At 43.0% G+C, this 144,179-nt stretch overlaps 2 protein-coding genes and 1 pseudogene across 10 annotated transcripts; 1 reads left to right on the plus strand and 2 right to left on the minus strand.

The window, feature by feature from the left end:
- Window positions 1–1,388: 1,388 nt before the first annotated feature.
- On the minus strand, window positions 1,389–5,300 carry LOC139538871 (secreted frizzled-related protein 3-like). Of its 2 annotated transcripts, XM_071341379.1 has the most exons (7): window positions 5,015–5,300; window positions 4,403–4,794; window positions 4,184–4,222; window positions 3,972–4,031; window positions 3,620–3,685; window positions 3,063–3,267; window positions 1,389–2,787 (listed from the first exon to the last, which is right to left on the minus strand). In XM_071341379.1, the coding sequence occupies exons 2-7, from the start codon at window positions 4,743–4,745 to the stop codon at window positions 2,664–2,666; spliced, it is 837 nt and encodes a 278-aa protein (XP_071197480.1). In that variant the 5' UTR covers window positions 4,746–4,794; window positions 5,015–5,300; the 3' UTR covers window positions 1,389–2,663. The 2 variants fall into 2 exon arrangements, with proteins under 2 accessions (XP_071197480.1, XP_071197479.1); XM_071341378.1 differs by lacking the exon at window positions 5,015–5,300 and having other exon boundaries at window positions 4,403–5,007.
- A 3,736-nt stretch (window positions 5,301–9,036) lies between these two features.
- LOC139538872 (nck-associated protein 1-like) lies at window positions 9,037–78,594 on the minus strand. 8 transcript variants are annotated; one of them, XM_071341383.1, is made up of 32 exons: window positions 78,310–78,575; window positions 70,385–70,402; window positions 69,197–69,307; window positions 66,616–66,702; window positions 66,477–66,533; window positions 66,156–66,298; window positions 65,863–65,953; window positions 65,484–65,621; window positions 61,678–61,726; window positions 61,237–61,393; window positions 61,029–61,085; window positions 60,817–60,913; window positions 58,858–58,964; window positions 57,708–57,840; window positions 55,894–55,977; window positions 55,465–55,530; window positions 50,606–50,751; window positions 43,184–43,316; window positions 34,719–34,838; window positions 32,109–32,248; window positions 31,088–31,219; window positions 29,624–29,842; window positions 25,239–25,369; window positions 24,785–24,882; window positions 17,430–17,523; window positions 17,075–17,157; window positions 15,617–15,697; window positions 15,299–15,392; window positions 12,371–12,487; window positions 11,835–11,944; window positions 10,426–10,515; window positions 9,037–9,277 (listed from the first exon to the last, which is right to left on the minus strand). In XM_071341383.1, exons 1-32 carry the CDS (start codon window positions 78,427–78,429, stop codon window positions 9,161–9,163), a joined length of 3,420 nt encoding a protein of 1,139 aa, XP_071197484.1. In that variant the 5' UTR covers window positions 78,430–78,575; the 3' UTR covers window positions 9,037–9,160. The 8 variants fall into 8 exon arrangements, with proteins under 8 accessions (XP_071197484.1, XP_071197485.1, XP_071197483.1 ...); XM_071341384.1 differs by having other exon boundaries at window positions 55,465–55,523; window positions 55,896–55,977; window positions 66,616–66,708; XM_071341382.1 differs by having other exon boundaries at window positions 17,075–17,154; window positions 66,616–66,708.
- Window positions 78,595–79,539: 945 nt separating this feature from the next.
- Window positions 79,540–84,890, plus strand: LOC139538191 (dual specificity protein phosphatase 19-like; annotated as a pseudogene).
- Window positions 84,891–144,179: the final 59,289 nt, after the last annotated feature.

The raw sequence follows: 144,179 nt of genomic DNA on the forward strand, positions 1-144,179 counted from the left end.
CACTATAGGGAATTGGGTGCTATTTGGGACACAACCCAGCACTGAGCAGAGCGGCTACGCCGGTAAACAAGATTTACATCTCTCACTGCACTGTACTGGGATTTGATGGTTTCCATATGGTGCATAAGTTACGTGAGTAAAATGCAGAAGGTGGGACAGATTAATTATGAGAGTGATTTATCCCAAGTGTCAGGTTGCAGTAAAACAAGTCAGAGGTAGTAGTGTGTGTGTGCACCTGTGCATGCCTGCGTGTGTATGGCTGAAGATGGCCTCCCAATTCATGGACCTAACATCGAGGTGGGCTTGTTATAACAAGTTAATTTTGTGTTCATTATCTCATAAACTCACCACAGACAGTCCATGATTAAGTTGAGTCTCCTCACTCATATATTCCTCCCCTACACTTCATCTCTGCTCACCTGTAAATAAGGTTCTGGCAGCACCCGACAGGATGCCGTTGTCATAGAAATAGAATGATCATCATTCTTAGTCTATGGACTTCACATAGGGAGATTTAGAATCTTTGATGACGTACAGTAGTGTGGGCCAGGAAGCATTCAAGACCTCAGTATTATCGCTGACCTGGGTGACAAATAATACACTATCCACTTTCATATTTAGTTTCATATGACAAGTAAGCAACAGTAAAATAGTTAAATTATGAATTGTATTCTTGTTCTATTGTGCATTTTTTACTACACACTCTATTCTTCATTTGAGTGGTGAATTAGGTTGCTTCACAAACTAATAAACTTTGTATGGTTCATGTAACATTGGTAGACCTCTTTTAGTGTGAGGAGAATCTGTTTTGCTGCTTCTGTCTGTCACTGCGCAAGGCCAAGCTTTGTCTGTTCACAGCGAGCAAGCCACTGTATGTCAAAACAAGCATTATTTCACATTAGAGGTCGACACTCTTTCCCTATCGATTGGTTTGGAGACTGTGTACTGTTGGATGATAAACAGACTCCCTCTGACTAAGAGCATGAATGCTTTCATAGGCCGGGAGGGAGCAGGCGAGCAGTACGCTGATTTGGCCTCAGTCCAGATTCTCTCTCTGACTTTCCTCAACATGGTAGCCACTCATACATACAGCTTCCCTCTTCATTACTTTTACTCCTGTTCATTTACAGTACCATCCAGACTTCTCAACAAGCTTCTCTCAATATGTTGAAGTGTTAGGCTAGTCAGTCATGGCTACCCATGTTGTAGTTTAGTCGGGTCAATTTAGTTTAAATTGTGGACAGGTTGATTTCTTCAAGTAGGTTAGGCTATACTGGTTCTGGTAATACTGTACACTACGTGTTTGCTGAGGAAAATATTGTTTCGGAATAAAAACATGTTCTGATCACATTATGTGCAAGACAGCTCATACAGACATGGACTATGCGTTGGACATGACACCAGCCAGACAATGTTTAATAAAGCACTCAAATCAGATTTACAATCACAATTGAGTGGTGGTTAGCATTTCATAGATTGATATATGTATGTATGTTGTGTACGAAGACAAACCAGAGTGATGTATATGAGAAGTATAAAACTACAGTTCAGTTTAGAAAAACCCAAAGCACCAAAAACGACTAGAAGAAAGAAACCTAGCAAATCATCAGAGCTCCAAAGCATGAGACATATAAGAAAGCAATTCAACCTTTTTGTTCCACAGACAGACAAACAGACAGCGCTAAGCCGGGAGACATATTACATGTAATGCAATCATTATTTCAATAGCTCAATGTTGTCGTGTTTTGTGTTGTCATCAATGACATGATATACTCTGTCTTCTTGGATCATTCTGACTTTTCTTCGCATACTGACAAAAAAATATGTCCCCCTCCCACCTTCCTCATCCTTTGTTCATTTTTCTCCTTTGAAACGTGTTAAATCCTCTTGTAGTGGAAAATAGCCAGATTACAACTTGTTTGTGTTTCCTTTAAAAGAAATAAAGCATAACAGAGCACCCCATCATAAAAGCACTTTGGTATCTTAAAGACATCCACTTCATCCCATGTGCAGTCTCTAGCTGCTAGATAAATATCCACAATTTTTCTTTAGAGTGCTTCTAACATAATGCTGTGCTAAGACCTTTGTGCATCCTAAATGACACCCTATTTTCCTATATAGTTCACTACTTTTGACCAGAGCCTGGGCCAAGTCCAAAGTTCCCTATATAGTAAATAGGGTGCCATGTAGGATGCAGTCCCTGTCACTCTTCCAGTAAAGTCCCTCGCAAGTCTCGTCCAACTGTACACACACTCAGCACTGTTAAATGAACATTTTGTTTGTGCAAAAAAAAAAATGAAAATACACACACAAAAAAGAATTATAAACAAATATAATACAAAACAAAGCAACAACTAAAAAATAATCTACATTCAGCTACAACAGTTTTGAAAAAAAAAACGTGCAATAGTGCAATTTCAGTTTTCTGTCTGCAAACACTTTTCTTTCTATCTCCATATGTTGTCCCATATGTCATCATTTAGGGTTGCAACATTCTGGTAACTTTCCCCAAATTCCCAGAATTCACAGTTGGAGGATTACAGATTTCTTGCTTATTCCCTCCTGATTCCAGAAAACTTGGAATTTTGGGAAAGTTGTGGAATTTTGGGGAATTTGGAATTTTGCAACCCGATCATCATTGCACAGGGACGCGTCTTGGTTGATCAGTGGCGGCTCCTCCGCATATTGCTTCTCCCCGAGTTCCCCCGGCTCTGGTCCCAACGCCTCACCTTCCTCCCCATACGGTCCTTCCACTTCTGTGCAATGGAGCCTTCGATGAGCAGAAGCCTACAGACAGGTGGTTGGCATATGAGTTACAATGTGGTATGAATTACATAAAGCTGGAAGTAGGCTACAGTAGGTCCTACTGCCCTCCTTAAAAATGTACAACAGGGTTGGAGTCAATTCCATTTCAATTCAGGAAGTAAACTGAAAGTTCCATTCCAATTCAATTATGAAATTTGGAATTGACAGCTCTGCTGATGTACACAATAATATATACATTATTGCATGAATGATTGTTGCTAATAGAGATACAGTAATACGACTGGCTAAAGACGTACCTGGATCTCTCCTCGTTCTCGTAACCCATGATGATGTACTCGTCGTTGGCAGTGAGAGGAGGACAGGGACAGCCAGAGTTGTAGTACAGTGTGACTGTATCACGAGGGATGTTCACTAAGGAAGACTTCAGGATGTCTTTGACCTCCACGATGGCACTTAGATCATGATTTCTGCTTCTAATCTCCTTCACCCTCGCACGAATCACTGGGAGGAAAAGATTAAACATGATTTTAGTTCATTTGATTATTTTAGGATCCTTTACATTTGAAAGCCAATTTGTTTGACTGAACATTCAGGGCCGGTTTCCTGGATATGAATTAAGCCTAGTCCAGGACTAAAAAGCGCGTTTGATGGAGATTCCATTGAGAGTGCTTTTTACTCCAGGACTAGGTTTAATCTGTGTCTGGAATAACATCCAGAGTTTTAGGACAATGATAATATCATGCATTGTAATAATCAGCTAACTATATCTCTCTCATTCTGGAATCTTCTCTCACTCACTCACTTCAGAACTGCAAAAATAATTGCCTAAAAAATCATACAGAAAATAACCCACCATAGTTGTAATTACTCTTTAGGTAGGTCTTGAGACCCAGTCTTACCGACTTGCACTTGCATCGATCTGAAACAATAAAAGGATGTGATTCATTGTAGAATATCTGGTTTTTGAACAGCAATATTACATTCTTGAAATGAATGTAATGAAAAACATATGACATCAAAATCTATATCATATTCTAACATAATACTGTACAGAAAAGATTCTTCAGCACTAAATTCAATAGCCAAAAATGTAGACATTTCTAAGCACATTAGGTTACATTTTCAGTATGTTAGGACAAAAACAGCTCCATGCAAAAGTATTCAAATGTTTAGATAAAGCAAAGAAAGTTTGAATATAATTTTACCATTGTTGGCTCCTTTACAGTTGACATTGTGAGAGTCACTTGGAAAGTCAGGAGTTGATTCTGAATAAAAATAACTATGATGAGAACATTTTCACTGAAGAACAGTACAATATATCAACTTCACAAGTAGCCTCTAATAAAATAGGCAACTGTGGTTACATTTTTTTGTCACTTTATTTTGGGAACATATTCAAGGGTCACATGGATCTTACCAGGTGAGCATTTTGAGGCGTCTTGATAATAGGGGTTGTCTGAGGAAGAGAGGAATAATATTTACTTACAAGTGGCTGATGTAGAGAATTGTACAACATCATCATCATCATCATATTTTCCCTTTGATCTCCCTCTCTTTATATTATGTGAGGTATATTTATTCACAATATCTATTTCAGAAATACACCATGGAATCATCATAATCACCCTTATCCTACCTGGTCCTTCTGCTTTGACAATGGCCTCTGGCGAGATACAGACTCCCCGGTCATAGACTGGCAGATCCTCGCAGGCCAAGCTCTCTGGCCAGGTGTGATTATACCGCTTCATCACCGGTTCACAGCCGCACTTCGCCCGTTCACACACCGACTTGCAGGGCTTGATAGGGTCGTGTTGGAAGTCAATAGTGCATATTGGAGCGTACATGGCGCACAGGAAGAACAGTAAATCTGGACTGCACTGAGTGCCAAGAAGCCCTTCAAACTGCTCAATCGCTAGGACTGCGTTCGCCTGGGTGCTGTGGTGGAGGTGGTTGGGCATTTTCGTCATGTTCCAGGGCATGGACTTGCACAGTGGGATCCGGATGGGCTCGCATGCCGCTGCGGACGCTCTGGGTATCCCAAACAGACAGGTAACCGCGAGGAAGGAGACGAAGAACTCGTGTGAAAACATGATCATCCTCAGTTATATTCAGACAGGTGGTTTAGGATAACAAAATTTTAAAAATGAAATCTAAATGCAATGCCTTGTTATGAAGTCGGCATGGATAAACTTCAATGCAATCCTAAAATCTATAGCCCTAAAGTCGCTGTCGAAAGTTGTCTGTCTACCTGGACGTGTCCAAACTTAGCGTCACGTAGAAGGAACGAAAGTCATCTTTCGTGCGTAAAACCAAAACAACAAAGCCTATTCGAATCGAATTCCTAGCGGGAGATAACGTGGAGATTCCTTTAGTTTTCCCACTGTTTTTTTGTTGCTTATTCCATCAGCGCGTGTGTGATCATATTGCGGAGGGAAGTGGGCTGGGCTGGTGGCTCCGCTCTCTCTATCCCTTCCTCCCTAGACCAGTTTGCGCTGCAGTGATTGCTCGCTGGAATCGCAGTGACCGCACAGTGCGGGACCAGCTTTTTTACCCCTCCGCATCATCATCATGCCTCAGTCTGACCCAGGACACTCCTACTCTCTTGCTTCAAGCCAATACCAAGCAGGGCTGGATAGCTTGTCCCACAGCCTTCTTTGAAATGCTTGGTCGTTATGGAATAGGCTATATAGCCTAACTAATTTCAGTAGCTAGGCCTATTCATTTCTATTTGGATTAAAAGTAAAGTCATGAAACCCTTATAAAGTCACACATCTAAAGACATATGAGGACAGTGCTAAGTACACAATAAACTTTAATCAAGCCTAATTATTAGTGTAAACACAACACAATTGTCTTTGATGAGTGTTAATAGGATCATTGACTGTTGACAAGATTAAGAATGTGTTAAATAGCATCCTTTATGCAGTGTTTAAATAATATACAATGAACAGCATGGAGGATTTTAAAGGGATCGTTTACATTACATGTGACCAAGAGGTCATATAGGGTCAAATAGTTAATTATAATTAAGATACAGTATTCACCATTTCAGTGTTCACTATTTAATTAATTACCATTTCAGAGTTTTCTGGATCCATACAAAATTAGGCCAAATAAAGTGGAGCAAATTACTCTGTTATGAAAGCTTCTTAAAGAGCCTTTTCATTTAGTTTCTCACAATGCTGTACCAGTGGAAAAGAGAGCAGATTTAGGATTTAAGATTTGTAGATCAAAGGGTCGTCTGATTACCTGTCAGCCATTATTAGAATGTTCACATTTGTTCCTCCAGTCAAACTATAACACGGAAACTACTGATCGTGTGTGTGTGTGTGCTTGTGTGTGTGTGTGTGATCACGTGACTGAGGGGGTGTTTAACATGATGACCAGGGGAACGTCAATGTGAGGGCTGCTGGCCGGGACCCTCAGAGCGGAGGAACACTTCCCCACTAATATTTTGACAGCAAAAAAAAAAAAGAAGCACGAACCAAGTGACTAAGACCAATATTGGCCTACGAAAATACAACTGTTCTAGGAAAGACCTTCAAGTTCTAGACAACCTTTGTTTCAGAATACTGAGAAGCCAACTCAATAACACAATCAGGTCAATGTGAGTTTGACAATTAGCTGCCAAGTGTGACAGCTTGAACTTTTGTGGACAATTCTCTAAACGAATGTCTCAAATGCAAACTCAAGTTAAAATGATTAGGCTAATCGTAGTACTGTATGTCTGTCTGAGTATGTATAGCATTTTGTGTCCTGAAGTTTAGATTCAAACATGTCAACAACAAAGAAATCCCACATTAGGCCAGTAAGTGGATATAGCCTAAGATTTATTGGTCACGTTATGGAGGATACACGGTTCATTGAAACATCGAAAACATATAAAAGTGGTAAAAGGAGAGCTATTTATTAACATTCAATAAATATGAAAGAATGTTTATTGTATACCGTACAGACAGGTACAATGGAGTGGTTATGCCAATGCATTTAGTTAAAAAATTATTCTATGCTTTATACAAATATCAACCATCTGTTACCACTTTTCATAATATTTAAGTTTAATACCAACATTTTAGCTTAGCTCCAAATAATATAAATGCTATGGTTTCTCAACAGTTTGGCAAATATCTCAAAAGAACACAAGAATGTAATTAACACAAATTCACAAATACACATACTGTAATAATCAACAGATGATGATGGTGAATGTAATAACTGTGTATCATAATTTTTCCAAAAATCTGCAATTAGTTTTGCACATTGCAATGCTTCACTTTAACCTTAATAGCAATTTTAGTGTTACATTTTTTAACCCATTCAATATTTAGAAACTGAAAAACTAAGACAGTATTCAAAAATGTAATTAAGTAGTAGTGTACCACTGATCATTGTCAACAAAGCTTACATCAGATTCATTTAAGTAAACAAATTACTCATTCATAAAACTGGGTGAAAAGAAAAAACCCTGATCCCACAAAACCAATAATATTATTTTTTGTTTTCTTTAAGACAGAAGATGAAACACAGCACACCCACAATGGTCACATCATCATATCAGACTCTCAAGTTGTCCAGAGCCATATACTTATATTCTCAGTATAGGGCTCTGGGGCTGCCTGCATGTATCAAGCGTCTCAGAGTAGGAGTTCTGATCTAGGATCAGGTCCCCTGTCCATGTAACTGCTGGGTGTAACCCTAGCTAGCAAACTGTCATGGTCAAAACATATAGACTAAATGGTTGCTAAAATGGGAAGACTTCTGTTCATGATAAGAAGTTGCTCTGCTTTCTTGGCATCGAAATCAACCAGACAGGTCCTACAGGCCCTAGTTTTGTCACACTTGGACTACTGCCCAGGTGTGTAGACTTGTGCGGCAAAGAAGGACATAGGAAAATTGCAGTTGATCCAGAACAAAGCAGCACATATTGCACTGAAAATGTATACAGAGGGCGGATGTCAGTGGTATGCATGTCAATCTCTCTTGGCTCAAAGTCTTTTTTTGCCAGGTGTTGATTGGTTAAAGGTATCAAACTGTTTGTTCAAGCAGTTGGCACATAGTTCAAACATTCATTGGTACCACACAAGACATGCAGCCAGAAGTATCTTCACAGTCCCCTAGGTCCAGAACAGAGGCTGGGAAATGCACAGTATTAAATAGAGCCATGACTGCATGGAACTCTCTACCACCCAGGATAACTCAAACTAGCAATACAACCAGATTAAAACAAATGGATAAAAGAACACCTTACGGCACAACGGGGACTGTGAAGAGACAGACATTTTTATATATTTTGTATTATATTCTGCATTGTATTAAGTATTGTATTATGTAGTGTATTCTGCATTGTATTATGTAGTGTATTCTGCATTGTATTAAGTATTGTATTATGTAGTGTATTCTGCATTGTATTAAGTATTGTATTAAGCATTGTATTATGTAGTGTATTCTGTAGTGTTATGTATATTATGTATTCCATTTGTTGTTTTGTTTCCTGTTTGGACTCCAGGAAGAGATTAGCAGTGGGATCCAAATAAAATATAAAATCAAAACTGATCTCAAATTAGCACTCCTACTCTGAGAAGCTTGATGCATAAGGCCCCTGGTGTTGTCTTCTTCACTCTCTGCATGCTAAGGCTCCAGACAAAACCGCTTTCTCTCGCTAGGCAGGGAGCGTCCCCGCCTGCCTCTCTCTCTCTCTCTCTCTCCGCTAGCCTCCCTGCCTCTCTCTCTCTAGCCTCCCTGCCTCTCTCTCTCTCTCGCTAGCCTCCCTGCCTCTCTCTCTCTCTCGCTAGCCTCCCTGCCTCTCTCTCTCTCTCGCTAGCCTCCCTGCCTTTCTCTCTCTCGCTAGCCTCCCTGCCTTTCTCTCTCTCGCTAGCCTCCCTGCCTTTCTCTCTCTCGCTAGCCTCCCTGCCTTTCTCTCTCTCGCTAGCCTCCCTGCCTTTCTCTCTCTCTCTCCAGCCTCCCTGCCTCTCTCGCTAGCCTCTCCTCCTCTCTAGCCTCTCCTCCTACTCCTCCTCTCTAGCCTCTCCTCCTCTCTAGCCTCTCCTCCTCCTCTCTAGCCTCTCCTCCTCCTCTCTAGCCTCTCCTCCTCTTCCTCCTCCTCTCTAGCCTCTCCTCCTCCCTAGCCTCTCATCTCTAGCCTCTCCTCCTCCTCTCTAGCCTCTCCTCCTCCTCCTCTCTAGCCTCTCCTCCTCTCTAGCCTCTCCTCCTCCTCCTCCTCTCTAGCCTCTCCTCCTCCTCCTCTCTAGCCTCTCCTCCTCCTCCTCTCTAGCCTCTCCTCCCTAGCCTCTCCTCCTCCTCCTCTCTAGCCTCTCCTCCTCCTCCTCTCTAGCCTCTCCTCCTCCTCCTCTCTAGCCTCTCCTCCTCCTCCTCTTTTCACCTCCTCTCAGGGCTTTCAGGTTGAGGAAGGCACACTCTGCTTGTAGACGGCGTGGTATGCGTTACGGAGTAGCACATAGGGGAAGCAGGACTCCAGAAGGTCCATGGTCAGGAATGGGGACTCCTGCACAATCTGGTAGAGAAAACACACAGATGGATAAGGATACAACCCAAAATAAACACTGTGAGAACAAAGTTACACATAGAATTCATCCCAAATGGCATTATTCCCTATTCCCTATATAAGTGCACAACTTTTGACCAGGGCCCACATACGGCTCTGGTCAAAAGTAGTGTGCTATATAGGGAATAGGGTGCCATTTGGGATGCAGATTAAGTTTAATCACACTTTTGTGATCTTGCCTTGTTCTCTATGTTATCGGGGCAGAGTATCCCAATGGATAAGGCAGAAGGGTGTGTGTGTGAGTGTGTGTGCGTGCCTCCGTGTGTGTGTTCTATCCTATGCCAGGTCCACTGCAGGATAAAGACTGTGGCTGATTCTTCCTTCTTTCCATTACAGTTGTCTTTCTATTCAACAACCTCCCTCCTGTAGATTATTCTTCAAAGGAAAGCAAATCCCACAGACCAATGAGTAAGCATCTCTGATCAAAAGACCATACATGTGTATGCATGACTGCATATGTAATTTTCGATACAGTCAGAAAGAAAATAGTGCTCTGTTCATTTTCCAAGGAAAATAGTGCTCTGCTCATTTTCCAGTAGAAAGAGGTTATGCGATTCTCTTCCTTTTCTTTCTACTTTGGGCTGGCCAATGCTAGTGAGAATGTTGACCTTGGAACCAACTGGTATATTACATGTGTTAGTTAGGTGATGGCTAGATGATAATTAGATGATGTGACAATGTGTTAGATGATGGCTAGCTTAGTCATAATGCATGTCAAGTTCAAAGTTCAAGTGCTACAGTATACAGTAAAACTCCAATCTACTTGGACTATTGTAATCCTTATTTATAGTAAGCCTAACTTTATTAATCTGCAACTCTTAGTCATTCGGTTTGATATAGTATCATCAATTTTTAGTATAGGACTCTCTCCTAAATGAATTTCCCAGGTCTCCTTTGAGAAACATTTCTTCTGACCTAAACAGGACTTCCTGGTTAAATAAAGGGTTAAAATAGAACATTAATCTGCATCCCAAATGGCACCCTATTCCCTATATACTGCACTACTTTTGACCATGGCCTATAGGGCCCTATATAGTAGTGCACTATATAGGGAATAGGATGCCATTTGGGACTCATTCATACAGTATGTGACTCACCATATCCAGGAGCAAGTAGACAGATTCTCTGTTCCTTGTTGTGGTTTTGTCAGTCTCCTGGCCGATCTTCAGCAAACTGGAGGAGGCAAGCTGCATGGGAGAGTTTAAATCAGTTTCAACGGACTGTGTAGAAGAATGGTGAAGAACTAGAAGCTTTAAGAACAACTTAAAAATGGGGCGGCAGATAGCCTAGCAGTTAAGAGTGTTGTGCCAGTAGCCAAAATGTCAATGTTCCCTTGAGCAAGGCACTCAACCCTAATTGCTCTTGTAAGTCACTCTGGATAAGATTGTCTTCTAAACGACTCAAATGTCAAATGTAAAGTTTAACACTGAAAGAAGCATGGTGTCTTTTCACAATGTTTCTACAAGTCACCAAGCTGCACCGGAGAAAACAACTCACACCGAGGGCCGGTTTCCCAGACACAGATTAATCCCATTTCTGAACTAAACAGCAAACTCAAACGTTTTGTCCTGTAAGATTTATCTGTGTCTGCGGAAACCGGTCCCAAATGTATAGAAGCACTTGTGTCTCTTCTATCAGTTTCACAATGTTACTAGACATTTAAAGCACAATGTTACTAGACATTTAAAGCACAATGTTACTAGACATTTAAAGCACAATGTTACTAGACATTTAAAGCACAATGTTACTAGACATTTAAAGCACAATGTTACTAGACATTTAAAGCACAATGTTACTAGACATTTAAAGCACAATGTTACTAGACATTTAAAGCACAATGTTACCAGACATTTAAAGTCTACCACTCTAACCTTGCCTCTTGGATTTTAACTAAACACTGCAGGGTTTCAAAGAGGACGGGGCTTGGGCTGCATCTCACATGGTATCAGACTGGAGACAGCATTACATATTTTAACACGGTTGTAGTAATACAATATTGGAGCGCAATACAAAGTAAGAGACAACATTTTATGAGGAATAATTCCAATGGAAACACAGAGGGGAAAACAAGGTTGGTGGTGTGCTGTACCCTCCTCCGAAGCGATGCAGAAAAAGCCCCGGCATCCAGGAAAACTCATTTCAGATATTAAAATAAAAAATGATTTAGAATCGCAGAAGGTTTATGGAACATTACTGTTTATCAATCCCGGTCATGAAAATAAAAAATGAAATAAAATAAATATCCTGCCTCCTCCCACGCTGTGTGTAATAAATTCTTACACGACCTTGGCTCTGTCCCAAATAGCACCCTATTCCAGGGCCCAAAAGAAGTGCACTATATAGGGAAGTGTGCCATTTAGCATACACTTGCTAGCATTTTGAAAAACCCACCAGAGAGATTAAATAGAAAACAGATGAAAGAAGAGAGCTGCTTATAATAAATAATAAGAAAGGGTGGAGAGAAATGTGTGGTATAAACCAAATGGGCTATTACTATAAAACGTACTGCGAGGAACTCTTTGAGGCGGTCCTCGATGCTGCCCTTGTGGATGGTGAATAAAGCTGCAGCGATCTGGTTAATAGCTTTAGCCAGACAGTGGATGTTGTTGCAGTGACCTGTGAAAGGATGACAGACAAGTAGATATTAGTGTCTCGACTATCTTTAAACACTGTGGGTAAAACTATCTACTATATCTTTCTACAATGTTAACTTGAGACTAAACCACATCAGTCCATATACATGTAACAACAAATGAACATAAAATGTCCTTAAGACAATTAAATGTACAATATCAAACAAGATAAATCATAAGACAGTTATGTATATTCTTCTGTATATCAAATTATATATACATGAACTTAATTTCCTTTAAAGACTCAGACATTAGTTAGAATCTAAATATTGCACAATGTTCTCATTTGTGGTTGTGTCACAGCACTGTTAACAAGGACTATTATGAAGGAACCATATCAATAAGTATAACAACAAATAGACTTAAAATGTACATAGAACATTTACTTCATGTATCTAAAAACAGGTACCTTCAATAGCAGGGCTATACTGGGACATGACGTTGCTTGCCAAGGTGGGCATAGAGACTGCCACAAAGACCATCAGCAGGCACGCTATCTTGTACTCCTCCTCAGGACTGATGTTCTCTGTTACCAAAGAAGGGAAATGTCTGTTAACAAACCATCACCATGACAGCTTAACAGCACGCCTTTATCTTGGCATCATGATAGAGAAAAATATATATAAAAATAGCAGTTTGGGGGAAATCGGGGGGATCAAATTTGGATATTATCTGAACACGAAGACCCTCTAGCCAAGACAAACTGCAATAAGGCTCCGTAATTAACTGTAATTTATATTAACAGGACAACACTGGGAGATGATTCAACTATGTGGAACCAACATGGGGTAGGAGTGCCTCCCAAATGGCATCCTATATTGCACTACTTTTGACCAGACCCTTATGGGTCTCCCTATGGGCCCTGGTCAAAAGTAGTGCACTACATAGTGAAAAGAGTGCCATTTGCATCCTAGGAGATGAAGTTGAGGGTTGATAACTATTTTGATATTAAACAGAGGTTTGTATAAGAACAGCAGGGGCATAATAGACATGTCTTCGCTGGCCAAAAGGCCTGCAGGGCTCTTAATGGCTCTGACAGAGTTAAAGCAATGTTATTGAGTATTTTCCTTAGAGCAACAGAGAGAGGCTGGGAACTTGAGGAGAGCCAGTGGCTTCGTCCCAAATGGCACCCTATTCCCTATATAGTGCACTACTTTTGATCAGACACCTATACAGGGGATAGGGTGCCATTTGGGATGCAAACAGAGGAATCTCTGGGAATAGGGTAACATTTGGGACATAGAGTGCATTCGGAAAGTATTAAGACCCCTTGACTTTTTCCACATTTTGTTAAATTACAGCCTAATTCTAAAATCGATTAAATAGCTATTTTCCCCTCAATCTACAAACAATACCCCATAATGACAAAGCAAAAACAGGTTTAGATATTTTTGTAATAAAAAACTCAAAACTAAACTGAAATTAGACATTTACGTAAGTATTCTGACCGTTTACTTAGTACTTTGTTGAAGCACCTTTGGCAGCTATTAAAGCCTCACGTCTTCTTGGGTATGACGCTACAAGCTTGGCACACCTGTATTTGGAGAGTTTCTCCCATTCTTCTCTGCAGATCTTCTCAAGCTCTGTCAGGTTGGATGGGGAGCGTCGCTGCACAGCTATTTTCAGGTCACTCCAGAGATGTTTGATCGGGTTCAATTCCGGGCTCTGGCTGGGCCACTCAAGGACATTCAGAGACTTGTCCCGAAGTCACTCCTGCGTTGTCGTGGCTGTGTGCTTAGGGTCATTGTCCTGTTGGAAGGTGAACCTTCGCCCCAGTTTGAGGGCCTAAGTTCTCTGGAGCAGGTTTTCATCAAAGATCTCTCTGTACTTTGCTCCGTTCATCTTTCCCTCGATCCTGACTCATTTCCCAGTCCCTGCCACTGAAAAACATCCCCACAGCATGATGCTGCCACCACCATGCTTCACCGTAGGGATGGTGCCAGGTTTCCTCCAGACGTGACACTTGGCATTCAGGATCTTGGTTTCATCAGAACAGAGAATCTTCTTTCTCATGGTCTGAGAGTCCTTTAGGTGTCTTTAGGCAAACTCCAAGCAGACTGTCATGTGCCTTTTACTGAGGAGTGGCTTCCGTCTGGCCGCTCTACCATAAAGGCCTGATTGGTGGAATGCTGCAGCGATGGTTGTCCTTCTGGAAGGTTCTCCCATCTCCACAGAGGAACTCTGGAGCTCTGTCAGTGTGACCATCGGGTTCTTGGTCACGTCCCTGACCAAGGCCCTTCTCCACCGATTGCTCAGTTTGGCTGGTCGGCCAGCTCGAGGAAGAGTCGTGGTGGTTCCAAACTTCTTCCATTTGAGAATGATGGAGGCCACTGTGTCCTTCGGGACCTTTAATGCTTAAGATATTTTTTGGAACCCTTCCCCAGATCTGTGCCTCGACACAATCCTGTCTCGGAGCTCTACGGACAATTCCTTCAACCTCGTGTCTTGGTTTTTGCTCTGACATGCACTGTGAACTGTGGGACCTTATTTAGACAGGTGTGTGCCTTTCCAAATCATGTCCAATCAATTGAATTTACCACAGGTGGACTCCAATCAAGTTGTAGATATATAATTTTGCAAACATTTCTAAAAACCTGTCATTATGGGGTATTGTGTGTAGATTGATGAGGACTTTTTTATTTCATACATTTTAGAATAAGGCTGTAACGTAACAAAATGTGGAAAAAGTGAAGGGACGCACATATGGAATGGACAGCACTTTGTGGATATGGCTGCAGGCTACATGACTTGACAAACTAATACCAGTGTGTATAAGCATCAACATGTCCTGTTAAGTAACACGTCCCTCAGGGGTGCTGGGGTGTTAAAACATTACCTAAACAAAGCCTGGCGTATCTGTTGCGATTATGAAAAATTGACAGGACATGTATTTCTTTTTAATTTATGAAAACATTGGTTTGATACATGACTACAACAGGGAATGTAGTTCTAATGCTTGTCCAACTCTCTCTCCCTTTGCCATTATTAACAGATTTATTTTCAAACTCTGAGATTTCAACAGCGAATCAGTCATCCCTATACACAGTGTGTGGACATGTAACTCAGGCTATGAGGCATATGATAGCCATCATCATTTCAGCTCAACAACTAAACATATCCATTCATTCAAAATGTAAATTGTAAATGGCTGATTGACTAAATTCAAGATGTGCAGCATACTAGTTCACATGTGTTCTTGTTACAGTTAGTCATTATTCAACAATAATTTCATCGAATACACAATCATAGAGACGTCCTCAACAATGGTGCGTACAGAGAAATGGACTTCCATGTATCAGCTGTGTTATGCAGCAGTGTATGGCGCGTCCTATCTTACCTGACTTCTGGGAGGAGAGGGCCACCACTAAGGCAGGGTCTATCTCACAGGGCAGGCCTGCTGCAGAGGACAGCTCATAGACATTCATGGCCACCTGATGATCAACATACAGGACATCAGAGAGTCAGTCTGCTTCAAACACAATAGCCATTTATATATCATATTAATAATATGAATAATAAATGCCACTTAGCAGATGCTTAAATGTAAATGTAATCCAAAGCAATTTACAGTACAGTGTATGTGATCCTTGTGGGAACTGAACCCACAACCTTGACATCATGAAGCATCATTTAAAGGTCCTACTGTGTCTCTCACCTTCATGTCGGTCTCTCTGGGAATGTGATCCTTGAAGTCCTCCACTGAGCTCACCAGGAATGGGATGTGACACGACAACACCTGTTGACAAGAAGATAATGTGTAACCTCAATACTAAGCCAGAAATATTTGATTTAACTAACTTCAGCACAGGATGAAATATGAGAAACCAGCTTTAGACAACTCAAGATAATTGTGTACTCTATTGTGTATATGATGCCAATTAAGTGGGTGAAAGTTAACCCCCTAGAGTTGATTGATGCACCCTTGCGTCAATATAATTAACATAATGAAATAATCTCCATACAAATCTGTCTGTTTAAGCTAGAGATATCATAGGGCTGCGATGTAATCCACTGCATCCACCGATATCGGCCTCAAACGAACACAATGTGTTTTCCGTTTTGTTCTAAGACCTCCACAAGCCCCAAAGGCAGTGGTGGAAAAAGTACCCACATTTCAAAAGTACCCCATTTTAAATGTACTTAAGTATCAAAAGTAAAAGTATAAATCAATTAAAATGTCTTAAATTAAGCAAACCAAAGCAAATTGTCTTGTTTTTTTAAATTTACGGATAGCCAGGATCACAGTTCAACACTCAGACATAATTTACAAACGAAGCATTTGTGTTTAGTGAGTCTGCCAGATCAGAGGCAGTAGGGATGACCAAGGACGTTCTCTTAATAAGTGCATGAATTAGACAATTTTCCTGTCCTGCTAAGCATAAAAAAATGTAACGAGTACTTTTGGGTGTCAGGTAAAATGTAAGGAGCAAAAAGTACATTATTTTCTTTATGAATGTAGTGGAGTACAAGTAAAAGTTGTCAAAAATATAAATAGTAAAGTAAATTACAGATACCCCAAAAAACTACTTAAGTAGTACTTAAAAGTATTTTTACTTAAGTACTTTACACCACTGCCCATGGGACACGTCTGAAGTCGGTACCGCCAATGTGCCAACTACTGTCTGTATCTTCTGAACTGTTTGGGCTACAAACTAATATGACTCCACATGGAAAGGGGAGATTCTCACAAACAAGATGGTGTTCCCCGTTTTGCTCTACGACCCCCACAAGTGTCACAGGACTCATCTGAAGGTAACCTTGTACCGGTAAAAAGAAATGAATGGAAGTAGTTTGGTACCGTACCAAAAAAGGGGCTTTTGTAAAAATCGGAGCTTTTGTATATCTCCTAGATATAGGACAGACACTTTAAAACCTTATTCGTTATGATATCTTTTTTTACTCTCTGTTTTGCCATTCATGAATGTGTTTCTATGAGCTATAGCAGTATTATTATCATTATAATATATCTTTTTTATATTGCTACAGGGGTCCTACATTTCAAAATCAAATAACTAAATGATCTGTGGTATGACCATCTTAAAACTATTCCATGTTAGCTTAGTAGAACCCCCCAAAGGCTTAGACTTTTAGGGGGTTTAAAGAGCCGACTTACATCTCGGAGTGCCTCCTGAGCCAGTGATCGGAATGAGAGGATAACGCCGATGATGGTCATCCGTTTCAGAACACTGTCGACTGCTATAACACCAAGACAAAAAACATGTGAGCCTCACAGACAACGGACATGTCTCTAGTCATTTTACTGGTATGCAAATAAGATTTAGATGTTATGTTATGTCACCTTTAACCTTCAGCAGCCACAATCAAAGGTCCGTACGCATAACAGTTTTATTTATGGGAGAATGTATCATGTATCTGTTGCTTATTTGGCCCTTGGCAGCACTGAGCCTAGTGTCTGTCTAGCACAGCAAGACTGACCAGGCCAGTAGAAATACAGACAGACTACCCACATGAGAGCTTCTTGAACAGAGCAGCCATTTCTCCAGGCTTGTCAAAGCTGGTCCTCATCTGTGTCAAAACCTCAACGTTGTCCACCACCAGTTTCTGAAGAGGAGAAGAATAAGTTGAGGGAGACAGGGAGAGGAGTAGGAATGTGAGGGAAAGTGAGAGGGAAAGAGGAAGGAAGAGAAATAGGGATATAAAATTTATTAAATTAACTTTTTTGCTCATCAATCTACACACAATACCCCATAATGACAAAGCGAAAACAAGTTTAGATTTTTTTGCAAATGTATAATAAAAAAAAGACAGAAATACTTTATTTACCTAAGTAAATTCAAACCCTTTGCTATGAGACTCGAAATTGAGCTCAGGTGCATCCTGTTTCAATTGATCATCCTTGAGATGTTTCTACTTGATTGGAGTCCACCTGTTGTAAATTCAATTGATTGGACATGATTTGCAAAGGCACACACCTGTCTATATAAGGTCCCACAGTTGACAGTGCATGTCAGAGCAAAAACCAAGCCATGAGGTCGAAGGAATTGTACATAGAGATCCGAGAAAGGACTGTGTCGAGGCACAGATCTGGGGAAGGGTACCAAAAAGAAACTGCAGCCTTGAAGGTCCCAAAAACACAGTGGCCACACAAACTGAGCAATCAGGGGAGAAGAGCCTTGGTCAGGGAGGTGACCAAGAACCCGATGGTCACTCTAACAGAGCTCCAGAGTTCTTCTGTGGAGATGGGAGAACCTTCCAGAAGGACAACCATCTCTGCAGCACTCCACCAATCAGGCCTTTATGGTAGAGCGGCCAGACGTAAGCCACTCCTCAGTAAAAAGCACATGACAGCCCGCTTGGAGTTTGCCAAAAGGCACCTAAAGGACTCTCAAGACCATGAGAAACAAGATTCTCTGGTGTGATGAAACCAAGATTGAGCCCTTTGGCCTGAATACCAAGCGTCACGTCAGGAGGAAACCTGGCACCATCCCTACGGTGAAACATGCTGATGGCAGCATCATGCTGTGGGGATGTTTTTCAGTGGCAGGGACTGGGAAACTAGTCAGGATCGAGGGAAAGATGAACGGAGCAAAGTACAGAGATATCCTTGATGAAAACCTGCTCCAGAGTGCTCAGGACCTCAGACTGGGATGAAGGTTCACCTTTCAGCAGGACAACGACCCCAAGCACACAGCCAAAACAATGCAGGAGTGGCTTCAGGACAAGTCTCTGAATGTCCTTGAGTAGCCCAGCCAGAGCCCGGACTTAAACCCAATCGAGCATCTTTGGAGAGACCTGAAAATAGCTGTTCAGTGAACACGGAGGCCTACAAACCTGACTCAGTTACACCAGCTCTGTCAGGAGGAATGGGCCAAAATTCACTCAACTTATTGTGGGAAGCTTGTGGAAGGCTACCCGAAACGTTTGTCCCAAGTTATACAATTTAAAGGCAATGCTACCAAATACTAACTGAGCGTATGTAAACTTTTGACCCACTGGGAATGTGATGAAAGAAATAAAAGCTGGGGGGAAAAAATCACTCTCTCTACTATTATTCTGACATTTCACATTCTTCAAATAAAGTGGTAATCCTAACTGACCGAAGACAGGGAATTTTTACTAGGCGTAAATGTCAGGAATTGTGAAAAACTGAGTTTATATGTATTTGGCTAAGGTGTATGTAAACTTCCGACTTCAAGATCTACTTTGTGCATGACACAAGTCATTTTTACAACAATTGTTTACAGATATATTATTTAACTTATAAATCACTGTATTACAATTCCAGTGGGTCAGAAGTTTACATACACTAAGTTGACTCTGCCTTTAAACAGCTTGGAAAATTCCAGAAAATTATGTCATGGCTTTAGAAGCTTCTGATAGGCTAATTGACATCATTTGAGTCAATTGGAGGTCTACCTGTGGATGTATTTCAAGGCCTACCATCAAACTCAGTGCCTCTTTGCTTGACATCATGGGAAAATCAAAAGCAATCAACCAAGACCTCAGAAAAAAATTGTAGACCTCCACAAGTCTGGGTCATCCTTGGGATGACGCCTTCCAAACGCCTGAAGGTACCACATTCATCTGTACAAACAATAGTACGCAAGTATAAACACCATGGGACCACGCAACCATCATACCGCTCAGGAAGGAGACGCGTTCTGTCTCCTAGAGATGAACGTACTTTGGTGCGAAAAAAGGGAAAATCAATCCCAGAACAGCACAGTAAAACGACCTTGTGAAGATGCTGGAGGAAACAGGTACAAAAGTATCTATATCCACATTAAAATGAGTCCTATATCGACATAACCTGAAAGGCCGCTCAGCAAGGAAGAAGCCACTGCTCCAAAACCGCCATAAAAAAGCCAGACTACAGTTTGCAACTGCACATGGGGACAAAGATCGTACTTTTTGGAGAAATGTCTTCTGGTCTGATGAAACAAAAATAGAACTGTTTGGCCATAATGACCATCGTTATGTTAGGAGGAAAAAGGGGGAGGCTTGCAAGCCGAAGAACACCATCCCAACCCGTGAAGCACGGGGTGGCAGCATCATGTTGTGGGAGTGCTTTGCTGCAGGAGGGTCTGGTGCACTTCACAAAATAGATGGCATCATGAGGCAGGAAAACTATGTGGATACATTGAAGCAACATTTTAAGACATCAGTCAGGAAGTTAAAGCTTGGTCACAAATGAGTCTTCCAAATGGACAATGACCCCAAGCATACCTCCAAAGTTGTGGCAAAATGGCTTAAGGACAACAAAGTCAAAGTATTGGAGTGGCCATCACAAAGCCCTGACTTCAATCCCATAGAACATTTGTGGGCAGAACTGAAAAAGTGCGTGCGAGCAAGGAGGCCTACAAACCTGACTCCGTTACACCAGCTCTGTCAGGACGAATGGCACAAAATTCACACAACTTATTGTGGGAAGCTTGTGGAAGGCTACCCGAAACATTTCACCCAAGTTAAACAATTTAACGGCAATGCTACCAAATACTAATTGAGTGTATGTAAACTTCTGACCCACTGGAAATGTGATGAAAGAAATAAAAGCTGAAATAAATAATTCTCTCTACTATTATTCTGACATTTCACATTCTTAAAATAAAGTGGTGATGCTAACTGACCTAAGCCATGGAATTTTTACTCTGATTAAATGTCAGGAATTGTGAAAAACTGAGATTAAATGTATTTGGCTAAGGTGTATGTAAACTTCCGACTTCAACTGTATATAGAGAGAGTGATAGAGACCTCCTGAGTTGTGAGGGGATTATTTGGGGAATCAACTAGGGATCCTAATTCCAAAGACTTTCCCCTTCGTTTGAACAACACGAAAAGGCCCTTACCACCACCAGATGTTGAACTATGTTGTGATCTTACAATGTGTGCGTCCCAAATGGCACCATATTCTTTATATAGAGCACTACAGAGCCCTACGCAGGGAATTGAGTGCCATTTGGGACACACTCAAAAACAATTAGAGGCGTAGAATTTTCTGTGATGGGTGTCTTGGCGCAACAAGCCAAAGGATTATTTTTGAAATGTTGAGACAGTCATGTGTGTGCCTCACGTCATCAATGCCTCACGTCATCCACTCCTTCAGTTTGCTTTGAGACTATTCGCCAAAAAAGTAACTTGATGACCACGACTCGGTGTGTACAGAGACTGAATAAAACCAATGCTTAATTCCTACATCTGATTGTGAATCAGATACCAAAACAATTTTATTTTCCCAAATTGCTTTCAGATGTGGAGGGAAACGTTTGCATGTTAGAGAATCATAAATATGTACCAGAGCTACGTTGACACACCAATGTGTGCTCTAGGGACTAAACAAATTATATTACAATCCAAAGACCGGTTTGAAAAAACATGCATAATATTTTGTCAGTCTGCTGCAATAAAATAATTTAACATTGATTATCATTCTTTAGATAAATGACATTCCAACAAGAACTCGTCTAAAACAGTTTCGCAACACTAACAAAGACATTAGTGTCATGTAATGTACACTACCGTTCAAAAGTTTGTGGTCACATACAAATGTTTGTGTTTTTGAAAGAAAAAAATGTGCTTTTGTCCATTAAAATAACATCAAATTGATCAGAAATACAGTGTAGACATTGTTAATGTTGTAAATGACCATTGTAGCTGGAAACTGATGAATTTTAATGGAATATCTACATAGGTGTACAGAGGCCCATTATCAGCAACCATCACTCCTGTGTTCCAATGGCATGTTGTGTTAACGAATCCAAGTTTATAATTTTCTGTGAAGGGAGTAGTACACAGCGCTGTACGAGATCTTTAGTTTCTTGACAATTTCTTGCATGGAATAGCCTTAATTTCTCAGAACAAGAACAAGACTGACGAGTTTCAGAAGAAAGTTCTTTGTTTCTGGCCATTTTGAGCCTGTAATTGAACCCACAAATACTGATGTTTCAGATACTCAACTAGTCTAAAGAAGGCCAGTTTTATTGATTCTTTAAAATCAGAACAACAGTTTTCAGCTGTGCTAACATAATTGCAAAATGGTTTTCTAATGATCAATTAGCCTTTTAAAACGATTGGATTAGCTAAAACAACATGCCATTGGAACACAGGAGTGTTGGTTGCTGATAATGGGCCTCTGTACGCCTATGTAAATATTCCATTAAAAAAGTTTCCAGCTACAATAGTAATTTACAACATTAACAATGTCTACACTGTATTTCTGATCAATTTCATGTTATTTTAATGGACAAAAAATGTGCTTTTCTTAAAAAAACAAGAACATTTCTAAGTGACCCCAAACTTTTGAACGGCAGTGTATTTCTATAAGGACTGATTTTGTCCCTAACCATAGTACCTTTTCATCCCAGTTAGACTAAATCTAATCAAAGAGATTTTGCAGCTCTAAAGTGCAACACTAACCAAATAATACGCCATGGAACGCAGAGGTCTACGTATGTACAGTACGTCTATTAGAAGTGATTTTGGTTCTGATGTAGGTTTATCAATAGGCTGGCTAGCTGCTTTCCTAACACTTACCATGAACCCATTTTGTCCCAGTCTAATATACCGAACAAAAATATAAGCACAACATGTAAAGTGTTGGTCCCATGTTTAATGAGCTGAAATAAAAGATCTCAGAAATGTTCCATACGCACAAAAAAAATATTTCTCAAAAAATGTGGTGCACAAATTTGTTTACATCCCTGTTAGTGAGCATTTCTCCTTTGCAAAGATAATCCATCTGCCTGACAGGTGTGGCTAATTAATTAAACAGCATGGTCATTACACAGGTGCACCTTGTGCTGGGGACAAAAGGCCACTAAAATGTGCAGTTTTGTAACAAAACGCAATGCCACAGATGTGTCTAGTTTTGAGGGAGTGTGTAATTGGCATGCTGACTTCAGGAATGTCCACCAGAGCTGTTTCCAGAGAAGGGTAATGTTCATTTTTCTACCATAAGCCGCCTCCAACGTCATTTTAAAGAATTTGGCAGTACATTTAACTGGCCTCACAAGCACAGACCACGTGTAACCATGCCAGCCCAGGACCTCCACATCCGGCTTCTTCACATCCGGCTTCTTCACCTGGGTGGCTGGTCTGAGACCAGCCACCCAGACAGCTGATGAAACTGTGGGTTTGCACAATCGAAGAATCTCTGCACAAACTGTCAGAAACCATCTCATGGAAGCTCATCTGCGTGCTCGTTGTCCTCACCAGGGTCTTGACCTGACTGCTGTTCGGCGTTGTAAACGACTTCAGTGGGAAAATGCTCACCTTCGATGGCCACTGGCACGTTGGAGAAGTGTGATCTTCACGGAAGAAACCCGGGTTTCAACTTTACCGGACAGATGGCAGACAGCGTGTATGGTGTCGTGGCGGCAAGTGGTTTTCTGGATGCGGGGAGGTTATTTTATGGGCAGACTTAAGCTACGGACAACAAACACAATTGTATTTTAACAATGGCAATTTGAATGCACAAGGGATACCGTGACGTGATCCTGAGGCCCATTGTAGTGCCATTCATCCGCCTCCATCACCTCATGTTTCCGCATTATAATGCACGGCCCCATGTCGCAAGGATCTGTAGACAATTCCTGGAAGCTGAAAATGTCCCCGTTCTTCCATTGCCTGCATACACACCAGACATGTCACCAATTGAGCATGTTTGGGATGCTCTGGATTGCTGTGTACGATAGCGTGTTTCAGTTCCCGCCAATATCCAGCAAATCGTAGTCACTCCAGATACTGACTGGTTTTCTGATCCATGCCCCTACCTTTTTTTAAACACATCTGTGACCAACCACCATATTTGTATTCCCAGTCATGTGAAATCCATAGATTAATGGATTTATTTCAATTGATTGATATACATATATGAACTGTAACTCAGTAAAATCTTTGAAATTGTTGCATATTGAGTTTATATTTTTGTTCAGTGTAAGATCTAATCAAAAAGACTTTGCTGACCCTACAGAATTCAGTCGTCCTCTTTTTTAAAATATAATTCTTATTAGTTACCCAAAATTCAGTGAGGGTAGGGAACCTGATCCATCGTCAGTCAGTCAGCAGTCAGCAGTAAGAGGTTAGCCGTAACCCACACTGCCTCTGCTCTTCTCTGGGAAACACCTCATTAACGAATAATGAAGAAACAACAAAATTGCTCCGCTGTGGGTCTGGTTCTGTTTCCAGGGGAAAAAAACTCTGCTTCTGGAAAGAGCATCTAACCTCTATTGGCTCATACAAGGCAGTATCTGAAATGGCACCCTATTCCCTATATAGTGCACTACTTTTGACCAGAACCCATAGGAGACCGCCATAGGGCCTAGGTCAAAAGTAGTACACTATATAGAGCAGGGGTGTCAAACATACATGTCCAATCCAGCCCGTGGGTGGTTTGAGCAATAATAATAAAACAAATCGATATACTTTAAAATTAGTAAAACCAAATCGAAACTGTGTAGAAATGATAATAGACCTACATTCATACAATTTACTGACTGTCCAGCACATTGGCAATGAAATATTTAAAACATTCAGTGCAGCCCTCCGGACTTCATTGAAGACCGATTTGCAGGCCGAGGCAAAATGAGTTCGACACCCCTGATATAGGGCATAGGGTCTCCTTTTGGACGCACACTAGGAATTAGAGAAGCAAGAAACCAGGGTCGTGTTCATTAGGCACCAAACGGAACAAAGTGGTCCTAAACTAGCATGGGACTATTTAGACCAATAAAAAAATATATATATCATTTTTTTTTTTTTTTGCTATGGCGGAGTGCCCTAATGAACATGACCCAGCCTGCCCTGAGTTAACCCTGGATTACCTCTGGGCCGCGACCTGTAACCCCTGACCTCCATGCCCCCTCACCTTGAGCTCGGCCACCTGGGAGGAGATATGCCACATGAGACTCTCACTGAGGAACTTCATCCCATAGGGCCCCAGCAGCTCTGACAGGGACCGCATCTCTGAGAAGAGAAGAAGAAGATAGGAATAAGATGACTTTATTGTCCAATAAATGTCCAACGGAAATTTGGCGTTCTGCTTTAAACCAATACAAGATGTCTTCTTCTGTATACATCGTCTGTATACTTAAGGTGCTTTATCGTCCACAAATGTCGAACATACATGAGTTTTTGTTTTATCCCAATCCTTCCGACATAAGATGGTAATGTTTTGTCAGTGATTCCTTGTGTCATCCAACACTGCTATGGCTATAAAAAAGCAATGTTTAAATATGCTAGATAGTAAATCATCAGACTCACTCTCAGTAACATGAATGTATATTGGTGTCTAAAAGGACAATATAACTAATGAAGCTTACCTGAGATATCAGAGTATTCCTCTGCATTGAAGGTGAGCTCGTTCTCCGTAGGCAGGTTGACAAAAGCCTTCATGGCTGGGAAGTAAGCAATGTGTCCGTTACTTACTTGGCGCAGTAAGGTCTCCAGATACCTGTAGCACAGAGAATGTATGGTGTCTGCGTCATTGAATGGAAGGCATGATCAAGGCTGGGATTCAAACCAATCAATTTCTCAGATGTTCACAGAGATCCCGTTCACTGCCTTCCTGAAGACAAACAATGTATACGAAACGCTTCAGTCTGGTTTTAGACCCCATCATAGCACTGAAACTGCACTTGTGAAGGTGGTAAATGACCTTTTAATGGCGTCAGACCGAGGCTCTGCATCTGTCCTCGTGCTCCTAGACCTTAGTGCTGCTTTTGATACCATCAATCACAACATTCTTTTGGGGAGATTGAAAACCCAAATTGGTCTACACGGACAAGTTCTGGCCTGGTTTAGATCTTACCTGTCGGAAAGATATCAGTTTGTCTCTGTGGATGGTTTGTCCTCTGACAAATCAACTGTAAATTTCGGTGTTCCTCAAGGCTCCGTTTTAGGACCACTATTGTTTTCACTATATATTTTACCTATAGGGTATGTCATTCGGAAACATAATGTTAACTTTCACTGCTATGCGGAGACACACATCTGTACATTTCGATGAAACATGGTGAAACCCCAAAATTTCCCTCCCTGGAAGCCTGTGTTTCAGACATAAGGAAGTGGATGGCGGCAAATGTTCTACTTTTAAACTCGGACAAAACAGAGATGCTAGTTCTAGGTCCCAAGAAACAAAGAGATCTTCTGTTGAATCTGACAATTAATCGTGATGGGTGTACAGTCGTCTCTAAATAAAACTGTGAAGGACCTCGGCGTTACTCTGGACCCTGATCTCTCTTTTGACGAACATATCAAGACTGTTTCAAGGACAGCTTTTTTCCATCTAAGTAACATTGCAAAAATGAGAAACTTTCTGTCCAAAAATGATGCAGAAAAATTTATCCATGATTTTGTCACTTCTAGGTTAGACTACTGCAATGCTCTATTTTCAGGCTACCCAGATAAAGCAATAAATAAACTTCAGTTAGTGCTAAATACGGGTGCTAGAATCATATTACTCCAGTGCTAGCCTCTCTACACTGTCTTCCTGTTAAGGGGGTTAAAGAGTTAAGGGGGTTAAGGAGTTAAGGGGGTTAAGGAGTGCAGGGGTTAAATAGTTTGGGGGTTAAGGAGTTAAGGGGATTAAAGAGTTAAGGAGTTCAGGAGTTCAGGGGGTTAAGGCGTTCGGGGGTTAAGGAGTTAAGGGGGTTTAGGGGTTAAAGAGTTAAGGAGGGTTAAAGAGTTTAGGGGGGTAAAGATTTAAGGGGGGTTAAGGGGTTTAACTTCTCTAGGGTAGAGGGCAGCATTCGGAATTTTGGATGAAAAGCAGGCCCAAATTAAACTGCCTGCTTCTCGGGCCCAGAAGATAGGATATGCATATAACTGGTAGATTTGGATAGAAAACACTCTAAAACCTGAGAAAAATCCATCCGGGGAGTCGGTTTTTGTTTTTGTTTTGTAATTTTCTATTCAATGACATTACAGTATCCATTGACTTAGGACTCAAATTGCAGTTCCTATGCCTTCCACTAGATGTTAACTTCTTCAGGCTGCAAGCCCGACATCGGGATCAATATGACAACAGCCTGTCCAAGTGCAGAGCGCGAAATTCAAAATCTATTTTTGTAAAATATTTAACTTTCACACATTAACAAGTCCAATACAGCATTTGAAAGATAAACATCTTGTCAATCCAGCCAACATGTCCGATTTTTTAAATGTTTTACAGAGAAAACACCACATATATTTATGTTAGGTCACCACCAAATAAAAAAAGACAGAAAGACATTTTTCACAGCACAAGTAGGCTGCATTTAGCATGCACAAGCCAACCTAACTAACCTAGAACCAACCTAAATAACCTAGAAAAAACTACCTCAGATGACAGTCCTATAACATGTTACACAATAAATCTATGTTTTGTTCAAAAAAAATGCATATTTTAGCTATAAATCAGTTTTACATTACTGCTACCATCATAGTTACAGTAAGAAATCGCACGGGAGTAGCCAGAGAAAATACAGACACCAACGTCAACTACCTTATTACACTTCAGAAAACATTTCAGAGAAATATATGGTGGATAGCTAATGAAAGAGAAAGATCTTGTGAATACAGACAATATTTCAGATTCTTTAAATGTTTTACAGCGAAAACACCACATATATTCATGTTAGCTCACCACCAAATACAAAAAGAGAGACACTTATTTTTCACAGCACCGGTAGCATGCAGCTAGCATGCAGCTAGCATGCAAAGCCAACCTAACTAACCTAGAACTAACCTAAATAACCTAGAAAAAACTCCCTCAGATGACAGTCCTATAACATGTTACACAATAAATCTATGTTTTGTTCAAAAAAAATGCATATTTTAGCTATAAATCAGTTTTACATTACTGCTACCATCATAGCTACAGTAAGAAATCGCACGGCAGTAGCCAGAGAAAACAGACACCAACGTCTACTTCTAATTTCACATCAGAAAAGATTTCAGAAAAATATATGGTGGATAGCTAATGAAAGAGAAAGATCTTGTGAATACAGACAATATTTCCGATTTCTGAAGTGTTTTACAGCGAAAACACAATATATCGTTATATTAGCTTACTACAATAGCTAGCACACAGCAGCATTGATTCTAGTCAAACGCTAGCGATAGCACAGTTCGACAGATATATGAAAAAGCATCCCAAATTGGGTCCTTATCTTTGTTGATTTTCCATCAGAATGTTCTCCAAAGGGTCCTTTGTTCAGAACCGTGTTCATTTGGACCTAGAACGAACGATGTCCCTGTTGAATTAGCATGACACACTGGCCATGCCATGCTAACCTCTCCGTCTTGACAAAATTCTTGCGTCGCATCACGTCTAAAGTCCAGAATAAATTTCAATAATATAATTAAAGTATATTGAAAAAACATACTTTAGGATGATTTTGTGACATGTATCAAAGAAAATCGAAGCTGGAGGTCATATTCACCTATAACGAGTGTTTTCCAGGAGCGCGGTCCAGTTCCTACTTCGCGCCCAGAAAAAATTATAAAGTGCGCACTTATCACTCAAAGAGGTTCCTTTCAGTCCCTGACAGAGATAATCAAGTCCTTTTTTCTCTCACTTCCGCATGACAACCAGGGGAAGATGTGTGACGTGTTTGTACAGTCCCAAGTGCCAAGGCCTTTTATAGAGAGTATCTTGAAGAGAGACATAGCGTCTTGGAAAATTCACTTTTTCCAGAAAATGGGCTGTAAAAAGAGTTATGTTTCACTTAGAGAAATAATTAAACCTGTTTTAGAAACTAGAAGGTGTTTTATATCCAAAGGTAATAAATAATATGCATATTGTACGAGCAAGAATTGAGTACGAGGCCGTTTGAAATGGGCACCTTTTTTCTGGCTACTCAATAATTTCCCTTGCAGCCATAAGAGGTTAACTGTCTTTAGAAATTGTTTGAGGCTTGTATTCTGAAAAATGAGGAAGTAAGAGCAGTCTGAATGAGTGGACCCTAAAGTGTGTCAGAGCTTTTTCATGCGCACGACCGAGAGAGTGCCTTGTTTACCTTTTATATTGACGACGTTATTGTCAGGTTGAAATATTATCGATTATTTAGGCTAAAAACAACCTGAGGATTGAATATAAACATCGTTTGACATGTTTCTATGAACTTTACGGATACAATTAGGATTTTTTGTCTGCCTGTTTTGACTGCGTTTGAGCCTGTGGATAACTGAAGAAAACGCGCAAACAAAACTGAGGTTTTTGGATATAAAGAGACTTTATCGAACAAAAGGAACATTTATTGAGTAAATGAATGTCTGCTGAGTGCAACCATATGAAGATCATCAAAGGTAAGGGATTAATTTTATCTCTGACTTGTGTAACTCTTCTACTTGGCTGGTTACTGTTTGTAATGATTAGTCTGCTGGGCTATGTTCTCAAATAATCGTAAGGTATGCTTTCGCCGTAAAGCATTTTTAAAATCTGACACCGTGGTTGGATTCACAAGAAGTTAATCTTTAAACCTATGTAAAATATGTTTTGTTTTCTGAATTTTTATAATGAGTATTTCTGTATTTGAATTTGGCGCCCAGCAGTTTCACTGGCTGTTGAAGAGGTGGGACGCTAACGTCTCACGTACCCAAGAGAGGTTAAGAGTTCAGGGGGTTAAGGAGTTATGGGGGGGGTTAAGGAGTTATGGGGGGGGTTAAGGAGTTATGGGGGGGTTAAGGAGTTCGGGGAGTTAAGGGGTTAGGGTTAAGGGCTCACCAGTTGGTGTAGAGGCTGGTGATGGTTGGTTCTCCGTGACTGTCCAGATGTTGTGTCTGCTGCAGTAGCACATTGTTGAACACCCTGGTGATATCTATTTGAACATAGTTCTCTATGCTCTGGAGCACAGTCATGTAGGCCCTGACACTGGTCAGCAGCTCAGACGGTTTGGCTATCTCCTGGGTCGACTGGTTATACATGGTCATCCCCACGATAGACCTAGAGAAGGAACAAAACACGATCAGTCAATCAATCAAAGGCACGATGAACAATTCTTTATATTTCACTGACAGAGATGCAGAGAGGGAATTCATCATGTCCAGGAATTTGATATTTGACTGACAGATCCAACAGTTAAGATTGGAATAATAGGGATCAATCAATCAAATGTACTTATAAAGTCCTATTTACAACAGCAAATGATCCCTGTTACTGTTAGTTACATGAACTCCAGGGAGTTTGGGCGACTCTTCAACAACGTTCAACAATGGCTGTATTGTTTTCCCTAATGCCTAACCTTTCCGTATTTCTACGTAGATAACTTGGTGTGGAGTGGGCAGATCTGATCCAACATGGCAGGGTTAAAAAACTATGGCGCAACAAGTGGTAAAACGCTTTTTCACACCCTGACCGAGCATTAGGAACATTTTGTAAATAAATAGCCACTTTTCCCTTCTGTCTGAAGTGTGCTGGGAACTGGGAACCTAAGAGCAGTAAAACTTTTATCCTGCGCTGATCTGGAGGAGCAGGGCGGAGTGGTAAGTGGCGGTAATGGGGTATGTGTGTGAACCCTCTACTCTCTGGGAAGCCTGGACAGTGGAGGGGTTCACGGTACTGTGGAGGGGCCAGCCAGCCAGCCAGCCAGCCAGCCAGCGCACGCACGCACGCACGCACGCACGCACACACACACACACCAGCCAAATCACCAACGTCACAACCCCAACTCCCACAGTGGAAAATACCTGTTACTCTCCAGCACAATGTTTATTTCATTGGACCGGTCAGGCCCCATTCTGGATGCATGTCAAAAATCACTCTGACCCAAAAAAAACGTTTGTCTGTTGGACCAATAAATCACAGATAAAATCATAAACCCCGGAGAGGTTTTTTGTTCAACTCTGGGGATTTGAATTAAAATGAACAAATGGATGACAATGTTCCTTGATTTATAACAATAAACTAAGCCTCCTTCCTTTTGCATGAGATAGTCAATGGATTGGTGTTTGGGGAGGAGAGACAGGTTTCATAATTGACCAGCTAACGTTACAACACAGTGGGAAGCAGTCAGACTATCTGCAGGAATTCACTCATAGCCTCCTGTGAGGATTGGTGTTTTAATAGGAGAGTGGATTCCCTAAGTTTGTGTGTGTGTGTGTGTGTGTGTGTGTGTGTGTGTGTGTGTGTGTGTGTGTGTGTGTGTGTGTGTTCGTGCACGATCATACATATGCGTGTGTGTGTACTCACTTGGTGAAGCGGATCTCCAGGTGTGAGGTGAGGTACTCCCTGGGAGTGAAGGTGTGTTCCCATATCACCATGTTGGGTACATAATTGATGGAGAAACACAGCTCGGATAGAGCTGTGTGAAGCTTATCCAGGCTAGGAACACAGACAGTTAGGCAGACATTAAAACCTAATTTCGTTCAGATTAAAGGGGAAATCTGTGACAGAGCAGATGGATTAAGTTCCTCCAGAACCACAGCTAATGTTGTTTTTACACATCACTTTTTTAGCCCAGACCTGAATCTATTTTATCCTAGCCTTGGCCATGGTATGTTTCTATGCAGCTTACTGGAAGCTGTGAATTAGGAGTAGAGTAGTAGAGTTAGAACCAAATTCAAGTGGAATACCCAGAGCAGGGAGGGCAAGTGATGGCAGTAAATCTTAGCATGGTATTTTTAACACACAGTGGAAGATGAGGTTGCAAAACCATGTCTGCATCCCAAATGGCATCCTATTCCCTATGTAGTGCATTACGTTTTACCAGTGTCCCCACAGAGCTCTGGTCAAAAGTAGTGCACTTTGTAGAGAATAGGGTGCCATTTGTGACACACAGACCATGACTTACAAAACCATCCAATAACAGTGCGCTGTTGAAAATATCTGAAAGTGGAAAGGTGGTCATGGAGGGGGAGGGGGACAGGTAGCCTAGTGGTTAAGAGCGTTGGGCCAGTAACAAAAGGTCGCTGGTTCGAATACCCGAGCAGACTTGGTGAAAAATCTGTCGATGTGCCCTTGAGCAAGTCACTTAACCGTAATTGCTCCTGTAAGTCACGCTGGAAAAAAGCTTCTGCTAAATGACAAAAATGTAAATGTCTCCATTTCATCTTTCCTTGATTCCTCGAAATTGGAGAATATCCAAAGTTACCTTCCAGTGGATGTTCCCCTCCAACTTGTTTTGAGAAAGAGCAGAGTACGAATCGAGCATAGACACATTGGGAGAGTCCCTAACCTTACTTAGGGACCCTACAGAGTGTACACTACTTACTTGGTGACCAGCAGCCTGTTCTTCCTCATGCTCTCTACTCCAGGCTTCTCTCTCTCAGGCTCTCCTTTCTTCCCAGTCTGCTTCTTTGACTTCTTGTTCACCGCCTGACTGATGGTTTTGGCACAATGTTTTGGCAGCAGCTGCAACAGGAGCACAGCAGGGACAGGAAAACCCCTTTAACACCCACAGACCAATAAGGAATGAAGTGACAAATTATGTTTCCAAGGCACTTAGTTGGAACGTGCACAATGTAGGCTATATCGTGTTCTATTTACTAGGCTTGGTCGGTATACCGTATATAAATTATTTATTTGAAGTTTTTCAATAAATGTGAATATTTGTAGCTACTTAAGATATTACCTGCAGTCAACTTGTGCAATACGTTAGGAGATAAAGCAGACTGCATTCTTCATTTTACCTGTCACATTATTTTAAATGATGAAGCTTACCATAGTTCCCCAGAACAGTTGAGCCAGTCGGGTGTTTGTTAGTAAATAGCACAACAGGAGACAGCAGGAGCTGGTGAACCCATAGTGTTCTATATCCATCAGAGTCTCTGCTGTGCGGCGCATATGAGCTGATTAACTTACACTTGGATACAATTCACTACTAAATGTTTGCCATCATATCTTAATGTCTTTCTGCCAGAAGTCAAAGAGATCTGGATGAGTTCTGTACAGCTGCCATTTTTTCCCTGTGCTTCCTACTAGTGTTTTCCTCCTCCGTTCTTCTCCCATCTGCTCCATGTACACACGCTGCTCTTCTTTCAGTAAAGCATGCATCACAATTTTCTCCATTTGCACAATTTCTCCCGTCCACTTTCACTTGTAAAATGTCCACACTCTCTGAAAATGACATTCAGTAACAACAGGCTATGCTTTTATAACTTTATGAGCTGGATTTGCCGGTCTTTGCAATTAGCTTGTTTGGTTTCGCACGTTAGCATTTAGCTAACAGCGTCTATATGATTTTGCTTTTAGTTCGTGCTAATTCTGTTAGCATTCTGGCAATAGAGGCCCAATGGGCTTTTCTTGTGTTTTTAGCGCACCCTTGTGTGTTATCTGGTAATACAGTAAATCCCAGGATGCGAGAAGGATGGTATAGCAATATGAAAATCTGGATACCGCCGAAGCCTATTTACTTGTACATGACAGAAATAGAATTTTGAAGAATATCTGACTTAAGACCTACATTGAGTCATCAGTTGAAAAACTTAAATGGCTAGTAAATAGGTCCAACATACTAACATACAATAGTTCCAACACACAGATAACAAGGCATGAACTCAATGTACCTTACGGGCCTGTGTTCCAGACTCAGATTAGGCCTAAATGACGAGCCTTAACCTGTGTCTGGGAGACCGGCCCTTCTCAGTAATTATAATAAATTAGATGGCTAGGAATGACACGAGAGCAGACCCAGACCACTCCTAACAAACAGTAAAAAAATAAATAATGTTAAAATACATTACACATTTCGTAATGACAGAATGCATTTGAAACTTCACGCACAGTAAAACTTGTGTATGACTTTGGCCTAATGAAATTATTTTATCGACAGGAGTGGGGAAAAAGGTGCTTGTACATTAATAAGCAAAGACAAAGACGGCCTTAACGATACGTAATAAAATAAAGACGGCCTTAACGATACGTAATAAAATAAAGACGGCCTTAACGATACGTAATAAAATAAAGACGGCCTTAACGATACGTAATAAAATAAAGACGGCCTTAACAATACGTAATAAAATAAAGACGGCCTTAACAATACGTAATAAAATAAAGACGGCCTTAACGATGCGTAATAAAATAAAGACGGCCTTAACGATGCGTAATAAAATAAAGACGGCCTTAACGATGCGTAATAAAATAAAGACGGCCTTAACGATACGTAATAAAATAAAGACGGCCTTAACGATACGTAATAAAGACGGCCTTAACGATGCGTAATAAAATAAAGACGGCCATAACGATACGTAATAAAATAAAGACGGCCTTAACGATACGTAATAAAATAAAGACGGCCTTAACGATGCGTAATAAAATAAAGACGGCCTTAACGATACGTAATAAAATAAAGACGGCCTTAACGATACGTAATAAAATAAAGACGGCCTTAACGATACGTAATAAAATAAAGACGGCCTTAACGATACGTAATAAAATAAAGACGGCCTTAACGATACGTAATAAAATAAAGACGACCTTAACGATACTTAATAAAATAAAGACGACACTTCAACAAGCCTATTTCACACCATAGCCTGCTGAATTTGCAAGACAACTCGTCTTTCATTTTGATTTTGGCACAAATTAAAATGTGGCACTGACTCGCCCATAGACTGATGTTTCAGCATTGTATCAATTAAGAGTTCAGCCTTCGACTAGCCACGTGCAACATGCACGAGCAGTTACAAGCCTGCTCGAGTTAGCGGCAGGTGGACGAGCAATATCCACCATTGTAGTGTGACTGAAGCCTGATCTGGAAAGTGAAGCTAACTGAAGCTGGCTAGCTTTAGAATATCCTGAGTAGATAAAGCTTGTATCGTAATATAGCCCTCTGGTCACTTAGTGTGGACTTTGATTAATCACAATGACAACAGAACCTCACCTGGTCGCTGAGCGTGCATTGCTCGGTGCAGATGTCTGTGATGAGGTTGCGGGCCTGTTTAGCCATCTCATCCAGAAACATGTTGCACAGGGACAAGCTACGGTCGCCTATGTGATGCCTCTGTAGGAAGGAGGGGAAAAGGGAAGAACATTTTATCCAGGGTAAAGCAGTTTGCACTTTAGGAGATTGGCTGGTGGATGGTTAGGTGAACGTCTGTTTGTTAGTCTGGTCCCAGATCTAACTCCTTCAGTATTTGTCAATGCCAAACAGATCTAGGACCAGACTAGCTGTTTGTGAATAGCAAAAAGTTCTAGGTAGGTAGAGAGGTCTGAGTGAACCTGTCATTCATAGGTAGCCAACACTTAACAGTAGACACTGACTGAACAGCACACACTGCCACGCTCTAAAACTGGTCAAACAATCTCCACAAACAACTCTGGTCAAACAGAATAGCTCACAGAATAGGGCTGCGGGCAGCTGAGCGGAAACGGAGGAAAACTAAACTTCCGGAGGACCTATCATGCTTCCACTTCCTCCTCTCTACCTTCTCTTCCTCTTTGTCCGTGCTAAAGCTGCTTTCTATCACTCTAAATTTCAAGCTTCTGCCTTTAACCCCAGGAAACTGTTTTCCACCTTCTCTTCCCTCCTTAATCCTCCACCTCCAACTGCTGGGACTGCCCCAAGGGAGCTTCTGATAGACCTGTACGGTGTGCAGAGTTTGTTGTAACCTGTTGTAAGCTTGCTCATAAAAGAGTGATTAATTTAAGCTTGACTTTAGGTGTCCCTGGTGTTGAATTTCCACCACACTGTCTATGACCAACTCTCTCGTTATCTCTCTCAGAACGATCTTCTCAACCCTAACAAGTCAGGCTTCAAGACAGCTCACTCAACTGAGACCTCTCTCCTCTGTGTCCCGGACGCTCTCCGCTCTGCCAAAGCTAACCCTCTCTCCTCATCTTCCTAGATATATATCCACTGCCTTCATCACTGCCAACCATCAGATCGTCCTCTCCACCCTCAAGGCTGGGCGTTTCAGGCTCTGCACACTTTTGCATTGCGTCCTACCAGGCAGGTTGCTCATACCAGGTGACATGGAGAGGAGTCTGCATCACATGCTCTCAATACTGGTGTCCCCGTGGCTCAGTTCTAGGCCCTCTCCTCTTTTGTCAACACACAAAGTCCCTCGGCTCCTTCAAATCCTCACATGATCTCTCCTATCATTGCTACGCGGATGACACTCCCAGGTGGCGACATGTCTGCCTGGCACGCAGAGATACATCTCAGCTTGGATGTCGGCCCATCACCTGAAGCTCAACCAATCGACAAGACGGAGCTGCTCTTCCTCCCAGATAAGACCTGCCCGCTCTAAGACCTCTCCATCATGGTGGGCAACTGTGCCCCCCTCCCAGAGTGCAAAGAACCTTGGCATGACCATCGACAACACCCTGTCATTCTCTGCAAACATCAAAGCAGTGACTCGCTCCTGCAAGTTCATGCTCTAGTCTACAACATCCATAGAGGTCCCCTGTTGCTCAGTTGGTAGAGCATGGCGCTTGCAATGCCAAGATAGTGTGTTCGATTCCAGGGACCACCCATACATAAAAATGCATGCATGACTAAGTCGCTTTGGATAAAAGTCTCTGCTAAATGGCATATATTACACTGAGTGTACAAAACATTAAGAACAGCTTCCTTATATTGAGTGGCACCCCCTTTTTCCTTCAGGACATCCTCAAATTGTCGGGACATGGACTCTATTAGGTGTCGAAAGCGTTCCACAGGCATGCTGGCCCATGTTGACTTCAAAGCTTCCCACAGTTGTGTCAAGTTGGCTGGATGTCCTTTGGGTGGTGAATCATGTTGAGCGTGAAAAACCCAGCAGCGTTGCAGTTCCCAATTACCCCATTCAAAAAGGCACTTAAATATTTTGTCTTGACCATTCACCCTCAAATGGTACACATACACAATCCATGTCCCAATTGTCTCAAGGCTTAAAAATCCTTCTTTAACCGGTCTCCTCTCCTTCATCTACACTTATTGAAGTGGATTTAACAAGTGACATCAATAAGGGATCATAGCTTTCACCTGGATTCACATGGTCAGTCAATGTCATGGAAACAGCAGATGTTCCTAATGTTTTGTATACTCAGTTGATTATTATAATAGAGTACGACCCTTCCTCACACAGGAAGCAGCAAAGATCCTAATCCAGGCTCTGGTCATCTCCAGTCTAGACTACTACAACTCTCTGTTGGCTGGGCTCCCTGCTTGTGCCACCAAACCCCTGCAACTTATCCAGAATGCCGCAGCCCACTTGGTGTTCAACCTTCCCAAGTTCTCCAATGTCACCCCGCTACTCCACACACGCCACTGGCTTCCAGTCGAGGCTCACATCCACTACAGGACCATGGTGCTTGTCTACGGAGCAGCAAGGGGAACTGACCCTCCCTATCTTCAGGCTATGCTGAACTGAAACCCTACACCCCAACCCAAGCACTCTGTTCTGCCACCTCTGGTCTCTTGGCTGTCCCACCCCTACGGGTCAGCTCAGTCCATTGTTCATTTTGGATTTAGTCGAGTCTTAGTCATTTTGACAAAAATATAATTAAGTCTTAATCATTATTCAAATGACAAAAATGTGACTGAGTCTAGTTATTGTCGAAACAACAAAAGCAGCAGGCAATTTTAGTAAACTAAATGCCCTTTCATTTTAGTCACATCACATTTGTATTGTCTCATCAACCTATAGTAAACAAAATCACTGACTTCCATGTGCACAAACACACAGTACATAGCCTTGTCCTACCAACATATTTTTCTGCATAACATCATATTCTCTTCCCAACAGCAGAAATATGACAAACATATACAGTGCTGTGGAAAAATATTTGCCTCCTTTCTGATTTTCTCTATTTTTGATATTGAACATTAACAGATCAAGCAAAACCTAATATTAGATAAAGGGAACCAGAGTTTAGATATAGCAAAAAATATATATAGTTATTTTATTTATTTTAAAAAGTTGTGCAACACCCAATTCCCCTGTGTGAAAAAGTAATTGCTCCCTTACACTCAATAACTCATTGTGCCACCTTTAGCTGCAATGACAGCAACCAAATGCTTCCTGTAGTTGTTGATCAGTCTCTCACATCGCTGTGGAGGAATTTTGGCCCACTCTTGCTTTAACTCAGTGACATTTGTGAGTTTAAGCATGAAGTGCTTGTTTCAAGTCCAGCCACAACATCTCAATTGGGATCAGTTCTGGACTTTGACTAGGCTATTCCAAAACTTCAAATGTGTTGCTTTTTAACCATATTCATGTAGACTTGATTGTGTGTTTTGGATCATTGTCTTGCTGCATGACCCAGCTGCGCTTCAGCTCACAGACGGATGACCTGACATTCTCCTGTAGAATTCTCTGATGCAGAGCAGAATTCATGGTTCCTTCTATTAAGGCAAGTCATCCAGGTCTGGAGGCAGCAAAGCATCTCCAAACCATCACACTACCACCACCATGCTTGACCGTTGGTTGAAGATCTGATAACATTTGGTATCAAAAATAGAGAAAATCAGAAAGAGGGCAAATATTTTTTCATGGCACTGTATTAGAATATATGAGAATTATCTGGCCATGTAAATGCCTATTTCAGCCTACATTGATATTACACATTACATACAAAACAAACAGACACACGCAAGCACAGACAGAGAGACAGAGAGAGAGAGAGAGGCACAATCACCAGATGGTGGTGTAAAGTATTTGCAAAGTAGTATGGGTTACACCTCCATCACTCATCCCATCATTGACATTGTTATCATCATTTCACAGACGCCGCAGCCACATTGATGCCTAAAAGTATAACGGGAGCTAATGACGGTTTCATCCAATGATGTAGTTGAGTCACTAAACTAAAAGTCTTTAGTCCCAGTGCTTGAGTCCTGGTCCAAGTGATCAAGTCTGAGTCTCTGGGTCCACATTAACTCAAAATAAAGATATTTACCCAGTCAGATATAGTGTAGTGGCGAGAGGAATTTAGTCAATCAATTGTTTGCTCTACCTTTTCCTTTCTTTTATGTTCCACCAAATGTTTGCATATAGGCTGCATATAGGCTACTGGTAATGTTACCAGGGCCACGTTCAGTTGAAAAATGTTCTCGAATGTTGAAGATAGAAATACCATGAATAGAGCCAACGTTATTCGTTACTCAACATGTCAGAGAGGCAGGTTTGTTCTACATAGCATATTTCTATCTGAACGTTCTAAACGCTGCGTTCTACTGAACGCGCCCCCAGGTTGTTAGCTATATCTAGCTAATAAGGTAACCTGACTGAACAAGGTGTAGCCTAAACCAATGGTTAACAGTCCTGTCCGCAAGTAGCTAAGTTTTAAAACAGCCCGCGATATGCTTAATGAATGTAAAATGCAGCCCACCAATGCATGATAGAAAGAAAAGAAAGTAGTGCCAGTATTATGGGTCATGTCTTTTGAACGGTAACCTAAGGGCTATTTTCTCTGAATAAAAGAGCGGGAATTGTCTACTTTGGCTACAGAACCTATATATGAAATGCAGTGGGAAAAGTGGGAGGGTTGAGCGAGACTACATTTACTGTTTGGACATAGGCGGCAGAAAAAGCGCTTAGGCGGTCCGCCCAATACTTTTTTTAATGCAGAAAAAACACTGGTGCCAATGGTGGAACCATCTTCCCCCTGAAGCTAGAACAGCCGATTCCCTGCCCATCTTCCAAAAACATCTGAAACCCTACCTCTTCAAAGAGTATCTTAAATGAATCCCATGGCAGTTTGCTCTTTAAACCATTCAGTTTGGTCTTTTTGAAAGCCATAGAGGGTGGGGGAGTTATTTGTTCCCCCAGGCATGGAAGACATGAACAAAGGTTGAAATTTAAAGCTGTGAGTGACAGGTCTCATTTCTCCCTCAGGCAATTGCTAACCGGCAGACTCTATATTAATACTGTGTGTGTGCTCCTTACACAACATACTTCAATTATTATCTAGTCACTCAACATTTTCTGAGAAGAGTTCACATGGAATAGCTTTCTTTCTAACAATTGTTGCATTTTCATTTTTGTTGAAATGATTATGGCCTAAAAAGGTTAAAATGTTGAGGATTTTTCTAAATAAATAAATCGGATGTAAAATGACGTTTAGCTTCCAAAAGAATAAGACAAACATTTTTAATCGGATGCCTTTCGCTGAAGTTCTGTGACCTTGGTTGCGTCCCAAATGGCATCCTATTCCTTATGTAGTGCACTACTTTTGACCAGGGAACTATGTAGGGAATAGGGTGCCATTTGAGATTTATGAGGCCCAGAGGTGGGGACCAAGTCACTATTATTTGAGTCACAAGGTCCAAGTCTCAAGTCGAGTCCCAAGTCCAAGTCGTGCATTCTAAGAGCAAGTCAAGTTGAGTCAAGTCACACGCTTTTTCAAGTCAAGTAAAAAAAAATGTATACAGGCAACGACTTGTTCAACTAAAAATCTGTCTATTTATGGAGGCTACTAGACAGCCCTTTATTTAGTCTACAACACATTGATTATGTAATAATACATTAACAACCAATTCCAAACACAAGCTTCACAAGTACATTTTGACATAGCAAAATACCAGTAGGCCTATGTTAGTAATTGTTGCTTGCTGCCCCATTGCTGGTGAGCTTGCAAAGTAAACAGTTCATATTCTTGATCACCAAATCACTTGATTTTCAGAGCCGCATATTTTATTTTTTATTTTACCTTTATTTAAATAGGCATATGAGACTATTTTATTTGATATGAATTTATGATTTGATATGAATTTATGTCAATCATCTCTCCCTACAATTTGACGTTTGTGCTGCACCCGATCCTATAGCTGTACAGCAAATCAGCAAGCAGTTCACTCAGCAGTTTTCAAACTTTTTGACCTGCGAAGCCCAAAAAGGATTGGTTCAAAGCTTGCGACCCCTCGTGCACGCGCGCACAGGGCGAACACAATCACTCCGCAAATGTAGCCTGTCATTACAGCCATAAACGGTGATGCATTTTCAAAACACAAGATACAGAAATAAACTGCGTTTTACATTTGGAGCTGAAAGTCATTCATGTTAGCAGTCAATATCAACTAGGGATATTATGTCACTGTCACTTCTCTGGAGGTCAGAGCAAGCAGGATCATACGGCTTAACTGTATGCAGCGGAGGTTGCAGGATCGGATGGAAAGCATGATCTGTCTGTAGCCTTTTTCTTACTCATTAATTCTCCAGAATGTAACATCTTCCTCCCGTAAGTATTGAAGGTAGTGCGATGTTACAGCTATCTTTAGACATATAGCCAGTACCAAAACTGAGGTATACAATTATAAACCACCCAAACTAGGCCTATCTGAAATTTGAAAATGATCAATGAAATCACCAGCTTGTTGTGGCAAAGATGCATCCGTAGCAGATTGCTAAACGGTACTTTATATGGATAATATGAATGTAGGTATGCTACTCTCTTTTTGCCAGGCAAAACTGGAGAATATCAAACAAGCGCTTTCTGGTCACTAATTTGAATATGTGCGTCTGCCTTTGCGCGCCAATGCTGGTGACTGGTCAACAGTTAAGACGCACAACTTTTTGGTTCTGAAGCACAGATTATAAGTTTTTGAAACAAGAATTTGGTCCAATGCCGTAGGCTAACGTTAGGTGACCAGATCGAATAAGCAAAGGTATAAATATAAAACACAAACAGTATGTATGTAGCCTATTAAAATATGTATGAAAAAAATATATTTTCCCATTTAGTTTCACACTCACAATCCCCCAAAACCTTCTCACTGTGCTAGCTCAGCCGACCTGTGTTGATTGACAGTTTGCAGGTTCAATCAGAGGGCAGAGTGTGCGTTTCACTAGCCAATCAGTTTTTTTGCAATTGCGATACTGTCTCTGGCTGCGTGTAGAGCAATCCACGGAGACTCTGTGCCACAAAATGAGTGACAAGACGTTACAAAACCTGCCCAGATAATTTTAAGTAATCAGTCTCAAGTCAAAGTCGAGTCCCGAGTCTTGAGGCTCGAAGTCCAAGTCATGTCTCAAGTTATTTTATTTTATATCAAGCCGAGTCTCAAGTCATCAAATTTGTGACTCGAGTCAGACTCACATCTCTGATAAGCCCTGGTCAAAAATAGAATAGGGTGCCATTTGGGAAACAGACCTTTTACAGTTAATACAAACCACTGTAAAAAGTTCTGTGCAAGATGGAAATATTCTTGGAAACATTTAATGCTTTTCCAACATAAATAAAGTTTGCAGCTGCCCAAAGCTATGAGGAGTGGACATAGGAAGAGGAAAATTTTGAAAACACGCTGAGAGGGAGTTTTGTGAAATCCAAGCCTATGGCTCAATAAATCTATTTTATTTCTCTAAGTGCACTCAGACAGCTCCTAAGCAAAAGGCCCTCCTTTGACCACTCTGCTCGGCCACATGAGAACGCCCATTGTGCCACTTCTTTTGGTACTGTTTGTCAACCAATTAGGAGTGAAAATATGCCTTATTTACCAAACTAAATGGATATTGGGCTCCATGTTTGGCAGGAACAAACATGAATGTGCCTGGCGTATTTCAGCAGAGAGGGAAACAGAAATGTGTTGTGGAGGCTGTGTGAGCGGAGGGCTTCCACATCCCCTTGGGAGGAGCTAGTAGCTGCACCAGTGTATGGTTCAACTACAGATTTAATAAATCATGCTTTTCAGCCCTCTACTTCTCAGTACACATCCGGGTACATGGACCACAGCGCTGGACGCTTCGTTACACAACATTCCACAACCCCAGAAAACTTGCAGTTACTTTCCTGATTCTCTGTATGACTCCATCCTGCTGCTGCGGAAGGAGACAGAGGCTGTGTCCCAAATGGCACACTATTCCCTATTAGTGCGCTACTTTTGACCAGGCAAAAGTTGTGGCCAAAAGTAGTGCACTAATAGGGAATAGCTTGCCATTTGGGATGCTGCCATGGGCCCTAGCAGCACTGAGACGGAGCTGAATGAGACTTTCCCAGCCTGTGTGAGACATCCTGTGAAATGGCCTGTTTCTCTGAGACTACCAGTCCCCATAAGAGCTACAAAACTAATGAGGGAGATAAGTCCAAATGGAATAGGCTGCTACTGCACCAATATATTTTACTTAAGATTCCAATTCTTGGAAAGACATCTAAAAAACATACAAAAACTATCATCTTTACATTACATGTATTATACATAAACATGTCAGGGGCCATTACATGTATTTTATGTATTCATTTATTTAAGTAGGAAAGACCCTTAAAAACATATTTTGCAAGGGCGACCTGATCAATTGAATATGAGTTATGTTGAAAATACATTTCTTTAATAAATGACTATCGCAGAGTGACCTGCCAGACCTTAGTGATGCTTACTGTGATGTTTTGTGACACAGTGGTAACATCATATCTCAATGTGACACTCACCTCCTCAGGACAGAGCTCATGGGTGCAGCTCATGAAGTGGGTACAGAGCAGAGGGAAGGAGATGGAGTGACGAGACTGGGATGGCAGCTCCAAACACTGCTGGAACATCTTCTCAAACGCACGACTGTAAAAGCTATCAGATGGGAGAAGGAGAGAGAGAGAGGAAAAGAGGAGGACATAAAGAGGGAAAGAGGAAGAGACAGAGGGAGAAAGAGGATGAGAGAGAGAGAAAGAGGATGAGAGAGAGAGAGAGAAAAGAGGAGGAGAGGAATAGAACGAGCATGAGCTGCAAACTTCAAACATCCATCTGGTACAATCATATTTAAATCTGTCCAACCCTCTCCTCTCCTTTGCTGTCTCCACCAAACATAAAGAAAAATAACATAACAAAACCTCTAACAGACAGTTACCATGGGGTTTTAGAGGATGAGTGATGGCTATATAGCCTATTAGCTTTTACAATGTTTTCCTTGTAAACGACTTTAACTGAATATGGAGGTAGATGTAAATGTAGCCTCCAGAGGTAAACCTCCCACTTGCACACTGCACCTTTGATCCAATCTATTTCTATTGATGTCGCGTCTTCCTGTTTTTACTTTTATATGTACATTTGATGTGTTTTTATTAATATTTTACTTTTCAATTAAATTGCCCAGCAATGGCTCTAACTGACTCTGAATTCATTATTTTAGGAGATTTGAAGTGGGGCATGATTACATCTGTATCGGACTCTTTTAAAGAACTGTGTGACTCTCTGAATCTTGCATAATTAATTAATGCACCTACAAGATCAAATCTCAGAGCACCTAACAAACCAACGCTATTGGACATTCTTCTAACGAATACCCCTCACAAATACACATCGACTGGGATATTCTGTAATAATGACAGTGATCACTGTGCAATAGCTTGTGTTAGAAATACAAAAATGACCCTGTTACATTTTAAAGACATTTTAGACAGCTCGATAAGCAAGCGTTTACATGATCTGATTCCCAATGTTGACACTGCCTGGGAATATTTTTATATTACATTTTTGATCAGCATGCCCCTGTGAAGAATTTTAGAATCAGTGGAAGGGACCATCCCTGTTTTTCTGATAACTTAGCAGAATAAATTAGAAACAGAAATGTCTCTTGGGCTCAAGCTAGACATATAAATCAAATCAAATTGTATTAGTCACATGCGCCGAATACCACAGGTGTAGACCTTACAGTGAAATGCTTATTTACGAGCCCCTAAACGACAGTTCATTTAAAAAATATGGATAACAATGAGAGAAAAGTAACAAGTAATTAAAGAGGAGCAGTAAAAAATAACAATATATACAGGGGGGTGCCGGTACAGAGTCAATGTGCTGGTGTACCGGTTAGTTGATGTAGTATGTACATGTAGATAGAGTTAATTAAAGTGACTATGCATAGATGACAACAGAGAGTGGCAGTGATGTGGAGAGGGGAGGGGGGCAATGTGAATAGTTTGGGTAGCCATTTGAATAGATGTTCAGGAGTCTTATGGCTTGGGGGTAGAAGCTGTTTAGAAGCCTCTTGGACCTAGACCTGGCGCTCCGCTACCGCTTGCCGTGTGGTAGCAGAGAGAACAGTCGATGACTAGGGTGGCTGGAGTCTTTGATACTTTTTAGGGCTTTCCTCTGACACCGCCTGGTATAGAGGTCGTGGATGGCAGGAAGCTTGGCCCCAAGGATGTACTGGGCCGTTCGCACTACCCTCTGTAGTGCCTTGCGGTCGGAGGCCGAGCAATTGCCATACCAGGCAGTAATGCAACCAGTCAGGATGCTCTCGATGGTGCAGCTGTAGAACCTTTTGAGGATCTGAGGACCCATGCCAAATCTTTTCAGTCTCCTGAGGGGGAATAGGTTTTGTCGTGCCCGCTTCAGGACTGTCATGGTGTGCTTGGACCATGTTAGTTTGTTGGTGATGTGGACACCAAGAAACTTGAAGCTCTCAACATGCTCCACTGCAGCCCCGTCGATGAGAATGGGGGTGTGCTCAGTGCTCTTTTTCCTGTAGTCCACAATCATCTCCTTTGTCTTGATCACGTTGAGGGATAGGTTGTTGTCCTGGCACCACACTGCCAGGTCTCTGACCTCCTCCCTAAAGGCTGTCTCGTTGTTGACGGTGATCACTGTTGTGTCATCGGCAAATTTAATGATGGTGTTGGAGTCGTGCCTGGCCGTGCAGTCATGAGTGAACAGGGAGTACAGGAGGGGACTGAGCAAGCACCCCTGAGGGGCCCCTGTGTTGAGGATCAGCGTGGCGGATGTGTTGTTACCTACCCTTACCACCTGGGGGGCGGCCCGTCAGGAAGTCCAGAATCCAGCTGCAGAGGGAGATGTTTAGTCCCAGGGTTCTTAAGCTTAGTGATGAGCTTTGAGGGCACTATGGTGTTGAACGCTGAGCTGTAGTCAATGAATAGCATTCTCACATAGGTGTTCCTTTTGTCCAGGTGGGAAAGGGCAGTGTGGAGTGCAATAGAGACTGCATCATCTGTTGGGGTGGTATGCAAATTGTAGTGGGTCTAGGGTTTCTGGGATGATGGTGTTGATGTGAGCCATGACCAGCCTTTCAAAGCACTTCATGGCTACAGACGTGAGTGCTACGGGTCGGTAGTCATTTAGGCAGTTTACCTTCGTGTTCTTGGTTAGAGGCACTATGGTGGTCTGCTTAAAACATGTTGGTATTACAGACTCCGACAGGGAGAGGTTGAAAATGTCAGTGAAGACACTTGCTAGTTTGTCAGCGCATGCTCGCAGTACAAGTCCTGGTAATCCGTCTGGCCCTGCGGCCTTGTGAATGTTGACCTGTCTAAAGGTCTTACTCACATCGGCTACGGAGAGCGTGATCACACAGTCTTCCGGTACAGCTGGTGCCCTCATGCATGTTTCAGTGTTATTTGCCTCGAAGCGAGCATAGATGTAGTTTAGCTCATCCGGTAGGTTCGTGTCACTGGGCAGCTCTCGGCTGTGCTTCCCTTTATAGTCTGTTATGGTTTGGTCTTACCTGGTCTTACCAGACGCCGCTGTTCTATCCTACCGGTACATCGTATAACCAGCCACCTGTAAGTGAGATTGTTGTCGTTCAGCCACAACTCCGTGAAGCATAAGATGTAACAGTTTTTAATGTCCCGTTGGTAGTTTAACCTTCCCAATAACTCGTCCATTTTATTGTCCAAAGATTGCATGTTTGCGAGCAGATTTGAGGGGTACTCCTCAGAAGGCAGCCCGCCCTCCGGCCTCTCTTTCTCCGCCTCCTCTTCACACAGATCACTGGGGTCGGGGCCTGTTCCCGAGGGAGCCATATATCCTCCGCCTCGGTCTTGTCAGAGTCGTGAAAGGAGAAAAGGGATTCTGCTAGTCCGTGGTGAGTAATCGCAGTCCTGATGTCTAGAAGTTATTTTCAGTCATAAGAGATGGTAGCGGCAACATTATGTGCAAAAATATTTTTTTTTTTTTTTTTAAATACGTTTCAAACAACACAGATAAACAAACAAAAAAACAATCGGTTGGGGGCACGTAAAACGTCTGCCATCTGCTCCGGCGCCATTTTACTCAATGCTCCTGTTGACTGGGCCTCCTTCAGAGCGCTAAGAAACAAATGTACAGGATTGATCAGGAAGTCCAAATCAGATTTCTATCTAAATACAGTCACAGAGAACCTTAACAACCCTACCAAGTTTTGGAAGCTAATCAAATCAGTGTCAGGTTCTAATGTATCCTCTGGCCTTCCTGACCATTTAATGGTGGATTCTAAAGAAGTGAAGGACAGAGACGATATTGTAGAGGTTTTTAACAAGCACTTCATATCTGCTGGTTCAGTTTTTGATAATGGTGGGGCCCAGGTCTCTAATGTAAGCTCTGTTACAGTAAACTATGATATAGGCCCTCATGTGAACCATTAACTTTGAGCCTGTTTCTTATGCCGAGGTCTATAAAGCATTAAAGGCAATAGACACAAAGTCTGCAGGCCCAGAAAACCTGGATCCCTACCTCTTTAAGATAGCAGCTGGTATTATTACTGAACCTGTGGGTCACATTTTCAACTTGAGTCTCTTGACCAATTCCATAACAAGCATTTGGAAATCAGCATTTGTCCTCCCACTACTAAAGGAAGGAGATCCCTCAGATGCTAATAACTATTGTCCTATCTCCAAACTCCTTATCCTGGCCAAAGTCTATGAATCCCTAGTGAACCCAGTTAAAAAACGTCTTAATTAAAAAGAACATGCTGAGCGGGGTTCAGTCTGGCTTTAGATCGGGGAACAACACCACAACTGCAGCTATGGCAGTGGCAAATGACAAACGCACCTGATAAAAAGGCCTTTGATTCAGTTGATCATGAATTGTTGCTAGCTAGACTCAGTAACATTGGTCTCAGTAAAGGGGCAGTAAATTGGTTTAGGAACTATCTTTGACAGAACACAATGTGGATATACTGACAATCACAAGTCTAGCTTTCTTGAGATTAATAGAGGTGTGCCCCAGGGTTCCATTTTAGCTCCTGTGTTGTTCTCAATTTTTATTTATGATTTGGGAACTGGGATGCAACCAGCAAAGTTGTATCTATATGCAGATAATAGTCATATATTCATGTGCTCCTTCTCTGGTTCAGGCTGTTGAAGAGCTCCAGACTGCTTTCAGTCACTGTAGGCCTCCCTTTATGGTGATCAAACTGGTCTTGAACGTAGATTATTTTTTATTAATGAACTTCACCAGAGCTCACACTCAGCCAAAGAAGGTTAGCATTGTCACATCTGGTGGCTTATAAATTGAAAAAAAGTGGCATCCTACAAATACCTAGGTATATACACTGCTCAAAAAAATAAAGGGAACACTTAAACAACACAATGTAACTCCAAGTCAATCACACTTCTGTGAAATCAAACTGTCCACTTAGGAAGCAACACTGATTGACAATAAATTTCACATGCTGTTGTGCAAATGGAATAGACAACAGGTGGAAATTATAGGCAATTAACAAGACACCCCCAATAAAGGAGTGGTTCTGCAGGTGGTGACCACAGACCACTTCTCAGTTCCTATGCTTCCTGGCTGATGTTTTGGTCACTTTTGAATGCTGGCGGTGCTTTCACTCTAGTGGTAGCATGAGCCGGAGTCTACAACCCACACAAGTGGCTCAGGTAGTGCAGCTCATCCAGGATGGCACATCAATGCGAGCTGTGGCAAGAAGGTTTGCTGTGTCTGTCAGCGTAGTGTCCAGAGCATGGAGGCGCTACCAGGAGACAGGCCAGTACATCAGGAGACGTGGAGGAGGCCGTAGGAGGGCAACAACCCAGCAGCAGGACCGCTACCTCCGCCTTTGTGCAAGGAGGAGCAGGAGGAGCACTGCCAGAGCCCTGCAAAATGACCTCCAGCAGGCCACAAATGTGCATGTGTCTGCTCAAACGGTCAGAAACAGACTCCATGAGGGTGGTATGAGGGCCCGACGTCCACAGGTGGGGGTTGTGCTTACAGCCCAACACCGTGCAGGACGTTTGGCATTTGCCAGAGAACACCAAGATTGGCAAATCGCCACTGGCGCCCTGTGCTCTTCACAGATGAAGGCAGGTTCACACTGAGCACATGTGACAGACGTGACAGAGTCTGGAGACGCCGTGGAGAATGTTCTGCTGCCTGCAACATCCTCCAGCATGACCGGTTTGGCGGTGGGTCAGTCATGGTGTGGGGTGGCATTTCTTTGGGGGGCCGCACAGCCCTCCATGTGCTCGCCAGAGGTAGCCTGACTGCCATTAGGTACCGAGATGAGATCCTTAGACCCCTTGTGAGACCATATGCTGGTGCGGTTGGCCCTGGGTTCCTCCTAATGCAAGACAATGCTAGACCTCATGTGGCTGGAGTGTGTCAGCAGTTCCTGCAAGAGGAAGGCATTGATGCTATGGACTGGCCCGCCCGTTCCCCAGACCTGAATCCAATTGAGCACATCTGGGACATCATGTCTCGCTCCATCCACCAACGCCACGTTGCACCACAGACTGTCCAGGAGTTGGCGGATGCTTTAGTCCAGGTCTGGGAGGAGATCCCTCAGGAGACCATCCGCCACCTCATCAGGAGCATGCCCAGGCGTTGTAGGGAGGCCATACAGGCACGTGGAGGCCACACACACTACTGAGCCTCATTTTGACTTGTTTTAAGGACATTACATCAAAGTTGGATCAGCCTGTAGTGTGGTTTTCCAATTTAATTTTGAGTGTGACTCCAAATCCAGACCTCCATGGGTTGATAAATTTGATTTCCATTGATCATTTTTGTGTGATTTTGTTGTCAGCACATTCAACTATGTAAAGAAAAAAGTATTTAATAAGAATATTTCATTCATTCAGATCTAGGATGTGTTATTTTAGTGTTTCCTTTATTTTTTTGAGCAGTGTAGTTGGATGACATGTCCTTTGAAGTTCATATGGATAATCTTGTGAAGAAACTGAAATTGGGTTTTTATTTTAATAATAAGCCTTTCTTCCTGCTTATGGCTAGAAAGAAGCTTGTTCAGGCCACATTTCTCTCTGTAATTGATTATGGTGACTTGTTGTATAGGCATGCAGCCTCCTCTGTCTTACAGAAACTGGACTCTGTTTATCATGCATCCATTGCGCTTTATTACAAATGCCAAGTCACTCACCCATTGCACCTTGTACCAAAATGGTGGGTTGGACCTCACTTTATATGCGCAGAAAGCTATATTTGTATGTGTTCATCTACAAAGCCCTTTTGGATAAACTCCCTCTTTACCTCTGTAGTCTGGTCTCCTTCACCACCAGCAGTTACCATACCCGGTCTGCTAGGTGGTTTCTACTTAAGACCCCAGGACATTTACAGTATTAGGTAAGACTGCCTTCTCGTCTTGTGCACCAGAGGCATGGAATAGTCTACAATCCATGCTGCATCTAGATATGTTTGTGCCACTGAATTCATTTACATTTTGTATGGGAGAATGTTACAGGAGTGTAAATGCTTATTTTAGGCTGGATCATGCTGGTGAATTGTATTGTAATGCTGTATGTTTTAATTTTGTAATGTATTGATTGTTGCTGCCTCCATTGAAAAAGAGACTCTGGATCTCAATGGGCTTTTCCTGGTAACATTTTTTATTTTTTTTATTTTAAATGGGACATGTACGTTTTTCTAAATAGGAATCCGAATCCCAAATGTAGACGCCTACCAGAAGATGGAGTCCACATAACCTAATACCTTTTACTGTTTTAAACGGCTGTGTAACTGAACTGGACATGGAGGTAAATGTCAACGTAGACCCTTACCAGAATAGGCCCTGCTGCAAACTAGCGTCTTGTCCAGGGGGTGTACTTCTACACCAAGCTGCCTCACGCTATGGAAACAGGAGATATGCTCCTGCCCTTTGGGTTGTTCTGGCGCAAACAAGGTTTACTTACCAGAATATGGAGAGGTCAGACGTCTCCACCAGCATCTCCACCAGGGAATCCACCATCTTGGTGTGGAATATAATGGTATTCATCATCTTGCCTAGCTCACGGTGGTCTGCGATGCCCAGAGAAGCCTTGGACACGCTAGTATAGGCCTAACCAAGAGATAAACAAGGCATTATTGGTAGGTCTGACCAGAGGAAAACACAACACGTACCTTCTCATCCAAGGGTTTTTCTTATTTTTACTATGTTCTACATTGTAGAAAAATAGTGAAGACATAACTATGAAATTACATATGGAATCATGCAGTAACCAAAAGTGTTAAACAAAATCAAAATATATTTTATATTTGAGATTCTTCAAAAAGTAGCCACCCTTTTCATGACAGCTTTGCACAATTGGCATTCTCTCAACCAGCTTCATGGGGAATGCTTTTCCAACAGTCCCACATATGCTGAGCACTTTTTGGCTGCTTTTCCTTCACTCTGCAGTCCAACTCATCCCAAACCATCTCAATTGGGTTGAGGTCGGGTAAACCATCTCAATTGGGTTGAGGTTGGGTGATTGTGGAGACCCGGACATCTGATGCAGCACTCCACCACTCTCCTTCTTGGTCAAATAGCCTTCACACAGCCTGGAGCTTTGTTTTGGGTCATTGTCCTGTTGAAAAACAAATGACAGTCCCACTACGCGCAAACCAGATGGGATGGCGTATCACTGCAGAATGCTGTGGTAGCCATGCTGGTTAAGTGTGCCTTGAATTCTAAATAAATCACAGTGTCACCAGCAAAGCACCCCCACACCATCACACCTCCTCCTCCATGCTTCACGGTGGGAACCACACATGCGGAGATCATTCATTCACCTACTCTGCGTTTTTTGTAACCAAAAACCTCAAATTTGGACTCATCAGACCAAAGGACAGATTCCCACCGGTCTAATGTCCATTGCTTGTGTTTCTTGGCCCAAGCAAGTCTCTTCTTCTTATTGGTAGTGGTTTCTTTGCAGCAATTCGACCATGAAGGCCTGATTCACGCAGTCTCCTATGAACAGTTGATGTTGAGATGTGTCTGTTACTTGAACTCTGTGAAGCATTTATTTGGGTTGCAATCTGAGGTGCAGTTAACTCTAATGAACATGTCCTCTGCAGCAGAGGTAACTCTGGGTCTTCCTTTCCTGTGGTGGTCCTCATGAGAGACAGTTTCATCATTGCGCTTGATGGTTTTGCGAATGCACTTGAAAAAACTTTAAAAGTTCTTGAAATGTTCTGTATTTTGTTTCTCTTTGCTTATTGGAGCTGTTCTTGCCATAATATGGGCTTGGTATTTTACCAAATAGGGCTGTCTTCTGTATACTACCCCTACCATGTCACAACACAACTGATTGGCTCAAACGCATTAAGAAGGTAAGAAATTCCACAAATGAACAAGGCAACCTGTTAATTGAAATGCATTCCAGGTGACTACCTCACGAAGATGATTGAGAGAATGCCAAGAGTGTGCAAAGCTGTCATTAAGGCAAAGGGTGGCTACTTTGAAGAATTTCTATTTGTTTAAAACTTTTTTGGTTACTACATGATTCCATATGTGTTATTTCATAGTTTTGATGTCTTCACTAGTATTCTACAATGTAGAAAATGAGTAGGTGTCCAAACTTTTGACTGGTACTGTATGTAATGTTGTCTACAGCTGAAGCGGCTTTATATCTATTTTATTTGTCAAATATATCAAATCAACAGATTTCTGGTTTCATGCAGTTTGAAGTCTTTTAAAGAATAATTTTCCTATTAGTAGCGTTCCTTTGCCACTTTCCCAAAAACTCCCTCTTTCCTAGGAATTAAAGAAAAAGCTGATTCAATTTGGAAGTCAGTGGGAGTCTGGAAGGAAAAGTGTGGTTGGATGAGTTACCATATCATTAACATCTAAGGAAAGATTTCTGGGAAGACGTCCGTGTTAACTTGATACCGCTGATACTGACAATAGCCAAATAACACAATTTCCTCCCAAAGCATATGGTATCAAACCAAGACTGTATGCAAAACAGATTCTCTCTGGTGTCTTTGCAGAGTTCAAGACAATGCTTTCTTTGATTGTCGAGATCGTCAGAAGGAAAATGGCTACAGTTCTGAAACTGCGTCCCAAATGGCACCCTATTCACATTGGTCAAAAGTAGTGCACTGAGCCCTATGGCGCAATATGTAGGGAATAGGGTGTAATTTGGGCAACACAACAAGAGCAGTGAAACATCTGCGTTACCAGGGTACAACTAGGCCTTAGAGAATCAATCTGAGAGTCCAAAAATAAAAGCACATACTTTTTGGAAAGAAGTCATCGTGAGCTACACAAGTGTGAGAAAATGCAGCGAAAGTGTTGACTCGAACATGTTCCACTGGGTTTCAACATCTCTAAATTCCTGCCAACTTAAAGAGCATTCGATGCCAACCTGGTACCACAGCCACAAAGACATTTAGCAGGTGCTAAACCCACACAACCGTTGTTCAAACGTCTGAGCAAGGACAATATATTGAAAAATTAGGCAAGGGGAAAGCTTAAAATGATTGAAATTCAAGGCCTATTTCGAAACGTTAAAGTGCTGTTGCATGATGTTCATGGTGCCATTGTCAGAACCGAATTAGAAAACAGCACCGTGGAGAAAAGAGACATGACAAGAGAAAAACAGAGAAAGAGAGAGGGTTAGGGTTTCTCTTCCCTCAATCCAGTCCAACTGTGGCTCAACCAACATCTGCTAGTTGGAGTTAGATCATGACACGATGCAAGACTCAGTTTAGATTACAATCACTAACATGATCTTACTGTGGTAATGGCAGCTTGTGTTTCTCATCCAACATGTTCACTTAATGGATCAGACAAACAACAAGAGTTTCCAAAAACAAAACTATGAGAGATTTAAAGAAAATAAAAAAAAGTACTTGATAGATAGAAAGAACATTGATATGGCTTATGACAAGGTCTGTGTCTGCCATAGTGCTGTAACCGCTCACATGGCTTGTGGGTTGTGGTTGACAAGCAGCTCGGAGGAGAAGAGAGCACATGTGGTAGAACCTTTAGAAGTAGTGTTCTTGATGCTTGTGGAACAGACAGGTTTAGGTTCTGATCCAAACATGAAGCTTTCAGGACCATCTTGATAAACGAGGATTATTCGCTGACACATTCTTATTTACAAACATCTATTTTTAGGGACCACAGTGACACCTGAATATGTAGATATAGGCATATACTGTGTATACAGTATAGCTGTTCATACATTTGTCAGCTGTTCTTGTACATAATGTTTAAAATACTTTCTGAATTTGCTTTGACCCTGGCAAACACTGAACGCAAAAACACAGTGAATAAACCAACATCCTGCTTCTTGTAATCTGAGCAGTTCTGTTTTTGCTATCATAGTGTTAAGAGGTTGGCTGTGAAGGGTGTAGCGCAGTCAGTAGAAAAACCATGAGACTTGAGAAAATAGTTGTTCAGCTGTGTTGGGAAAACAGTCCCCATTCCACACATGGAAGCTTTTCTCTTTTCCCCTTGCCTGCTGACTAAACTGAGAAACTTTTCAGAGTTGAAGAATTTCTTGCCGAGGCCCTGAGCTAAGATCAAACATCTCAGAGGGAGTTGAGTGGGATGGTACGTCACTAATGGCACCCAATTCCCTATGTAGTGCACTACTTTTGACCAGGGCCTAAAGACCTAACTCGTAAGGCCCTGGTCAAAAGTAATGTGAACAGGGCGCCATTTGGGACGCACACTGAAATATCCATCTGAGTTGAGGGCTGGACGAATCGGAAGGCAGCGAAACGGCGAGCCGACCAACGGGTCAGGGAGAGTGATGTGGGTCCCTGACAGCAGGGATGGTGGTGTTGATCTCAGCAGAGTACTGAGGAGTCAAGCGTGATTGAGAGAGAGAAAGAAAGCGAGAGAGCGAGAGCTCAACTCAACCACACTTGAAAATAATATGCCATCTCTCTTTTCTGGGGTGAGTTGCGATTTATTTGGGACAGGATAAAAGACATGCAACGATTCTTAAACAAACACTGCTTCAAAGAAGAATATTTATTGTCATTCATTCCAAATTCATTTTTAAGAAATGGTTAGGGAATGGGGCCCAGAATCTATCTTCCAATATCCATAAGTTATTTTCCCTGAGAACATGGACATTTCTTTTTCATCACTTCAAATAACATGTACATCATGCACATGAATAAAAAAAGAAAACAGATGTCTTTATGATGAATAGACATTTGTCCTCCTCACAGTATCTCAGGCCATATTCTCTATTACTAGTCTGTTAAATGAATGTGCAGTGGGGCTTCTCACTCAGGTATACAGAACATCGCTCTGGGCCTGTATTCACAAAGTGGAGTGTGGATCTAGGAACAGGTCCCCCCTCTTATTCATTACGATCTAAAAGACTAAACTGTCCTATATCAGTTATATATTGGTTCCCCTCCCCCACATGTCTCACACACACACACAGGCCTACAGATAGGAAACAGTAAGACAGGAGTAGGGTAACTGGAGTAGTGTAGCATGCTAAACACTGCTCTCTCATTACTAGCTAATTATGAGTGCTAATTACGACACACACACAGAGCACAGTGGCCTCTCAGCCAGACCTGGGTTCAAAAAATATTCAAAATCTTTCAAAATACTTTAGGCCTTTGCTCTAGCCTGCCTGGAGTGCCAGATGGGCTGGGTTTGACACTTTTGAGACTATTATAGTTGTTCCATTGCACCAAACAAGCTCAATTGAGCAGAGATAAAGTATTGTGAAATGATTTCAAATACTCTTTGAACCCACGTCTGCCTCCCAGCTCCAGCCGCAAAGCTGGTCTCATTTTCCTGATGGCTTCTTACCTGCAATCTGAACCAGTCCAGCCTCATGCCCCTGAAATCAAACACGTCCCCGTCTTCCACTGTAACACCGACAGAGACAATTCACTCAGATATGGGATCACCGTGACACAGGAAGGAGGGAGGGCAGAGTAGGGGAGAGGTGGAGAGCGGCTCGGGCTCCTACTCTGCTCGCCATCTGCCCTCCCTCCTTTCATCTGTCCTTCACTCAGCCATTACCAAAACAACAGACAATGGCTTTTAGTTCTCAAGACTAACATGGCTAGATAAAAAACAACTAAGCATGATCAAGTAGACATTTCCTAACCTGGAATATTTACTGTACAGCAACAGGATGGATTGAACTGTGTTATCAACAACAGTCTCAATGAGAAACTGTTTATTGTTGATGATATTTCTGTAATATGAGTGGCAGGCCGTGTTAGGTTGAATACCTTGTTTGACGCCGAGGGAAGTCATGGTGTTGACGAAGGAGGACATGATAATGGACTCATCCTCAGGACAGACGGACAGATTCTAGAGGAGAGGAAAATGAGGAGAGGACAGGGCATCAGTTAGACACTGTTTAAAGTAGGAATTCACACTGCATATCAGAGAGCGAGACATGGCCAAGCAAAAAATAAAATCAAGAAAATACTTGGTCTCCATCTAGTGGTCAGCTCTGTTGTTTTTCTTCAAAATAGAAACCAGCATATAACATAGTACAGTACACTGGATCATCAGTCATACCCTAGATCATAAATACTAAGATATTATGAAACCAAAGGGAGAACATTGACAATGAGTTCCTCTGAAATGGCACCCTAATCCCTTCTTAGTAAACTACTTTTGACCTGGGCCCTTTTGACCATTGTCATATGTGGTGCAATATATACAGTGCATTCGGAAATAATTCAGACCCTTCACATTTTGATACGTTACAGCCTTATTCTAAAATTAAAATCATAAATCTACACACAATAGCCCATAATGACAAAGTGAACACAGGTTAATAGACATTTTTGCAAATGTATTAAAAATTAAAAAAAACTGAAATTATTCAGGCCCTTTGCTATGAGACTTGAAAATGAGCTCAGGTGCGTCCTGTTTCCATTGACCATACTTGAGATGTTTCTACAACTTGATTGGAGTCCACCTGTGGTAAATTCAAATGATTGGACATTATTTAGAAAGGCAGCATTGAAGGTCCCCCAAATAACAGTGGCCTCCATCATTCTTAAATGTAAGAAGTTTGGAACCACCAAGACTCTTCCAAGAGCTGGCTGCCCGGCCTAACTGAGCAATCAGGGGAGAAGGGCATTGGCCCCCGATGGTCACTCTGACAGAGCCCCATCTGTGGAGATGGGAGAACCTTCCAGGACAACCATCTATACAGCACTCTACCAATCAGGCCTTTATGGTAGAGTGGCCAGATGGAAGCCACTCCTCAGTAAAAGGCACATGACAGCCCATTTGGAGTTTGCCAAAAGGCACCTAAAGGACTCTCAGACCATGAGAAAGAAGATTATCTAGCCTGAATGCCTGGCATCAAACCTGGCATCATCCTCACGGTGAAGCATCATGCTGTGGGAATGTTTTTCAGCGACAGGGACCGGGAAACTAGTCAGGATCGAGGGAAAGATGAACGGAGCAAAGTACAGAGAGATCCTTGATGAAAACCTGCTCCAGAGCGCTCAGGACCTCAGACCGGGGGCGAAGGTTCACCTTTCAACAGGACAACGACCCTAAGCACAAAGCTAAGACAACGCAGGAGTGGCTTTGGAACATCTCTGAATGTCCTTGGTTGGACCAGCCAGAGCCCGGAATTGAACCCGATCGAGCATCTTTGGAGAGACCTGAAAATAGCTGTGCAGCGACGCTCCCCATCCAACCTGACAGAACTTGAGAGGCTCTGCAGAGAAGAATGGGAGAAACTCCACAAATACAGGTGTGTCAAGCTTGTAGCGTCATACCCAAAAAGACTTGAGGCTGTAATCACTGCCAACAATCCTTCAACAAAATACTGAGTAAAGGGTCCGAATACTTATGTAAATGTGATATTTAAATAAAAATAAAAAACTATTTTTGCCTTGTGGTATTGTGTGTAGATTGATGACGAAAAAAACGATTTAATACATATTAGAATAAGTCTAACGTACCAAAATGTGTAAAAAGTCAAGGGGTCTGAATACTTTCAGTATGCGCTGTATAGGGAATACAGTGCCATTTGAGAGGGAGCCCATGTGAGCTTCAGATAGCAGTCTTACCTGTACTAGCTCGTTGAGCACCACGGCATCGAAGCCAGACAGGTACTGGACGTAGTACCTCTGCATGACAGGACCATACTTCCTCACATGGGCCCTCAGCTCCTCCATGTAGAAGATCAGCTCTGCAATGTGCCTGAGGACATAGAATAGCAAAAATGATCTATACAAAACATAAACGCAAAATGTAAAGTGTTGGTCCCATGTTTGATTAGCTGAAATAAAAGATCCCAGAAACTTTCCATATACACAAATCTTATTTCTCTTCAATTTTGTGCACAAATGTCTTTACATCCCTGTTCGTGAGCATTTCTCCTTTGCCAAAATAATCCATCCACCTGACAGGTGTGGCATATCAAGAAGCTGATTAAACAGCATGATCATTACCCAGGTGCACCTTGTGCTGGGGACTATAAAATGCCACTCTAAAATGTGCAGTTTTGTCATAGAACACAATGCCACAGATGTCTCAAGTTGAGGGAGCGTGCAATTGGCATGTTGACTGCACGAATGTCCACCAGAGCCGTTGCCAGAGAATTGAATGTTAATTTCTCAAATGTTGTTTTAGAGAATTTGGCAGTACTTCCAACCGGCCTCACAACCGCAGACCATGTGTAACCACGCCAGCCCAGGAACCTCCACATACGGCTTCTTCACTTGAGGGATCATCTGAGACCAGCCACCCGGACAGCTGATGAAACTGAGGAGTATTTCTGTCTGTAATAAAGCCCTTTTATGGGGAAAAACTCCATTCTCATTGGCTGGGCCAGGCCCCACCCATGGCTGCGCCCCTGCCCAGTCATGTGAAATCCATAGATTAGGGCCTAATTTATTTATTTCAATTGACTGATTCCCTTATATGAACTGTAACTCAGTAAAATCATTGAAATTGTTGCATATTGCGTATTATTTTTTATTTAGTATAAGAGAATAGAAGACCTAAACTTCATTAGCATGCTCAATACTCCTACACACCACGGCTTTCCTTAAAGGGTAATTTTATTTAAAAATCTTTGAGACATCGCACTTTTAGCCTCCTGATGGCAGTCAAGCAAGAGAAAAACGTGTCGCGGAGATGCATTTTTACACAGGGCCACTACATTTCATGAGGGGAAACCCTATAGTTACAAGTTGAGTCAGTAGGATGTCTTACTTGTCAATAAAGTCATCTGTGCTCTTCTTCTGGATGTTGTCTGCATGTCGTAGCAGCCAAATGATCTCATCCCGAGCGAACGACAGAGCCATGAATACAAACAGGGCCTAGGCAGGGGACAGGAGTCAGGTTTTATAGTTGATATCACCCATCAATTAGACACGACAGCCCACTTAGAGAGTGTAAGGACTACTGGATCTAAACAGGTCTTTCAGGATTTGAATCCCAATCCTCTGACCCCTTTAAAGTTAGTCCAACTAGCATTATCATGTCAACACAATTAGAGTGCCTATAGTGTCAGTCCAACTAGCATTATCATGTTAACACAACTAGAGTGCCTATAGTGTCAGTCCAACTATCATTATCATGTTAACACAACGAGTGTATAGTGTCAGTCCAACTAGCATTATCATGTTAACACAACGAGTGTATAGTGTCAGTCCAACTAGCATTATCATGTTAACACAACAAGTGTATAGTGTCAGTCCAACTAGCATTATCATGTTAACACAACGAGTGTATAGTGTTAGTCCAACTAGCATTATCATGTTAACACAACGAGTGTATAGTGTTAGTCCAACTAGCATTATCATGTTAACACAACTAGAGTTCCTTTAGTGTCAGTCCAACTAGCATTATCATGTTAACACAACGAGTGTATAGTGTCAGTCCAACTAGCATTATCATGTTAACACAACGAGTGTATAGTGTCAGTCCAACTAGCATTATCATGTTAACACAACGAGTGTATAGTGTTAGTCCAACTAGCATTATCATGTTAACACAACAAGTGTATAGTGTCAGTCCAACTAGCATTATCATGTTAACACAACGAGTGTACAGTGTTAGTCCAACTAGCATTATCATGTTAACACAACTAGAGTTCCTTTAGTGTCAGTCCAACTAGCATTATCATGTTAACACAACGAGTGTATAGTGTCAGTCCAACTAGCATTATCATGTTAACACAACGAGTGTATAGTGTCAGTCCAACTAGCATTATCATGTTAACACAACGAGTGTATAGTGTCAGTCCAACTAGCATTATCATGTTAACACAACAAGTGTATAGTGTCAGTCCAACTAGCATTATCATGTTAACACAACGAGTGTATAGTGTCAGTCCAACTAGCATTATCATGTTAACACAACGAGTGTATAGTGTTAGTCCAACTAGCATTATCATGTTAACACAACAAGTGTATAGTGTCAGTCCAACTAGCATTATCATGTTAACACAACAAGTGTATAGTGTCAGTCCAACTAGCATTATCATGTTAACACAACGAGTGTATAGTGTCAGTCCAACTAGCATTATCATGTTAACACAACAAGTGTATAGTGTCAGTCCAACTAGCATTATCATGTTAACACAACGAGTGTATAGTGTCAGTCCAACTAGCATTATCATGTTAACACAACGAGTGTATAGTGTTAGTCCAACTAGCATTATCATGTTAACACAACGAGTGTATAGTGTTAGTCCAACTAGCATTATCATGTTAACACAACGAGTGTATAGTGTTAGTCCAACACAGGAGGTGGTCGCAGCTTAATTGGGGAGGACGGGCTCGTGGTATTGGCTGGAGCGGAATGATATCAAATACATCTAACACATGGTTTCCATGTGTTTGATGCCATTCCATTTACTCAGTTCCAGACATTATTATAAGCCATCCTCCCCTCAGCAGCCTCCACTGTAGTCCAACTAGCATTATCATGTTAACACAACTAGAGTGCCTATAGTGTCAGTCCAACTAGAGAGCAGTAGCGCAGGTGCAGAGCTGTGGTTGAGTGGCAACACTCCCAGCAGAAGCCACATATACAAATATCCCTAACTGAGACTGGGGTTCAATTCCTGTGTCCACCCTTCCCACTGTTTCTCCCACCTGCCTGTATCCCCTTCTGATTTCAAAACTGTCTAAATGGTGCCGTGATGAAAGAGCAGTGGTGCAGTACCTTAGGGCCCAGTAATCCTGGCTGGTCAGATAGGACTGTGGCCAGCTCCTTCAGGGCAGATCTCAAGAACTTGCGTCTTTCTCTGTGCATCAAGCCTCTGTAACAAAACAAACAATCACATTCTGAGAGGATAGTGTGGCAAATTCCATTTAAAATCTCTGTGCTGAATTGTATCCTAAACAGTCAATGAGATACATTTGAGGGGCACTTACGCATGTGACAGAGCTTGTTCTTTGCACTCTTTGATGTCATTCACACGCTTATTGTAGCTGTGAAATGAAAAGGAAGAATAGTTAATTTACTCATAGACACTTAAAATGCCTGGGTATATTCTTAAACTGTCCCTCATTGAGCATGCTTTTCAGTCCAGGACTACGCTTAATCTGAGTGCAGGAAAGCTGTTAATGTGTGATCCCTCACCCGCGGATGTTGATGAAGAGGTCCTCAGCAGCCTTGTGGATGTGGAACACCTCGTCTCTGAAGAGACAGAGGCAGGTGCTGCTCTGAAGAGCCAACTTCCACAGGCTCAGAGCTGCCTGGTCGCTGTTCAAGACCCCATGACACAAGATGAAGCCAACTGACACACAAACACAAGGACAGAGAGTTAGATGCATAGAAATAAGATTGTGAAACATTCAAAACAAATACGGTATTTGTGGGGAATACGAATATTTAGACTGATTTATATTTTTACCTGTGTTTTAAAGTGTTATGCTTTTAGATATGTACATTGATGTTAAATACACCTGTACCTGAACCATGAATTACAATTTAAAAAATGATCATGCTCCCCATTCCCTCCAATGGTATAAACCTATCAAATCAATTAGGTCAGACTGTACTCTACAAGCAAACACTTACATACTATCCACTTCTCCATGGCGTCCAGGGACAAGTATTCACAGGGCATCTAGAAGAAACAGAATCATAGGTCAATGCATGTGGCTGTGAGCAGGAAACGGTGTGATTGGAGATCCTCAGTGCCTATAGAAAGTCTACACCATTTAACTGTTTTCATATTTTGTTGCATTACAAAGACGGATTTAAATAGATTAAATTTTCATTTTTGATCCACACAAAATATTCCATAATTTCAAAGTGAAAAGAAAATTCTACAAATGAAATAACTAAAATACACGGAACCAGTCAAAAGTTTGAACACACCTACTCATTCAAGTTTTTCCCCCCTTATTTTTACTCTTTTCTACATTGTAGAAAAACAGTGAAGACATTTAAATTTTTAAAAAAAAAAACACATATGGAATCATGTAATAACCTAAACAAAAAGTGTGAAACAAAATCAAAATATATTTTATATTTGAGATTCTTCAAAGTAGCCACCCTTTGCCTCGATGATAGCTTTGCACACCTTTGGCATTTTCTCAACCAGCTTCATGAGGAATGCTTTTCCAACAGTCTTGAAGGAGTTTCCACATATGTTCAGCACTTGTTGGCTGCTTTTCCTTCACTCTGCAGTCCAACTCATCCCAAACCATCTCAATTGGGTTGAGGTCGGGTGATTGTGGAGGCCAGGTCATCTGATGGAGCACTGCATCACTCTCCTTCTTGGTCAAATAGCCCTTACACAGCCTGGAGGTGTGTTAGGTCATTGTCCTGTTGACAAAAAAATTATAGTCCCACTAAGCTCAAACCAGATGGGAAGGCATATCGCTGCAGAATGCTGTGGTAGCCATGCTGGTTAAGTGTGCCTTGAATTCTAAATAAATCACAGACAGTGTCACCAGCAAAGCACCCCCACACCTCCTCCTCCATGCTTCACGGTGGGAACCACACATGCAGAGATCATCTGTTCACCTACTCTGCATCTCACAAAGACACGGCGTTTGGTACCAAAAACCTCAACATTTGGACTCATCAGATGTCCATTGCTCGTGTTTCTTGGCCCAAGCAAGTCTCTTCTTGTTGGTGTTCTTTAGCTGTGGTTTCTTTGCAGCAATTTGACCACGAAGGCCTGATTCACGCAGTCTCCTCTGAACAGTTGATGTTGAGATGTGTCTGTTACTTGAACTCTGTGAAGCATTTATTTGGGCTGCAATTTCTGAGGCTGGTAACTCTAATGAACTTATCCTCTGCAGCAGAGGTAACTCTGGGTCTTCCTTTCCTGTGGTGGGTCCTCATGAGAGCCAGTTTCATCATAGCGCTTGATGGTTTTTGCCACTGAACTTGAAGAAACTTTCAAAGTTCTTGAAATGTTCCATATTGACTGACCTTCATGTCCTAAAGTAATGATGGACTGTTGTTTCCCTTTGCTTATTTGAGCTTATCTTCTGTATACCACCCCTACCTTGCCACAACACAAGTGATTGGCTCAAACGCATTAAGAAGGAAAGAAATTCCACCCATAACTTTTAACAAGGCACACCTGTTAATTGAAATGCATTACAGGTGACTACTTCATGAAGCTGGTTGAGAGAATGCCAAGAATGTGCAAAGCTTTCATCAAGGCAAAGGGTGGCTACTTTTAAGAATCTCAAATCTAAAATATATTTTGATTTGTTTAACACTTTTTTGGTTACTACATGATTCCATATGTGTTATTTCATAGTTTTGATGTCTTCACCATTACAATGTAGAAAATAGTAAAATAAAGAAAAATCCTTGAAAGAGTAGGTGTGTCCAAACTTTTGACTGGTACTGTAGCTGTTACACAAGTACTCACCCCCTTTGTTCTGACAAGCCTAAATTAGTTCAGAAGTAAAATGTGACTTAACAAATCACACAAATAAGTTATTTGTACTCACACTGTGTGAAATAATACAGGTTCACATGATTTTTGAATGACTACCCCTTCTTCTGGACCGTACATCTGTAAGGTCCCTCAGTTAAATATTGAATTTCAACTACAAAGACCAGGGAGTTTCAAAAGCCTCAAAGAAGGGCAGTGATTGGTAGATGGGTAACAATAACAAATCAGACATTGAATATCTCTTTAAGAATGGTCAAGTTAATAATTATGTGGATGATGTATTAAAGTACCCAGACACATCAAAGATACAGTCATCCTTCTGAACTGTGCTGCAGGACAGGAAGGAAACTGCTCAGGGATGTAACCATGAGGACATTGGTGATTTTAAAACAGCTACAGTGTTCAAAGGCTGTGATGGGAGAACACTGAGAATGGTTTAACAACATTGTAGTGATTCCACAATAATGACCTAAATGACAGTGAAAAGAAGAATACAAATATACAGAATAAAAATATTCCAAAACATGCATCTTGTATGCAACAAGGCACTAAAGTAATACTGCCCGAAAAGATCCTAGAGGAAAACCTGCTTCAGCCGGCTTTACACCAGACACTGGGAGAGGAATTCACCTTTTAGCAGGACAATCTACATCACAAAGCCAAATCTACACTGGAGTTGCTTACCAAGAAGACAGTGAATGTTCCTGAGGCCAAATTACAGTTTTGACTTAAATCTGCTTGAAAATCTATGGCAAGACTTGAACATTATTGTATAGCTATGATCCTTGACAGACCTTGAAGAATTTTGAAAATAATACTGGGCAAATATTGCACAATACTTGTGTGCAAAGTTCTTATGAGACTTTCCCAAGAAGACTCATAGCTGTAATCGCTGCCAAAGGTGATTCGAACATGTATTGACTCAGTGGGGTGAATACTTATCTAATTAAGATATTAGTGTTTTATTTTTCATTAAGCTAAAATAAAAAATGTTTGGGCTGGGTTGAGCACGGTAACTCACTGTGTCTGACTGGGCCGGGTTGAGCACGGTAACTCACTGTGTCTGACTGGGCCGGGTTGAGCACGGTAACTCACTGTGTCTGACTGGGCCGGGTTGAGCACGGTAACTCACTGTGTCTGACTGGGCTGGGTTGAGCACGGTAACTCACTGTGTCTGACTGGGCTGGGTTGAGCACGGTAACTCACTGTGTCTGACTGGGCTGGGTTGCGCACGGTAACTCACTGTGTCGGACTGGGCTGGGTTGCGCACGGTAACTCACTATGTCTGACTGGGCTGGGTTGAGCATGGTAACTCACTGTGTCTGACTGGGCTGGGTTGAGCACGGTAACTCACTGTGTCTGACTGGGCCGGGTTGAGCACGGTAACTCACTGTGTCTGACTGGGCTGGGTTGAGCACGGTAACTCACTGTGTCTGACTGGGCTGGGTTGAGCACGGTAACTCACTGTGTCTGACTGGGCTGGGTTGAGCACGGTAACTCACTTAGTCTGACTGGGCCGGGTTGAGCACGGTAACTCACTGTGTCTGACTGGGCTGGGTTGCGCACGGTAACTCACTGTGTCTGACTGGGCTGGGTTGAGCACGGTAACTCACTGTGTCTGACTGGGCTGGGTTGAGCACGGTAACTCACTGTGTCTGACTGGGCTGGGTGCTGGGTTGAGCACGTTAACTCACTGTGTCTGACTGGGCTGGGTTGAGCACGTTAACTCACTGTGTCTGACTGGGCCGGGTTGAGCACGGTAACTCACTTAGTCTGACTGGGCCGGGTTGAGCACGGTAACTCACTGTGTCTGACTGGGCTGGGTTGCGCACGGTAACTCACTGTGTCTGACTGGGCTGGGTTGAGCACGGTAACTCACTGTGTCTGACTGGGCTGGGTTGAGCACGGTAACTCACTGTGTCTGACTGGGCTGGGTGCTGGGTTGAGCACGTTAACTCACTGTGTCTGACTGGGCTGGGTTGAGCATGGTGCTAGGAGCACTGATGAGACTGAGTAGCTGGGCGTTCCTCCACTGGTCAGCAGACAGGTTTCTCCTGGGGTACACCATCTGGAGGGAGAGCAGGGCGTCTGACAACGACTACAGGGGAGGGAGGGAGAGATTGTTTTAGGACAGTTTATATTAACTTTCATGAACAAGCATTAATCAACTATTAACACATATGTATTTTATTATTAGTAAACATTTAAAAACAATATAAGCATTTATAAACATGGCTTAAGCATACAAGTTATAATACAGTATAACCAAAAGATGTGTTATCATTGTCAGTGCTCAGGACAAGAACATAACATGTTGAGATATAGGTGACAATATTCACCTTCCCATGTGGAACAAACTCCTCCATCATCTTTTTCAGCGGGTTCTCGTAGTCAACGATCATCTGTCCCAGCCTAGGGTACTCTCGATCACTAGATGGGGAACAAACATACAACAATGTTGTTGATATTTCTAGTTCTAAGGGATTTCTAAGTCCGAATCAACAATACAAAGAGTGTTTTAGTCATGCATTACATTTTCCATATAATACTATGCAATTTTAATATAATGCCACTGGAACTGTACGTATAAAAGCTTTAAGCTTAACTTTTTTGAATATTAATATTGTTTTACCTTGATCCATGTGTCATTTCATGGGCATAGTTGTAGAGGCCAATGATAGCTTTCCTCTCTTCAATCCGAGACAGTAGCATCATTAGGTTAGTGTAGGTCACTACTAAGTCAAGGTAGTTTTTGGTCAGGTCAAAGTTTACAGTCTGTAGAAAGATATGGGAACAAAATTAGGAACAACATCAAGACCAATCTACTTCGCCCCTTAGAGTCAGCGTACTTATCTAATCCAAGTAAAAACATAACATCTTTGAGATATAATCTTGGAGGAATAATCAAAAGCATCCTGTAATTACATGTATTGTATAAATAAATGTGTCTTACAATATCAAAGAATACTTGGCAAGCATCGATAGTGTTCAGCAGCTCACAGACATGGTCCTGGAAGCAGAGAAAGAAAACAGTATTTATAAAACCTGTTCTCTATTTTCACTACATTGAATGATGCTTAAGTTGCACATACCTTAAACTCCATCACATCTACGAATGTGAAGTAATACAACGCTAGATTCTTAAGGATTTCAGACTTCTCTTTTTGTAGTTGTGCAAGCTGTTGCTGTAGAAGAAAAATACATGATTGTAACAAAAAGGTGCTCTAGGGTTAAACATAGGACACACAAAGGTTCAATGTATGGATGCTATGGAACAATGAGCACAGTCAAATAGGCTGACGGAATCTGGTATAAGAGTTCAAACATTGTATAGAGGTCGACCGATTAATCGGAATGGCCGATTAATTAGGGCCGATTTCAAGTTTTCATAACAATCGGAAATCGGTATTTTTGGGCGCCGATTTGCCGATAATTTTTTTTTATTTTTTATATACCTTTATTTAACTAGGCAAGTCAGTTAAGAACACATTCTTATTTTCAATGACAGCCTAGGAACGGTGGGTTAACTGCCTTGTTCAGGGGCAGAACGACAGATTTTCACCTTGTCAACTCGGGGGATCCAATCTTGCAACCTTACAGTTAACTAGTCCAACGCAATAACGACCTGCCTCTCTCTCGTTGCACTCCACAAGGAGACGTTACGCGAATGCAGTAAGCCAAGGTAAGTTGCTAGCTAGCATTAAACTTATCTTATAAAAAACAAATCAATCATAATCACTAAACATTCATTCAAACAGCACTTTCGTGCGTTTTGCCAGCAGCTCTTCGTTGTGTGTCAAGCATTGCGCTGTTTATGACTTCAAGCCTATCAACTCCCGAGATGAGGCTGGTGTACCCGAAGTGAAATGGCTAGCTAGTTAGCGCGCGCTAATAGCGTTTCAAACGTCACTCGCTCTGAGCCTTCTAGTAGTTGTTCCCCTTGCTCTGCATGGGTAACGCTGCTTCGATGGTGGTTGTTGTTGTTGTGTTGCTGGTTCGAGCCCAGGGAGGAGCGAGGAGAGGGACGGAAGCTATACTGTTACACTTGCAATACTAAAGTGCCTATAAGAACATCCAATAGTCAAAGGTTAATGAAATACAAATGCTATAGAGGGAAATAGTCCTATAATTCCTATAATAACTACAACCTAAAACTTCTTACCTGGGAATATTGAAGACTCATGTTAAAAGGAACCACCAGCTTTCATATGTTCTCATGTTCTGAGCAAGGAACTGAAGCGTTAGCTTTCTTACATAGCACATATTGCACTTTCTTCTCCAACACTTTGTTTTTGCATTATTTAAACCAAATTGAACAGGTTTCATTATTTACTTGAGGCTAAATTGATTTTATTGATGTATTATATTAAGTTAAAATAAGTGTTCATTCAGTATTGTTGTAATTGTCATTATTACAAATAAATGTAAAAAATATCGGCCGACTAATCGGTATCGGCTTTTTTGGTCCTCCAATAATCGGTATCGGCGTTGAAAAATCATAATCGGTCGACCTCTAGTTTGGTAGTTCATGTTTGGTAGAACAGTGAGAGGTCTCAATTTGTTACAATAACTAGATATCCTGAGAAATACTACCAAGGACATCACACAATGGGTCAGGGTGACATTTTGACAACGCTAAACTGTAGAGCTCTAACCAAAAACCCCTTTCCAAAATACTCATGTCGCCTTCGATAACATGACTGCATTTTTAGCACTGTCACAATGGGGGCTTTATTTAACCAATGATAGCCTCTCACAAGCCAAAAATGAAGTCATGTTTTCTGGATTGTTATCTTTGTTGTGCGTCCCAAATGGCACCCTATTCCCTATGTAGTGTGCTTCTTTTGACCAAGGTTCATAGGGCTCTAGGTAAAAGTAGTGCACTATAATGAGAATTGGGTGCTATTTGGGACACACACTTGGTCTCTTGCCCATAAATGTTACTTATTCTAACTATTAACAGTTACCTAACAGTATTGAAAAACTTGAGTGTGAAAGATAATACAAATATGAATAATTAGCAACAAATTAAATGAAAATCTGCTACATAGAGAATACGACATGCAAAACATAGAAAAAAAGGAACTCTGAGGAGCTTCAACTTACCAAAAGAATATTCCAGAAAAAAGCCAAGAAGTTAAGCATGCAAAACAAAAACACAGACCAAGTAAAACATGAACCACTGCAGCAAAAAGTACAACATAGCAAACCACATGACAGCTACACCATAGAAGCAGTTAAACATTTCAAATTAAATAGAAAGCCGGCCAATGGTGATAGATAAGTATCGGGTGTAAAAACAATTGAAAAGACAAACATGGTGAGAATGAATTAGTTGTACTGAAAAAGGCTAGCTATAAAAAGATTGTCATACAGAACATAACATTTATGGAAATGTACATGTGGTTGATACATCTATAGTGAAGAGATAGGATGATGGATCTCAGATGGAATTTCATTTACATTAACAATTCCTATTTTATCTCAAAAGAGTAAAATACTATTAATAAAATATGACTAATTACAACAATTATTGCAATTAATAAATGCACATTATTGCACAGACCTTGTAATGCAATATGTAAAGGACTGCATATAGATACCAAGCAGCATTCAAATGAGCTGAAATAACATGGAATAGATCTGGAAAATAAATGCAATAGACAGACTTACATTGTTGTTGCGTGTTTCAACCGCTGGGAATTTTCTGACAATGAACTTGACAGCAGACTCCAGGTTCTTGTCTATTAGATAGGATGGTTTGGCTTTGGGGTCACCACATGCCTATAATGAAGAGGGTCAAAAACACAGACAAATGCTAAAGAAGCATCAACAATAATACTAACAACAAAACATTGGCAGAAAACTGATAGGATGATGAGGTAGTATTTTGGTCACGTTTTGAGTGAGTGAGTGTATGAGAGAGTGAGAGAGCAAGAGACGGACACAGAGAGAGAGACTGAGATAGAGTATGAATACATTTCCACTGACAGAGTGCTGTATGGGAGGTTGGAGAGCAGTTAGTGAGAAAGCAGTGCATGGGTATACTCCTACTGGGAGAGAAGATAGTTTAACTGTGTGTTACAATATAGATGTTAGAAGCAACAAAAAGTTAGCAGATGTATGTTTGAGGTAGGGTGGTGTATGGTATATGACACTGGGCATGCACAGCTACCTGACAAAACAGGAATAGTTATGTTTTAGTATTCAGTCAGTCTATAACACATAAGAGTGAGGTTCGCAATACAATAAAACTAAAACAGCAGAGTGACAAACATATAGAGAAAGAGTATGTTCAAATTCTCATATCATCAAAACTGGATTCAAGATTAGTGATACGATGTGATGGATCCATGCAGGGAACACTTTCATTTTGCAGAGGAGAGCAGGGTAGTGTTGAATTGCATAATGAAGTGTCAGTGAATTCAACCAGGCCCTATCTTTTCCCATTGCCTGATCTTCAATCCCTAAAAAAATACAAACTTTTTGTTTTTGTGGTGCAAATGTCCGGGAACTGTGAATTTGATGCTCACAAACCAAAAGATGACCATGGTTAAAGCTTTAATGTATTATGATCTAGTTGTTGGACTATAGGTGCTCACCTTTTTTTAATAACAAGCTAGAGATAACTAACAGTTGCAAAGTCTATCTTGTAAGAAATAAACGGGAAAATATTATATCTATTTTAACCTAATAAAATTATTCCAGCGATTCAATTGCACTTTGGGATGGGCCTGTTTGTTGAATTGTGAACGGTGTGAGTACTGAGTAGTATACAAGTAATTCTTGGACATGATGCTGGTAAGGATAGCAGGGAGGGGTAGAACGAGGGGGAGTGATTTAGGGAAGAGCTGAGCAAACCTTCCAAACTTGTCCTTGCTGAGGGAAGCATTGACAGAAAGAGAGAAAACCACACAGGTAAACACAGGTAAAGTCAGGTTTAAAACATAGAACCATGCATCGCTACATTAAAAAGGCTTCGGGTTTTACTTCCGGGATATTTGTTGAGGGATAGTTTGGCTTTACACTGTGCACAATAATGAATGTGTTGCCTGTCAAAGCATTGTTCAATCACTATCTCACACCATGCTGGGGACACTCCTCCTAGAGTAGCAACACCGTAGAGTATTAAGGCTTTAAGTTTAAGAGAGGACATAACGTATTGTTTGATTAGTACAAGTAGGAACAGAAACATGCAAGTAAAACCAAGGAAAATGCTAAGCCAGTGCATCTACCAATGAACCAAAAAAGAATATGGCCTGAAACATTTCATGCACAGACCCCGTAAAGTATTAAGGCAACATATTGATCATTTCACTCAGCTCATATAGGCAGTTAGGCACTTCATTGTTCATTTCCAAGATAAATTCACAACATAAAAAAAGAACAGAACATGTCTAACAGTACAATGACATACAGTAATTAGCTTTGTTGTAAATATTTTGTTTAAAAATTTGCAAAATCAAAAGGAGTAAAATAAAATATGTTTCTCTGCTTCATCCAACACAACCTTGGCCTGAGACCGGTTAAGTTAAGATAACTTGGTCTAATTTAGTGAGCAGCACTTCTTCTCTAGTGCTATTACTAATAGCTCTAACAGAGCTTCCCAAGTGCTAGCAGTGCTTCCCCCATGCTAACAATGCTTCCCCCATGCTAACAGTGCTTCCCCCTTCCCCAGTGTCAACTGCTCCTCCCCAGTGATAACAGTGCTTCCCCAGTGATAACAGTGCTTCCCCAGTGATAACAGTGCTTCCCCAGTGATAACAGTGCTTCCCCAGTGCTAACAGTGCTTCCCCAGTGCTAACAGTGCTTCCCAAGTGCTAACATGGTCATAGCAGAGTGAATAATAGATTGAGGTAGAGATTATGTACTCATAGGAGACCCTCCCCCTCTGACCTCATAGATGCGGTAAAGACATCAATGGAACTTGACCCAAACAATGGAAATTCCATGGAAATACGTGGGGGAAATATCCCAAGTCTTCTCATTGCCCACCCAGTAAAATTAGCCTGCATTTAGGCTATTGTTTATTTCACACTATGTTGAGGTAATAATCTGAGTATAAATGCTTGTATGGATGTCAACCCCAACACATGTTCATGTCATCGTCACCAATCAACTGCATTGCAGTTAAAAACAACTTTGACGAGCACCACTGATGTCTGTATGCCAGCTATGCTACCAGCTAATACAAAAAGGAGTTATCATTTATCAGTCACTTCTTCTATACCTGAAAAGAAACAACTTCTACATGTTATGCAGCAAAAACAGCCAAATATATCCAAATCAGACTTTAGTAACCACATTGTGGGGCTGTTACAATACATCAATCATGACGGATTAGACAAATATCCACTTTGTTAGATCAGATTTCTTCTATCCTCTTCAGTCTGCGTTCCATTGACCTCTTTTACTGAGTTCCATTGACCACTTTTACTGCATCTATAGGAGACCTCTTCCCACCCTCTATCAGGACCCTCCGTCTATCAGGACCCTCCGGCTATCAGGACCCTCCGTCTATCAGGACTCTCCGTCTATCAGGACTCTCCGTCTATCAGGACCCTCCGTCTATCAGGACCCTCCGTCTATCAGGACTCTCCGTCTATCAGGACTCTCTGTCTATCAGGACTTGGACTGAAACACACAATACCAAGGAGCTGACTGAATTCCTATTGCACTCACTACATCAATGTACCGATAAAGTCTTGATCTGGTTATTGACATATGGATGGATGATTTGTGTTTTTTCTGCAGTACTGCTATGCAATGTTCAACCCAGTGACCAGAATCTCTGTTGAATGTTGTGAGTCTTTCAGCAGGACAACAACCCAAAACACACATAAAAAGCACCCTGGAATGTTTCAAGAACAGATGCTGGACTGTTCTGGAGTGGTCTGAATCTGAATCACATCCAAAACCTATGGCGAGATCTGAAAACAGCAGTTGGTGGGAGGCACCCCTCAAACATTGAAGAATTAGAGCCGTTTGCTGCTGAAGAGTGGGCCAAATGGTCAGTAGAAAGGTGCAGCTAGCTCATTGATGGCTACTAGAAGCATTTGTTGGCAGGTATCTTGACCAATTTTTTATTAAAATTGTAAACTTAAGTTTACAAAAATAAAATTGGTTCTGCAATGTTGAAAATCCAATAAGGTGTTGTCATGACGTTGACCTGGGGGTAGGTTTATGACAGTCATAAATAACTCTCCCCCCTTTTTCCTCTCTCTACCCTACTGATGTGACATTTGAACATCCTTTGGTTAACATAGAGATTCTGGGAACATCAGAAGGTGGGTGAAAATTAACTATATTCTGGTAATCCGACCAATTGAACATATGCGGTGGTACTTGATGAATATGATGTCAGTTCGGTTGTCATCTGAGACATTCTCATCAATGATAGGATGACAAACTCTACAGTGGAAAGTCTGCACATTGTAGTTATCGGCGTCACATGGAATTGTTGTTCAATTTAAATGTTTGAATATAAAATTATTGGTTAAGAGATTAAATGTAATTTTAGCTTCCAAATGAGAGATTTGGGTTTTCATAAGGTTAGGGCTCTGCTCAATCAGTGGCCCGCCCCTGTGAAGAGACATGGGTTATAAAACTATGAAGACACACCCTTCTCCCTCCACTATATAAAGCCTTGACGAAAATGTAACCTCCTGTTCCAAGTACGTGAGGTCTGCGTTAAAAGGACTAACATGTCAACTACAGAAGTAAGCCAACCTCAGCGTGAGCTTTGGTTGCGAATGGTATGAACTTTGAACTCTTATTCACTACAGAAGTGATACCTCCTAGCCGTTGAGTTAGCAACAGCAGCTGCAAACGTGGGCTAGGAAAGAACAGACAGAGTATACCGTCTACCACACAACGACGTTACTACAACATATCCAATTTACCACCAGAGACATTCTTCAAAGGACAAAGGACTCGGTTGGCAACACGGCCTTCCATCTACCACCAACCTACCGAAGCGCAGCTCAGAGTAAATATTTATTGCATTTTCCTTTACCAAATGGGCGGTAATTTAGAATGCATAAGATACTGTATTTACGATAAAGACATCGCTTATCCCTTTGTTCCTCAGTCTTCCCGCTCTTTCACTTAAACCCAGCCCCTTTTCTTTGTGTAACCAGCTATCATATCTGTTCCGCCCACTAGGGACGTTTTCCTTTATGATGTAATTTGTAATCAAGGTATGATTCATTCTGTGTATATGTAATTCTGTGTGATTAGTTAGGTATTTAGTAAATAAATAATTAAACCCAATTTTGTATTGCTGATTCAACTTGTTAGCCAGGGTTCGTGAAGATAACCAATAATTTACAACTTTCAGATGAGACTGAATTAAGGTGACGATTAATATTGACTGCTATTGATGTAAAATATTACTAGGTCTTTAAGAGTTTATTCGGAAGATAACAGCTCTATAAATAATATTTTGTGGTGCCCCGACTTTCTAGTTAATTACATTTACATGATTAGCTCAATCAGGTAATATTAATTACGGAGAAAGGATTTTATAGAATAGCATGTCATATCACTTAATACGGCATATCCAAAGACACAACAGTGTGAAGAACAAAAGTTATTTTCAATTTAAATTCATTGAAATAGGACATTTAAGAAAAGTGCAAGGGTGCCAATATATTTGGCCGCAACTGTATGTTCGACTCGAGGACAATTTGAGCTAACCCTAACTCTTTTCCTTAACCTACTTCACCTAGCCTGCCACAGGTAATTATCCTAACCTGCTGCAAAAAGTCCCTTCTGCTAGTGAAAACCAGCAGGCTTGCCCCTGAGAGCAACAGGAGTTTCCACTATGCGATACACGTTCATTTATGACATCATAAGAAGCTCTCTCCTCTCCACAAACATGGTTATTTTTATCAATTTGAAAACCTATATTTGAAAGGGTAAATGTTTCAGCAAGTAGTCTATTTTTCTGAACACATAAATTGCTACATTGCAATATAAGGGGGGCATACATGCTTATGACAAATCTTACACTTTTCAAACAACTATTGCACTGTGACACTGATACACTACATAAGCATTATTGTGAGGTGACAGAAATATCATCAGAAATATTTTATCATGAAAAGCTAGGCGGTTGTGTAAGTCAGGGGTTCTCAAACTCTTTGGGCCCAGGGACCACTTATGCGATAGCAAATTTATCAGGGACCACTTCAATCAGAACACAACTTGAGTTAGATAAAAAATAGCATACAAAGAGTTTTACTAATTTCCTAAAATTCTACACATTTTGTCATGGGTCAGAGAGATTGTGTTGTTGTTGCAGCTTCAAAGCTAATATCCTGCAATTCTACACATTTTACCATAAGGAAAGGAGAAAACAGTGCAGTTTTACATCTTCAATTACAGCGCATTTATGTAAAAAAAAAATTATAATAATTGGGTGGGAATACAAGAAGTATTGAGTTGAAAAATGTATAATTGGTGGAGTCCTGTGGATACCAATATCCAGCTGAGCCTCCCAGTCCCATGTTGCCCAGGGTTAAGAACATGAATTGTAATTTAAATATATTGTACTACACCCTCTAAACTTATTCCCGGATCCATTGGCAAAAATGTGTTTAATCTGTTATTGTTAGTAATATTCATAAAAAAATGCAAAGTCAAAAATGTAAAAAATATATATTAAAAAAATATATTGAGATCTGGCCGCGGACCCCCTGCAGTAACTCTGCGGACCCCACTTTGAGAACCCCTGGTGTAAGTTACATCAATATAATGAGAAATACTGCTGGTCCAGACAGTGGTGTCCCACTTGCAGCCAGCTGTCATATCAGGGGTCCCATTGTTTTGCTGTCAACAATTCTAATGCTAAGCTATAAACTGTTCTTGGTACATAATCCCATATTGTTGGCCACTGAATCTTCAGATTCACATGTTACTCGCTGAGTGGGTATCAACAAAATATATCTCTATTTTGGATGAACGCTCCAATTAATTGTGTTTGATAAAGCTGCTAGTCTAAGCAGTTTGATTTACTGAGGTAGTCCTAGTAGACTTGTGCAGTAGGCTACAGTAATGGGCTTTACTAGGGTAGACCTGTGGTAGTAGTAGGAGTGTGCAGTAGGCCAATGATATAGGCCTGTGGTAGGCCTGTATGCCTTAGGCCTGTGCAGAAGCCTCCAGTTGTTTGATTTACTAAGGTAGGCCTGTGTGCCTTAGTAAATCAAACAGCTGTAGGCTTCTGCACATGCCTAAGGCACACAGGCCTACCTTAGTAAATCAAACAACTGGAGGCTTCTGCACAGGCCTAAGGCATACAGGCCTACCTTAGTAAATCAAACAGCTGTAGGCTTCTGCACATGCCTAAGGTAGGCCTGTATGCCTTAGGCCTGTGCAGAAGCCTCCAGTTGTTTGATTTACTAAGGTAGGCCTGTGTGCCTTAGGCATGTGCAGAAGCCTACAGCTGTTTGATTTACTGAGGTAGTCCTGTGCCGCAGCTTCCAATCACAGCACGCTACAATCACAGCTGAAACAAAAAAGCCATTTGAAATTCTTCATAAGTGCTATCAATGCCTACCAGTTGCCAAGCAACAGATCTGCTAGTTCAATGCACAAGCATTGCACAGTTTCAATAAAGTACATTTTCCCAATAACAAGAAATGTTAGGCCTATATAATAACAAGAAATGTTAGGCCTATATAATAACAAGAAATGTTATTGGAAGCATGAAAATGGAGGTTTATAAATGGAACTGTATGAGTAAAAGGCCTAATATTACTCATAGATTGTCTGCAAAACTGCTGCTCTTTAATTATATGTTACTTTTATTTGTTACTTCTTTGGAGGTATTTTCTTAAAATTGCATTGTTGGTTAAGGGCTTGTAAGTAAGCATTTCACTGTAAGGTCTACACAAGTTGTATTCGGCGCATGTGACAAATAAAATTTCATTTAATTTGAAATCGGCAGAGAACTCAGCTCTTGCGTGTTGTGACAATCCTGTACCTTATAGTCATTTTGATAGTCATCCTGTGTTCTGAGGAAAGTTTTTTTTCCTTCTGAATCCTGTATCTAACTTGGGCTGCATAATGTTTTTATGCTAATGTATCTGTATCACCATCTAACTTAAATTGAGAGTTTAGAGAAAGAGAGAGACACAGATGATTCTGTGGTGCCTATTAAGGGCTAAGCCTTCTAGCCCGGGTAGGCCGTCAGCACAAGGGTTGATTGGCTGGCAGACAGACATGCAGGCAAGGCAAAGAGGCATTATTCTCCACCAGCCTCCTTTCAGCTACACGCTGGACTGCCTCCAGCTATCTTCTATCTGCTGCCATGTTCCCAAAGTGGTCCAAGCATCTCCGATACCCAGTCTGTCCCCCAAATGGCACCCTATTCCCTACACAGTGCACCTCTTTTGACCAGAGCATAGGAATAGGTTGCGATTTGAAACAGTCACGGTACTCTCTTCTCATTAAAGGACTGACTGTATCAAGGCCATTAATATGGACAGATACACTAAGAATGCTCTTTTCTGTTACACTGAATGAAAGTCTTGTATGGAATCTGCATTTTATGACACCTCCCCAGTCCCCACTATGAATAAGTAATAATGAATAGTGAATAGTATTAAACTAGTAATACTACTAAGAATGTTTTTCTCTGTAGGGGTTTAAAATAAGTCAATTAAACATCATGGGCCAGTTTCCCAGACACAGATGAAGTCTAGTCCTGGACTAAAAAGCACTTTCATTTAATGTTTCTTTAGTCCAGGACTAGGCTTAATTAGTCTCTAGGAAACTGGTTCTAGTGTGGAATCTGTATCATAATGTCCCCACTTTTACAAGTGTAATAAACAAATCATTATAATCTCTAAAACGGTGCCTTCTGTTAGGTACTTCTCCCTTCTATCCTGCAAAAATGTGTTTTGTTGTGTGATTTTAAAAACAGGACCTATGTGCTACTATGCATCAGGCATTAAATAACAACTCTACAATAACTGTATAACAACCATATCCAATACATGTACAACGACTGTAGATACTGCCGTGCCATTGGTTAGTATCCTACAGTCATGATGTGCAATTTGCCCAATGATGTGTTGATTTGTGCTGGGTGTTTAGTGAGTGTTTAGGCCTACTGGGTGATGTGATGGCTGAATAGAATGGTCTATATCAACAACTGACTGCTGTCAGACCTAGGGCCTAGGCCTAATGTGTGTCAGATAGTGTTAATATTATTACTCTAGTATCTACTAATCCGACACATTATGTGTTCACATTAAATTGATTGATCTCCGATGTCAATCTCACCAACAATAGCTCAAGAATCTAAAACAGCATTCTATTCTTAATTTGATTGAACATTATATTATCAATGTGGTAAACGAGAAACTATGTAACGTTAACTAACGTTAGCTAGCAGCAATCACAAAAAAAATTTGCACATCTAGGCATGTAGGCTATTTCAGTGAGATACTATTTTATTTCAAAGGCAGTGAGCAACATCTTTCAAATATCCCATGAGTTTTTATTATTGTTATACGAAAATTGAAATAGATCAATCTCAGAAAACAGTGATTTGGCATTTTGATGCTATTGATGACAGAGCTTGGCTAGCCACATAGCTAACTTATACTGCAACACATTTCAGGAGGGCCTTGACTGGAATTCTACAGCCCTAGCCGTCATCCTTTGGATTTCAAATGAAGGCTTCTGCCATACATCACAGATCATTTTGGGGTTTGATCTTTAATTTCTCTTCAATGTAGTTACAATTTGAAACTGAAGAATTACACTGAGTACCTTACCTTCTTGATATTATAGACACGAGTGAGCATCCCGATGCCCCGGTCGTTCAGAATGGTAAATTTCTCGGCCAGCTTCTGCTGGCCCGGTTGGAGCGAGCCGCGCGACAATGTTGCCGACATAGCTACTGAATCTTGTAAAATAATCGTTGTAGAATTTGTTTGTTGTGAAAATAGTGACACTCGAGTGTTAAAATGTTATAAATCGCCCATTCTGTGGGTTGAGCGGTTTCGCCAAGCCCCACTCCTCTCTCCCGTCGCAGACTCGGTTTTTACTAGGTGTTGTCCTATCTGACGAAAACGAGGTTGTTTCCTGCAATCCAAAGGCACGTCACGTGACCAGCTAGGGACGGAACATACTATTTTATATGTAGGCTGCACCCACACTACACCCACGACAAAATAGTTCTAAATTATAGATTTGTATTATTCAATTTGTTTGGGCGAGTCATGCGTGCATACATGTTTAATAATGGGAGGTCCCAAGAATCGAATCCACTATCCTGGCGTTGCAATGCTCTACCAACTGAGCTACAGAGGACCAGCATGCATTCCTTGCATTCTTGTGGTGGTCATTATCATTAGTGTGACATTTTATTATATTATTTTCTTAAATATTTGTCATTTGCTATGGTATCAAGAACATACTCTTGCTAAACCGGTTTTTAAAACTGGTTTTTAAAACTAATCTCAACCAATCACAATGCTTGTTTTGACCCACCTGTTGTAGAATACATTATTTAAACATAAATACTGTTCATGTGTAAAACTTCATATGGGCAAGCCCTTTAGGTCAATCCTCGATTCAATGGTATCTCGGTTGTGTTGGAAAATGATGATGACAGAATGTAAAATAGATTTTGAAATAATATACCACTGCACCAGCCTATTGGACACACACACACACACACACACACACACACACACACACACACACACACACACACACACACACACACACACACACACACACACACACACACACACACACACACACAGGCTTTAGAATGGCATCATGTGATAGTGACATCTGTGACACCCAGAAAAAAAGCCCAGGGACCCATACGGGTTGATTGACTGATAGGAGTTCTCAATTTTCAAATTGGGGTTGACAAAATCTGTCCAGAAAACATGCAGGAGTCCATTTGAACCAGGAGCTAGGCACTGTTCACAGTACATCCAAGGGAGTAGCATACCAATTATTCTTTGCTTTGTTTTGAGAAGACAAATGTGATGCAGTCTCTTACCCAGGAAATAAAGACATTTTCCAAGACCAATTTGAGAAAACAATGCACCCGCGTGACAACATTGAGTGGCAGGAGGATTATTGAGACATGGAAAGGGTCAACTATTCATGTTGTAGAGGATACAACTCAGCCTGAGACAGCATGCGGCTATGTACAGGACAACAGCTGGGACTTACAAGTTGGAGTTATTTAACCTTATTTAATATTAGGTGAGTGGATGAGATGTGTGTTATTGACAGGGGACACTTAGCTGTCATAATACAATTGACAGGTGCCTACAGACACACAGAGGTATCAATAAATGATATGGGGGTTTTAAGTTTGTTGCCAATGAGACTCTGAGTCCACTCGATTATTGCATGTAAACACATGTATTTTTCCCTTCAGACAGTTTAAACTTTTACAGTATCATTATTGTAGTAAGTCATTATAAACATATCTGCCAAATCTCTATAGGCTCAGTTATATTTCCATTACAAAATGCCTCACAGGTTCACAATTTGATGATTGTTAATTATTGTTGTAGGCTCACAAGATGCTGCACATGACTTTGGAACTCTGAAAAAATATAAGGTATTGGTTTTATGTAATAGAGACATGTTTATATAATTTTCTGTCTACTTCTGTTTTGTTTTGGCGTTTCATAAATGTTCTTCTTCCATTTCAGGTGTCCCACATATTGAATGTAGCCTATGGTGTTGAAAACGCCTTTCCAGACCTGTTCATTTATAAAACACTGAGCATTCTGGATGTTCCTGATACTGACATAACATCCTATTTCCAAGAGTGCTCAAAATTCATAGACCAAGCATTAAGTTGTTAATGTTCTCACGACCTTGTAGGCTAATGTAGACTAATGTAGACTAATGTAGGCTAATTGGGGGCAGTAATATCCAGTTAAATTTATTTTTCTTCATATTTTGTTTTTATGCTTTAATACCCTATATTTCACTGCATTCATCTTACCTGACAGTAAACATTCCTAAGCATCATGAATGGTGACACACGTTTTTTCCACTTGCTAACTTTTATTATTAATAAGCACTCTGTGTACAGCACATAGGTCAAATTACTTTACTTTACGTTAAGCTACTTTGTTTAACTTTACTTTAGTAATTTCCTTGACTGTTCAAGTTTATTACCTGGCCTATATCTGATACTGGACAGCAGTGAGCAAATGCAAAGCCTCCCTCACTACCTCTAGGTATCCCCAATGGGTAATAAATAATACACGGCAGAGTTTTCACCATGCATAATTTATCCTGTTGTAGAAATATCATATATATAGTGGCCCTATGTTTGCTATACAACCTTTTAGCAAAATGCTGTGCTGGTTACCCAACAACCTGACACTGCCACATGGTGAAAATTCACCACAGGTTTATGATTACAATAACTTGGCCTATTGGAAATAACTTTCCACTCTCAGTTGAATGGAGGTTGGTGGCTACTGGCTATTTTATTTCCCTATGTAACCTGTGATACCATGCAGGGGTAACTCCAATTTGGCTAATCCAACCATCAATGATGCTTAGCTGACTGGGAGAATAATTATATCACCTTACAGCTTGTAATTGTGCCATTGTGTGTGATTAGCATAAGAGTATTTTATTAGTGTAACGATTTTCGTCTGGTGAAGGAGAAGAGGACCAAGGTGCAGCGTGGTAAGTGTTCATTTTAATAAACAAAATAAACTGAACACTGAAATTACAAAAATAATAAAGCGCGAGAACGAAACAGTTCTGTAAGGAACACGCACAAAACAGAAAACAATCACCCACACCCAAAATGTGGAAAACAGGCTACCTAAGTATGATTCTCAATCAGAGACAACGATCGACAGCTGCCTCTGATTGAGAACCATACCAGGCCAAACACAGAAATGGAAAACATAGAAAAACAACATAGAATGCCCACCCCAACTCACGCCCTGACCAAACCAAAATAAAGACATAAAAAAGGAACTAAGGTCAGAACGTGACAATTAGACTACCATGAAGTGCAGGATGATGTAATTGATCTTGTGTTACTGGGGCTGTGTCACGATCGTCAATGGGAGAGAGAGAGGACCAAGGCGCAGCGTGTGGAAAATACATCTTCTCTTTATTAGAAGAAGGACAACGAAACAAAACAACAAACAGACGAACGTGAAGCTATCAAAGACTAAGTGCAAACATGCAACATAGACACAGACAATTACCCACAAAACCCCAATGCCTATGACTGCCTTAAATATGGCTCTCAATCAGAGACAATGAACCACAGCTGCCTCTAATTGAGAACCAATCTAGGCAGCCATAGACATAACTAGACAACTACACTAGACACTACAAAAACACATACATTCCCCATGTCACACCCTGACCTAACTAAAAAACATAAAGAAAACAAAGAATACTAAGGCCAGGGCGTGACAGTACCCCCCCCCCAAAGGTGCGGACTCCGACCGCACAAACTGACATAGAAAGGGGAGGGTCCGGGGTGGGCCCCATCATGGCGGCGGCTCGGGTGCGGGACGTGGCCCCCACTCCACCATTGTCAATACCCGCTTTGGTAGCCTCCTCCAAATGGCCACCCTCCAAATTAACCCCACTGGATTAGGGGGCAGCTCCGGACTGAGGGACGGCAGCTCCGGACTGAGGGACGGCAGCTCCGGACTGAGGGACGGCAGCTCCGGACTGAGGGACGGCAGCTACGGACTGGCTGACGGCTCTAGCTGGTCATGGCTGGCTGACGGCTCTGGCTGGTCATGGCTGGCTGACGGCTCTGGCTGGTCATGGCTGGCTGACGGCTCTGGCTGGTCATGGCTGGCTGACGGCTCTGGCTGGTCATGGCTGGCTGACGGCTCTGGCTGCTCCTGTCTGGCGGAAGGCTCTGGCTGCTCCTGTCTGGCGGAAGGCTCTGGCTGCTCCTGTCTGGCGGAAGGCTCTGGCTGCTCCTGTCTGGCGGAAGGCTCTGGCTGCTCCTGTCTGGCGGAAGGCTCTGGCTGCTCCTGTCTGGCGGAAGGCTCTGGCTGCTCCTGTCTGGCGGAAGGCTCTGGCTGCTCCTGTCTGGCGGAAGGCTCTGGCTGCTCCTGTCTGGCGGAAGGCTCTGGCTGCTCCTGTCTGGCGGAAGGCTCTGGCTGCTCCTGTCTGGCGGAAGGCTCTAGCGGCTCCTGTCTGGCGGAAGGCTCTAGCGGCTCCTGTCTGGCGGAAGGCTCTAGCGGCTCCTGTCTGGCGGAAGGCTCTGAAGGCTCATGGCAGACAGACGGCTCTGAAGGCTCATGGCAGACGGACGGCTCTGAAGGCTCATGGCAGACGGGCGGCTTTGAAGGCTCAGTCCAGACGGGCAGTTCATGCGGCGCTTGGCAGACGGACAGTTCAGACGGCGTTGGGCAGACGGGCAGTTCAGGCGCCGCTGGGCAGACGGCAGACTCTGGCCGGCTGAGACGCACTATAGGCCTGGTGCGTGGTGCCGGAACTGGAGGTACCGGGCTAAGGACACACACCTTCAGGCTAGTGCGGGGAGCAGCAACAGGGCACACTGGACTCTCAAGGCGTACTATAGGCCTGGTGCGTGGTACTGGCACTGGTGGTACCGGGCTGAGGGCACGCACATCAGGGCGAGGACGGGGAGAAGGAACAGTGCGTACAGGACTCTGGAGACACACAGGAGGCTTGATGCGTGGTGCCGGAACTGGAGGCACTGGACTGGAGACACGCACCACAGGGAGAGTGCGTGGAGGAGGAACAGGGCTCTGGAGACGCACTGGAAGCCTGGTGCGTGGTGTAGGCACTGGTGGTACTGGGCTGGGGCGGGGTGGGGTGGTGGCGCCGGAAATACCGGACCGTGCAGGCGTACTGGCTCCCTTGAGCACTGAGCCTGCCCAACCTTACCTGGTTGTATGCTCCCCGTCGCCCGACCAGTGCGGGGAGGTGGAATAACCCGCACCGGCCTATGTAGGCGAACCGGGGACACCATGCGTAAGGCTGGTGCCATGTAAGCCGGCCCGAGGAGACGCACTGGTGGCCAGATGCGTTAGGCCGGCTTCATGACATCCGGCTCAACGCTCAATCTAGCCCGGCCGATACGTGGAGCTGGAATGTACCGAACCGGGCTATGCACACGTACAGGAGACACCATGAGCTCTACTGCGTAACACGGTGTCTGCCCGTACTCTCGCTCTCCACGGTAAGTACAGGGAGTATGCGCAGGTCTCCTACCTGACTTCGCCACACTCCCTTTTATCCCCCCCCCCCCAAGAACATTTTGGGTTGTACTCGCGGGCTTCCAGCCTTGCTTCCGTGCTGCCTCCTCATATCGCCGCCTCTCTGCTTTCGCTGCCTCCAGCTCAGCTTTGGGGCGGCGATATTCTCCTGGTTGAGCCCAAGGTCCCTTACCATCCAATTCGTCCTCCCATGTCCAGAAATCCTGTGTAGGTGGGTCCTGTTGCCGCTTGACACGCCGCTTGGTCCGATTCTGGTGGGTAATTCTGTCACGATCGTCAATGGGAGAGAGAGAGGACCAAGGCACAGCGTGTGGAAAATACATCTTCTCTTTATTAGAAGAAGGACAACGAAACAAAACAACAAACAGACGAACCTGAAGCTATCAAAGACTAAGTGCAAACATGCAACATAGACACAGACAATTACCCACAAAACCCCAATGCCTATGACTGCCTTAAATATGGCTCTCAATCAGAGACAATGAACCACAGCTGCCTCTAATTGAGAACCAATCTAGGCAGCCATAGACATAACTAGACAACTACACTAGACACTACAAAAACACATACATTCCCCATGTCACACCCTGACCTAACTAAAAAACATAAAGAAAACAAAGAATACTAAGGCCAGGGCGTGACAGGCTGTGTGAATTGAAGGGATGGGATTAATATTTAAAGCAGCCGAGCACCTCATGTCTCATGCTTTTGGACTAGATAGCACTAAACTGACATAATGCTTTATAAAAATGTAATAAAAAAATCCCAGAACACTTCTAAAGGTTTTTTTGATTATCAAGTCCCTCAGTTGAGCTATTAATTCCCTTTTTTGTTCAAACTGGGCTGAAGTGCTTTTGGGTATGCCTTCATTCTACTGGCATAAGGCTTGTTTCCCTCTTCTTCCCTCTCAGAAAGGAGTTGTGTTGGTTCACTGCAATTCCGGAGTCTCGAGGTCCGCCTCGGTTGTCATTGGATACCTGATGTCCAGGGAAGGGAAGCCTTTTGATGACGCATTTGCCTTGGTAAAATCAGCCCAGCCAACCACATGCCCAAACCCAGGCTTTGTTGAACAATTGAAAGGTTTCAAACCTAAATGGGGCATACAAGCCAATGGTGGGGACTATGAATGAGCAACAACAGCAACACCTGCAGCTCCAGAGTAATGCATTTCATCATCAGCCACTGTTTCTCATAAAAAGATAATTCTGATAAAGATCCTTGGCTGTGTCCGAAATAGCACTCTATTCCCTATACAGTATTGTGCACTGGGGCCCTGGTCAAACGTAATGCACTATATAGGGAATTGGGTGACATTATGGATCTTAATATGGCCCCTAATCCCCTAATCCAAGGGACCCCACCATCATGTTGAGGTGTTCATTAGCTGTCATTTTTAAATGCCCTACAATGCCCTGTCAATTTACACTGTGGGGCCAGTGTTATCCAATAGTTAAACATTCCCGTCATCAATTTCTAGAAACCACTGAGGGTGGTTTGAGGCCACAATGGAATTGAAAATAATCTAATTTGAATAGGAAAGGTATAAATATACAATTCTCAACTTTATGAACGATGCCATGTCTGTGCAACAATTCTTAAATAAATTTTGAGTCTTTCTTTTTTTGTACCAAAAATGTGTGGGGTGACAGGTAAAGAAACTAAACTAGACTAAACTGATACAAAAATATTATTGTTTAATGTAGAGTTTTAATTTGATTAACGTTAATTTTGGTTTAAGAAATATTACGGACATCCTTAGATGTATTATTGTAAAAATCTATGGGATGTTGAATAACAGATGTATTCTACTGGAGGCAAGATTGTGAGGGTGTTGGTGAATGGAAAAATGCAGAGTCAGGCGCAGGACACAGATATGAGTAATAGTCCAAATTTACTCAAAATATAAGTAAAGTTCCAAACAAGGAACAAACACAATATTCCAAAGCACTATCAACACGAGCCCACATGACAAACAATAACACACAAAACAGAGAGGGAAGTCAGAGGGTTAAATAAGGAACATAATTAATGGAATGAAAACCAGGTGTGTATGATCAAGACAAAACGAAAATGAAACATGGATCGGTGGTGACCGCCGAACTCCGCCCGAACAAGGAGAGGGACCAACTTCGGCCGAAGTCGTGACAGTACCCCCCCTTGACGTGCGGCTCCAGCAGCGCGCCGACACCGGCGTCGGGGACGACCCGGAGGACGAGGCGCAGGGCGATCCAGATGGAGGCGGTGAAATTCCTGCAGTAATGATGGATCCAGGATGTCCTCCACCGGCACCCAGCATCTCTCCTCCGGACCGTCCCCCTCCCACTCCACGAGGTACTGAAGGCCTCTCGCCCGACGTCTTGAGTCCATGATGGCTCGCACAGTATACGCCGGGGCCCCCTCGATGTTCAGAGGGGGCGGAGGAACCTCCCGCACCTCAGACTGCTGGAGCGGACCAGCCACCACCGGCCTGAGGAGAGACACATGGAATGAGGGGTTAATACGGTAATCAGGGGGAAGTTGTAACCTATAACAAACCTCGTTCAACCTCCCCATGACTTTAAATGGCCCCACAAACCGCGGACCCAGCTTCCGGCAGGGCAGGTGAAGGGGCAGGTTTCGGGTCGAGAGCCAGACCCGATCCCCCGGTGCATACTCCGGGGCCTCACTGTGGTGGCGGTTGGCACTCGCCTTCTGCCGCCTGATGGCCCGTTGTAGACGCACATGAGCAGCATCCCATGTCGCCTCCGAGTGCCGAAACCATTCATCCACCACAGGAGCCTCGATCTGGCTCTGATGCCAAGGTGCCAGGACCGGCTGATAACCTAGCACACACTGGAAAGGGGATAGGTTAGTGGAAGAGTAGCGAAGGGAGTTTTGGGCCATCTCCGCCCAGGGGATGAAAACCGACCCCTCCCCCGGCCGGTCCTGGCAATAGGACCGCAGAAACCTACCCACATCCTGGTTTACTCTCTCCACCTGCCCGTTACTCTCGGGGTGAAAACCTGAGGTGAGGCTGACCGAGACCCCCAGGCGTTCCATAAACGCCCTCCAGACTTTAGACGTGAATTGTGGACCCCGATCAGAAACTATATCCTCAGGCACCCCGTAGTGCCGGAATACGTGGGTGAACAGGGCCTCCGCAGTCTGTAGAGCCGTAGGGAGATCGAGCAAAGGAAGGAGACGACAGGACTTAGAAAACCGATCCACAATGACCAGGATCGTGGTATTGCCCCGTGACGGGGGAAGATCCGTCACGAAATCCACCGATAGGTGTGACCACGGTTGCTGTGGAACGGGAAGATGCTGTAATTTCCCTCTGGGCAGGTGTCTAGGTGCCTTGCACTGTGCGCACACCGAGCAGGAGGAAACATAAACCCTCACGTCCTTAGCTAAAGTGGGCCACCAGTACTTCCCAGCAAGACAGCGCACTGTCCGACCGATGCCAGGGTGACCCGAGGAGGGTGACGTGTGGGCCCAACAGATCAAACGATCTGTACAGATGCCCAACTGGACACTGTGGGGGAGTGGGCTCTGCACGTGACGCCCGCTCGATGTTCGCGTCCACCTCCCATACCACCGGTGCCACCAGGCAAGAAGCTGGAATTATGGGAGTGAGATCCGCGGACCGCTCCTCCGTGTCATACATCCGGGACAGTGCGTCTGCCTTAACGTTCTGGGAACCTGGTCTGTAGGATAGAGTGAAAACAAAGCGGGTGAAAAACATGGCCCACCTCGCCTGGCGAGGGTTCAGTCTCCTAGCTGCCTGAATATACTCCAGATTGCGGTGGTGAGTCCAAATGAGGAAAGGGTGTTTAGCCCCCTCAAGCCAATGTCTCCACGCCTTCAGAGCCCTGACAACAGTCAACAGCTCCCGGTCCCCCACATCATAATTTCGCTCCACCGGGCTGAGCCTCTTCGAGAAGAAAGCGCAGGGGCGGAGCTTTAGTGACGTACCCGAGCGCTGAGACAGCACAGCCCCTATCCCAGCCTCGGACGCATCCACCTCAACCATGAACGCTAAGGAGGGATCAGGATGAGCCAGCACGGGAGCCGAGGTAAACAGAGCCTTCAGTTGACAAAAAGCCCTGTCCGCCTCCGCTGACCACTGCAGTCGCACCGGTCCCCCCTTCAGCAAGGAGGTAATGGGAGTCGCTACCTCTGGTAGTAGTTGGCAAACCCTAAGAACCGCTGCACCTCCTTTACCGTGGATGGAGTCGGCCAATTACGCACGGCTGAAATGCGGTCATTCTCCATCTCCACCCCTGACGCAGAAAAGCGGTACTCTAGAAGAAGATGGACTGTTGGAAGATCAGACATTTCTCAGCCTTGACGTACAGGTCATGCTCCAACAGTCGACCAAGCACCCTGCGCACCAGAGACACATGCTCGGCGCGTGTAGCGGAGTATATTAAAATGTCATCTATATACACCACTACACCCTGCCCGTGCAGGTCCCTGAAAATCTCGTCTACAAACGATTGGAAGACTGATGGAGCATTCATTAACCCGTATGGCATGACGAGATACTCATAGTGCCCAGATGTAGTGCTAAATGCCGTCTTCCACTCATCCCCCGCCTTGATACGCACCAGGTTGTAAGCGCTCCTGAGGTCCAATTTTGTGAAGAAGCGCGCCCCGTGCAATGACTCTGTCATACTGGCTATGAGAGGTATGGGTAACTGTATTTTACCGTGATCTGATTCAAACCTCGATAGTCAATACACGGGCGCAAACCTCCATCCTTCTTCACAAAAAAGAAACTCGAGGAGACAGGTGAAATGGAAGGCCGAATGTATCCCTGTCCCAGAGATTCGGTGACATATGTTTCCATAGCCGCCGTCTCCTCCTGTGACAGAGGATACATGTGACTCCTGGGAAGTGCAGCGTCTACCAGGAGATTTATCGCACAACCCCCTGTCGATGGGGTGGTAATTGAGTCGCCTTCTTTTTACAGAAGACGAGTGCCAAATCGGCATATTCGGGGGGAATGTGCATGGTGGATACCTGGTTTGGACTCTCCATCGTAGTGGCACCTAAGGAAACACCTACACACCTCCCTGAGCACTGACGAGACCATCCCTTGAGAGCCCTCTGTTGCCACGAAATATTGGGATCATGAGAGGCCAACCAGGGAAGGCCCAACACAACAGGAAACGCAGGAGAGTTGATCAGAAACAGACTAATTCTCTCCTCATGACTCTCCTGCGTTATCATACGGAGTGGAGTTGTGACCTCCCTGATTAGCCCTGACCCCAAAGGACGACTATCTAAGGTATGTACAGGGAAGGGGACATCAACAGGAACAATAGGGATCCCTAAACTAAGTGCAAAGGTACGGTCAATAAAGTTCCCAGCTGCGCCTGAATCTACTAGCGCCTTATGCTGGGAATGCTGGGAAATCTCAGGAAATGCTATATACAACCACATGTGTGCAACAGGGAGCTCTGGGTGAGGTTTGTGCCTACTCACCTGAGATGATCCACCAGTGCTCCGCCTGCCACCTTGCTTACCTGGGGAACCTCCCCAGCACCGACCAGCAGTGTGTCCTCTGCGGCCACAGGTGGTGCAGGGAACGGTCCCCACTCCGGTCCCCCTCATAGCAGCACCTCCCAGCTCCATCGGGGTAGGATCAGAGGTGCTGGGGGATGGAACTGACAGACCCCGATTTGGACGTCCGCGGGAGGCCAACAGGTTATCCAGCCGGATGGATAGGTCCACTAGCTGGTCCAGGTTAAGTTTGGTGTCCCTGCAGGCTAACTCCCTATGAACGTCCTCGCGTAAACTACACCTGGATCAGGGCCCGCTCACTCCATCCCGCGCCGGCGGCCAGAGTTCTAAAATCCAGAGCGAACTCTTGAGCGCTCCTCATCCCCTGTCTTAAATGGAACAAGCGTTCCCCCGCCGCTCTCCCCTCAGATGGATGATCGAAAACCGGGTGAAATCTTCGTAGTTGTCCAACGTCGGGCCTTCTTCTCCCCAGATGCCGTTGGCCCAGACCAGTGCTTTTCCAGTCAGACAAAAGATGAGGGCGCTCACTCTCTCGCGTCCCGAGGGGGCCGGCTGAACAGCTGCTAGGTAGAGCTCCAGCTGGAGTAGGAACCCCTGGCACCCGGCAGCCGTTCCATCATATGCTCCCGGGACCGAGAGCCGAATCCCACTGGATCCTGATGAAGGAGGTGTGGACATCTGGGTCGGTTGTTGTGGGAGCTGGGGAGGTGCTGATGGGTGATCCGGAAAACCCCCTCTCTCCCATCGGTCCCTGGTTTGCAGCACGCGATCCATGGCTGTACAGAGATTCTGTAACATGGTCGCGTGCTGCTGAACACGCTCCTCCATTGGGAGAGGAGGGCTGGCTGTACCTGCTGACTCCATTATTGGTGCGTTATTCTGTGAGGGTGTTGGTGAATGGAAAAATGCAGAGTCAGGCGCAGGACACAGATATGAGTAATAGTCCAAATTTACTCAAAATATAAGTAAAGTTCCAAACAAGGAACAAACACAATATTCCAGAGCACTATCAACACAAACCCACATGACAAACAATAACACACAAAACAGAGAGGGAAGTCAGAGGGTTAAATAAGGAACATAATTAATGGAATGAAAACCAGGTGTGTATGATCAAGACAAAACAAAACGAAAATTAAACATGGATCGGTGGTGACTAGAAAGCCGGTGACGTCGACCGCCGAACGCCGCCCGAACAAGGAGAGGGACCAACTTCGGCCGAAGTCGTGACACAGATTTTAAATGTTATAATGTACTTCCATGATTTTGTAACAGACATATTATTTTAGATGTTATTATCTTTAGTTTAAAATGTGTTTTTTATTGTAAAAAATATTATTATCCTTCAAGAAGTCCTTTTAGATATTTAATTATTGAGGGTAAATGAAATGAGTTGTTTACTAATGTTAATTTGTTCTATATGAACATGTTTGACTGCAAAATAAAAATGTTGTGAACTCTTGTTCAAGAACAGGGATAAGCAACTTCGATGGGGGTGGGGGCCACAAAAACATCAGTGCCCACAATGGCTCGCGGGTCTGCGTACCCACATCCATACAGGCATGCAGTCAAACTGATTTGTGCAATCAATCTATTTACGCAGTTCACATTTTTGTTTTGAAGTTAATTTCCTGCAATTCTACACATTTGGCCATGGGGTGTGGAGAAAATGTTGCAGTTTTAAAGCAAGTTTTCTCCAATTCTACTCATTTTGCCATGAGGCGGAGAGAACTTTTTGCAATTTTATGACACATTTCATGCAATTCTACTCATTTTGTCATGGGGCAGGGCGAAAGAATGTGTAGTTTTACAGCTGATTTTCTCATGCATTTTGCCATGGGGTGGAGAGAAATTGTTGCCGTTTTAAAGCAAATTTCCTGCAAATCTACACATTTTACCGTGACATATGTCATGTTAATATGATATCTGAGTGAGAGTGACTAACCCTTTAGGTCAAGGCCATTGGGGATGTGTCCTGCGTGCCAGGTGGATATTCGGCCATGATAACCATATGTTTAGATAGCTGGCTAGACTAATTTACCAATCTAAAAATTGTTAGCTGACATGGCTAATTCAGTGACTGTCAGTGACTGACATAACAAGAGAAAAACTGCTGATTCACAACCAAATTTGCACCTTGTGCATTCTACTATTCTAACTCTCAACAGTAAGTTGAGACCACAACTCAGTAAAAAAATGAAGAAAAAAAAATAATATATTTTTCAATGTTGGTCGGGCCCCCGAGGGCCCGTTTTTGGAAATTGATCTGAGGGACTACAAAAGGTGGGCCGTGGGCCGCATGGGCCGCCAGTTGCAGATCCCTATTCTAGAATGTAAACTTATTTTATTTGAGTTTCTTGGACTTTTGTCGCCCATGAGGAAATCGGGAAGGGGACTGTGGATATGTCTCCGTCCGTATAGTACATTTGTATGTTCGTTCATCACACGTGATTTCTCAGACAGCACTTGCCCGATTTTGACTAAACTTTGGTGAATGATGCGTCTTGCCATAGAGATCCACCTTTTACAAAATTACACTGATTGGCCCAAGGGGGACGTTATAGTAATCAACTGTACGTACATTAGTCACACGTGATATCTCAAACACCACTGGCCCGATTTTGATGAAACTTGGATGAATGAAGCGTCATGCCATAGAGATCTGTCATTGACAAAATTACACTGATTGGCCCAAGGGTGGCACTGCATCAATCGTAATGGATGACATGTTTACTGTTGCCTTGCTTTATTTTGGCTTCCATACATAATGTACTGCTTACATTTCCTCCATAATATTTGTTTAGGCAACTAGTGTGAATTATTCGTCAAGAACCTATCTCTTGATTAATGCAAGAATTCACCCTTTTGATCAATGTGCGTGTGTATTCAGAATATACAGTGCCGTCACAAAGTTTTCATATTGTCACGCCCTGACCTTAGAGAGCCTTTTTATTCTCTATTTTGGTTAGGTCAGGGTGTGACTAGGGTGGGTACTCTAGTTTGTATATTTCTATGTTGGCCTGGTATGGTTCCCAATCAGAGGCAGCTGTCTTTCGTTGTCTATGATTGGGGATCATATCAAGGCAGCCTTTTCCCACCTGTTGTTTGTGGGATCTTGATTATGTATTGTTGCTTGTTAGCACTACAAAGCTGTACTGTAACGGTCCTGACCTGTTTTATGTTGTTTTTGTATGTGTTTAGGTCAGGGCATGTGTTTTGGGTGGGCAGTCTATGTTATCTGTTTCTATGTTGGTTGTGGTTGCCTGGTATGGCTCTTAATTAGAGGCAGGTGTTTTGCGTTCTCCTCTAATTAAGAGTCATATTTAGGTAGGGTGTTCTCACTGTTTGTTGGTGGGTGAATGTCTCCTGTGTCGTCGAATGTATGTACCATACGGGACTGTTTGGCTGTTCGTTTATTTTGATGTCGTCTGTTTCCTGTCCGTGAGTTTACGTTTAGTTATGCAAGTTTATGTTCAGGTTTCGTCAACGTCGTTTTCTTGTTTTGTATATTTGAAAGTGTTTTGTTTCGTGTTGCCGTCGGTTTAAATAAAAGATGGCTTATTTCCCAAATGCTGCATTTTGGTCTGATGATCCTTCTCTCCTCTCCTCGTCCGAGGATGAGGAGGGAGACAGCCCTTACAGAATCACCCACCACGCTAAGACCAAGCGGCAAGGGAATGCTCAACAGAGCAACAAGGACTCCTGGACTTGGGAGGAGATCCTGGATGGTAGAGGACCTTGGGCTCAGCCAGGGGAATATCGCCGTCCCAAGGAGGAGTTGGAAGCAGCGAAGGCTGAGAGGCGCTGGTATGAGGAGGCAGCGCGGCGACGCGGTTGGGAGCCCGTGAGTCAGACCCAAAATTTCTTGGGGGGGGGCACACGAGGAGTGTGGCAAAGCCGGGTAGGATACCCGAGCCAACTCCCCGTGCTTACCGTGGAGGTAGAAGGCGTCGTACTGGTAAGACACCGTGTTATGCGGTAAAGCGCACGGTGTCCCCAGTACGCGTGCTTAGCCCAGTACGTCTCCTCGGGCCGGCATACATGGCACCAGCCTTACGAGTGGTGTCCCCGGTTTGCCAGTATAGCCCAGTGCGGGCTATTCCACCTCGCCGCACTGGTAGGGCTACGGGCACCATTCAACCTGGTAAGGTTGGGCAGGCTCGGTGCTCAAGAGCACGTGTCCTCCTTCACGGTCCGGTAGACCCGGTGCCACCTCCATGTACCAGTCCTCCGGTGGCAGCCCCCCGTACCAGGCTGTCTCTCCGGGTTCTCTCTCCAGCTGTTTCCTCCTCTCCAGCGCAGCCAGTGCCTAGACCACGCACCAGGCTGTCTCTCCTTCTCCTCCCTACAGAGCCGTCCTGCCATGACCAGCCAGAACTGTCCTGCCATGATCAGCCAGAGCCGTCCTGCCATGACCAGCCAGAGCCGTCCTGCCATGACCAGCCAGAGCCGTCCTGCCATGACCAGCCAGAGCCGTCCTGCCATGACCTGCCAGAGCCGTCCAGCCAGGACCTGCCAGAGCCGTCCAGCCAGGACCTGCCAGAGCCGTCCAGCCGGGACCTGCCAGAGCCATCCAGCCGGGACCTGCCAGAGCCGTCCAGCCGGGACCTGCCAGAGCCGTCCAGCCGGGACCTGCCAGAGCCGTCCAGCCGGGACCTGCCAGAGCCGTCCAGCCGGGACCTGCCAGAGCCGTCCAGCCGGGACCTGCCAGAGTCCCTCAGCCGGGATCTGCCAGAGTCCCTCAGCCGGGATCTGCCAGAGTCCCTCAGCCGGGATCTGCCAGAGTCCCTCAGCCGGGATCTGCCAGAGTCCCTCAGCCGGGACCTGCCAGAGTCCCTCAGCCGGGACCTGCCAGAGTCCCTCAGCCGGGACCTGCCAGAGTCCCTCAGCCGGGACCTGCCAGAGTCCCTCAGCCGGGACCTGCCAGAGTCCCTCAGCCGGGATCTGCCAGAGTCCCTCAGCCGGGATCTGCCAGAGTCCCTCAGCCGGGATCTGCCAGAGTCCCTCAGCCGGGACCTGCCCCTTGTCCCGGTGCTGCCCCTTGTCCCGGTGCTGCCCCTTGTCCCGGTGCTGCCCCTTGTCCCGGTGCTGCCCCTTGTCCCGGTGCTGCCCCTTGTCCCGGGGCTGCTCCTTGTCCCGGTGCTGCCCCTTGTCCCGGTGCTGCCCCTTGTCCCGGTGCTGCCCCTTGTCCCGGTGCTGCCCCTTGTCCCGGTGCTGCCCCTTGTCCCGGTGCTGCCCCTTGTCCCGGTGCTGCCCCTTGTCCCGGTGCTGCCCCTTGTCCCGGTGCTGCCCCTTGTCCCGGTGCTGCCCCTTCTCCCGGTGCTGGCCGTTCATTTAGGGGATGTTAGTTTTAGGGTGGTCATTGGGAGGGGAAGACAGAAGCGGGGAGTGACTATGGTGGTGTGGGGACAGCGTCCAGAGCCGGAGCCACCACCGTGGTCAACTGCCCACCCAGACCCTCCCCTGGACTTTGTGCTGGTGCGCCCGGCGTTCGCACCTTGAGGGGGGGGTTCTGTAACGGTCCTGACCTGTTTTATGTTGTTTTTGTATGTGTTTAGGTCAGGGCATGTGTTTTGGGTGGGCAGTCTATGTTATCTGTTTCTATGTTGGTTGTGGTTGCCTGGTATGGCTCTTAATTAGAGGCAGGTGTTTTGCGTTCTCCTCTAATTAAGAGTCATATTTAGGTAGGGTGTTCTCACTGTTTGTTGGTGGGTGAATGTCTCCTGTGTCGTCGAATGTATGTACCATACGGGACTGTTTGGCTGTTCGTTTATTTTGATGTCGTCTGTTTCCTGTCCGTGAGTTTACGTTTAGTTATGCAAGTTTATGTTCAGGTTTCGTCAACGTCGTTTTCTTGTTTTGTATATTTGAAAGTGTTTTGTTTCGTGTTGCTGTCGGTTTAAATAAAAGATGGCTTATTTCCCAAATGCTGCATTTTGGTCTGATGATCCTTCTCTCCTCTCCTCGTCCGAGGATGAGGAGGGAGACAGCCCTTACATGTACGTTTTGTTTTGTTACTCTTTATTGTTTTGTTGCTGGTTCACATTAATAAAATTTATGAACGCCTTCCACGCTGAACCTTGGTCCAATCCTTCAAACAACGATCGTTACACATATCCATTGACTTATTCCACATTTTGTTGGGTTACAGCATGTATTCAAAATTGATTACATTTACATTTAAGTCATTTAGCAGACGCTCTTATCCAGAGCGACTTACAAATTAAATAGATTTGTTTCAACCATCCACACACGATACCCGATAATGCCAAAATGAAAACATATTTTTGAAAATGTAGCACATTTATTGAAAATGAAATACAGAAACATCTAATTTACATAAGTATTCACCCCAGAGTCAATACTTTGTAGAAGCATCTTTGGCAGCGATTACCACTGAGTCTTTTGGGTAAGTCTAAGAGCTTTCTACACTTGGATTGTGTAACATCTGCCCATTATTCTTTTCAAAATGATTCAAGCTCTGTCAAATTGGTTGTTGCTCTTTGCTAGACAGCTATTTTCAGGTCTTGCCATAGATTTTCAACTAGATGTAAGTCAAAACTGTAATTTGGCCATTCAGGAACATTCACCGTCTTCTTAGTAAGCAACTCCAGTGTTTTTGGTTATTGTCCTGCTGAAAGGTGAATTTATCTTCCAGTGTCTGGTGGAAAGCAGACTCAACAAGGTTTTCTTCTAGGATTTTGCCTGTGCTTAGCTCCATTCCATTTCATTTATATCCTGAAACTCTCCAGTCCTTAATGATTACAAGCATACCCAGAACATGATGCAGCCACCACTATGCTTAAAAATATGGAGAGAGGTACTCAGTAATGTGTTGTATTGTATTTGCCACAAACATAACACTGTATTCAGGATAAAAAGTGAATTGCTTTGCCACATTATTTGCAGGATTACTTTATTGCCTTGTTGCAAACAGGATGCATGTTTTGGAATATTTTTATTCTGTACAGGCTTCCTTTTTTTTCACTCTGTCAATTAGGTTAGTATTGTGGAGTAACTACAATGTTGCTGATCCATCCTCACTTTTCTCCTATCACAGCCATTAAACTCTGTAACTGTTTTAAAGTCACCATTGTCCTCATGGTGAAATCCCTGAGCGATTTCCATCCTCTCCGGCAACCGAGTTAGGATGGATGCCTGTATCTTTGTAGTGACTGGGTGCATTGATACACCATCCAAAGTGTAATTAAGAACTTCACCATGCTCAAAGGGATATTCAACGAATGCTTTTTTTATTTTACCCATCTACTAATAGGTGCATTGGACAACCTCCCTGGTCTTTGTGGATGAATCTGTGTTTGAAATTCACAGCTTGACTGAGGGACCTTACAGATAATTGTATGTGTGGAGTACAGAGATGAGGTAGTCATTAAAAAAACAGGTTAAACTCTATTACTGCACACATAGTTCATGCAATTTATTATGTGACTTGTTAAGCACATTTGTATTCCTGAACTTATTTAGGCTTGCAATAACAAAGGGGTTGAATACTTATTGACTCAAGATGTTTTATTAATTTGGGAAAATTTGGAAAAACACAATACCACTTTCACATTATGGGTCATTGTGTGTAGTAGGCCAGTGACAAAAAAAATCTAAATGTAATACATTTTTTATTCAGGCTGTAACACAACATAATGTGGAAAAGGTCAAGGGGTGTGAATACTTTCTGAAGACACTGTATATATTGAATAAAATACTGCTACTGAAGAGTTCATCTCCATTCAATTAAGTTTATAAAGTTATTATATTATATTATTTTTGGCTGTTGATCTTCATATCAATTACATCCCTAACACAGCACATCTGATTACAATTACAATATTATGTCCTCATGCATAATAACCACTTAAAAACCTGTTATAATCATGAAATATAACATTTAGTATATGGGCTACTTATGTAAACTCTGCTACACCATTGGACAGATGTACCCTGACATCATCAAAGCAGTGTAATTTGATGAATACATTTTTATTAGCCTACTCTGTCACATCTGTAAATAAGGCACCATGATGCCAAATGCTGTTGGCGCGTTTGCTTGTCATGTTTAATCACAAGAGAGCGGCTCAAATATTGCCGCCTAATCGAGGGGATGCTGTGGTAGACAAGACAACTAACTGTATTTAGACTACTGAACATCAATAGCAGCGAGCTTGGAAATGAGAAGACAAAACAGACTGACCAGTACTAGACTCTAACTACATGGCATGGATTTTGCATCCAACAGAACAGGTGTGGCCATGGCCATAGGCTCTCCGTCGCTGTGAGGAGTCGCTCGCGGGAAAGCTTAACCTCTCACATGTAGACAGGCTTCGGCGGGGATTTCTTTATTCTACATGGGCACGCTGTCTTCGACGCTCACGCGACGGAAGACGGCAGTTGTCTCGGTCATAGTCACCGAGCGGGATGATCCGGTGTGGACAGCAGCGAACGAGAACCACCTGACCGAAACTGGACCGAACGCCGTAATTAAAAATGCGGTTCAAAAGGTCGCTCCAGAGATGCAGAATGTTTCTGTCATCAGCGAGGAAGGCAAGTGCTGAAACTTTCGTTGCCCTTATCAACGCAGCATATACCCTGTTGTCAGGGTGAATGTCAGTGCGGCTGAATAGAGAGAATAAGAAAATGTCATGTTGCTTTATTTTGTAAAGACAACTTAATACTTGATATTTAAAATATTGAATTAGTTAGGCAGGTATTAATGTCAGTCAGTTACTTCTCTCATTCAGTAGGCCTATTTCAACTAAACATACTGTAATGAAACAGGCAGGGAGCAGGTCTCGAACCCTCGACCTTCTAGCCCGAAGTCCAGCGCGCTATTGACTGTGCCGCAAAAGCATGCTCGTGCGGCAGAGTCTATATCTTTACAACACTCACGTTGCCTATGACAGACTACACTTGCTGATTATTAGATAGTACATTTTAAACTGTAAAGTAAGCAAGATGAGTCTCACAGTTTGCAGCAGCCTGAACACTATTCCATATAGACCTCATGATTTCCCTAGATACAGTATATAACCTATCATTACCAGTGTTTGAAACTGCATGGACAATCTTTAAAATTGTATGGTAAAAACCCAGTGACTTCTAGTCAAACCAAACTGTATTTACAAAGATTTAGGCTAACATGTTGACCACTTCATGTCAGTTTTTGGTTATCTCAACATTTACTGTGCAATGCCCACAGGACCTTGTTGCACCCTTCAACACACCCACATTGGAGTTTGCAAGCTACATAATGGCTTCCAAGGCTTTGACAACATCATCGAGTGTAATATTGAAGTAATTTTTCTAATGTGTATGGCCTCCCCTGTAGCCTACAAAAATACCCACCAAATTGAACATTGTTATAGCACTTACAGCTGAGGTCACTGAAATATTTTTTCTTGGGGGATAATATTATAACACCCTTATACCTATTATACCTGTCACGTTCCTGACCTATTTTTATGTTATTTTGATTATGTTTAGTTGGTCAGGGCGTGAGTTGGGGTGGGCATTGTATGTTGTGTGTGTTTTGTTTAGTCTATGGGTGTTGTATTGTGTATGGGATAGATAATTGTGAGGTTGTCTAGTTATGTCTATGGCTGCCTAGATTGGGTCTCAATCAGAGACAGCTGTCATTAATTTGTCTCTGATTGGGAGCCATATTTAAGGTAGCCATAGGCAGTAGGCTTTTGTGGGTAGTTGTCTTGTTTAACGTTTGTTGCTTGTCTGGGCACTTGCGTTATTTAGCTTCACGATCATTTGTTGTTTTGTTTGTTTGTAATAGTGTTTTCGTTTCATGTTCATCTTCGTTCGTTTAATTAAAAGAAGATGGCTTATTTTCCTCATGCTGCGTTTTGGTCCGTCTCTCCTCCACACGATCGTGACAATACCACCATCAATTGAAGTTACAAATCTTCCTTAACAGCATGGGTTGGACATGAGACAGGACTCATTTACATCACCTTCAGAATACAATCAAAACACACTTATGAAAGATTGTAAATCACGATTAGCCTGTAATATACATCAGAGGAGGCTGGTGGCGGGAGCTATAGGAGTAATCAATGGAACAGAGTCAACCGTTGTTTCCATGTGTTTGAGGTGTTTGGTACCATTCCTTCACTTTCTCCACAATTTCTTACGATACATCCTTATTCTAAAATGTATTAAATTGTTTTGTTTCCTCATCAATCTGCACACAATACCCCATAAAGACGAAGCAAAAACAGTTTTTTAGACATTTTAGAAAATTTATTTTAAAAAAATCAAAAACTGAAATATACCATTTGCATAAGTATTCAGACCCTTTATTCAGTACTTTGTTGCAGCACCTTTGGCAGCAAATACAGCCTCGAGTCTTCTTGGCTATGACGCTACAAGCGTTGCACCTGTATTTGGGGAGTTTCTCCATACCTCTCTGCAGAACCTCTCAAGCTCTGTCAGGTTGGATGGGGAGCGTTGCTGCACAGCTATTTTCAGGTCTCTCAAGAGATGTTTGATCGGGTTCAAGTCCGGGCTCTGGCTGGGCCACTCAAGGACATTCAGAGACTTGTCCCTAAGCCACTCCTGCGTTGTCTTGGCTGTGTGCTTAGGGGCGTTGTCCTGTTGGAAGGTGAACCTTTGCCCCAGTCTGAGGTCAAAATCAAATCAAATCAAATTGTATTTGTCACATGCGCCAAATACATCAGGTGTAGACCTTAAAATGAAATACTTACTTACAAGCCCTTAACCAACAACGCTTTAAGAAGTTTTAAGAAAAAAAAATTGAAAATATAAGTAACAAATATTTAAACAGCAGCAGTAAAATAACAATAGCGAGGCTATATACAGGGGGTACCGGTACAGAGTCAATGTGTGGGGGCACCAGTTAGTCGAGGTAATTGAGGTAATATGTACATGTAGGTAGAGTTAAAGTGACTATGCATAGATAATAAACAGAGAGTAGCAGCAGCATAAAAGAGGGGTCTGGGTAGCCCTTTGATTAGCTGTTCAGGAGTCTTATGGCTTGGAGGTAGAAGCTGTTAAGAAGCCATTTGGACCTAGACTTGGCGCTACCGTACCGCTTGCCGTGCAATAGCAGAGAGAACAGTCCATGACTAGGGTGGCTGGAGTCTTTGATACTTTTTAGGGCCTTCCTCTGATACCTCGTGGTATAGAGGTCCTGGATTGCAGGAAGCTTGGCCCCAGTGATGTACTGGGCCGTACGCACTACCGTCTGTAATGCCTTGCGGTCGGAGGCCGAGCAGTTGCCATACCAGGCAGTGATGCGACCAGTCAGGATGCTCTCGATGGTGCAGCTGTAGAACCTTTTGAGGATCTGAGGACCATTGCCAAATATTTTCAGTCTCCTGAGGGGGAATAGGCTTTGTTGTGCCCTCTTCACGACTGTCTTAGTGTGTTTGGACCATGATAGTCTGTTGGTGATGTGGACGCCAAGGAACTTGACGCTCTCAACCTGCTCCACTGCAGCCCCGTCGATGAGAATGGGGGCGTGCTCGGTCCTACTTTTCCTGTAGTCCACAATCATCTCCTTTGTCTTGATCACATTGAGGGAGAGGTTGTTGTCCTGTCACCACATGGCCAGTTCTCTGACCTCCTCCCTATAGGCTGTCTCATCGTTGTTGGTGATCAGGCTGATCACTGTTGTGTCATCGGCATGCTTAATGATGGTGTTGGAGTCGTGCCTGGCCATGCAGTCATGAGTGAACAGGGAGTTCAGGACTGGACTGAGCACGCACCCCTGAGGGGCCCCTGTGTTGAAGAACAGCGTGGCGGATGTGTTGATACCTACCCTTACCACCTGGGGGCCGCCCGTCAGGAAGTCCAGGATCCAGTTGCAGAGGGAGGTTTTTAGTCCCAAGGTCCTTAGCTTAGTGATTAGCTTTGAGGGCACGATGGTATTGAACACTGAGCTGTAGTTAATGAATAGCATTCTCACATACAGTTTAAGTCAGAAGTTTACATACACCTTAGCCAAATACATTTAAACTCAGTTTTTCACAATTCCTGACATTTAATCAGAGTAAAAATTCCCTGTCTTAGTTCAGTTAGGATCACCACTTTATTTTAAGAATGTGAAATGTCAGAATAATAGTAGAGAGAATGATTTATTTCAGCTTTTATTTTTTTCATCAAATTCCCAGTGGGTCAGAAGTTTACATGCACTCAATTAGTATTTGGTGGCATTGCCAGTAAATTGTTTATCTTGCATCAAATGTCTCGGGTAGCCTTCCACAAGCTTCCCACAATAAGTTGGGTGAATTTTGGACCATTCCTCCTGACAGAGCTGGTGTAACTGAGTCAGGTTTGTAGGCCTCCATGCTCGCACACGCTTTTTCAGTTCTGCCCACAAATGTTCTATAGGATTGAGGTCAGGGTTTTGTGTATACCTTGACTTTGTTGTCCTTAAGCCATTTTGCCACAACTTTGGAAGTATGCTTGGGGTCATTGTCCATTTGGAAGACCCATTTGTGACCAAGCTTTAACTTCCTGACTGATGTCTTGAGATATTGCTTCAATATATCCACATAATTTTCCTTCCTCGGGATGCCATCTATTTTGTGAAGCGCACCAGACCCTCCTGCAGCAAAGCACCCCCGCAACATGATGCTGCCACTCCCGTGCTTCATGGTTGGAATGGTGTTCTTCAGCTTGTAAGCCTCCCCCTTTTTCCTCCAAACATAACGATGGTCATTATGGCCAAACAGTTCTATTTTTGTTTCATCAGACCAGAGGACATTTCTCCAAAAAGTATGATCTTTGTCCCCATGTGCAGTTGCAAACCGTAGTGTGGCTTTTTTATGGCGGTTTTGGAGCAGTGGCTTATTCCTTGCTGAGCGGCCTTTCAGGTTATGTCGATATAGGACTCGTTTTACTGTGGATATTGATACTTTTGTACCGGTTTCCTCCATCATCTTCACAAGGTCCTTTGCTGTTGTTCTGGGATTGACTTGCACTTTTCACATCAAAGTACGTTCATCTCTAGTAGACAGAACGCATCTCCTTCCTGAGCGGTATGACGGCTGCGTGGTCCCATGGTGTTTATACTTGCGTACTATTGTTTGTACAGATGAATATGGTACCTTCAGGTGTTTGGAAATTACTCCCAAATATGAACCAGACTTGTGGTCTATAATTGTTTTTCTGAGGTCTTGGCTGATTTCTTTTGATTTTCCCATGATGTCAAGCAAAGAGGCACTGACTTTGAAGGTAGGCCTTGAAATACATCCACAGGTACACCTCCAATTGACTCAAATTATGTCAATTAGCCTATCAGAAGATTCGAAAGCCATGACATCATTTTCTGGAATTTTCCAAGCTGTTTAAAGGCACAGTCAACTTAGTGTATGTAAACTTCTGACCCACTGGAATTGTGATACAGTGAATTATAAGTGAAATAATTTTTCTGTAAACATTTTTTTTTTTAATGACTTGTGTCATGCACAAGGTAGATGTCCTAACCGACAGTTTGTTTGTTAACAAGAAATTTGTGGAGTGGTTGAAAAACAAGTTTTAATGACTCCAACCTAATTGTATGTAAACTTTCGACTTCAACTGTAGGTGTCTCTTTTGTCCAGGTGGGAAAGGGCAGTGTTGAGTGCAATAGAGATTGCATCATCTGTGGATCTGTTGGGGCGGTATGCAAATTGGAGTGGGTCTAGGGTTTCTGGGATAATGTTGATGTGAGCCATGACCAGACTTTCAAAGCACGTCATGGCTACAGACTTGAGTGCTACGGGTCGGTAGTCATTTAGGCAGGTTACCTTAGTGTTCTTGGGCACGGGGACTATGGTGGTCTGCTTGAAACATGTTGGTATTACAGATTCAGTCAGGGACAGGTTGAAAATGTCAGTGACACTTGCCAGTTGCTCGCAGTACACATCCTGGTAATCCGTCTGGCCCTGCGGCCTTGTGAATGTTGATCTGTTTAAAGGTCTTACTCATTTCGGCTACGGAAAGCGTGATCACACATCGTCCGGAACAGCTGATGCTGTCATGCATGCTTCAGTGTTACTTGCCTCAAAGTGAGCATAGAAGTAATTTAGGTCGTCTGGTAGGCTCGTGTCACTGGGCAGCTCGCGGCTGTGCTTCCCTTTATGTTCTGTAATAGTTTGCAAGCCCTGCCACATCCGACGAGCGTCGGAGCAGGTGTAGTACGATTCAATCTTAGTCCTGTGACTATTTGATGGTTCGTTGGAAGGCATAGCGGGATTTCTTATAAGCTTCCGGGTTAGAGTCCCGCTTGTTGAAAGCAGCAGCTCTACACTTTAGCGCAGTGCAGATGTTGCCTGTAATCCATTGCTTCTGATTGGGATATGTACGTACGGTCACTGTGGGGAAGACGGCATCGATGCACTTATTGATGAAGCCAGTGACTGAGGTGATGTTTCGGAAGAATCCCGTAACATATTCCAGTCTGTGCTAGCAAAACAGTCCTGTATCTTAGCATCTGTTTCATCTGACCACTATCTTATTGACCGAGTCACTGGTGCTTCCTGCTTTCGTTTTTGCTTGTAAGCAGGAATCAGGAGGATAGAATTATGGTCAGATTTGCCAAATGGAGAGCGAGGGAGAGCTTTGTATGCATATCTGTGTGTGGAGTAAAGGTGGTCTAGAGTTTTTTGTCCCTCTGGTTGCACATTTAACATGCTGGTAGGAATTAGGTAAAACGGATTTGAGTTTCCCTGCATTAAAGTCCCCGGCCACAAGGAGCGCCACCTCTGGATGCATTTTTTCCTGTTTGCTTATGGCCGTGTACAGCTCATTGAGTGCGATCTTTGTGCCACCATCGGTTTGTGGTGGTATATAGACAACTACGAAAAATGCAGGTGAAAACTATCTTGGTAAATAGTGTTTTCTACAGCTTATCATGAGATCCTCTACCTCAGGCTATCAAAACCTCGAGACTTCCTTAGATTTCCAGCTGTTGTTTACAAATATACATAGACCGCCACCCCTTGTCTTACCAGAGGCTGCTGTTCTATCCTGCCGAAAAGCTTAAACCCCGCCAGCTGTATGTTATTCATGTCGTCGTTCAGCCGCGACACGATGAAACATAAGATATTACAGTTTTTAATGTCCCGTTGGTAGGATATACGTGATCGAAGCTTGTCTATTTTATTATTGATTGATTGTACGTTGGCTAATAGGACCGATGGTAAAGGTAAATGACCCTCTCCGCGACGGAACCTTACATGGCACCCGGACCGTCATCCCCGATACCTCCATCTCTTTCTCCTGCCAATGACGGGATGAGGGCATTGTCGGGCGTCTGAAGTAAATCCTTCCTGTCCTACTCATTGAAGAAAAAGTATTCCTCAGTACGGGGTAAGTAATCGCTGTCCTGATATCTAGAAGCTCTTTTCGGTCATAAGACACGGTGGCAGAAACATTATGTACAAAATAAGTTACAAATAACGTGAAAAAACAAACAGAATAGCATAACTGGTTACGGGATCGTAAAACGGCAACCATCTCCTTCGACGTCACTATAGTGTAGAGCGCTCTGGAGCAGGGTTTCATCAAGGATCTCTCTGTACTTACAGTAGCTCCATTCATCTTTCCCGCGATCCTGACTAGTCTCCCAGTCCCTGCCACTGAAATACATCCCCACAGCATGATGCTGCCATCAACATGCTTCACCGTAGGGATGATATTGGCCAGGTGATGAGCGGTGCCTGGTTTCCTCCAGACATGAAGCTTGACATTCAGGCCAAAGAGTTCATTCTTGGTGTCATCAGACCAAAGAATCTTGTTTCTCATGGTCTGAGAGTCCTTTAGGTGCCTTTTGGCAATTGGGCTGTCATGTGCCTTTTACTAAGGAGTGGCTTCCTTCTGGCCACTCTACCATAAAGGCCTGATTGATGGAGCGCTGCAGAGATTGTTGTCCTTCTGGAAGGTTTTCCCCATCTTCACAGAGGAACTCTGGAGCTCTGTCACCTCTCTGACCAAGGCCCTTCTCCCGCGATTGCTATGTTTGGCCGGGCAGACAGCTCTAGGAAGAATCTTGGTGGTTCCAAACTTCTTCCGTTTAAGAATGATGGAGGCCACTGCATTCTTGGGGACCTTCAATTCTGCAAAAATGTTTTTGGTACCCTTCCCCAGATCTGTGCCTCAACACAATCCTGTCTCAGGGCTCCACGGACAATTCCTTCAACCTCATGGTTTGGTTTCTGCTCTGACATGCACTGTCAACTGTAGGACTTTATATAGACAGGTGTGTGCCTTTCCAAATCATGTCCAATCAATTGAATTTACCACAGGTGGACTCCAACAAAGTTGTAGAAACATCTTAAGGATGATCAATGGATAAAGGATGCACCTGCGCTCAATTTCGAGTCTCATAGCAACGTTTTTTTAAAAACATACATTTGTAAACATTTCAAAAATCCTGTTATTGCTTTGTCTTTGGTTACTTTCAGGAGGCGTGTGGCTTTTAGATAGTTACTTTTGGCCACCTGTGAGAGTAAATGTAATTCCTGTTGGTCAGGTTAAGTTTGTGCACTGCAATGTTACATTTTCCTTGAATATTATTGGACATTACATATTCTAATACAAAACTATTAACATGATCATTTACACATTGCAACAAAGTGGTTACTATTAGTGTTGATACGTTTGATACTGGAGCTCCGAGGCATGCATAGAAATCGCTTAGAAGTTTACTTTCGAAGCAGTGTGCCGATACCTGCATCACTTTATCAGAGTGAAGTGATCAATGATGTCCAAAGCTTTGTTTCGTCGAAACAACCACCTGATTGGTTTGGTATTTGTTTCAGTAGAAGATAAAAACAATACCCTTCGTACGCGATATGTCGTGCGGGACATCATATATTAATTATTATAAATTCTTTTGACCAGCAGGTCCCACTAGTGTACACTGTTTTGCTCAAAGCCTCGAGTAATGAAACTATTTCGACACAATTGTCTGGAATGCCTCAATGCATCAAGAAGCTTCGTTTTCCCATCACTAGTTACAAACCGACTGGGGATATAACATTGGGATTTGGATAGGTTTTTAAGGAACTCATACACTTCTGTAAGCTTCGTTAATGCTACAAACGTGCCAGTATTCAACCGTAATGTGATAACAATTCAACAGAAGAGATGAACCGGACTGACATTTACTCTCACGGGTCACCAACAATAACTTCCTGAGCAGCCAAATTATTATAGATGACGTCCCACACCCTGTAGCACGTGCGCAGCCTTTATGTCTATTACCAAACCAATACCAAACCAATTAGGTGTTTTTTTGATGAAACATGTTTCAGACATCATTGATCACGTGCTTGTAAAAAAGTGATACAGGCATCGGTACACTGCTTAGAAGTAAACTGCTTAGCGATTTCGACACATGCCTTGGAGTGCAGGCATCAAACGTAACATCACTACTTGCAACCCAGCAGTTGGGTCATCCAAACAACCCAATATTTTTTTAGAGTGTAAGCCCTCAAAATAAAGCCTTATGAAATACATATTCTATTGTGTTAAATAATAATTATAGCATATTCACTTAGGTTCTCACTTGGTGAAGCCTATGGGACTGAAAATGGAAGTATGCAACAAGCATGTCTCTGTCACTAACAAATTCAGTCATAGGTGGTAACTCTATAATGCACTCGAAAAGCAAGGCATTCTGGGAAATATGCAAATAAAGCTTTACGCTAATGTTAATTCAACACTGTTCAGTGTCTATATAGTAGTGGTGCATGGGTCAGCTGTTTGCTCAACCACACCCGCCCTCAATTGCTAATAACCTATCTGCAACCACCTGACTGTGGTAATAAAGTACAAATCTGAGGCCCACACCCAACCACAACCCGCAAATATAGAAAATGCGCTATAGGCTACAGTCAAAGACAGGGAAATTATTTTTTGACAGGGGGTGCAGGATTTTCTTTTAGATATGTTTCTGTTTATAATTTCCGATATTTTGGTAGGCTATTTGTTAGTCAACTTGTCTATAATTAGATATACGTAGCTTCTCTTTTGTCATTATATGTTGCCCTAGATGACTAAATAAACCCTTTTCACCATGTCATAAATGAATGCTTCAATCTAGCTGACATCGGTAAAGTTTTCTCTGTCATCTTCTTTTGCGGAGCAAAGAAGTTTACTGACCGGTGAAGATATTCTGTGCAAAATTTCCAAATGACATCAGGAAATAGAAAGCTATGAAAATGACCCAACATGTTTCTGCTAACATTTCCGTTTGGCTTAGATGCATATTTTATGTGGTTGAAATACTATCAGCTTTTATGATGCTGATAAAGATAGCACATCTACAGATGGTATCTGAGCATTAGCATTCTCTCAAGATGCTGAAAGAAAGAAATCATATTTCTCCCCTCCTGTTCCAGTAACATTTTTGCCTACATTTGGTGTAGTATTTTACTGCAAGAAATGCTTAATTCTGCAGTAGTTAATATTAAGGCTATGTGAGAGGTTAGAGTCCTACGTTCAATGTCCAGATAACATTTTCCATTGTACCCAACTGACAGTAGGCTTCAGTTCCCTTGACGTGCCATAGGCCTATTTGAAGTCCCTGTCTTGTGATTATTTCTATAGTGCCTCAATCGTCACACATAACATAGCCGACATTGCTATCATCCTCTTCTACCGCTTCACAAAATCTTTCCAAAACATTACTTTTCTGTCCCTCCTTTCTCTTTATTTTCAACTCTTCTTTCGCAGATTTTCTCTTATTGAAATAAACTCCGCCATTGTCCTTTTTGCCTCCATGGATTGGCGTTAAGTTTTTCTGCCCATTCCCAAAAGCATTTGGTGATTTCCGTGTATAGGCTATTTGGCGTGCATACAGTTAGGCCAGAAAGCTTAGTCTTATGCCCTAATGCCAGACAGCCTAAAACAATGAAAGAAGAACCACAATGTAGCCTATAGATGTAAAGATATAACCGCTCACCACCCACCTGCCCTTCATAAAGATATAACCGCCCACCTGCCCTTCATAAAGATATAACCGCTCACCACCACCCACCTGCCCTTCATAAAGATATAACCGCCCACCTTGTCACGCCCTGGCCTTAGTATTCTTTGTTTTCTTTATTATTTTAGTTAGGTCAGGGTGTGACATGGGGAATGTTTGTGTCTTGTCTCGTCTTGGGTGGTTATATGGTAAAGGGGGTGTTGGGTTTAGTGTATGGGGTTGTGGTTAGTGAATGTGTCTAGGTAAGTCTATGGTTGCCTGAGTGGTTCTCAATCAGAGACAGCTGTCTTTCATTTGTCTCTGATTGGGAGCCATATTTAAGGCAGCCATAGGCATTATGTGTTTGTGGGTAATTGTCTATGTAGAACGTTTGTAGCTTTTGTATTGCACTTACGTTTGTAGCTTCACGGTCGTTTGTTTTGTTTAGTTTTGTTATAAGTGTTCGTTTTCGTGTTTCACTCGTCTCTATTAAAAGGAGTATGTATTTTTCACACGCTGCGCCTTAGTCCACTCATTATCCACAAGACGATCGTGACAGAATCACCCACCAGAACGGGACCAAGCAGCGTGTCAAGCGGCAGCAGGAACATACACAGGATTTATGGCAATGGGAGCAGGATCTGGACTATACTACGTGGGAGGAGATCGACAGGTGGGCGATCGACCCAGGGCGAATGCCGGAGCCCGCCTGGGATTCTCTGGAACAGTGCGAGGAGGGATACCGGCGAATGGAGGCAGCACGACGACGCGGTAGGAAGCCTGTGAGTCAGCACAAAAAAATTATTGGGGAGAGGCTACAAGGGAGTGTGGCGAAGTCAGGTAGGAGACCTGCGCCAACTCCCCGAGCTTACCGTGGAGCGCGAAAGTACGGGCAGACACCGTGTTATGCGGTAGAGCGCACGGTGTCTCCTGTACGTGTGCATAGCCCGGTGCGGGTTATTCCACCTCCCCGCACTGGCAGGGCTAGATTGAGTATTGAGCCGGATGTCATGAAGCCGGCCCAACGCATCTGGCCTCCAGTGCGTCTCCTCGGGCCGGCATACATGGCACCAGCCTTACGCATGGTGTCCCCGGTTCGCCTACACAGCCCAGTGCGGGTTATTCCACCTCCCCGCACTGGTCGGGCTACGGGGAGCATACAACCAGGTAAGGTTGGGCAGGCTCAGTACTCAAGGGAGCCAGTACGCCTGCACGGTCCGGTATTTCCGGCGCCACCTCCCCGCCCCAGCCCAGTACCACCAGTGCCTACACCACGCATCAGGCTTCCTGTGCGTCTCCAGAGCCCTGTTCCTCCTCCACGCACTAGCCCTGTGGTGCGTGTCTCCAGCCTATTACCTCCAGTGCCTACACCACGCACCAAGCCTCCTGTGCGTCTCCAGAGTCCTGTGCATCCTGTTGCTGCTCCCCGCACTAGCCCTGAGATGCGTGTTCCCAGCCCGGTACCACCAGTTCCGGCACCACGCACTAGTCCTAATGTGCGTCTCCAGGGTCCAGTATGCCCTGTTCCTTCTCCCCGCACTAGCCCTGAGATGCGTGTCCACAGCCCGGTACCACCAGTTCCGGCACCACGCACTAGGCCTAATGTGCGTCTCCAGGGTCCAGTATGCCATGTTCCTTCTCCCCGCACTAGCCTTCAGGTGCGTGTCCCCAGCCCGGTACCACCAGTTCCGGTACCACGCACCAGGCCTATAGTGCGCCTCGAGAATTCAGTGTGCCCTGTTCCTGCTCCCCGCACTAGCCTTGAGGTGCGTGTCTCCAGTCCGGTACCACCAGTTCTGGCACCACGCACCAGGCCTACTGTGCGCCTCAGCAGGTCAGAGTCGGCCGTCTGCCCAACGCCGCCTGCACTGCTCGTCTGCCCAGCGCCGTCTGAGCTGCCTGCCTGCCCAGCGCCGTCTGAGCCATCCGTCTGCCCAGCACCATCTGAGCCGTCCGTCTGCCCAGCGCCATCTGAGCCATCCGTCTGCCCAGCGCCATCTGAGCCATCCGTCTGCCCAGCGCCATCTGAGCCATCCGTCTGCCCAGCGCCATCTGAGCCATCCGTCTGCCCAGCGCCATCTGAGCCATCCGTCTGCCCAGCGCTATCTGAGCCATCCGTCTGCCCAGCGCCATCTGAGCCATCCGTCTGCCCAGCGCCATTAGAGCCGCCCGTCTGTCCCGAGCCGTCAGAGCCGTTCGTCAGTCAGGAGCCGCCAGAGCCGCCAGCCAGTCAGGAGTCGCCAGAGCCGCCAGCCAGTCAGGAGCCGCCAGAGCCGCCAGCCAGTCAGGAGCCGCCAGAGCCGCCAGCCAGTCAGGAGCCGCCAGCCAGTCAGGAGCCGCCAGAGCCGCCAGCCAGTCAGGAGCCGCCAGAGCCGCCAGCCAGTCAGGAGCCGCCAAAGCCGCCAGCCAGCCAGGATCTGCCAGAGCCGCCAGTCAGCCAGGATCTGCCAGAGCCGCCAGTCAGCCAGGATCTGCCAGAGCCGCTAGCCAGCCAGGATCTTCCAGAGCCGCCAGTCAGCCAGGATCTACCAGAGACACCAAAGCTGGTATTGACAATGGTGGAGTGGGGGTCACGTTCCGCACCCGAGCCGCCGCCATAGGAAGGCCCACCCCGGACCCTCCCCTTCTGTGTTAGGTTTTGCGGCCGGAGTCCGCACCTTTGGGGGGGGGGCTACTGTCACGCCCTGGCCTTAGTATTCTTTGTTTTCTTTATTATTTTAGTTAAGCCAGGGTGTGACATGGGGAATGTTTGTGTTTTGTCTCGTCTTGGGTGGTTATATGGTAAAGGGGGTGTTGGGTTTAGTGTATGGGGTTGTGGTTAGTGAATGTGTCTAGGTAAGTCTATGGTTGCCTGAGTGGTTCTCAATCAGAGACAGCTGTCTTTCATTTGTCTCTGATTGGGAGCCATATTTAAGGCAGCCATAGGCATTATGTGTTTGTGGGTAATTGTCTATGTAGAACGTTTGTAGCTTTTGTATTGCACTTACGTTTGTAGCTTCACGGTCGTTTGTTGTTTAGTTTTGTTATAAGTGTTCGTTTTCGTGTTTCACTCGTCTCTATTAAAAGGAGTATGTATTTTTCACACGCTGCGCCTTGGTCCACTCATTATCCACAAGACGATCGTGACACACCTGCCCTTCATAAAGATATAACCGCCCCCCACCACCCACCTGCCCTTCATAAAGATATAACTGCCCTCCACCACCCACCTGCCCTTCATAAAGATATAACCGCCCACCTGCCCTTCATAAAGATATAACCGCCCCCCACCACCCACCTGCCCTTCATAAAGATATAACCGCCCCCCACCACCCACCTGCCCTTCATAAAGATATAACCGCCCCCCACCACCCACCTGCCCTTCATAAAGATATAACCGCCCACCACCCACCCACCTTCATAAAGATATAACCTCCCACCGCCCAACTGCCCTTCATAAAGATATAACCGCCCACCACCCACCTGCCCTTCATAAAGATATAACCGCTCACCACCCACCCGCCCTTCATAAAGATATAACCGCCCCCCACCACCCACCTGCCCTTCATAAAGATATAACCGCCCCTCACCACCCACCTGCCCTTCATAAAGCTTTAACCGCCCACCTGCCCTTCATAAAGATATAACCGCCCCCCACCCACCTGCCCATCATAAAGATATAACCGCCCACCTCCCACCCGCCCTTCATAAAGATATAACCGCCCCCCACCACCCACCTGCCCTTCATAAAGATATAACCGCCCCTCACCACCCACCTGCCCTTCATAAAGATATAACCGCCCACCTGCCCTTCATAAAGATATACCCGCCCACCACCCACCTGCCCTTCATAAAGATATAACCGCCCACCACCCACCTGCCCTTCATAAAGATATAACCGCCCCCCCACCACCCACCTGCCCTTCATAAAGATATAACCACCCACCTGCCCTTCATAAAGATATAACCGCCCACCACCCACCCGCCCTTCATAAAGATATAACCGCCCACCTGCCCTTCATAAAGATTTAACCGCCCACCACCCACCTGCCCTTCATAAAGATATAACCGCTCACCGCCCACCCGCCCTTCATAAAGATATAACCGCCCACCCGCCCTTCATAAAGAGATAACCGCCCACCACCCACCTGCCCTTCATAAAGATATAACCGCCCACCTGCCCTTCATAAAGATATAACCGCTCACCACCCACCTGCCCTTCATAAAGATATAACCGCCCCCCACCACCCACCTGCCCTTCATAAAGATATAACCGCCCCCCACCACCCACCTGCCCTTCATAAAGATATAACCGCCCACCTGCCCTTCATAAAGATATAACCGCTCACCACCCACCTGCCCTTCATAAAGATATAACCGCCCCCCACCACCCACCTGCCCTTCATAAAGATATAACCGCCCCCCACCACCCACCTGCCCTTCATAAAGATATAACCGCCCCCCACCACCCACCTGCCCTTCATAAAGATATAACCGCCCCCCACCACCCACCTGCCCTTCATAAAGATATAACCGCCCCCCACCACCCACCTGCCCTTCATAAAGATATAACCGCCCCCCCACCACCCACCTGCCCTTCATAAAGATATAACCACCCACCTGCCCTTCATAAAGATATAACTGCCCTCCACCACCCACCTGCCCTTCATAAAGATATAACCGCCCACCTGCCCTTCATAAAGATATAACCGCCCCCCACCACCCACCTGCCCTTCATAAAGATATAACCGCCCCCCACCACCCACCTGCCCTTCATAAAGATATAACCGCCCCCCACCACCCACCTGCCCTTCATAAAGATATAACCGCCCACCACCCACCCACCTTCATAAAGATATAACCTCCCACCGCCCAACTGCCCTTCATAAAGATATAACCGCCCACCACCCACCTGCCCTTCATAAAGATATAACCGCTCACCACCCACCCGCCCTTCATAAAGATATAACCGCCCCCCACCACCCACCTGCCCTTCATAAAGATATAACCGCCCCTCACCACCCACCTGCCCTTCATAAAGATATAACCGCCCACCTGCCCTTCATAAAGATATAACCGCCCCCCACCCACCTGCCCATCATAAAGATATAACCGCCCACCTCCCACCCGCCCTTCATAAAGATATAACCGCCCCCCACCACCCACCTGCCCTTCATAAAGATATAACCGCCCCTCACCACCCACCTGCCCTTCATAAAGATATAACCGCCCACCTGCCCTTCATAAAGATATACCCGCCCACCACCCACCTGCCCTTCATAAAGATATAACCGCCCACCACCCACCTGCCCTTCATAAAGATATAACCGCCCCCCCACCACCCACCTGCCCTTCATAAAGATATAACCACCCACCTGCCCTTCATAAAGATATAACCGCCCACCACCCACCCGCCCTTCATAAAGATATAACCGCCCACCTGCCCTTCATAAAGATTTAACCGCCCACCACCCACCTGCCCTTCATAAAGATATAACCGCTCACCGCCCACCCGCCCTTCATAAAGATATAACCGCCCACCCGCCCTTCATAAAGAGATAACCGCCCACCACCCACCTGCCCTTCATAAAGATATAACCGCCCACCTGCCCTTCATAAAGATATAACCGCTCACCACCCACCTGCCCTTCATAAAGATATAACCGCCCCCCACCACCCACCTGCCCTTCATAAAGATATAACCGCCCCCCACCACCCACCTGCCCTTCATAAAGATATAACCGCCCCCCACCACCCACCTGCCCTTCATAAAGATATAACCGCCCCCCACCACCCACCTGCCCTTCATAAAGATATAACCGCCCCCCACCACCCACCTGCCCTTCATAAAGATATAACCGCCCCCCCACCACCCACCTGCCCTTCATAAAGATATAACCACCCACCTGCCCTTCATAAAGATATAACCGCCCACCACCCACCCGCCCTTCATAAAGAGATAACCGCCCACCTGCCCTTCATAAAGATTTAACCGCCCACCACCCACCTGCCCTTCATAAAGATATAACCGCTCACCGCCCACCCGCCCTTCATAAAGATATAACCGCTCACCGCCCTTCATAAAGAGATAACCGCCCACCACCCACCTGCCCTTCATAAAGATATAACCGCCCACCTGCCCTTCATAAAGATATAACCGCTCACCACCCACCTGCCCTTCATAAAGATATAACCGCCCCCCACCACCCACCTGCCCTTCATAAAGATATAACCGCCCCCCACCACCCACCTGCCCTTCATAAAGATATAACCGCCCCCCACCACCCACCTGCCCTTCATAAAGATATAACCGCCCCCCACCTCGCCGCCCGCCCTTCATAAAGATATAACCGCCCCCCACCTCGCCGCCCGCCCTTCATAAAGATATAACCGCCCCCCACCACCCACCTGCCATTCATAAAGATATAACCGCCCCCCACCACCCACCTGCCCTTCATAAAGATATAACCGCCCCCCACCACCCACCTGCCCTTCATAAAGATATAACCACCCACCTGCCCTTCATAAAGATATAACCGCCACCCACCCACCTGCCCTTCATAAAGATATAACCGCCCCCCACCTCCCACCCGCCCTTCATAAAGATATAACCGCCCACCCGCCCTTCATAAAGATATAACCGCTCACCGCCCACCCGCCCTTCATAAAGATATAACCGCCCACCCGCCCTTCATAGAGATATAACCGCCCACCACCCACCCGCCCTTCATAAAGATATAACCGCCCACCCGCCCTTCATAAAGATATAACCGCTCACCGCCCACCCGCCCTTCATAAAGATATAACCGCCCACCCGCCCTTCATAGAGATATAACCGCCCACCACCCACCCGCCCTTCATAAAGATATAACCGCCCACCCGCCCTTCATAGAGATATAACCGCCCACCACCCACCCGCCCTTCATAGAGATATAACCGCCACCCACCCACCTGCCCTTCATAAAGATATAACCGCCCCCCACCTCCCACCCGCCCTTCATAAAGATATAACCGCCCACCCGCCCTTCATAAAGATATAACCGCTCACCGCCCACCCGCCCTTCATAAAGATATAACCGCCCACCCGCCCTTCATAGAGATATAACCGCCCCCCACCTCCCACCCGCCCTTCATAAAGATATAACCGCCCACCCGCCCTTCATAAAGATATAACCGCTCACCGCCCACCCGCCCTTCATAAAGATATAACCGCCCACCCGCCCTTCATAAAGATATAACCGCTCACCGCCCACCCGCCCTTCATAAAGATATAACCGCCCACCCGCCCTTCATAGAGATATAACCGCCCACCACCCACCCGCCCTTCATAAAGATATAACCGCTCACCGCCCACCCGCCCTTCATAAAGATATAACCGCTCACCGCCCACCCGCCCTTCATAAAGATATAACCGCCCACCACCCACCACCCACCTGCCCTTCATAAAGATATAACCGCCCCCCCACCACCCACCTGCCCTTCATAAAGATATAACCTCCGGGACTTCGGGTTATGAGTCAACCCGCGCATCACTACTATACAGGTCCGCACATGCCGTGTTAATTTAATACTGGAGAATTTGCTGTGTAGCATATTGTTGTTGTTTTCGTCTTCATTACCCTTTAGAAATCCATGATAATGACTGAATCTTACTGTTTTATTTTAAGCCCACTGGACTGGGTTGAGTAGGCAGAACAAAGACAATGGAATTCATAATGGGTTCTCTGCTCTACTCTCTGGGCAGTAGAATGAGAACACACACACACGCGCACGCACGCGCGCACACACACACACACACACACACACACACACACACACACACACACACACACACACACACACACACACATTTCCTCTTTGGACAGTATATTGAGCGCACTGCAGGTTCAATCTCTAATTCACTCTCCAGACCTGGGTTCAAATACTATTTTAAATCATTTAAATACTTTATTCGGGCTTGATTGAGCTTGTCTGGGTCAATAGAACACTCCCAAAACTGTAAACCCCCGCCCACATGGCACTCTAGGCAGGCTAGAGCAAACGGTCAAAGTATATGAAAGAGATCAAATACTATTTAAACCCAGGTTTGTTGCGATCTGCTGCCAAAGCTTATTAGCAATTAAAGACAGCCACATGAGGCGTAATTAAGAGGAATGAACTCAGCCCAATCACAGTGAAGAGCTGTTAAATTAAAATGAGTACAAACCAGGGTCAGTCTGCACTGTATTTTTCCAGCGGTAGTTCCTCAATAGAAGGAACATCCCATCATCTCTACAATCAACAAAATTGTTATTTTTAGATGTTAATTTGCTCTTAAGGGTGCCAGTGAACTGTGTATTAGCCTACTCTGTGTGAATGGAGAAATGTTGTAGATGTGATAGTCTCCTCTCACAACCGCTGAGAGAAGAGAGATGTGAGAAGAGAAATTTGTAAATGAGTGATACAGCTTTTTGCATAGTGAAAGGCATATGTTCCCTTCATTGAATACAAAGAGATACATAGCTCTTGACTTCCTATAGGGATTTAGCTAATAGACTAGTAATCTATATTTAATAGTGCATAATTAAGTCTTTGACTTCTCACGGTAATGAGCAGTCCTGCCTTGTAACATCTTCCATTCACAGGCCACAGCATTACCTTGTAGTGTAGAAGTTTGAGCCTGATGTATGCCACCTGTATTTCTGAGACCTAGAGTCTAGACCACACTGTTAGTTAGATACGGAGAAAGATTCAATGCAATGTCAAGCCACAGGCCACACAGTATACGAGAATTCCCTGTTAGCAGTCAGGTCAATGAGCAACAGAAACCTTTAAAGGCACGCTATGTAATTTAGCTTCCCCAGTGACTGTACAACAAATTACACACACAATTACAGCTGAAACAAAACAAGTGTATGATTTACAGTAATCAAGTCACCTCTTCCACTTCTTTCATTTTGTATTTGCAAAGACCCATTTGCACTGATTGTAAATACGTGTCTCTTAAATGATCAAAATGTAAATGTAATCAGTCCTCAAGAATATAAACAAACATGAAGTATTCTTTCTGTTGCCACCTAGCAGAAGATCAGTGAAACTGCTAATCACGTGGAGGGAAATGCTAATGCACTGGGGTTCTGGTTAGGTTTATAAAGAGGATTTTAATCTAACATGGATGGCCACTAGATGGCTCCCTGTAACTATAAACCTGCAACAAAATAACTCCCACCTCTCTGGAGGCTCAAAGGATGAACAAATATAGGTGGTGAGCAGGTGTATTGAGTGCAACATAGCATGGCGTGTGTGTGTGCGTGTGTGTGTGTGTGTGCGCGTGCGTGGTGTTTCCCCTAGGATTTGTTTTTCAGCTGCAGTGGCAAACGTAAGGTTGCTTCTGGTGACTTTTTAAAAGGACATTATATTTCAAAATGAATTAAAATGAAAGTTTATTGACACATATTTAAGCTGAAATATAATTTCCCATTTAAAATATTATAACCTGTAGCCTAAGTGAAGCAGAATAGCGGCTTTAAATAATAGGCTGAAGCACGGGGTCTGCCATCTCCATTTACCTAATTGAAAAAACGAAACAAAGAAAATGCTACACATATACACTGTAACTTGTTACTCTGATCTTAAATGTGTGTCTCGGTAGAAACCTTTTTTAAAACAAAATAATTTTGGGAGTGGCGGCAACGATTGGAGTGGCGGCAACGATTTAGCAGCAGCGGGGTACCGCTGCATAATGAATAAATCAAATAAATCAAATCAAATAAATAAACTATCCTCAGGACACAAGATGACTATCAAAATGACTATAAGGTACTTGATTGTCACAACACGCAAGAGCTGAGTTGTCTGCCGATTTCAAATGAAATAACATTTTATTTGTCACATGCGCCGAATACAACAGATAGACCTTACAGTGAAATGCTTACTTACAAGCCCTTAACCAACAATGCAGTTTTAAGAAAATACCAATTTTAAGAGATAAGAATAACACATAATTGAAGAGCAGCAATAAATAGCGGGGCTATATACAAGGAGTGCTGGTAAGAGTAGCAGCAGCGTAAAAGAGGGCGGGGGGCAATGCAAATAGTCTGGGTAGCCATTTGATTAGCTGTTCAGGAGTCTTATGGCTTGGGGGTAGAAGCTGTTTAGAAGCCTTTTGGACCTAGACTTGGCGTTTCCGTACCGCTTGCCGTGCAATAGCAGAGAGAACAGTCTATGACTAGGGTGGCTGGAGTCTTTGACAATTTTTAGAGCCTTCCTCTGACACCGCCTGGTATAGAGGTTCTGAACGGCGGGAAGCTTGATGATGTACTGGGCCGTAGTGCCTTGCGGTCGGAGGCCGAGCAGTTGCCATACCAGGCAGTGATGCAACCCGTCAGGATGCTCTCGATGGTGCAGTTGTAAAACCTTTTGAGGATCTGAGGACCCATGCCAAATATTTTCAGTCTCCTGAGGGGGAATAGGTTTTGTCGTGCCCTCTTCACAACAGTCTTGGTGTGCATGGACCATGATAGTTTGTTGGTGATGTGGACGCCAAGGAACTTGAAGCTCTCAACCTGCTCCACTATAGCCCCGTCGATGAGATTGGGGGCGTGCTCGGTCCTCCTTTTCCTGTAGTCCACAATCATCTCCTTCAGGGGAATATAGGGGAAACACTGGTGTCTCTACTGTGTGTATGTTGAGCAGGTGTATGGAGTGCAACATAGTATGCCATCTCTGAGGGAGTGTGACCTCTCGGAATCAATGTGCTCAGACTGCAGTGGTGGATCGGCCATTTGGCAATTCTGGCAAATGTCAGATGGGTTGGACCATTTTTTGTTGGGTGGGCTGGTCGAAATTGACACACACTCACAAAAAAAAATTGTATTTAAAAATAAAACAATGAAAAAGGTGACATGGCCGGCGGCCCATGGACCTGTTAAGACTTGTATTCAATTTTTGGGGGTGATTTCTCTGTTATACTAATCTATTCATTGGTTGCACGTTTCGTCACAAAATTGTTTTGAACGTTTGTTTTAGGACTGATGCCCAGCTGAGGATTCTACTCGATGAAGTCTCAATTGGTGTCATCATTGTGATGTCTCCAGATTGACTTTAGATGCAGTATAACTTTAGCTAGCTAGCTAAGATTGAGGGGAGAGCACAATATTTTTAGCTAGCTAACGTTAGCATTGCCAGCTATTTCTGTCAAACTTTGCTAGCTCATGAAAACATTGCCATCTCTCTAAATCAGCGTTTCCCAAACTCAGTCCTGCCGACCCCAAGGGGTGCACGTTTTGGTTTTTGTCCAAGCATTACACAGCTGATTCAAGTAATGAACTCATCATCAAGCTTTGATTATTTGAATTAGCTGGGGCAAAAACCAAAACGTGCACCCCTTGGGGTCCCCAGGACCGAGTTTGGGAAACCATGCTCTAAATTAAACTTGACGACATCATAACGATGGCAAAGTTGTTTTGTACTAGTTATTTGTGTACTTTAGCAATGTCATCATATTCCAATGAATAATGACACTTTGGCTGATCAGTGGGCAATGGCTGCCCCCCCCTACGAAGATTGGCCGGTCCGGTTTTCTGATGAGCTGAGCTGAACTCGCAGTCAAAGTCAAATGTGGCATTAGCAAAGAGACCTGCTCCGACTCTGTCGTCAGTTAGACATCCAAGATTATGCATATGTAACAGATGTATAATGTACTCGCCATGCGTTGTGTTTTCACAAAATAAATAACTTCGGCCAGTAGTCCCAGTTGAGCATCATTTATTTCTGCTGTTGTTAAATGGGAAACAGCACGTTAGTTGTGCAGGACTTAACAGTGTTGATGGCTGTCGATGGCAAAATCCCTTGCATCACATTTTCATACTGGGCGAACAAAATACAAAAATACAATACAAAATATAACATGTGTAAATACCTGTTGTTAAATGGGAAACAGCACGTTAGTTGTGCAGGACTTAACAGTGTTGATGGCTGTCGATGGCAAAATCTGTAGCATGAAGACAACTGTGTTAGCCGTGGCTTATGTGACCATGACATCGGTGTATGCTAGCTAACACAATTATTTACAGCAATCATATGCCAAAGCACATCCCAGAAAGCCCCTCAATCCCTAACAGGTACCATATACCCACACATGTATAAAATCAGTAACGTACAGCAAACTTGTACACATTGTAAAATAGAAAATAGAAAACAGTATTCAGAACGTGACCTACCCCTTGCATCACATTTTCATACTGGGAAGACCTGACGTTCGCGATCTCCCCCTATCTGCAAGCGGGGCCAATCACAACACCCCTTATTGTCATCAGAGTTGAACTAACCAATAAGAATGCTTGAACATCAAATACACATTTCTTTAGAGGCAAGTGGAAACATAACCAACCCTGTTACACATAGTAAAAAATGGAAAGGGTGCCTATAAACATGGGTATTATGTTTAGAGTTAGTGATCTAGTTAATATGTTTTCAGATTCCACTTCCTCAGTTGTTGAACCCCAAATGAAATAGCCTATAATATTAGTTAGTGCACATAAAGATGGAATTCATCTCTCTTGAACAAAACAAATGTCTGGAAATTCTGGATTTCTTTTTTGACAGTAAATTATAACTACAGTAAATTCTACTTGACAATCACTGGATTAGGTTGCACATCAAAATATCATGAATCATGCATTCTTGCTTGGATGTGTTAGATGAAACAACTTGTTTATTGAATACCTCAGTAGTCTATGTATTATACTTCTTAATGAAGCACTATGAATTACTTTAAGATGATTACTCATGATTTGTGTCAGACCAAACAATTGCCTGGTGTCACCAACTGTAAGGACGCAGATACACCAATAGCGTTTGCTGGCCAAGAGTACATAGCATTTACGAACCGAGTGCGCACCGACTTTACAATTGGCAGACAAACGCTAAATCCACATTCGGTGCGATGTGTACGAGCCTTAAAAGTTGGTATCACCAGTAACACCAGGGGAAAATGTAAGTCTGGAGCCCTGTAATAGTAATCATTAATTAAGGTGTTTATTTAGGGGAACACATATGACAGCACTAATTTGCTAAATATTGTCTAAATCAGCTTGTCTTTTATAACGTTTAAGTTTTAAGCAGACAGGCCGTCAGACAGACAGACTGGTGTGGATAAAATGCCAGGGTCGAATTCTTGTCCCAGTCTGCCTCTGTCAGACTGGATTTTTTATTTATTTATTTAACCTTTATTTAACTAGGCAAGGCTGAATTGAACCAAAAGCTTTATTTTACATTTTGGCTTGTTTAATCTTAGAGGATTATCTTGCCACACCCAGAGAGCTGATCCTTGATAAAACATTAATTCATTTACCTTATTGCTTTTCCCTTTCCTCTTTTTTGTATGGATTCATAGGGGCCACGTGCCTGAGGATTACAGAGACCTTTGAACAATGTTGATGTGGGTCAGGAGTCAGGATTAAATCTAATGTTTGATCCTCTTGCTAACTGTGAATAAGAGAAGCAGTTGATTATGGTTCCCATTGATCATTTTTGTTGACTGATTAGTCAATTATTTAAGTATTTCTGCCATACAAGCTTTCACATGTATTTCTGAATAGCTATAGCTATTTTGATATGGAAAAAGGAACCACATAAATACTATTGATCATCAGGCCTAATGATGTAGCATTCTATTCATGAACATTGCATATGATTGCTTTAAGAGCAGAACAATGAGTAAACATTATTACTTTTACCTTTGCAGCTGGAGGATTCCTATGGGCAAATGTTCTGAGTCTATTCTTGTGGTGTTTTGAGATTTATTTGATTTGTTAGGATCCGCATTAGCTGATGCCAAAGGTGACAGCTAGTTGTACTGGGGTCTGACACATAACGAAAAAGACATTACAGACAAAATACTTTACAATTGAAATACATTTAAAAAACATTAAAATGTAGTGTGCGTGCGTGCATCTATCAGTTACACATGCATGTCAGTACATACTGTACACACAACAAGTAGGTCACATGGGGGTGTTGTAGACCGTCCTGTAGACACAGAGAACATTTAGTACATTTAGGCCTGTTTCAATGCCACAAAAATAGTTCTAAATCCAGGGCTGTGGGGTGTTTGTGGGCTGACATTAATTCAGTGGAAAAGGAAGGAGATGTCAGGGAGCCAATGGGTTTCTCGATTACACAGAGAATATATGAGTCTATTCAATTAGATTACTATTTTTTATCCCTGGCAGATGTATTACCTTCTGATATACGTAATAATATTTAATACAAGGCATATATCACCTTTGACAACGAGTGCGTAAGACATACTTTTTTAACACGGTTTGGCTTCATTATAAGTGCAGACATCATTAATACATTTTTGTCAGATAATTATCTTAGCAACAATTTTAGAATGTCTAGTAAATGAACCTGGGACATTTTTTGCTATATTAAATGAACTCCTAATATTAATTTCCCACCTTGTCCAACAAATCAGTGTTGATGTCTTTGTAGGTGGTTATAAATAGTGATGGGCACGATAATTCAATAGTACTGTAGCAATCTGTTTCATATTGTTTTATCAAAGATACCTTTTCTCTGTGGTTTTATCCTTGCCAGCCTTTTAAGGTATTGAGCTTTTTGGCAATTTTTGGGGGTAATATTGCCGGGCAATATTGCTGGCAACGGGATGTTACCTTACCTTTACCTTTTTGCTCTGAGCAGTGGCACTCATCTTGGCATTCAATGAAAATGACAGAATCTTCAAAAGAGGCGGGAGCGGAAATATTTGTCAAACCAAGATGGCAGCTGTGGTGAAAACCCCCCCCATATGAAAAACACCACTAATTTTACTTTTCTAGTAAACAAATATGTATGTTTTCCAAATGATACAAGCAGTTTTGTAGTGTGGGTAACTACCTACAACGAACTAGCTATTTGTTTTGTAACTTAGGTATGTTTACAAATCTCGTGTATACCCGTTTAGATGTAGCTAGTTAGCTAGCTAGGGATTTATGCTAACATTAGCTACCGTAGCTAGCTAGCATCTAAGACTTAATTGCTGCTATAATTGGAAAAGGCTATATTTAATATTTAATTTCAGTATTGATTAAAATTAAGTTAGGGTAAGGGTTAGGGTTAGGGTAAGGGTTAGGGTCAGGGTGAGGGTTAAAGGTTTGGTTAATGTTACAGTTAAGGTAAGGGACATTTTTTGGTTTTTGCTAGTCAGTTTAAGCATCAGCTGTGTCCTTATAGTCTTTCCCATTATAATTGCTGTTGGGTATTGATTTTATCATTGGGGGTTTAGGGGTTTGTTAGCTAGCTAGCCTTAAGCCAAACAGGGAACCAGAAAGTTTTGATTGGTGTAATCAGCTAGCACCAAAAAAGCGCATGACATTTTCCAGTCTGCTTCTCTCCGCTTTTATCGCTATGGACTTTCACTAGTTATATAAATTCACTAGTTATATAAATTGGCTATATTAGCCATAGCCTTGTGTTATTAACTACAATGTTATTACAATAGCGGGCAGGGAGGATTTTTTTTTAGAAGCGAGACAGAGAGACCATGAACTAACAATCAGTCTGGTGGCAGTCACTCTGTCATTAGTGATCTTTTCCCCAGGCAGCTTTTACTTGATACCTGCCCTGCCAAACATTTATTAAGCGTACATCCAGTCCAAACACTACAAAAATACTGTACAGCAGTTGTATTGGTGACATTCAACCTCAATATTTACTGCCAGTTTGTCTGTATGGACTGATGACTTTGACCTTGTTATTGTTTCAGAATGATGATGCACCTGAACATCACCTAGGCTGCTTCCCAAATGGCACCATAGTCTCTTTAGGGTACACTACTTTGACCAGATGTAGTGCACTATATAGGGAATATGGTACCATTTGGAACGAAGCCAAAGAACACAGGTTCATCCAAAGTCACTCTCAGACCTCTGGAGTGGCCCTTAGTCTGATTGGTTGTTGATAGCTCTGTGAGGTTTCTAACAGATGAGGGGGAGCAGGTTAATAAAACCAATGGCATCTCTATGTGTGTGTATGTTTGTGTGTGTGTGTGCGTGTGCATGTGCGTGTGTGTGTGTGTGTGTGATTGTATGAAGGCGGGAAATGTGGAAGAAATTTGGTTTTGGAAAGTGTTAGTTGAGGCAATAACAGTTTTACGTTTGTTGCTTCCAAGCCATTGTTTTTGAAGCTATTACGTGAATGCTTCTATTGACAATAACATTTCAGAATACAGCCGACTGCACAGTGCATATGGCTTCAAGGTAATTGTTTCAGTATTTATCAGGCACAAACACACACTCTTAAGTCTTGTCGATTGATGCATTGCACTCTTTTTGTTTATAAAGCCCTCCTGCATAAGCATTCGCCATACCTTACTTCATTGTTAACTCACAGACGTGCGAGATACCAGACCCGGTCTCAGGGATGGCTAAATCTGGAGATCCCTTCAATCTCCACTGAGTTAGGTAAATCTGCTTTTAGTTTTTTTGCACTTTACTTGTGGAATGATCTCCAAGGCTTTCTAAAATGTGATGAATTGGTGCCTCTAGGGCAATTCAAAAGGATGATTGAGGACCATTTTACTGAAAAATGAATGCTTTTTTCTTTGATAGTGTTTTGCTTTTCGTGTATTTATGTGAATATTGATGTGTATATTGATGTGTGTAGTGATGTGTATAGTGTATATTGATGTGTATTGATGTGTATGCAGGGCTCATCTGTGAAAGAGACCTTGGTCTCAGTATTTCTCCCTGTCGAAATAAATGGGATTTTTTTTCAATAAAAATAAAGAGGGAGAGGGAGAATTGTCGCATCAAACAAAGTGATGTGGAACCCATTGCTACTACGGAGTCGCAGAGTGCAAACTCACAAACTGTAATGAAGAAAACAGAGAACAGGAGCAATTTTACTAGATTGGCCAGTAACAGTTTCAGTGGGACCATAAATAGTATTGTATACCGCTGGCAGCTCCAACAGAAAGCCATAGGGTGCATCCCAAATGGCACTCTGTCCCCTATATAGTGAACAAGGAGTGCACTAATGTTGAAATAATATTGTGCCATTTGGGACACAGAGTAATGTCTCAACTGTTACAACTTCCTTTCCATTTCATTGGATATTTCAATGGATATCAGACGTTTTAATTGGACATCTAGCGTTTTACTGTCGTGCCGAAACCCAATAATGAGACAAATGTTGTTTAATGTGATTGTGAACTGTTAAAAGCAAACATACAAAACAAACAGGTCCTTTGCTAAACCCTCTGTGGACAATGAGAATCGATCCTGTATAATATGTGCTTGTTTGTGCCATGCCCATTAAGATGGTTGTAGTAGAAAGGTCATACAGAGAGAATCATACTGCAGATATTTAGCTGCTTTGTTAGAAGGTGAACAGTACAGAGTTAGGTGCTGTGCTGACTGACAGTAAAACCAGAGTTATTTTCAGGGAAGTAGACCTTGTTTTTGTTTTAATAGGTAATGTTAAATTCAGGATATATCCTACTTCCTGCTGACCTCTTAAAAAAAAGTTGTTGTGTTGTCACATACACCAGATAGGTGCAGTGAAATGTGTTGTTTTACAGGGTCAGTCAAAGTAGCACAGCGCCCATGGAACTAATTAGAGTTAAGTGCCTTGCTCAAAGGTACATCCACAGATTTTTAAGCTTGTCAGCTCAGATATTTGAAACAGAAACCTTTTGATTACTGGCCCAACACTCTAACCGCTAGGCTACCTGCCACCCTAGCAGGTACCCAGGTCCCCCTCGCAAAAGAGGTTTCTAACCACAATGGTCTTTTCCTGGTGAAATAAATGTTTAATTCATAAAGGAGCATGAAAATGTATTTCCAATACATTGAACCTATTATTGCCCTAGCAGGTTCCCAGATCCTCCTCGCAAAACAGGTTTCCAACCCCAAGGTTCTTTTCCTGGTTAAATAAATGTTTAATTCATAAAGGAACATGAAAATGTTTTTCCAATAAATTGTACCTATTTGGTTTGCTCTGAGCAAAGCATGCATGGCAATTTCAATGAAACATTACCTGGACATTACTTTGCTAGGCCTAATGTCAGACATGTTGTAACAAGATCAGAGCACAGTACAGTCTGGTTATCAGTGACCCTCATCAAGTGTCTAATTTATCAGTCTTCTGAAGCAAATGGAGCATTTTAGCGTTTTTGTAATTGCAACCGTGTGGAAATCACAGAATGTGGCATTCTGTGGCAGAGCACATATGTATGTTGTCATAGACAACTAGTCAAACCGCCTGCACAGATAACATTTAGAGAGAGAGAGAGGGGAGGGGGGGGGGATGTAGCCACAACCCATCTACCTACTGGTCACAGATGTCAGTTCAACATCTAATTTTGATTTGGTTGCGTTGTCAACTAGCGTGAATTCAACTTTAAATCAACAAATAAATTCACCATGTCATTCGATTTATGTAAAAAGTTGTGTGAAAAAAAGACAAAATTCGCTTACGTTTATTACTTTTTTCAAATCCAATCAGTTTTCCACGTTGATTCAACGTCTTCACATTGATAGTGGGTAGGCCTGTAACTGTCAGCCTGACGTGAAGTGGTTTTAACATCAGTGTAACCTGTGGCTGTGGTTTCTGTTTCAGAACTCATTATTTATTTCATGCATTCATTATGTTTCCTGGTGGGATGTGATTGGACACGTGTATCTGGTTCTTATCTTTTACCATGGCAACCAGAGAACAAAGCAGTTAGTGTGTTCTGTTCTCACGAGCATAAACGTGCCATGATCCAATCAGAATCAGATCGCCTGCTAATGGGCTGCAATGGCAAGACACTCACACACAGCATGGGAATGATTTGATTAGGAATTGCAGTACATAGAACGATCAAGTACCATTTGCATGTTTACATTTAGTTCATTGTTGGTGGCTCACTCTTTCAGTATGTACACAAATTAAGTCATTGCTCTTCATGAAAGTGACTGACGGTATGTGTGTGTGTGTGTGTGTGTGTGTGTGTGTGTGTGTGTGTGTGTGTGTGTGTGTGTGTGTGCACGTGTGTGTGTGTGCACGTGTGTGTGTGTCTGTGTGTTTGGTCTGAGCTTCATGCAAGTCAGATCAGTTCAAATACATGAGAGACAGACATTACACTGACACTCCATTGTCAGATTGAATCTTTTGTCTTCTGCTCTTCTCTTCATAAGACATCACAGCAGCATGTCTGGAATAGAATAATCGTTCAAAGTTAACAAGAAATATGTCCTGATATCATAATCGGTTTTATATCACTGGGGAAACAGTATTACAACACAACAGCCTAACTGAATCTTCATATTTTGTAATAGATGTTCTATAGAAGGATTTGAACATTCTCCACCAAAGGAAGCTAGTGGGAGGAACTATAGGAGTACGGGCTCATTGTAATGGCTGGAAATGAATTAATGGAACGAGAGTCAAACGAGTTGTTTCCATGTGTTTGATGTGTTTGGTATCATTCCATTGATTCCATTCCAGCCATTACAATGATCCCGTCCTCCTATAGCTCCTCGCTCCTCTGTTTCCCACTAGGGCTAGGTCTTGCCAGGGGCCTCAATATACGATATTATCATGATACTTAGGTGCCGATACTTATTGCGATTCTCCCGATTCTATAGTGTATGTATTGTGATTCAATACTGCATTGATTTTTCCCCCATCGCTATTCTGAAATGGATCCTCCACTTATAGAAAGAGAATGTCTCCACTCTCTCCACTATTCTACTCTCAGGGCTCTAGAATTCCCCAACATTCCTACTCACTAGAGACAGAAAACATGTATTTGCTCTAAGACTATATTATTGTTACACAGCAAGTTCTCCAGTGTTAAATCAACACTGAGAGTGTGGACCCAAATAGACACTGGAACAGTGTTAAATTAGCACACTGATTGGTGTAAAGCCTTATTTCAAGTGCCTTGCCTTTCGAGTGAATCATAGAGTTACCACCCATGACTGTATTTGTTAGTGACAGAGACATGGTTGTTGCATTTATCCATTTTCAGTTCTATAGGACATGTTATGTTATCGTCCTATGGAATATGTTATTGTTAAAGTTTCAATATCTAACACAATACGTATTTCATAAGGTCTTCTTTAGAGGAACTACACTCTAAACATAACAATTAACTCTGTAAGTTTTGAATTAGCACTTATTGGTGTAAAATAACCCTCCAGTGTTAGTGCTAATAACCAGTGTTTAACCAAAACCATGCCCATCATTATCATATTTCCCTGCATGCACTATTGCAGGTTAATTTTAAGAATTGTTTATTTCAATATCTATCTTTTTTGCATGTACATTGATGTATCAATCTTATGCTTCTCAAATATAAATGACATACATTTTCTAAACCTTCTCCAATATGTTACTTGGACTTATTGCAATCATTACTGAAATGGTTGTTCCAGTTTTGATGCTTTAGGTAGTCTCATATTTCAGTCTTCTCAACTCTGGCAGTCATTCTGAATGCAGCGTTTGGGTGATGAAAATGTAAAAGGTTGGATATCTCCTCTCTGGTTGGATTTCAATAGGAATTGCATGTCACTTTGCAAGCCAGCATAATGTGACAGGTTGCGTGAATAACCCAACATGTTGGGTTGTTCGCCTTATCCGAACGTGACTTAATTTAAGCATCAATTGGGTTTTCATTCACTTTCATGCTGGGTTGACCAAGCAGCTGGTTCTTGTTTTTAAATGTAATCCTTAGAGTACTGCCCTAACCCATCTGGACAAGAGGAATACTGTTCATCGACTGTAAGAATGCTGTTCATCGACTACAGCTCAGCATTCAACACCATAGTACTCTCCCAACTCGTCATTAAGCGTGAGGCCCTGGGTTTCGACCCCGCCCTGTGCAACTGGGTCCTGGACTTTCTGACGGGCCGCCCCCCAGGTGGTGAGGGTAGGAAACAACATCTCCACCCCGCTGATCCTCAAGACTGGAGCCCCATAACAGTGCGTTCTCAGCCCTCTCCTGTACTCCCTGTTCACCCATGACTGCGTGGCCATGCACACCTTCATCTCAATCATCAAGTTTGCAGACGACACAACAGTGGTAGGCTTGATTACCAACAACAACGAGACGGCCTACAGGGAGGAGGTGAGGGCCCTCGGAGTGTAGCGTCAGGAAAATAAACTCACACTCAACGTCAACAAAACAAAGGAGATGATCGTGGACTTCAGGAAACAGCAGAGGGAGCACCCCCCTATCCACATCAACGGGACAGTAGTGGAGAAGGTGGAAAGTTTTAAGTTCCTCTGCATACACATCACAGACAAACTGAAATGGTCCACCCACACAGACAGTGTGGTGAGGATGGCGCAACAGCGCCTCTTCAACCTCAGGACGCTGAAGAAATACGGCTTGTCACCAAAAACCCTCTCAAACTTTTACAGATGCACAATCGAGAGCATCCTGTCGGGCTGTATCACCGCCTGGTACGGCAACTGCTCCGCCCACAACAGTAAGGCTCTCCAGAGGGTTGTGAGGTCTGCACAACGCATCACCGGGGGCAAACTATCTGCCCTCCAGGACACCTACACCACCCGATGTCACAGGAAGGCCAAAAAGATCACCAAGGACAACAACCACTGCCTGTTCACCCCGCTATCATCCAGAAGGCGAGGTCAGTACGGGTGCATCAAAGCGGGGACCGAGAGACTGAAAAACAGCATCTATCTCAAGGCCATCAGACTGTTCAACAGCCATCACTAACATTGAGTGGTTGCTGCCAACATACTGACTCAATCTCTAGCCACTTTAATAATTAGTAATTGGATGTAATAAATGTATCACTAGTCACTTAAAACCTGTTATGGCTGCAAGCCCGAGGTCGGTACACTTATGACAACATCCAGCTCAAGTGCAGGGCGCGAAATTCAAAATCTATTTTTTTTTAATATTTAACTTCCACACATTAACAAGTCCAATACAGCATTTGAAAGATAAACATCTTGTGAATCCAGCCAACGTGTCCGATTTTTTTAATGTTTTACAGCGAAAACACCACGTATATTTATGTTAGTTCACCACCAAATACAAAAGAGGACAGACATTTTTCACAGCACAGGTAGCATGCACAAAGCCAACCTAACTAACCAAGATCCAACCAAACAAACCTAGAAACAACTTCCTCAGATGACAGTCCTATAACATGTTACACAATAAATCTATGTTTTGTTTGAAAAATGTGCATATTTGAGCTATAAATCAGTTTTACATTACTGCTACCATCATAGCTACAGTCAGAAATAGCACGGGAGTAGCCAGAGTAAATACAGACACCAACGTCAACTACCTAATTACTCATCATAAAACATTTCAGAAAAATATATGGTGTATAGCAAATGAAAGACAAAGATCTTGTGAATACAGCCAATATTTCCGATTTTTTAAGTGTTTTACAGCGAAAACACAATATAGCGTTATATTAGCTTATTGCAATAGCTAACACACAACAGCATTGATTCCAAGTAATCGGTAGCGATAGCACAGTTCGACAGATATATGAAATAGCATCCCAAATTGGGTCCTTATCTTTGTTGATCTTCCATCAGAATGTTGTACAAGGGGTCCTTTGTCCAGAACCGTCTTTGTTTGGATCCAGAACGAACTCTTTCCCTCTTGAATTAGCAAGCACACTGGCCATGCAGCGCTAACCTCTCCTTCTTGATCAAATTCATACAACGCATCACGCCTAAAGTCCCGAATAAATGTCAATAATTTAATTAAACTATATTGAAAAAACATACTTTAGGATGATATTGTGACATGTATCAAATAAAATCTAAGCCGGAGATCATATTCACCCATAACGACGGTTTTCCAGAAGGCGATTCCAGGTCCAACTTCGCGCCTTCGAAAAAAAAATTAATGGCGGACCTCTCATTCCAAGAGGATGTATTCAATCCCAGAACAAGATAATCAACTCATTTCTGCTCTCACTTCCGCTTGACACCCTGGGGAAGGTGTATGACGTGTTTCTATAGTCCCAAGTGATATGCCCTTTTATAGACAAGCTCTTGAACAAAGACCTCGCTTTTGGAAATCTCACTTCCGGATAGGAAATGGGCTGCAGAAAGAGTTCTGGTTCACTTAGAGAAATAATTCAAACGGTTTTAGAAACTAGAGAGTGTTTTCTATCCAATAGTAATAATAATATGCATATTGTACGAGCAAGAATTGAGTACGAGGCCGTTTGAAATGGCCACCTCTTTCCAGGTTACTCAATACTGCCCCTTCAGCCATAACAGGTTAAACAATGCCACTTTATATAATGTTTACATACCTTACATTACTCATCTCATATGTATATACTTTACTCTATACCATCTACTGCATCTTGCCTATGCCGTTCGGCCATCGCTCATCCAAATATTTATATGTACACATTCTTAATCATTCCTTTACACTTGTGTGTATAAGGTAGTTGTTGTGAAATTGTTAGATTACTTGTTAGATATTAATGCACGGTCGGAACTAGAAGCACAAGCATTTCGCTACACTCGCATTAACATCTGCTAACCATGTGTATGTGACCAATAACATTTGATTTGATTTGATTAAAACCTAATTATGATAATTGTTCAATATTACATATTGGATCTTTAAAAAAAAATTACTTTTACATTACCTATAAAATGGGCGGATGGTGAATATCACAAAAGATACAAATGAGCTCTCCACAATGAATTTCAAAAGAAAACTTGTAAAAATAGACAAGATCCTGCAACCATGGAGAGGTAAATACCTGTCTATTTATGGAAAAATGTCCCTGATGGACTCCTTAGTCATATCTCAGTTTACTCACTTTCTTATGGCACTGCCTACTCCTGATGATTAGTTTTTCAAATCATATGAGCAAAAAATATTTCGCTTAATCTGGGATGCTAAACCAGACAAGATAAAGCATGCCTATCTATATAATGAATATGAACTAGGTGGATTGAGATTATTTTACTTGAGCCCTAAATGGTTCTCAAGTAGATTACTAAGAAAAGCTCTTCCATTGCTTATAAATTGCCTTTTTGCCATTGTGCAGATTGCCATGTCTCATTTTCGATTAATTGAAAATGAAACTTTTTTCAAAGTATCTCTATTTTTCAAACAAGCATTGCAGAGCTGGCTACAATTTCAATTTCATCCCCCTGAAGAGATGTTACAACAAATATTACAACAAATATTATGGCTGAATTCAAATGTGCTGGTTGAAAAAAGACCGTTCGTCGTAATGAATAGACCAAGGCGCAGCGTGAGTAGTGTTCCACATATTTTTAATAAACCGAAACTCAGCAAAACAAAACAAACAAGCACAAACGTGAAGCTACTGTTGTGCACTCAGGCAACTATCCGTAAACAAAATCCCACGAATAACCATGGGGAAATGGCTACCTAAATATGATCCCCAATCAGAGACAACGATAAACAGCTGCCTCTGATTGGGAACCATATCAGGCCACCATAGAAATACAATTTCACCTAGATGACCCACCCAAGTCACTACCAACCAACACAGAGAATAAACAGCTTACTATGGTCAGGGCGTGACACCTGTATTTATTGAAAATATGTTTGAAAATGGTATTTTGTTTTTAAATTATATTGTAAATTGGAATGGTAGAGTTATGTTTTTCATGGAGTTATCAGAATTGTATGGGAAGGTCTGCTTAATCCAAGATTACAACCAATTGATTACAACATTACCCCAAAAATGGAAGAGGCAGGTGGCAGCGGGAGGAGGTAGGGAACTGGTCTGTCTGCCTGATATAAAGGATCAAATCCTGCGGAGGAATAAAAAATAGGAAAGTATACCAGTTTCATTTGATGACCAGGATGTTGACAGCTGTGCCATACAGATTGCAAAATAGTTGGGAAGAGATTTTTTATGTACGGATTCCATGGTGTAAGAGTTGATATATAAAACAACGCAAGATTCAAAACCGTGCTTTTCAGCTAAAATTATTGTACAGAATTCTTGCCACCAACAAAATGTTGAATATTTGGGGCATACAATCATCACAGCTCTGCATATTTTGTTGTGAGGATACAGGATCAATAGACCATTTGTGTTGGTATTGCCCTCAGGTAGCCTGTGTCTGGTGTCAGGATCAGGAATGGCTGAAAAAACACAACATTGATCTAAAATTGACCCTAGAAATAGTATTGTTGAGAGATCGGGTCAGCCCAATTTTTTTTAAATTAGTATTTCATTAAAAAAAAATTAACCTTTATTTAACTAGGCAAGTCAGTTAAGAACAAATTCGTATTTACAATGACGGTCTGCCGGGGAACAGTGGGTTAACTGCCTTGATCAGGGGCAAAACGACAAATTTTTACCTTGTCAGCTCAGGGATTCAATCCAGCAACGTTTCGGTTACTGGCCCAACGCCCTCTTAGTAAAAGTATTTACCTTCAACTCGTAATCTGTGGATTCTATTCGATTAGATAGATTAAAATTGTATGTCAAACATCACAGCATAGTTGAAAGATATATGGTGCATAGAAATCCGAAGAGGGTGGCCAGCAGAGATAGGTGGGATGGGCTGCAGGAAGCTGAGGGTTGGGATGTGGAATTGGAGACAAGTGGGAGTTGAGTTGCTGGGCGGGGGACAGAATGACGGTCAAAGTTAAAAGTACAAAAATAAAGTCAAAATAAAACATAACATAAAGTATGTTTCAATGATACTGAGGGGCAGTATTGTTACAGCTAATGTATGTTTGTCTGAGGCTGATGCCATGCAGGTGTTTGTACACATATACACACACTCCCATTCAAATGCTAACACGTACACACATGTAAATAGTGCCATACATGCACGCAAACATATTCAGTTGGCCTTGCAGTTAGGATTTTTTTTAAGGCGGGGGGTTCTCAGATGGTTGAGGGGCAGCTCTTGGGGAACTGTGAGGGGGATCTTGGAGGGCTGGTGGCCTGGTGGTTGGAAGCTTGGGCCGCTGGGTTCCCCGTTTTTGACCTTGTGGGAGATCTGTTGATGTGCCCTTGAGCAGGTTGACGCCGGTTGCTTCTGTGGGTTGCTCTGGATGGGAGTCTGTTAGATGACTAATGTGATGTAGATGTTGAGCGGCTTCACTGCAAGTAGATTGACTTGAAAGGCAAATATGCAAACATGCAAATAAAGCTTTACACTAAGCAGTGTGTTAATGCAACACTGTTCAGTGTCTATTTAATTTTACACTGGGGAATTTGCTGTGTACATCATGGATTAGAAGCTTTGCCATTACGTTAGTGTGCTCTGCTAACTTTGAAAGGGCTACACTGACTGTGTCTCCATGGCAACCTGTTTAACCACTGACTGACTGTCACTAACAGTCAGGGCTGTTTCTAGTGTTTTGGGGACCCTAAGCGAGATTTGGTTGGGGGGGCCCCCCTACCTTGCGGGCAAAACATTTTAGTGGCCCCCTCTTGGTGGTGGAAAGAAAAATGTGCAGCTTTAAAGTTAATGTCCTAACAGTAAGTTGAGACTCCGACTGACTTCCTAATTTGTTTTCTGCTTTTTTTCGGGGGGGGGGGGCTAGCAGCCGCGGGGCCCTATGCGCCCACTTACGTCACATGTGCCTAGATACGACACCGCTAACAGTAATCGGTTGTATAAAAAAGCTCTCTCTCTCTCCGTTTCTTTCTCTTTCCTTCTCCCTCTTTCTGTCTAGCCCACCCACCTCTTTCTCACTTACTTACTCACTCACACTATCTCTCTCTCTCTCTCCCCCCCCTCTCTCTCGATCTCTCGCCCTCTCTGTTTTAATTACAGTAATGGATTTCTGTTAATATTGTCTCGTTTTCATCCTGATGACTTTGCGCTCTAGGCCTAACAAGAAAAAGACTCTCCGGAAAACCATTAGTATATTAATGATGTCCATATTTAAACACTGCTAGTGGGATGAAATAATTACACATTCCTAGATGACAATAATACATTCGTATTCTAATAGTATGTCGGATGGTCATAATTTCTCCATAGACATGAAGGAAATTAGTTCTAGAAATAGGTAGAAGCGTATTTGGTGCAGATTATCAGGGTTTGTTAAATGTACACTATTTTCAGTGAGCACTGAACTGGAGTTAAAATAACACTTTTGAAAGTGTTAAAGATGTAACTCTGTTGTAGTGTTCCCCATTCAACTCTTAAACTGTGTAACTGAACTTGGTTGTGGTGTTTGCATAGGTCTACTGTAGGGTAATACACAGCACCTACAGTGTAAAACATAACACTTGATTTAGAGTAAACTAGACTCACTTTGCTTAGTGCTGACGTTGTTACACTTTTTCAGTGTAAGAAATTAACACCTGTAGTGTTACAGTAAATACTTTTTTGTTGTTGTTTTAACACTGTATTATGTAAAGCCTATTTTGCATATTTCCCATGGTGCCTTTTCTCTTTGAGTTAACTGTAGAGTTACCACCCATGACTGTATTTGTTAATGACAGAGACACGGTTATTGAATTATTTCCTTTTAAAGGCCTGTGGCTTTCACTAAGTGAGTACCTACACGAATGCGATCATTAAAATACAACAATGTGTTCCTTTGATGGCCTGGTTTTACCCTAACACAGTGTTGTTAGGAAACTCCTGGTTTAAATGCCACGTCATGCCTGCAGGTCAAATTTTGCTGGCTTGCAAAGTGATGTGTAATTCCTATTGGAATCCAGCCAGAGTTAGAATATCCATCACTTAGCGTTTTTATTCACCCGCAACCTGCATTCAGAATGATTGTCAGGGGTAGGAACATTGGTAAGAAGACTACCTAAAACACTTAAACTGGAACAACAATTTCAGTAATGGGTGCAATAAATCTGACTATTTGGATTAGTTTAGAAAATGTATGTTATTTATCTTTGTGTAGCATAAGATTAATAAATTAATCAATGTATATGCAAAAACATAGATATTGAAAACAATCCCTCCAAAAAAATCGACCTGAAGTAGAGCAGGGCGGGAAATATGATAATGATGGGTGTGGTTTTGATGGGACCGTTTTACTTGCCAAAGTGTTACTTTACATCACTGAGTGTTAATTTCATTTTTACAGAGTAAATTTAACTCCTGAATCAACATTAGAAATGTTCCACAAAAGAAATCTACACCGGAAAATTTGCTGTGTAGTTTGCCCTGACAAATCTGATTCAATATACTGTAAGCTACTCTTGCATCAGTCACAGTCTTGACCAGTGTGTTGTGCTGAACAATGTGTAAAATGTGTTGTCTGTAATGTAATTCTTACCTGCTCCCTCCCTCTATCTACTGACAGGTGACTCACTGCACTCCATCTCTCAAAAGCATTTTCCTTGATTGCTCTTGCCTCTGTCCTCACTAAGGTGAAATTGCGGGAACCTGGTTACCAAGATTTACCGGGTTTTACTGCCCAAAACCACTACCTTTTCCTGGGATAAATAAGTGCGAGAAACCGGTAAATTATAATACATTATTTATATGAACAGCATGGCGTGAAATTGAACTTTTAAATTATGTGCGATGTCTAAATCTGGCTTCTCTATGGCCTCTGCATGATGAATCATCAACGCTCAGGGTGGGGACAGACAGCCCATCTCAGTATGGAACCCACTTCACAATGCATGTATTGTAGACCTATCATCTCATCATGGTAACTTTCTTTCTTGTGACAGGTAGGCCTACATTTGCTGCAGCATAGCCTATGCTAGAGTAATATAAAGACAGAATGCATGTCTAATTCACACATCTCCATCTGGCTTTCAGGGGTCACCTTGTTTTTAAATTGTAAAGATACATTTTTTAAAATTGTAGCTGCAGAGTTTTAAAACAGCCTTTCACTCAAATATTGTTGCTATAAATCAGTGCACGTGCGAGCACTCTCTCAGTCTTTCTCTCTCTCCATCAACCCCATTCAAATTGCATACAAAAATGATAATCCTGTTCTAGATTGATATACAGTATAGCCCTATAAACAGTTGAAGTCGGAAGTTTACACTTAGGTTGGAGTCATTAAACTCGTTTTTCTACCACTCCACACATTTCTTGTGAACAAACTATAGTTTTGGCAAGTCAGTTAGGACATCTACTTTGTGCATTACACAAGTCATTTCTCCAACAATTGTTTACAGACACTTATTTACACTTATAATTCACTGTATCACAATTCCAGTGGGTCAGAAGTTTACATACACTAAGTTGTCTGTGCCTTTAAACAGCTTGGAAAATTCCAGAAAATACTTTAGAAGCTCCTGATAGGCTAATTGACATCATTTGAGTCAATTGGAGGTGTGGATGTATTTCAAGGCCTACCTTCAAACTCAGTGCCTCTTTACTTGACATCATCGGAAAATCAAAAGAAATCAGCCAAGACCTCAGAAAAAAATGTGTAAACCTCCACAAGTCTAGTTCATCCTTGGGAGCAATTTCCAAACCCCTGAAGGTACCACGTTCATCTGTACAAACAATAGTACGCAAGTATAAACACCATGAGACCCCGCAGCCGTCATACTGCTCAGGAAGTAGACGCGTTCTGTCTCCTAGAGAAGAACGTACTTTGGTGCGGAAAGTGCAAATCAATCTCAGAACAACAGCAAAGGATCTTGTGAAGATGCTGTAGGAAACTGGTACAAAAGTATCTATATCCACAGTCAAACGAGTCCAATATCGACATAACCTGAAAGGCAAGGAAGAAGCCACTGCTCCAAAACCGCCATAAAAAAAGCCAGACTACGGTTTGCAACTGCACATGGGGACAAAGATCGTACTTCTTGGAGAAATGTCCTCTGTTTGGCCATAATGACCATCGTTATGTTTGGAGGAAAAAGGGGGAGGCTTGCAAGCCGAAGAACACCATCCCAACCCGTGAAGCACGGGGTGGCAGCATCATGTTGTGGGGATGCTTTGCTACAGGAGGGACTGGTGCACTTCACAAAATAGATGGCATTATGAGGCAGGAAAATTATATGGATATATTGAAGCAACATCTCAAGACATCAGTCAGGAAGTTAAAGCTTGGTCGCAAATGGGTTTTCCAAATGGACAATGACCCCAAATATAATTCCAAAGTTGTGGCAAAATGGCTTAAGGACAACAAAGTCAAGGTATTGGAGTGGCCATCACAAAGCCCTGATCTCAATCCTATAGAAAATTTGTGGGCAGAACTGAAAAAGTGTGTGCGAGCAAGGAGGCCTACAAACCTGACTCAGTTACACCAGCTCTGGCAGGAGGAATGGGACAATATTCACCCAACTTATTGTGGGAAGCTTGTGGAAGGCTACCCAAAATATTTGACCCGTTAAACAATTTAAAGGCAATGCTACCAAATACTAATTGAGTGTATGTAAACTTCTGACTCACTGGGAATGTGATGAAAGAAATAAAAGCTGAAATAAATCATTCTCTCTGCTATTATTCTGATATTTCACATTCTTAAAATAAAGTGGTGATGCTAACTGACCTAAGACATGGAATTTTTACTAGGATTAAATGTCAGGAATTGTGAAAAACTGAGTTTAAATGTATTTGGCTAAGGTGTATGTAAACTTCTGACTTCAACTGTATATAGTAGATGTCCTAGCCTACCTCTTTCATGTAATGCATAATAAGTTCCTAACTTTAGGCCTCTGTTTCTTGCGCAATACGCAAACACCTGTGCTTCGCTGGCCTCTCCTTAAAAAGCTATCCTTAGCACTTGAAAGCAAGGATGGAACGAAGCAACAATAGAGAGTGAAATAGCAGGTAGACTAATAACATTAGGGGAAATATTATGAAAGGTACATATGCGTCAGTCTACTAATTATACAAATACAGTAGGCCCTATTATATTTTTAAAAATTAAATCAAATTCTCTAGCCTATACTTGTAACTTGGTAGCCAGCATGTGCTGCACTAGAATCGCATGTTCTCTTCTGCTTTATCATGGTTTGAACAATGTGCATAATTTCACTCCATATACAGTAATACAATACAGTACAGTAATACAGTTCACACTCAAAATGATTAGCCTACTGAAGCTAGTTTAATTTATTTACCCAAGAGAGCATATACTGTAGCTAGCTACATCTATGGGCTTTTATGTTTTTCTGTCTTGTGTAATGTACAGTAGACTCTATCATATGTGTATTGGATAATGGCACAATCATTTGCGCTTTTCTGGTCTTTGTTCTCATTAAATGTTGTTTATGTAGGGCTCATAAAATGTATTTAATATATAGCTCATCAGGCTCAGCTAGCATCAGGTTAGAATTTTATACTGATCAAAGCTCTAATCAAATCTAGACATATTTACAGTATATACTTTTTAATGCTTTTGAATGACACTTACGGTTTTGGCGGGAAATACTGGGTTACCTGGAGAAAAGTGATTTATTCTCGGGATGGAACATTTGTAAAATACAGGGAAAATATTCAACCTTAGTCCTCACCTCCTTCTGTGACATTTTGAGAAGGTGAGTAGAAAGGACACAAGAAATCACAGAAACGATTCAGGACAATATTCACAGTGTGTTGTCTGAGGTGTGGTTCTAACAGTCTGCTCCTCCTTTCCTGCCAGGTGACTCGCTGCACTCCATCTTCACGGTGCACCAGCCATCCCACCCAGCATCCCACCAGCCACCCCACCCCTCGTCCTGGCCACTGAGGACCAGGTGTAGCACTGTGGGGGTCCGGCCTCGGCTGCAGCCAAGGACAGGGCCTAGGACAGGAGGATCAGGGAAGGAGAACAATGTAACTGCAGCCAAAGACCCCAGGATCAGGTAAGGGCCCCAATGGGAGACTGGACGGCTACAACAGGCTGTCACAATTGCCGGTTCTCATGTTGACTTATTACTATATCTATCACCTCACTTCACAAGGTTGTTTTCACATTTAAGAGCAAGGATAGATATAATGGCAAAAGGATCCCAAGAGGGCACATAGGAGGTAGGGAATTCTTGCAAGTTCAAAAGCTTAGAATTTGTTTCATCGTTCCCTGTCCCAGCACACTGGTTCTTCGAGCCGGATAGTTTGATATACACTTGGATTTGTTATTTAGAGTCTATATCACATTAAAATATCCTCTTTGATCCTCTTTGATTCATTAGCAAAATGCTATGTTTTGCGTGGGGGATATAAATGGTGGAAGTAATGAAATGTAATGCTTTGACATCTTTTCTAATGCAGAAACACACAGACACACATGCTCAGGCTCAGGTAGCCATAGCAACAAGTCCACTCTGCTCCTCTGTTGCTCTCATAAACATATTTCAGTCAAAGTCCTGGTATTGAAATCACGAACACTTTGCAATATTAACAGTCCTTTGCACATCGAAGGAGCAACAGTCTACCTCAATGTTTCAGCCTGCAAAGAGCCAAGGTACAACGCAGTGAAACTAGAATGTAGAGCAGCCACATACTAAGAAAAATATATGTAATAATATACTGTATGTCTCTTAGCAGACACTTTTATGGAAAGCAACTACATTACAGTAAGTGCATACATTTTTTGAATGTGTATGTGTGATCCCTGTGGGAGTTGAACCCTTGACCTTGCTGCACTCTACTTATCCACACATGATAGCTAGCTGCCAGGACCAGTACAGCTCTGACCCCAATTAGAGGATGTAGTTCTGAGTAACACCACATAAGACTGAGGTAACAGGAGCCATTTGTCACAGTGACCGGGTGACTGTGTCTTAAATGGCACCCTATTCCCTATATATTACTGAGGTGACGCCGAAGAACATGGCTGACGTTTTACATTCTCCCAACCAATTGTGAAATTTTGTTTAAAAAATGGCGTTTTGTGAAACTTAATTTTGAACTTATTGCGTACGTAATGTTGCTGCTACCATCTCTTATGACCGAAAATAACTTCTGGACATCAGAAAAGCGATAACTCACCGCGGGCTGGAAGAAACTTTTTCCTTTAATGAGTCTGACGGGAAGGATATCCTGCTTTCACTGGAACAGGCCCAGATCCACGACTTTTGCTTGAAGAAAAGACATCGAAAAAGGGGAAGCAGATCGGGGATCGTTCTGAGAATCCGGAGGCGAGAGAGCAAAATCCCAATGCCTTCCATTCTCCTTGCTAACATGCAATCGTTGGAAAATAAAATTGATGACCTACTATTAAGATTATCCTACCAACGGGACATTAAAAAATGTAACATCTTATGTTTCACCGAGATGTGGCTGAACGAAGAAACGGACAATATAGAGCTGGCGGGATTTTCCATGCACTGGCAGAACAGAGACCCTACATCTGGTGGGGGGGTGTATCTTTTTGTCAATAACAGCTGGTGCGCGATGTCTAATATTAAGAAGTCTCGAGCTATTGCTCGCCTGAGGTAGAGTACCTTATGATAAGCTGTCGACCACACTATCTACCAAGAGAGTTCTCATCTGTATTATTCGTATCCGTCTATTTGCCACCACAAAGCGAAGCTGGCACTAAGACTGCTCTCAACCAACTCTATAAGGCCATAAGCAAAGAAGAAAATGCTCACCCAGAAGCGGCGCTCCTAGTGGCCGGGGACTTTAATGCAGGCAAACTTAAATCAGTTTTACCAATTTTTTTACCAGCATGTCACATGTGCAACCAGGGGGGAAAAATCTGAGACTACATTTACTCCACATACAGAGATGCATACAAAGCTCTCCCCACCATCCATTTGGAAAATCTCACCATAATTCCTGTTTACAAGCTAAAACTAAAGCAGGATGTACCAGTGACTCGCTCAATATAGAAGTGGTCAGATGCTACACTACAGGACTGTTTTGCTAGCACAGACTGGAATATGTTCCGGCATTCATTTCATGGCATTGAGGAATACACCACCTCAGTCATTGGCTTCATCAATAAGTGCATCGATGACGTCGTCCCCACAGTGACTGTACGTACATATCCCAACCAGAAACCATGGATTACAGGCAACATCAGCATCGAGATAAAGGCTAGAGCTGCCGCTTTCAAGGAGTGGGAGGCTAATCCGGACGCTTATAAGAAATCCTGCTATGCCCTCAGACGAACCATCAAACAAGCAAAGCGTCAGTACAGGATTAAGAGTGAATCTGACTACACCAGCTCAAACGCTCGTCGGATGTGTCAGGGCTTGAAAACTATTACGGACTACAAAGGGAAACCCAGATGCGAGCTGCCCAGTGATGCGAGCCTACCAGACAATCTAAATGCCTTTTATGCTCACTTCGAGGCAAGCAACACTGAAGCATGCATTAAAGCACCAGCTGTTCTGGATGACTGTGTGATAATGCTCTCGGTAGCCGATGTGAACAAAACCTTTAAACAGGTCAACATTCACAAAGCCACTGGGCCAGACGGATTACCAGGACATGTACTCACGTCGCCCAAGTAATAGACTGTTTTCTCTGCTACCGCACAGCAAGCGCCAAGTCTAGGACCAAATGGCTCCTTAACAGCTTCTACCCCCAAGCCATTAGACTGCTGAACAATTCATAAAAATCGCTACCGGACAATTTACATTGACCCCGCTCCACTCCCCTCTTGTACACTGCTGCTACTCACTGTTTGTTTGTTACCTATGCATAGTCACTTCGCCTCCACCTACATATACATATTACCTCAACAAGCCTGTACCCCTGCACACTGACTTGGTACCGGTGCCCCCTGTATATAGCCTCGTTATTGTAATTCTTTCTTTTTATTATTACTTTTTATTTTAGCCTACTTGGTTAACATTTTCTTCTTCTTGAACTGCACTGTTGGTTAAGGGCTTGTAAGTAAGCATTTCATGGTAAAGTCTATACTTGTTGTATTCGGCGCATGTGGCAAATAAAGTTTGATTTGATTTGATAGTCCACTACTTTTGACTAGAGCCTTATGGATGATAAAGTAGTGCACTATAAAGGGAATAGGGTGCCATTTGGTACACACATAGTGTTACGGCTGTCTTGTCTCCTCCAGTTACAGCACCGTGCTAATGTCACTATCCCTCTCTTTGTTAGGAGCTAATGATGCCTGTGTGGCCAGCTTAGGAGGACTTTTATGTGATGAATGTGTGAACTTACTAGGCTAGCCCACATCTGTAGCTCCTCTCTTCATTGCAGGAGTCAATGTGCAGGGATACAGGTTAGACGAGGTAATTGAGGTAATATGTAAATAGGTAGAGGTAAAGTGACAATGCATAGATAATAAACAGAGAGTAGAAGCAGCGTAAAAACGGGGGAGTCAATGCAAATAGTCCGGGTAGCCATTTGGTTAGCTGTTCAGGAGTCTTATGGCTTGGGGGTAGAAGCCATTAAGAAGCCTTTTGGACTTAGACTTGGTGCTCCGGTACCGCTTGAGAGAACAGTCTATGACTAGGGTGTCTGGAGTCTTTGACAATTTTTTGGGCCTTCCTCTGACACCGCCTGGTATAGAGGTCCTGTATGGCAGGAAGCTTGGACCAGTGATGTACTTGGCCGAACGCATTACCCTCCGTAGTGCCTTGCGGTTGGAAGCACACCAGGCGGTGATACAACCAGTCAGGATGCTTTCGATGGTGCAGCTGTAGAACTTTCAGGATCTGAGGACCCATGCCAAATATTTTCAGTCTCCTGAGGGGGAATAGGCGTTATCGTACCCTCTTCACGACTGTCTTGGTGTGTTTGAACCATGACAGTTCGTTGGTGATGTGGATACTAAGGAACTTGAAGCTCTCAACCTGTAGTCCACTATCATCTCCTTTGTCTTGATCACGTTGAGGGAGAGGTTGTTATCCTGGCACCACACTGCCAGGTCTCTGACCTCCTCCCTATAGGCTGTGTCATCGTTTTCGGTGATCACTGTTGTGTCGTCAGAAAACTTAATGATGATGTCGGAGTTGTGCTTGGCCATGCAGTCATGGGTGAACAGGGACTGAGTACACACCACTGAGGGGCCCCCGTGTTGAGGATCAGCGTGGCAGATGTGTTGTTACCTACCCTTACCACCTGGGGGCGGCTATCAGGAAGTCCAGGATGAGGTTGCAGAGGGAGGTGTTTAGTTACAGGGTCCTTAGCTTAGTGATGAGCTTTGAGGGTACTA

This window comes from Salvelinus alpinus, chromosome 14 (assembly GCF_045679555.1).
Source record: "Salvelinus alpinus chromosome 14, SLU_Salpinus.1, whole genome shotgun sequence".
NCBI lineage: Eukaryota > Metazoa > Chordata > Actinopteri > Salmoniformes > Salmonidae > Salvelinus > Salvelinus alpinus.

Coding starts and splice junctions, on each gene's coding strand:
- LOC139538872 (XM_071341381.1), bottom strand. CDS start 78,429: ATGTCGGCAACATTGTCGCGCGGCTCGCTCCAACCGGGCCAGCAGAAG. Junction 17,524..24,784: donor CCCAGGTGGCCGAGCTCAAG/GTGAGGGGGCAT, acceptor TCTCCTCTTCAG/AAACTGGTGGTGGACAACGT. Junction 15,698..17,074: donor CTCAGGAGGCACTCCGAGAT/GTAAGTCGGCTC, acceptor TCTTGTCAACAG/GTGTTGTCGTGTCACATCCC.
- LOC139538871 (XM_071341378.1), bottom strand. CDS start 4,862: ATGATCATGTTTTCACACGAGTTCTTCGTCTCCTTCCTCGCGGTTACC. Junction 4,032..4,183: donor CGCCTCAAAATGCTCACCTG/GTAAGATCCATG, acceptor ATTTTTATTCAG/AATCAACTCCTGACTTTCCA. Junction 3,268..3,619: donor AAAGAGTAATTACAACTATG/GTGGGTTATTTT, acceptor TTTTCCTCCCAG/TGATTCGTGCGAGGGTGAAG.